Source organism: Microchirus variegatus (genome assembly GCF_963457635.1).
Source record: "Microchirus variegatus genome assembly, chromosome: 5".
NCBI lineage: Eukaryota > Metazoa > Chordata > Actinopteri > Pleuronectiformes > Soleidae > Microchirus > Microchirus variegatus.
The window spans coordinates 6,481,663-6,625,841 of NC_139806.1; the positions used below are offsets into that span (position 1 = coordinate 6,481,663).

Sequence of the window (144,179 nt, forward strand, 5' to 3'; positions counted from 1 at the left end):
AAAGAAAAAAAAAACATCTCAGCTGTGACTATTAACAAGTCTGCTGCTTGAGTTTGAACCGTCACGGCATTGATTTGAACATGAAAGTGTGAGCCGGTGTCTCTCTCTGTGTGTGTGTGTGGCGATAATGCAACGCTCAGGTCGACTGTGAGTTTTAGCGCACAGCGTGATCCCTGGTTTCTCCTCAGACTCTGGCATCAGTGTTATCAGATTTCGCCCGCTGTGCTTCTTTTTTTTCCTTAAATCACCCGGCTCTCCTGTTGTCTGTATGCTCCGAGAAGGTTTTCATTATCAGATTCTCCCACTCGCTCCCCTTCTCCTCTCTGTTTTCAAGGTTGCCAGTTCTTCTCTCCCGTGTGAGTTCACAGATACTCCCTCCTCTCGTCCAGTGAAAGGGTTTTGTATCCGTGAGCTCACACGGTGCTGTTTAATTCAGTGATTCACAGCCAGCTGCATGAGATGCATTAAAAATTAGGTTGACTCCATACATTTTTATAGTAGTGATGCAGTATTTGGGGTTTGGCTGATGGGTAAAAATAAACATACGTTATTATTTTGTCCTGGCATTATAAAACAGGTCCATATCTCTTGAAGAAAGACTGAAGACGAGAGAATAAAAGGTTATTTTTTCATCCTCACTGCCGCACCTGCAGCGCTTGAATTTGTAATAACAGTCAGCAAAATGTCATTGTCCGTGCTCATAAATCACGGGTAACTGGTCTATTTTATTCTGATTCCTTTTCATCAACTTACCCACCTGTACATCTAAAGCCTGCAGTGACCTGGATATGATCACATCTGTCGTCTCATAGCTATTCTGGCCCTGTGTGTGTGTGTGTGTGTGTGTGTATGCACTGACTTCAAATTCACATCTCTTCTTGTTTGCCACCTCTCACTCTGCTTCGCACGCGGCTTTGTCAGTGTGAGTGCACTCCCTCGTTTATTCCCGCTCTCCACATGGTTTCTAAAAAAAAAAACCCCGCGGCAGAGAAGTCGTCTACTCTGCGATCTTTTTCCCCGAAACAATGAGGCTCGCTGCGTCCCGTTGGCATGACTGTCAATCTGCATGTGACTTTACAAGAGTCTGTGTTGATTATAGTTCACATCCATGTGACCTGTGTCCATCACAGCAGAAGTAGACATATTCTAGCGTATTTCTACCAAGTGAACCTAGTTCCCTGGTGTCCTAATGAACATGTCTGTGACATGCTTTGGTCAAAATACCTTAAGGATGAAGCACCACAGCAGTTCAATCACTCTGCCAAAACAGCCCTGTTCAGAACGCTCGCTTTTGTCGCCTGTCTCTTTAAATATGCAAATGAGACACAGGAAACTACGTCACCGTCACTGAGGCTAACGGCAGCTAACAGCAGTTAGCATTTGGAAAAGCCATCGTTTGCCGACTCTAGCCGGCACATTGCCGTCATATTATAAAATGTAAATCCTCTGAGGCTGGAAGTTTGTGTAGAACTCTGTGCTGCACTGTGCAGCCGAGAATAGAACACTTCACCGACTTCCACTCTTCCGGATACTATTGCCCTCACCTGCACTCTCGCGTTTTTTAGGAACAAAGCGGCGCACCACGAGACAACAATTCCAGGAATGTGTCATTGTGACGTAGTTTTATCTCCTGCACTTAGACTGAGGAGGACCACAAAAACATGACCGAGTCATCTTTTTTCACACTTTGCCTACTCACAGGGCCTCCAGAGTCCCAAATATAAGTATTAAAATGATTTAAAAAGTTGATTTTGCATAATATGTCCCCTTTAACAGAAACATTCTTGGTTAATTACTCACATATTCATATCCTCAGACCTGGTGTTCAATAGAAACAGCCATAACTTGATATGATACAAACTCGGTGCATTTCAGGGTTCCCTCTCTAGATACTAATGCCACTTTTTCCACTACATGGTCCCTGCACGACTCAACTCGCCTCGGCACATCACGACACGGCTCAACTCTACACGGTTTGGTTGGTTTTCCATTACAATATAGTACCTCCTCAGCGTGGATTTGCCATAGACAAACAAGGATTGTTGTTACTGAAACATTGCAGAAACATTGTACACATCAACAATCAACCCATACATATTGAATTTTCCTTATACACGTGTCACAAAGGCTGTATTTCATGTGGCTTTTTGCTGAGCGTGGACATCATCGAGCTGCAGAGGCAGCGTGAAAAAGACAAACAGAAATGGAGGAGAGTGTTGTCCTCGACAGCTAAATCTCAGCCTCCACGTCTGACCTCACAGTGTCACATATATGACACATGTTTCTGATGCTGTAGAGAAAAAGGAGTTCACTGCTGCACACTGTGTGTCATTTGAGACTATCTCGTATAAATCGGATCAATCCAGGCTTCATTATTGTTCTCTCTCACTTTCTTATGTCGCCTGGCTACAAATCAAATATCAGATCTATAGAACTACATGGTGAAGCGACACAAGTCTGATTTGATATGATTTCTATGTCCTCACAGACCTAAAAAAAAAATCAAATCCCAGTCATATCAACTGTAAAAAAAAATCAGATGAGTCACTTCAGCCCTATAATCTGAGCATAGACTAAGTGCAACTCCTTTTTGCGTTGTAACCTTTGACAACCAATGCTCTGGTTACATACACAAATCTCCTTGACGTAAATATTGAATTTGCCGTAAAAAGCAGTGCTTGAAGTGGGCTGGTCCTGTCCTGTCCGTTTATTTGACTATGTTGAGTACAGGCACTTCTCACAAGATGCTGGCAGTTTGTCCAAGTCATCATTATGGCCCATCGTCATTTCTCAGTGTGCACTACAGTATGTGATGTTGCACCTGCAAGTTCTAGAGTCTAGTGTTTATTTTTATTGGTAAAAAAAAAAAAAGGGAGAATATCTATATGTGCAATATACTGTCTTCTTTTACAAAAGTGCAATATTAACACATAATATCCCATGCACAATCTCTGTCTATAATGTAAATATCTAGTCCATACTGTATATATTCTGGAAATTGTCTATTATGTATACTATTTAACTCTTTTATATAGTCTCATTTTTATATTGTACTTTTCTTGTTAATGCATGGTTATTATTTATTATCCTTATCTTTACTGTATTGCTGTTGTAACGCTGTATATTTCCCCAGTGCCGGATGACTAAAGGACTCTCTTATCTTAAAAAAAGTTGAGTTATATATAAAGTGATCACAATTAAGTAGGTATACACGGCGCATAAGGATAAGGGGGAGAACTGGCACTTGTTTTTTTCCCCCTCACTCACCATCACAGTAACTCCACATTGTGATGTTGTGATGTGTCTCCTCAAGATAGACTTCGTGGTGCAGAGTGGTGAAGCTAAACTTTATGAATGATTTTCATTGGAAATCAGCTGAGGGAGCACGTGTAATAACAGCTGCAGCGCCTCCCCCTCTCTCTCTCTCTCCCTCTCTCTCTCTCCTTCTCTCGTTGTCGGGTGAGAGAGGAAGGAGATCTCACTGTAGGAGCTGGAGAGGAGAGAGGTCGACCGTCTCCTCTCTCTCTCTCGCTCTCTCTCTGTGTGTGTGTGTGTGAGAGAGTGTGTGTTCCACAGTCACGTATCTGCACTTGCATCATCATCATCACCATCATGGACGCGTGGACTAACAGAGTGTTTGGGATTATCGTCGCTCAGCTTCTGCTTCTCTCCAATTCGTGCGGGACAAGAGGAGAAGGTGAGAATAATGTGCTCATTGCGCTGCTGCTGCTGCTGCTGTGCGCTCTGACACTTGCACCCACGGAGTGAAAGAGTGAGTGAGTCCGGAGTGAGTGTGTGGATGGATAAAGGTGTCTCTCTCTCTCTCTCTCTCTCTCTCTCTCTCTCTCGTGCAAGGTTTTGTTTGGATGTGGAGTGGTTTTGTCCACATTTGTTTTCACGTGAAAGGCTGCGCGCGTCACGGTTACGCACAAGCAGTCGGCAGTTTAAGTCGGATTAGTGTGCGTAAACCTACATCTATTCGCTCTTTTACATACACACACACAAACGCTCCAGGAGTCTCTGTTTGTTTTCCATTTCCATTTAGAAGCCCAAACATCCACTGTCACCGTGTGCGTAAAAAAAAAACCAGCCGTTTTATGGACGGCTCATTTTGCGCTCACGCCAGAGTGTGAATGTGCGTGTGTGCTTCACTGAAACACAGAGAGAGACAGCTGCTTTGGCTCTTTAATGACCACAGTGCACAATAACTCTCACGATTCATCGCAAAATATGACATAACTGAGTTTCTAATGCTATTTTTCTTTCCAAAAACTTAAAAAGATAGATAACTTTCTGTTTTTTTTATAGCACTTTATCATCTCTGTCTTTTATTGTACTTGAATAGCACTGTAAATTTAAATATAGATATGTGAAAGAATAGAAAGCATTTGTCAGTGTTGCATCTTCTTTAATCAATAATCTAATCCCACAACATAAGAGGTAGGTGATGGCACACTTAGCCATAGATTATGGACAAACACAAGGTTATCACATGCATTGTGTCCCTAATATTGTGCCGCCCCCACACTGTGATGGATGGAGAAGATGAAGGAGACGGTGCTGTTTTGGTTCATCCGTGTGTGTCTGTGTAGGCATGTCTGTCCTCCTGCTGCTCCTGGGGGGGGGGGGGGGGGGGGGGGGGTAAGAGGAGCGACTAATACAAACACACGAATGGAGAGAATACAGATGAAAGGTGGAGAGACACAGGCTTGACTCTCCGAGTGTAATGAGACGTAATGTCTGCGTGTAATTGAAGCAGATGGTTTGTGAAACTGTCTTTTACTCTGCTCTTCCGCAGCTCCTCGATATCACACTTTATCCTTTTACGTCTGAGTTTCATTTAATCTCTGTTTTTTTTAACCATTTTTAATTCTTCATCCTTCCACTTTCTCTCAGTGAGTCATTGTCTCATTCCCCTCTCTCTCTCTCTCTCTCTCTCTCTCTCTCTCTCTCTGTCCCTCTCCGTATGCCTCTGCTGCTCTTTTCTTCTGTGAGATTTGAAAATGTCAAATAAGCACCATGCACAGAAACCGTTAAAGGGTCCGTGCTGCCGGAGACGCAGCAGTTCACGGTGGGAGTGACAGAGATGGATTGTTTCTCCTGCATCTGGAAAGGTGAAGGGAGAAAGGAGGTGATGCAAGGAAGATAACTTTCTTTCCTTCCTTCCTTTGTTCTTCTTTCCCCGAAAAACAAAAATCTAGTGTGTAAAATATTTGAATGTGTAAAGTTTCTCCTCCTCCTCCTGCAGCTTCCTCTCCTCCCCGATTCATCTTCCTGCTCGCAGTCGTCTCCTCCTCCTCCTGCTGTTTCCTTTACCCTCCGTCCTCCTCCCGTGTCCTACCTGGATCTCTGCCCTCCTGCCGTGTCTGAATCAGAGAGAGCTGCCGTGTGGTGTTGCTTTGCCTTTTCCTTGAAGACTCTCCCTCATGACATTCTCTTTGTTTTTCTTCATGACCACACATCGCCTCATACATTTCTCTGTGTGCTCTTTACTCTCTGCTGTATATGTTATTTCCCTATTCTCTCTATGTTCTTGCTGCAGCGCTGACACTCTTTTAATTTGTGTCTTCAAAGAAGAAGGAAAACAAATATTTAAAGAGATAGAGATTGACTGTGATGGTGTGGACTCACATGGAGGCAGAGGAGGTGTCAACAGACATCGTCTAAAAGATTTGTTGTATTTCCTTGCTTTTATTTATTATTTTTTTTATGCTAAACAGAGTTGGCACTGGCCGTGTTTCCAGTACATGTAGTCCCAGCTCGGCTCTATACACGGTTTGGTTGGTTTTCCATTCCACAGTATATACACTACCGTTCAAAAGTTTGGGGTCACCTATACAATTTTTTTGTGTGTTTTCCATTAAAAGTCACACTTTTATTCATCAAAAGAGTTGCAAAATGTATAGAAAATATAGTCAAGACATTGACCAGATTAGAAATAATGATTTTTATTCAAAATAATCAGTTTGCCCTTTCGTCAAAGAAACAGCAAAACTGTTTTCAGCTGTGCTAACATCATTGCACAAGGGTTTTCTAATCATCCAATAGCCTTCTGACGCCATTAGCAAACACATTGTACCATTAGAACACTGGACACTAGACGTTTGCAGCTAGACTAGTTGTTTACCACGTTAACAATGTATAGAGTGTATTTCTGATTCATTTAATGTTAGATTAATTGAAAAAAAAGTGTTTTTCCTTCTAAACTAAGTGACCCCAAACTTTTGAACGATAGTGTAGTTCCTCCTCAGCGTAGGCGGGGGTCATCGCGGCGCGGCTGCATGAAACTGCCGTGACTTTGTTTGCACACAAACTAGACGAGAGACTCGCAGAGCAGTTGTTTTCAGCGTGAACTGAATCATCACAATCAGTCACTGAAGTGAAGTGAGTTCCTCTTCCTGTGACGGCACGGCAATCTGACGACGTCAGTAGTGGTTCAGCTCGCTTGAAACCTCGCATGAGCACATAGTAAAAACAGTACCAGGTGCTATTGCCATCGGAATAGCCGTGCCGAGGCAAGCTAATGGAAACACGCCATAAGTATTTAATTACTGGCAACGATTGTTGTTTACGGTTACGACAATAAAGAATCTTGAATATTGAAGAGTGCAACCTTCTAAGCAGCAGCTTGAGTGTCAGCCAGTCCAATTTTTTCTTCACGACTGCTGTGAAGGAAAAAAAAATCATTTCTTTTTTTCAGTTCTGGTTTGTTTTTTCCTTTGCCTCGGCTGCTTTGTCTCTGTCGATCTCTCACTTTTCTGTTTACACTGCCTTGCCCGACCCAGCAGCAAACTCATCATGCATGGACCATAAACCACAGCAGCATAATAAGTTAAGTTCTGCGGAGGTGGAGGGAGCTCAGCTGCAGGTTTTTTTTCTCGGGCTGAGCTTCGCGTCTCCATCCCGCTCCCTCCCTCCCTCCCTGCACTGTTCAATATGGAGGTTGTACAAAATGACAACAAAGTAGTAATGCATATTTAAACAGCCACAGATGGTGCTCCGACAACTTGTTAGCCGCGGGAGTGAAGCGCAGGGTTCATGTGTCGAGATTCAAGGAAGTCAGTGTGTGAAATGGCCACCTGCAGGGCTGAAAAACCAGTGTGTGCCTAATCGCCTTTTGATATTAACAGCGTGATAGAGTCACTGTGTGTTTTGAAGCAGCAACTTGCATGGAGAGAGATTAATGGAGGCAGATCAGCCTTGTTTTTTTTCTGCAGAGAGACTATGGCGTGACTGTGAGGTGTCATCCTCCTGACTATAGACTGTGGAAAATCCTCTGAGGCCGGACGTTTGCGTAAAACTCTGTGCTGCACTGTGCAGCCAAGAATAGAACACTTCATGGTCTTCCGCTCTTTCGGATACTATTGCCATTGCCTGCACTCTTGCGTTTCTCAGGAACAAAGCGAAGCTCTTATAATAGTGTTTTTATTTATGTACAAACCCCAGTTGGAACAGTCCAAACACATTCAGATTTGGGGATTAGGTAAATTGGACACTCTAAATTGACCGTAGGTGTGAGTGTGAGAGCGAGTGGTTGTTTTTTTCCTGTGATGGACTGGCCAACATTTGGCCCCATGTCAGCTGAGATTGGCACAGCACCCCCGCAACCCCTTATGTGGAGGATTAAGTGGGAGAAGATGGATGGACGTACAAATGAAAATGGTCTATATCACCGAGCCAATAACACACAGGGCAGGGGCAGAAAAGGCTCCACTGTCGTGTTTGTTTCTGCAATGCCGTCGATCAAAAAAACAGTTCCGCCTTTCAAACAGTTCTTCAAGCGGTGCCGTCTATGTGACGCGCATGTGTACACACTAGAGAAAGAGCCAGGCTTTCTGTGTAACCACTTAAAGTAAATATATAGTATATTATACCCTAGTTCTCCAAGTGAACCTAGTTCCCTGGTGTCCTAATGAACATGTCTGTGACATGCTTTGGTCAAAACACCTTAAGGATGAAGCACCACAGCAGTTCAATCACTCTGCCAAAACAGCCCTGTTCAGAACGCTCGCTTTTGAGTGCCTGTCTCTTTAAATATGCAAATGAGACACAGGAAACTACGTCAGCGTCACTGAGGCTAACGGCAGCTAACAGCAGTTAGCATTTGGAAAGCCATCATTTGCTGACTCTAGCCGGCACATTGCCGTCATATATGAAATGTAAATTCTCTGAGGCTGGAAGTTTGTGTAGAACTCTGTGCTGCACTGTGCAGACAAGAATAGAACACTTTTTGACTTCTGCTCTTCCGAATAACATTCTCTCGCAGCCCGTATTCATTCAAATTCACTATTAAATGCGTCTTATGCAAATTAATTTACAACTGTTGACATTTATTTGTAGACATTGCAGAATCGCGCTCACTTTTTATTGATAGTGAAAATCTAAGTGCCGACTCTGTGAAGCCATCAAATCCGAATGAATGTGTCTTTGCTCTCTCCTGTCCTGCTTTCTGCTCTCTTGCTTCTATTTCTTCCCTCACCTGCACTAAAGCAGTCGCCTTTTTTTTTAGGCATGCTTTACATTTACTGTTATACCGACAATGTACTGTCAGCAGCTCAAATTCACCAGTCCACCTTTTCCTACCCGATTCTGCTCACTTCTTACACACTGTGCCATTACCCTAAGGAGGGCTGTGTACTACTCTAATGTTGTGTCTCACATAGAATGAGGACGCCTCCTTCTACACACTGTGTGTGTGAGGGGGGGGGGGGAGTGGAAGGAGTTTGTGTTTAGCATTTCCACACAACATCAAAGCTCTGCTCACACCGGTGCCCTCAGTAACTCACCTGCGAAGCCCGTCAAGTTACCAGTTTGACAGTTGTGGGAGGAATATCTGTATGTGCAAGTACGTGTGATTGAGAGGAAGCAGCGCTTTGTTTGTTTTTCTACCGATATATCTTCTTGTTTTTCCTCCATCCAAACGCCATCAAAGTCGGCGTTGCACACACCGGTGTCCCGAGTAAGTTTGAAACCTGCGAGATGACCCACAAGCAGACAGATTACCATTTCTGTTGTAGACCTTTTTAATTTAACATATATTTAAAACCTAGTTATGTCAATGCTCTTGAAAAACACATCCAACTTTATTTGTAAAGCACTTTAAAGGTGCATTATGTAATAAATCTAAATCAACTGGTCATAAAATCCTCCTAATATGTCACAGAGACTCAGGAATAATGTTCATATAACAAACTGAACTCACCAACAACAACAGTACAGACAAAATATTTGCATTAAAAACATTTTTTTGCAGACTGCAAATCATGTTTATGTTTTGAAATCATGTTTTGTCATGTGGCGCCACCTACCGCCGTCTACCAATCATTGCAGTCTGTAGAGTCTCAGCTGCCGAGCAACCACGGGTTGCCAGTTACGTCAGAAAACGAAACCTAAAAGACCTCGGTATTTTGAATTTGAGTGTAGTAACTGTTTTCGGCCACATTCTTACATATGGCACCTTTAAAACAAAATAATATATAAAAGACACAATATATACACTCTGAGAAATAAAAGTTCTAAGAGGTTCTTCTTTTAAATAAAAGGTTATTTGGCTTGTCCTCATAGGAGAACCCTTTTTGGCTCCAGGTAGAACCTTTTTTATAAAGGTTCCACTTGTAACCCTTTTGGAGGGTTCCACCAAGAACCCTTTTAAACCCTTTAAAACCGTTAATTCAGGAAAGGGGTTTTAAGGGGTTCTCTGGATCAAAGTGGAAAGGGTTTTTCAGAAGCAAATGGTTCCAGGTAGAACCTCAGCCCTTGTAGAAGGACCCTTTTGGAACCCTTATTTCTAAGAGTGTAGAAAGGCCTAGAAGCTAAGAAGATAATAATATAAGAATATTATATTAATTTCAATCAAAAACAACTAAAATAAACGAAAAGACAAAAATGTGGATAAAAAAAGTAAAGGTAATTTATCATATTTTGCTTTTTTTTTGTATTTTTGGCACCAATTTCACCGCAGCAAATTCCCTGTATCGATTCAAGCATAAACAAGGCAATAAACCCGTTTCTGATCTCATTCTGATTTCTACTCTTCTGATAAAAGTAACAGGCAATAAATCATAATAAAAACCGATCAAATGAAATCAATAAAACAAATAAATAGAAATAACGTAAACAGTTTCAAAGGCCAACCCAGCTAACAATGTGTGGTTCCTAGAACGCTCTGGGAACGTTACCTTTTGGTTCCCCTCAAAGTTTTCCTAAAGTTCCCCAACGTTAGCTTTTGGTTGCACATTTTAGTTCTCAGATCGTCACTTGAGAACGTTCTATAAAGGTTCCCAGAATCTGCCCCTAACATTTAGACGGACAGGGAAGAGGCCTGTGTCTAATGTGTGAAGGCAGATCATTCCACTGTCTCTGGGTAAGTTTTCCTGAAGATCATCTTAGAACCAAACCAAGGAAACAGAGACTCGACTCTCACGTGGACCTGGAAACATCCTTAAACTGTTTTGACATGTTTTTTTTGACTTTTGAATATTCTTTTATCTCCTCCATAATGACCTACACAGGGATGATCGAAAATGATTTGGCTTCAATTGTTGGGGACTGTCATGTGATCCATGATCCATCTTTATATATATACGGTCTGTGCAGTTGACTGTGGCCACCGTCTCTCTCTCACAATACGTGCAACCGTTTTAACAATTTATGTTTGAATAAGTGCAGCTTCAAAGATAACACGGCCTTTTACCTCACATTCAGTTCGACCTTTGTTGTCAAAGAGAAGCGGCCAAACGTGGGCGTAAAAGCCAAGTCCAGTTTTTAAAAAACGGTCGACGGCAATGTCAAATCTGATTTTCGTTGCATATAAAGAGGGCTTCACAGTAAACAAAGCGAGAAATATTTTATAAAGAGCAATTTTCATCCAGTCAAAACGAAATGTTGCATCATGGAGCCAGTTTCTAACTTGATGTGTGGCTGCATTTGCAAGAGGATTTCACGACACGCTATGTAGCACTAAATTTTGCAGTAAATCTCCTCAAGTTTTTTTCCACACCAACGCCTGATTCAAGTTCCACTGTATCTCTTGATGGATTGTTCCTGTGAAATGAGGCTTTAACCTCGTGGAGTCTGCAGAGAGGTGCAGGGCTGACAGGGGAAAAAAAGAACTTCAACTTCAGAAAGTTTGCCTTTAAAACCACAGCACAGAGATGGATTGAGCAGAGGACGTCTGTCTGCCGACTGCCATAAAACGTCTAATTTTCTAAAGCATACAAAAGTTTATTTTTTTCCCTTGCAGACGTACAACGACGGCGCCTGAATAACCTGCACAACAGGTCTCCTCGACTTTGTTTGAGCCCGTGAAACAAATGTGTTATTCGTTCAAATGTTTGGACAGGTGTCGACCAAAGTGTTCCGCTAATTAGAATGAAAGACGTCAGTTAGAAGTTGCCTGCGGTTCTTGGTGTCACATTTGTACAACTGGAGACACAGAGGCACATTCAGGCTGAGGAAACAGTCTTAAAGTAGACATACCCTTTTTTTTTTTTACAAGTGAACCTAGTTCCCTGGTGTCCTAATGAACATGTCTGTGACATTCTTTGGTCAAAACACCTTAAGGATGAAGCACCACAGCAGTTCAATCACTCTGCCAAAACAGCCCTGTTCAGAACGCTCGCTTTTGAGTGCCTGTATCTTTAAATATGCAAATGAGACACAGGAAACTACGTCAGCGTCACTGAGGCTCCGGCAGCTAACAGGAGTTAGCATTTGGAAAAGCCATCGTTTGCCGACTCTAGCTGGCACATTGCCGTCATATATGAAATGTAAATCCTCTGAGGCTGTAAGTTTGTGTAGAACTCTGTGCTGCACTGTGCAGCCAAGAATAGAACACTTTGCAGACTATTGCCCTCGCCTGCACTCTCACTTTTTTTAGGGAAAAGTGGAGCTCCGCGAGACAAACAATTCCAGGAATGCCTGAAAGACAGCAGCAGCTTAATAAATTATATAAATAAAGTGAAAAGTAGCATAATGTTCTCATAGACCCTCAGAGTCGCCACCTGATGGCCATTTGAGAGAATACCATTTCCATGCACTTCCACATTGGCTTCACTTTATAGACACAAACAACAATCATTGTCTGTTTTTTGTCCACATATTGCATCAATGTGCTCATGTTTCTTCACAGGCATGAAGCTCAAACTCTGCTGAGTACGTCCTCACAGAGCTGACTGGTGTGTTTGTGTGTGATGAATCCATGCATGTTGAATGTCAGCTTTAATTAAGTGCAGTTTCCTGCGGTGTTTTAATAAGCGAACACGGTGTCAAAGGTTATCAAGCGCTTTAATACGAAGACGTAGCTGCCTGGAGTCACTTTTGACCTGCTGCTAAACACAGAACATATTCTCAGTGGAGGAGGAGAAGACTCTGAAGTACTTCATCAGCACGAGGGTGTGCGATTTCAAAGTATTCCCAGTCATCGTGTTTATTTGTTTAGATGGAGTGGTGGTCTCCGGGGCAGCTGCAGTAGTGGCCTAAATTTTAATAAATGTATATTGAAGCTTGTTGGTGAATATTTATACAGGATGTTGAATGCAGATAATTCTAGTCTGGCTGATTTTGAAATAAATATGTATGAACTATTGCAATAAATGTAAAAATACAAAAAAAATAAATTGTAATTTGGAGAATATTTGTGAATTCATGTGGAAGAAAAGTTTAGTTACCTTGTTTTTCAACATGCCAAAGGTTTATTTAGAGTTTCCAATTAAAGTAGGGATAACAATTTAAAGAGCAAAAATGTAAGATTTTATGGCTAAAATGAAATTATTTTGTAATACTTCATTCCCACTGGTCAGAAAACCCATTAAAAACCCAAAGTTTTTTTTATATATATGTGTTTAATTGGCATACATATACAAATATATATTTGTATATTGTATATATATATACACATAAACATATATATATATATATACACACACACATGCATATATATATATATACATACACATATATATACAAATATATACATACACATATATATATGTATATATATATATATATATATATACATACCAATATATACACATAAGTATATATACATATACATACATATATATATATTGTACATACATATACATATATACATGTATTGTACATATATATATTGTACATACATATACATATATATATACATACTAATATTTATTGTACATACATATATATACATATATATATACATATATTTATTGTACATACATATATACATACATATATACATATATATACATACATATATATACATACACATATATATACATACACATATAACTGTATATATACATATACACATATGTGTATATATACATATACATACCTATACATATACACATAAGTGTATATATACATATACTGCACATATAAGTATATATGTATACACATACATATACATAAAAGATACACACACACACACCTTAATTATCACCTTTTTTCTGGCTTTTTCCGGTTCCCCATTGGTTTAAAAATCCTATACGTAATCTAGCTAATTTCCGTGTGAAAGAAGCTTCAGAGTAAAGTGTCCTGCATTTAAATGCCATCACACAATGACACGAACCAATAAGTCGTCCTTTAAGCATGTATTCTTCAGAGAGGCCTCACATTGTTCATCATTCCCTAAAAAAAACCTCTCTCTCTCTCTCCACATCATTTGGTTCAGCGCTCTGTCAGCGCCGGGGGGCAAGGTCTGGCCGAAGCTGTTTATCGTCGGTGAATTGAAGGCGCTATAATACGTCACGAGAGGTTTGTCACTCGTGTTCCGTCGCTCACAATAACTCAGCGTCTTCGCGGCCCCGCGTCGCACGTTTCGCCGCTCAGCGCACGAGCGCAAACGCGGTGATTTATTGGAGATAATACGTACTGGAGACTCTTTAAATCATGCGTAATTAGTTACCAACCCTCCAATAAATACACGGACCTTGACATGATCTCCAGATTTATCACGCTCACTGCGATGGAGCTGCAGACACGCGCGACGAGACTCACTGTGTCCTTGTTTTCCTGCTCATATTTCACATAATGTCAGTCTGTTTTGCTGGCAAAGTTTGGTGCAAATCAGGGTCAAGTTAGAATCAATACATGGGGCCAGCTCCAATGAGACGCAGTAGGATAATTAATACATACAATTCAATCCCTTGCAGGTGCCGCTGTGGCAGGAATAAAAGGGTTTCCATCTCGTAAGTCATTAATCATATCGGGCGTCATCCACAGATGGAGGATATAGACTTTCTCCACCACCATCTTAGGATATTCTCTCTCTTTCCTGCCCTCTCTCTCTCTCTTTCTCATCAGTCTTCCTTTCAGAGTTTTTTTTTCCCCTCCCCTCTGAGCTGATACAGAGCAACTGGAGTGTGCGCCATAATCATGCCCTAATGACAGATAATCTCAAGAATACTAAATGACCTTAATCCTTGCCTAATGACAGATGATACCGCCAACACTCCTGCAAATCTTCATCATCCCGAGATGTTGAAGCTCACATAGAGTGGTCCTGTTGCACATATATGTTAGTTATGGAGGTCTACTTACATACATTAACTTGTTTTTATGGTCAAAAACCTCCTAGTTGCTGTAAACGAGCCGATAGAAATCTGTCTTTTCTGACGCTGTTCCTCAGCCGCGATATTTCAGACTGAACTCTCACACCCAGGAGACAGAACTGTGTTGTGATTGGCCAGCCAGCGTAGAGCCTTCCCAACTGTCTTGTGATTGGCCAATACCCGGAAGTGACATATTCAGCACACCCGCCATGGATGTATTATATAAACTGGATAGAGCACTGCCCCTTCGCTTCCGTTCATTCCTATGAAGCTGCTCAACCAGGCGCATATGCCAAAAAAGTTTATATTTCTGGGTTATGGGGCCCATAGAGCATGTGCAGTAGCGTCGCTACCATTTAAAGATCTACTAAAGCCCGTGTCCATGTCTCGAGGTGTCCTGTGGACACTTTTACAGGCGTCTCTTTTACTATTGCGGTCAATGGTAAAGTTGCATTTTGGGCTTTTGGGCTTTTATGGGGTTTTCTGTTGCAGTACCCACAGTGGCCACCATGTAAAAATTGTCTTCAAGGCAGAGGGGGCGGAGCTCCATCCAGTTCATATTATACATCCATGAGACCCGCTCTCAGAATCATGCGTAATTAGTTACCAACCCTCCAATAAATACACGGACCTTGACATGATCTCCAGATTTATCACGCTCACTGCGATGGAGCTGCAGACACGCGCGACGAGACATTCCTATGAAGCTGCTCAACCAGGCGCATATGCCAAAAAAGTTTATATTTCTGGGTTATGGGGCCCATAGAGCATGTGCAGTAGCGTCGCTACCATTTAAAGATCTACTAAAGCCCGTGTCCATGTCTCGAGGTGTCCTGTGGACACTTTTACAGGCGTCTCTTTTACTATTGCGGTCAATGGTAAAGTTGCATTTTGGGCTTTTGGGCTTTTATGGGGTTTTCTGTTGCAGTACCCACAGTGGCCACCATGTAAAAATTGTCTTCAAGGCAGAGGGGGCGGAGCTCCATCCAGTTCATATTATACATCCATGAGACCCGCTCTCAGAAGCGCAGCTCCCCCCTCTGGAACGATGGATGCACTGCTACTCATTATCAAAACATTGTTTTAACAGTGTTTAAAAATAGCTTCGTCACGACTCCCCGCCGCAGTCCCTTTGACGACCTTTGACCCAGAGTCAGAAGACACTGTCGCTGGTGAAACACCTCCACAGCGGACGTTATTCTTCTTCTGCGGTTCAATGTACGCAACTGGATGTACCCGGACTAGTGCCTGGAGCAGGACGATCTGCTGTTCAGGAGAACCGCTGTTTACGTAACCGGACCGGGTTTTTTCAGAGATCTCCTGCAGCGTTCTCAGCAGTGGCTGAACTGTTTGTTTAGAACCTTCAGGGCTTCTTAAACAAGGTAAGGACGCAAATACACACTAAAAAACAGCATTAATTGGAACTTCCGGTCTAGGTCCGCTTTAAAATGAATGTTAGCAACTCACTTTGTAAGAAAGGCCTCTTGTCCAACCTCAGAGTCACAATTTGAGGAGTCATACGTTCAAACACACGCTGTAAAGCAACGCGGATGACGTGAGTGGCGGGCGTACGCGGCGCAGGATTTATGCAATTTTAAATGAAAACTCGTAGTAGTACAAATGTAGACTTTATCTCAGTTTTGGTACTTCACGGTTCATGCCGAGTTTCTCCGGTGCCGGAGGCTGAAAGACAAATTCGGAGGCTATTCTTAGACCTTCTTCTGAAGGAGCTGGTAATGTAAACTGTGGGAACTGTGGGTGAATATTAGGGTTTGCTTGATTAAATCTCACAGCTCGTGAACAATCCTTCATCTCCGCCAGGATTAATCTGGACCACAAAATGCTGAGGCTGGGGTAAATTCAGCAGCCAATTTCAAGTTTGACAAAGCCCTGTCTAATGGAAAACGTATTAGTGATCAAAGAGGTGGTTGGTGGCACTGAGGAGAACATTAACCTGTGAATATAAACTATCGGTTAGTAAATATGTGGTGATATTCCCTGCAAACCTCCGCGCGTCCCTGAAGATTCATTACAGAGCCAATGCGTCGGTGGGAGCTGGGATGAAGGAAAAGGGAAAATAGCTGAGGGTAAATCCGCCCGTCATCTTTCTTCTTTAATGTCATTTATGGAAATGTGCGCAGGCAAAGTGGAGCCATGAACGGGTTTTGATGAAGTCAAGGTTACAGAACCACCGTAAAAAAAAAATAAAAAAAATCACCAATCATCAATCTGGATTTATTCACCCAGGAGCAGGTAATGCCTGTATCCTGCTCCTCCTGTCATAGTGTGGGTTTTTTGTGTGTGTGTGTGTGTGTGAAAGGTGTGCAAAGTTACAAAATGGAGTTATTTTCTCCCCTGCTCCTGAAATGACCCCTGTGCATTCCTGGCTGTTTTTCCTGTTAAATGTTTTTGGTACCGAGCAACAAACTGTCTCAAGGCCGTGGGGTAGTAATTTGGTTCAGACTGATGTGGGAGAGCTGATGCTGCACATCCATGACTACAGCAATGTACTGTAGATGTGAAAGCATCTGATCAGTCACAGAAGACTGGGCCAACGACATATTATACCCTATTTCTCCAAGTGAACCTAGTTCCCTGGTGTCCTAATGAGCTTTGGTCAAAATACCTTAAGGATGAAGCACCACAGCAGTTCAATCACTCTGCCAAAACAGCCCTGTTCAGAAAGCTCGCTTTTTAGTGCCTGTCTCTTTAAATATGCAAATGAGACACATAAACTACATCAGCATCACTGAGGCTCCGGTAGCTAACAGCAGTTAGCATTTGGAAAAGCCATCATTTGCTGGCTCTAGCCGGCACACTGCTGTCTTATATGAAATAGTAAATCCTCTGAGGCTGGAAGTTTGTGTAGAACTCTGTGCTGCACTGTGCAGACAAGAATAGAACACTTTGCAGACTTCCGCTCTTCCGGATACTATCGCCCTCGCCTGCACTCTCGTGTTTTTTAGCGACAACGCGAAGCTCCGTGATTCCAGGAATGTCTCATTGTGACGTAGCAATGAGTGCTGAAGTCAACATCGTGTGTTTTATCTCCTGTACTTAGACTGAGGAGGACCACAAAAACATGACCGAGTCATCTTTTTTCACACTTTGCCGACTCATAGAGCCTCCAGAGTCCCAAATATAAGTATTAAAATGATTAAAAAGTTGATTTTGCATACTATGTCTCCTTCAATAGAAAGAAAAAAAAACTTACAACAGGCACCTTTAATTTCCTCATTTGACACAAGAGCTACGTAAAGTTGCATTTATTTAAAGCAATCACTAGGAGAAGTCTGGCTCCCAACTTCCCCAAAAAAAGAAATCCATCCATCATGTGAGGTTGTCACCATGATTGGTGATTTGTTGCTTTGAATTGTAGGTCTGCTTCCATCTGTGGAGGTCATGATTGTCACTCTCGTGTTGAGGGATGATGTGGAGGAGGTGGTAAAACCCTCTCACGCTGAGCAGGTTCCATCACTCATTTTTCCTGCCACACCGATGCTGCCTCACACTCCTGCCGTTGGCAACACTTTGCCCCGGACCTAAAACCACCTTTCTCCAGGCGTCTCAAGTGTTGCTCTGCACTGGGGTTATTATTACTCTGCCTGGTCAGTCAAAGGACTATTTAAAGAGCAGAGACATCAGTGCCAAGTATAACAACACTTTCATTTGTTGCAGTGAATGGTTTAATATTCAGGACGTGACGTACTCAACTTAAAAAACTACGATTCATTTAAGATGTGTTGAATTACAGTTTAAGCAGCAGCTACCCAAGTGTTGTATTGTAAAAGTCAGGGGTTCTCAAAGTTTTGATACCTGAGGGCCAATTTAGGAACCCAACACTGGACTGAGGGCCGCCAAAGGAAAAAAAAACAGAAAGAAATCCCATTTATAATCATTTTAATGACCAGATTGCAGTTCTACAGTTTAGCGTAAACTAATATAAGCGTTAATATAAGGTAATTTAAAGGTGCCATATGTAAGAATGTGGCCAAAAACGGTTACTACATTCAAATTCAAAATACCGAGGTCTTTTAGGTTTTCGTTTTCTGACGTAACTGGCAACCTGTGGTTGCTCGGCAGCTGAGACTCTACTGACTGCAATGGTTGCTAGACGGGGGTAGGTGGTGCCACATGCCAAAAACATGATTTCAAAACATAAACATGATTTGCAGTCTGCAAAAAAATATTTTTTAATGCAAAATTATTTGTCTGTACTGTTGTTGTTGGTGAGTTCAGTTTGTTATATGAACATTATTCCTGAGTCTCTGTGACATATTAGGAGGATTTTATGGTCAGTTGCTTTAGATTTAGTACTTTGGCCATTGTTCTTACCTTCTAATTACAGGTTAATACCAATTAACACATTTCTGTTACAATATATTTACTGGGTAAATAGCTAGTAATTGGGGGCTGTAGCTACCTGCTTATTACCAGCTTATAACCCAATAATACACTAAAATTCACCATATAGAAACTAGATAAATACCCAGTATTTTTGTTTACACTTATTGGTCTGTGTCCAATAAACATTTAACACACTTAGTACCTCCTGGATTAAAACTATCAACTGTAATTCATTGCGGGCCGCCAGAAATGTTTCTGGGGGCCGCCATTGGCCCCCGGGCCGCACTTTGAGAACCAATGGTCTAAGTCAAAGAAGTGAGGACGCTCTTGACCACACAACTGCAGAAACCTGTCACGACCTGTGAACAAATGTCTTTAAAAGAGTGGCGGTTTTTTGCCACATGAGAAGTTGAAGATTTCCGCCAAAAAAACTGAATAACATGTCCTCAGAGAGACCCGTCCTCCTGAAGTCCACAATCACCCCCCCCCCACACACACACACATTAATGCAGAGAGTGTTTACTCTGCACCAGTCGTCTAGATTTTCTACCTCCTGTCGTTGTGGGAGATCAATCTCTCCGTGGCCGTGTCATCTGCAGTTTTCTAGCAGTTCCCTCGGTTTGTTTACAGTGAAACAAATGTGCGCCTGAGCAGATTCATCTCAGTGGGAGACGGTAGAGTTGTCTGTAATTCTCACACTGCGGGAATAACCAACACAGACCTCAGAAATAAACAGGCCGGGCAAAGGCACGGACGAGGAGTCCAAACGCTGCTGTGTGAGTTAATGGATCCACAGCTGTTTTAAAGCATTATTATTCATCTCTGTTGACAAGAAGTTTGAATAATCTGCAAATACTTTATTTGCATTCCCGGTTCGATTAATAGTGCCTTTAAATCGGGACTGCACTTCATTAATTATTAAGACAGATGACTTTGCAAATGCAAATACATATGCAGACACAAATGTATAAGATACAGGAAGTACCACAAGGAAAGGGCAAACTATTCAACCAATATGCAAACACAATGTACAAAAAAAAGTTGCATAGTCAAATGAATTCCATGAATTATTACCTAACAGAAATACTATTTTTGTCAAGTAAATATGTCACATGTGTTTCCTTCAAAAGTGCAGTAAATAAGTAATAGCCTCCTATATCACCCCAGTAACTTAAGAAGCATTCACTTCATTTCTATATTTTCATTTTTAGAATTCCCTTTTAAACAGTTTCAAACTTGATATATGTTTTATTTCCTCCAGATTCCAACATTCCCTTCTACATTTTGGAAACAGGCTAACACATTTTTGTATATGATTTATTATACTCAGAATGCATGGATAGGGTTACACAGGGGCAGACAATGTCTGGTAAATTTCCAGAACCTGGAACCTGGAAACTTTCCATGTGAACTTTAGTTTGGGAATTTTGGAAATATTCCAACCTGGAAACTTTCCATGTGAACTCTAATTTGGGAATTTTGGAAATTTTCCAAATTGCAAACAGAAACTGTGTAATATACAAATGTAAACATGTTGTTTTGTCATAAGCGGACATGCAAAATTTAATTCCAATAAATACACATTTATTCCCATGGGAAGATTCCAGTTTTGAAAGTTCTTGGAATTATGCAACCCTATTCAAACATTGACGCAAAAAAAGCGAGATTTTGATTCTGTAACAAAAACAACGAGTTATTGCATGTGTTTTTGAAGAATAATTAGTGGAAGTCGTGTGCTAATGTAGTCGTTATAGCCTCAGTCTCAGCACAGTTTAATGTCACATTTGCATAATGACCTCGTATTTGAAAAAGATTCACCTTGAAAGTCTGGACAGTGCACTTAGGAACTGTTCATTATTCCAAATCTCTGTCAATGGAATTGGTTCTTTTGTTTTTTTTGGTCATTTTAGCATGAGTGCACGTGCAAACCTCACTGTAAAACTCACTGTCCAGACTTTCACCGTGACCTCCACCAACACAAGAAAGAAACGCTGATGACTGCTCTCGCACTGCGACTGCCGTGCATTTTTCATGAAGCCGTGACCGCAGCTCTGCAGCCCCCGCGACGGCCCACGTAATTCTGCAGCCGCAAGCTAATGAGAAGGAGCAGGGCCGGTCGGTTTGCGTTAGCGAGGAGGAGAGAGCCGAGTCAGTGGCCATTAAAGGCAGAAGGCTGAGGGTGAATTTCAACACAACAAGACAGAGCTAAATCAGAGGTAAGCACTTTGAGGCGAAACAGAAGTGGAGGCCGAGGAGGGAGGGAGGGAGGGATGGAGAGGAGAGGAAGGAAAAGTCTGGGAAGGGAGAGAGAAATATGAAATCATCTGCAGTTGCTTTGTGTTGATAAAAACTGCAGTGAAACCTTCTGCTGCCTTTTCCCTCTCTTATCCCTCACTGACTGTGTCTGTGGACCACCGTCTGCTCTCTGGACGTCTTTGACATGATTTGACTTCACAAGACAGGAGGAGGAGGAGGAGGAAGATGACAGAGAGGGCAGGAGGTGCAAGATAAGACATGACGGAGCCAAAATGAGGAGACGAAAGTCGAGGGAAAGGGTGAAGACGATGTCAGAGAGGAGAGCGTGAAAGGTTCAGCGGAGGTGAAGAGACGAGGCAGGAGATGTAGAAATGAAGATAGCGGAGGGAGGGATCGGGGGAACGGTTTTGCTTGGGGGAATTTTCGCAGCTCGCCTCGCGTCTCCTCTCCCTCAGCAACGGTTCCAAACCGACTCTTACAATTTCACCCCCTGCTGGCTTTTGAGTGCGTGTTTTCGTGTTCCCGCTCTCGCTTTCTGCAGAGCCCTGCACGTCGTGGGCTTTTTTTTTCTTTTTTTTTTTTGCAAGACTGCACTGATATGAATATTAAACTCCAATCCGAAAAAAAAAAGGTGACTCTAGTGATACTTGAAATTTGAAGTAACAGCGTCTCTGAAATGGGATTTCCCCTCTGTGCCACAGGATGCACGATCTCTCTATTGAGCTCTGTAGTCATTCAAGGATTGTCTGTCTGTTTGATGTCATGGCAACAGTAAGTGTCACACAAATGACACAAAGTTCAACAAGCCAAGAGTTAGGTCAGACACTTTTATTTCAATAGAATAGAGCTGCAAACAAGGATTATTTTTGCAATCAATGGTTGCGTATTTTCTCAATTGTTTGGTCCATAAAATGTCAGGCGTTGATCTTCTCTGATTTTTCCGCAAACCAACGTTTTCAGTTTTAATGATTTCTTTGTCAAATTGACCAGCACATTTAAGAAGTTAAAAAATCTGAAAGCTTGTTTTAAATATTAAAAACATTAGTGAGACAAACCGAAACCAAGCCTTCTGGATCGCGTATTCCCCTCCTCGCCTGAGGGGGTGCTACGTCAGGAAATACTGACGCAGAACGACAAAGACAAAAACAAGAAAACTCGCTCACATATCGGTCTCGGGTTGTTTAATGTATATTTTTGTGAACATACGTCACATATACGCCGCAACAATTGGCTCTTCTCCCGGCTATTATTCAACACACTCGTACGTTTTGGTTGCGTTTAACCACAATGCCCTGCGTCGTAGTCCGCTTCCTGCATTTGGTTCACTTCAAGCGAACCGCGACCTACACAACCGTTCAAAAGTTTGGGTTCACCCATACAGTTTTTTGTGTGTTTTCCATTAAAAGTCACACTTTTATTCATCAGAAGAGTTGCAAAATGAATAGAAAATATAGTCAAGACATTGACGAGATTAGAAATAATGATTTTTAGCACCAGCAAAACTGTTTTCAGCTGTGCTAACATCATTGCACAAGGGTTTTCAAGGGTTTTCTTATCATCCAATAGTCTTCTAACACGATTAGCAAACACAATGTACCATTAGAACACTGGAAATAGGCCTCTATACACCTATGTACATATTCCAATAAAAACCAGACGTTTGCAGCTAGAATAGTCGTTTACCACATTAACAATAGAGTGTATTTATGATTCATTTAATGTTACATTGCACATCAGCATCATCATGACAACAGTGGACCTGATCACCTCTCTCCACACTGATGCAGATGAAAATAGCGACAACTTGAAGCTCACAACCAGATGTTGCTACAGCCTTAGTGTTTCATGCATAATGCGACACTGCCGAAAACAATTGTTTTTGTGCAATTTGTGAAAAGATGAAGAGGTTTTTCTTTCCACCACCATCGACCAAGGCCTAAGTTACAAGAGTTAGAGGAGGAGGAAGTGGAGACAATCCACTTCAATTTCTGAAACAGTATCATGTTCGGTGTGAACACACACACACACACTCAATGTCGGTTTATTCTCGTCAGATGACTTTTTTTCATCTCACCGCTCCCCTGGATGCTCAGCGAAAAAAAAGCCTCTTCGACAATACTCTCGACTAATGAATTGGAAATGCAATTTGCTTGAATGAAATCCTATTTTAATTTTAAATTCCTTCACATTATCATTCCGGCAACTGAATCAGAGCGCTACTTGGTCTCCCGTGTCCCATTTAATTTAATGTGCCACTCTTAAAATGAATTAATTCTGCTAAGCTTCGTGAATGACGCAAACAAATTGTTTTTTTTTTTTTTTTTTAATATATGTAGATGTGTTGATATTTTCAATTAAGTGGGAATTTATTAAAATCCTTTACACCATTAGTGCAGCTGGTGGATTAGACGTTGGCTGCGTGATAGAGATCTCTCTCTCGGCGGAGCCATCAGCGTGAGTGATGTAGCCCGCGGCGTTTCCCTTGAAAATCTGCATAATTTCGGAATCATAAGTCAAAGCTAATGTTTCGGGGGCTTCGGCGTGGGTTTAAACTCGACCCAGGCAGTTTAAAGATGAAGGGACTTTACTTTAAAAAAAAAAAAAAGCTGCAGCGATTACGTCGCAGGTTTTGATCGCTTCATTTCTCCCGCTCTGCTGCACACACACACACACACACACACTGCTCTGTTTGACAAGTGTCAGTGAGGGATGACTGGGTGTGTGTGCATTACGTCGCCCTTTGTTTGTACGTGTGCGTATGTGCATTAATCTGCTTTTTTTTTTTTCAAACCACCTTACCCTGAAAGGTCTTCTCACGCCCCAAGGAGAAAAGCTAATATTATACATAACTTTATCTCTAAAGAGACCCGAGTTTCCTTTCTGTTTCTATTTTAAGAAGTGACTTTTATTGCAGGGACACACACACACACACTGTGTTCCTTTAAATTTTTATTTGACCAAGTTTAACTTAGTCCATAAAAGTCAGAGGAAGTGGCATGTGTTTGTGTTTGAGGGGACAGCTCAGGGTTTTTGAAGCACGGCTGGATGAAGTATTTATACACCGTCAGTGTCATGTGCTCACTGTGCCGGGAAGAAGCCGGGGACGTTTGAGCGCATGAGCTCATGGCTGGGAATGAGGACAGCAGCATAGAAAATAATAAGAATTAGCCACTAAATAAAAGACTCACCTCAAAAAGATCTACACAAATCCCACAGACTTCCACTTAAACAGAGTTATTTTTTGCAACTGTTAGAGTTCACTCCGTTGAACCCACTGTTACTTCTAACCCAACAGAATGTTTGTCATTTTTGTTTTTTTAAAGACATTTTAAATATCCACTTACAGCCATATTTTGCATAATTATGACTCTGAAATGAGCAGATAGAGATAAATATGAAACCTACACTACTTTAGGGACGTTTGGCTTTTGGATTCAATTTCAGAATGCAACTGACCATAAAATCCTTCTTATATGTCACAGAGACTCAGGAATAATGTTCATATAACAAACTGAACTCACCAACAACACCACGCCAACTACCGCCGTCTACCAATCATTGCAGTCAGTAGAGTCTCAGCTGCCAAGCAACCACGGGTTGCCAGTTACGTCAGAAAACGAAACCTAAAAGACCGTCGGTATTTTAAATTTGAATGTAGTAACTGTTTTTGGTCACATTCTTGCATATGGCGCCTTTAAGTGAACCTTCTCTAAACCTTTGAATGCACATGTCCAATTGTTCAGTACTTCAGTACAGTTGTATTCAAACAGTCGTCTTCATCGTGATGTTCAAATGTTGACATCACGAGACCAAGACCAACACTTTAAAATTGACCAAGTTATTGAGACATTGAGGTTTTTTTGTTGTGGTTTTGCTTCCACTGTTGTTAGCTCTTGTTTGAGATAAATAAATGACCGTTGCATCCTTCTACTTAAATGCCCCGCTTTCATGGTACAATATCACTGTAGCATGAACTTTTCATCGTTAACTTTTTGTGAGTAGTGCATATGGAAATGCTGGGAATAACAAGCAGAACCTAAAATGCAGACGCAAAAACTTAATCGGAAGTAAAAAAATAATAATTTGCCCAACACTGGTGAGCTGCTCCAGGCCTTTTAAACAGGAGAATAATCTGCAGCAGGTGAGTTGGAGGGAAACCAGGAAAAGGGGTTTCTCTGGCCAGCCTGCAGGGGGCCCACAAACACGCCCACTCACATAGACACACCCACAAACACGGCCACTCATGCAAACTGGGGGAAACAGACAACAGGCAACCATAACAGGAGGAATTAGATTAATTGGACCATCTAAATTGACCCTAGGTGTGAGAGAGTGAGTGGATAGTTGTTTGTCTCTGTGTGGCCCTGTGATGGATGTGGTTGATACAGCAGTATAGAATAATATTGGATGAATGGATGTTTTTCAGTTCATGCAACAAAGCAAACACAGCAACACATTTCCATGCATGTATCTGTGGAGTCGTTCTGACCATCTGTATTTGTGTGGACGGCCACGTTTTCCCCATCTTTCTCTCACCAGCATCCAATTTGGCAGCTTCCCAATAATATGTTCTTCTTCTTTAAATTTAAATTGCTTTTCTTTAGAACCCATTCAACCCGGATCCCATGTGAACAAAACAGTGATAATAATGTAAATCATCCATGCATGTGTCGATTTATGCAGAATATATGAGTTTAAAAAAAAAACAGCATTAATGACTGGATGGTGTTTGGCAGATCAGATCCTGTGCTATTAAATACGTGTCAAAGCGATGCTAAAAAAGCAGAGCAGCAGAGGGGAAAAGCTCCTGCCATGTCCTTATCTTCAGGGTATTCGTTAGCACAGTGCACTGCTCTGCATTTCAATTAATCAATTAACAAGTTGGGCCACAGGCAGCTTTACAACAGATACTGGCTCCTGTTGAATAATTCAGCAGCTTTAATCTGCTTTTCTATCGGTTATGGCCAGAATATAAATCTAACATAGGACACCAGGTAGATATCAAGTCGATTTATGATGATGTTTTTTTAATAAATATAGATTTTATTCATTGACGCAGTATAAATAAGTGTTTCATTTAAATAACTTAGCCATTATTTTTACTAGAACAGGGGTTCTCAAAGTTTTGATACCTGAGGGCCAATTTAGGAACCCAACATTGGACTGAGGGAAGGAAAAAGAAAGAAAAAAACGTAACAAAGAAATCCCATTTGTAATAACTATGTTGTCCAAAATTTGACAATTTTTTTTTTTATTATTATTTTTGGTCCAAAATTTGACAAAAACGACATACTATACTGTGTCGTTCAAAATTTTACAATTTTTAGGGGAAAAAGTTTTTGGTCCAAACTTTGACAAAAACGTCGTACTATACTATGTCGTCCCAAATTTGACAATTTTTTTCAAAAGAAATTTCGGTCCAAAATTTGACAAAAAACTTCTTACTATTCTATGTCGTTCAAAATTTTAAAATATTTGGGGAAAAAAGTTTTTGGTCCAAAATTTGACAAAAACGTACTATACTATGTCGCCCCAAATTTGAAATTTTTTGTCCTACTATACTATACTGTGTCAATATGTCATTCAAAATTTGATGACATAGTAAATACAGTTCTACAGTTTACACTTATTGGTCTGTATCCAATAATGTCCAATAAACATTTAACAAGCTTGATAGCTCCTGGATTAAATCTATCAACTGTAATTCATTGCGGGCCGCCGCACTTTGAGAACCAATGTACTGTAGAACATCACATTAGAAGAAGCAGATCTCTTCTGCAGACCACATCAATGCATATGCACGAGAATAAAATAAAAGAATGAAATAAAACAGGGGGAAAATAGGCCACCTTAGATGCTCTGTGTATTTCATCCTCACACAGACTCATGCTGTGATTTTATACAATACTTTTCTTTTCAAAAGAACTTTCAACAGTTGAAACCGTGAACTTTTTCCCTTTATGACGCCTCATTGTGTGTCTGCGTCGCTTTGGAGGAGGCAGGGGTTGTGCAGATCAATGAAATCTTTTTGCTTGAGGACGATTGTCGTCTCCACAAACGTAGGAACTCCGATTCTGCTCAGGTCAACTCAGTCTGAAGCAGCTCTGAAGTGAAGTGCTCCAGCCTCAGTTCACTGCTGTTTGTTGGGCTGGTGATGGATGGAGCTAATCAGTATTCAGGGTCTTCCGGTCTGCGGACGCCTTGTTATTCAGCAGTGGACAATGCAGGTGAATGAGCTGTGGCCGTCCTGTACACTGCCAGTGTTAGTCCACTGTTCATGTCGTCGGTGATTGATCACAGCTCCACTGTGCCAAGGTCTTCACACACCGAGATTCTCGGTTTTAACGTTTTGAGAATTCTCTTCCTGTACAAATATACGGTATTATATGTCCACAACTGATTTAAAAAACTCTTAAAAAGTCTCATAATTGGTCGAAAGACTATAAATGGGTTTTAAGATGCGTTTTAAAAGTTATTCTGACACTTTAGTACTTTTCCTCCTAGTTCTTATGCCTTTATTTCTAATAGTTAGTTTTAATGTTCAATGATTTATACTGATTTATACATTCTGATCTGCTTTTCCCTCTGGGATAAATCAAGTATTCTGATTGTGATTCTGATTGAAGAATAGAATACAAACAGTAGAATTCACTTGAAACTTTCCATGGGATCCCCGTTGTGTTTTACGTCATATACTCCACAGCCATCGCCGTTTCCCAGGATCTGAATCGCTTCCTGTGTGCAGTGCAGGGACGTTGCTAAGCGACACAAAACGATCTAAACACGTCTGTACTGAGAAACGTAGAAAGTAAAAAGGTATACAGTACAGTTTTACCCTCTATCGGGGCTGGTTTTGAGCGTTAAGCGCGTTAAATACTGAGGTCAGTGTTGAGCTTCAGTCCAAACAGAATCCAGCAACTAACAATTTAGCTCCGTTTTTTTTTGTTTCCCCCTCTCAGCTGTTTGTGTTTGTGCTCCACCGCTCACGTCGTCGGAAACCCTGTGGTTTCCACTGACACTTTTGTGTGTCACCACATAGCAGAGGCTGCACTCTCGCCACACATTATAAACCTCGGGGATCACAGCACTCCAGCACACTGGAGAGCCCCCGGCCTCTCGTTTTCCCCTCTTCACTCTCGACTAATTCACCTGCTTTTGGTGCCGAATGCTCACTCGACGTCCACACGAGCGAGTGTCTGTCGGCGTCTGTAAAGTAAAGTTATACATGAGCAGTATGGGGCTCAATGTTGAAACATAGAGGCTATAGGAAGTGCAATACAGAGTGTTTTATATCCTTTTTTTTTTCCAGCACAACCGACGCAATTTTCATTTTCACCAACTACACTACTGTTCAAAAGTTTGGGGTCACTTAGAAATGTCCTTATTTTTTAAGGAATAGCTCTTTTTTTTCAATGAATATAACACTAAATGAATCAGAAATACACTCTATACATTGTTAATGTGGTAAACGACTATTCTAGCTGCAAACGTCTGGTTTTTAATGGAATATGTACATAGGTGTATAGAGGCCAATTTCTATAGTGTTCTAATGGTACATTGTGTTTGCTAATCGTGTTAGAAGGCTATTGGATGATTAGAAAACCCTTGAAAACCCTTGTGCAATGATGTAAGCACAGCTGAAAACACTTTTGCTGGTTCTTTGACAAAAGGTCAAAATTATTATTTTGAATAAAAATCAGTATTTCTAATCTTGCCAAAGTCTTGACTATATTTTCTGCTCATTTTGCAACTCTTTTGATGAATAAAAGTGTGACTTTTAATGGAAAACACACACAAAAAAGGTATATGTGAACCCAAACTTTTGAACGGTAGTAGTATATAAAGTACTCAAAATGTTTAAAATTGGATTGACTTAGTGAAATTTGGACATTTTTGTGGACAAAATAAAATAAAAAATTGCAAATTTTTGTGACTTCTGCACAACTATAAATCCACAACTAAAAATGTGATATAAAAAGCCTGAATATGTGACCTACAATCAAACACCCCCAGGATGTCCATATAAGGAGTTGTGTATAGCTTCCCATTGCAATTTAACATGGGTGCACCTGCGGCACAAGTTCTGACTCAGTTCATTCCAGATCATTTCATTATTGCAGTGATTGAGTTTCACTGGAGGTTTTTGATTTGTCATCCAGCAGCAGGAGTAAACACACACACACACACACACACGCACACACACACACACACCCACGGCAATATCACAAAAGCAGCATCTGCTTGATGTTACCGTTGTCCTTACATTAAAATACACAAGCCCACAAAGGACACAATGGGACAGGAAATGATAAGTGATCACACAAACTGCTTAAATAACAAGTCATTAAAACTGTTTCAATGGAGTTTAATTTCCCTTTTTCAAAAGTGGAATCATAAGACGAGTCTCTGATTGATCTCCAGAGGCAGATGAAGACCTCGCGTTGTTGATATGAAGCTCACTGATGTTGACGGATCAATCGAAGCTCGCGCCTCGTTGTCAGAGTTGATGGTCGAGCTCGGTAATTGGCTCTCGTCTGAGTGATGTGCAGCAACGTCCATTAACGGGAGAGGCTTCGAACGTAGGCGCCCGTTAGTTTGGCTTCCCAGCTTAAAGTTTGGAATCCCCGGTTATTTATTGAGCCGGTGTTCATGTGTGTGTGATATAAAGACATTGTTCAGACTAACACCAGAATCTCACAAAACAAACAAATCAATTCTCGTGCGGTTTCTGTCGTTTTTGAGACGTTAACCGACTCTGGCCTCGCTCAGCACGATGCCATTTTCTGGAGATCCAGAGACGGGAGCGGAGCGGGATACTTCATCTACATCGCAGCACACGGGAGTTGTCGATCCACTGCTGCCTCAGTAGTTTCAAATGTGTTATCAGGTGACAAGGCCACAGTGAAACAGCTGCTCCTGTGTCTGCCACAAGCTAAAAAAACCCCACTGTTTTCTTTCTCTGTGTCTTTTTGGTGCAGGGGTTTAAAAAGGTTTTCAGACACAAAATGCGACATATTCTCATCCTTCCTCATGTAATAACAAGCCCCTGCCAGTTTCACTCACCAGGAATCGATGCCTCATGTCTCCTCGCGGTGGCGCTGCTCAAATGAACGAGGGAAACTAGACGAATTCACCACATGTTGTGAATGAGAAATCCTGCACTTTTAACTTTTCGCGGACATTTGTTTCTACACTAAAATTCAAAATGCTACGAAGTGACAAAAATAAAAAATGATGCAAAAAATAAAAAATAAAAATTGAAATCTCGAGTTTCAAAGTCAAGATCTGAAGTTTCCAAAGAAATATGGAAAATATATATATATATATTTTTTTCAAAATATTTTGGAAACTCGAGATCTCGAAAAAAATATGAAAAAAAAAGATTTTATTTTTTTTTTACTTCATTTTTTGGAAACGTGAGAGCTCAAAAAAAAAAACATTTTAAATTTTCTCAAGTTTATTTTTCAAAATATTTTGATATTTTTTTTGGGGGGGGGAAACTCGAGATCTTGACTTTGAAACTCGAGATTTCAAATATTTTTTTTTTTCTCATGTCACTTTGGGGGCTCCGTAAAATACCGAGGTCTTTTAGGTCTCGTTTTCTCCGCCATTGTAGCTCAGACGTAACTGGCAACCCGTGGTTGCTCGGCAGCTGAGACTCTACTGACTGCAATGATTGGTAGATGGCGGTAGGTGGCGCCACATGCCAAAACATGATTTCAAAACATAAACATGATTTGCAGTCTGCAAAATATATTTTTTAATGCAAATATTTTGTCTGTACTGTTGTTGTTGGTGAGTTCAGTTTGTTTTATGAACATTATTCCTGAGTCTCTGTGACATATTAGGAGGATTTTATGGCCAGTTGCTTTAGATTTATTACATAATGCACCTTTAAGTGACTAAAATCTGATTGTGTGGGTCCATACAACCACTATTTGGGGAAAATTACTTGTCTCAAGCTAAATGATCTGCCAGTGCATCACAGGTATCCTATATTATGTCAGCAGGAGCGATGAGTGTTGATAATGTTTCCCTTTAACAAAAGCTGCATAAAAAAAGCAATAAACCAAGCTCTTGCAGTAACGCGTCTCATAATATTCACGTCCACGGCAGAAGCCAATTAAAAATGAGCTCAAATACTGGTCATTATTGCCGTATGTGTAATATATACAGTATATATATATAATGTTTAATGGCAGTCATTTGTCCTCCAACCATTAAAGGGTGTTAAACACGTAAAGGTTTCCTCCGATTCGTGCTCATCGGTGTTCGGGCCTTTTTTATTACGACTCATTCGTCTCCACAACCCGACACAATTACAGCTTTCATATTATCCATCAACACACACACGGTCACGCCGCGCACAAATCAAACTGGACTTTATCACTTGTCATTTTCGTTTTAATACGACGCCTTTGCAGCTGGACGTCCAGCTTACGTCAAAAAGCCTCACGGGAATGATGATGTAGCTGTCATACCTTTACATATATGCATGTATTAACGTGTGAATCAAAAGTGTTTCTTTGGTCCTGAAAGCCTCAGAAGATCATTTCTAGATATGAAGATGCATCTTACAACGGCAGTGAACTCTTGTCCTTAAACAGTTTCTCACTCACAGACTAAGAGACGGGGAATAATCCAAGTCCTGCTGCATCTAATCTCCTCGGTAAGAGCTCTGCTCTGTGAATTACTGCACCCTGGAGAAGAGTCTGGATGCTTCCATCAATCGCTTTTATGATTCGTGATTTTCTCGTAAGCGAGGAGATCGACCTGCTGTTGTGAACTCTGTGCAGCTCACCGAGGGACTGAAACGCCTGTTCTCTTCTCTGCTGCAGGTTAATGATAAAAGCCCACTTCTCTCTCTACCCACTCAATAGTGCCTATCAAGGTTAAAACAATGTTAAACTCCCACCACATCACTCCTGATATCCTGCCATCGCATCGCATCTGTTCAGCCGCGTCCGCTCTATACTGACAATGATGCCACTATCTCTGCCTTATTTTAGGATTTCAGTTAATCTGGGGGGGAAAAAAAGATTGAGAGAGAAAGGTCTGAAATATGAATTATTCACGTTTTGTTATGAATAAATGATGACATTTCTGAGTGTCGGCGATGTCTTTCGGGCCAACACCTTAGGTGCTGGGTTAGCCATTGTATCAAAAAAGTACATTTGGAAGGACAGGGGTGAACAAAGAGCCACCAGGGGCCACAGGCAGCTCGGCCCTGGGGACTGAATGTGGACTTTGATTAAGCAAGTTAAAGTTGCCTATTGTGCACCATGTTTGTCACCTCTTTGAAGCCTTGGTGTGCTATTGATTATTCATATCCTAATGAACTGCTGATTTTTTTAAAAGGTCAAACATGTCAGTGAAAATAAAAAATGTAATTCTATTGGAGGTCAATGTGATTTGATTGGATTTTTTGTACCTGATGCAAGGGCACTTTCGCGTTTTTGTGCATTAGGGCATTGGGCAGTAGGTACCTCTAGCTCAGTGGTAGAGCAGGTCGTCTTTCAACTGGAAGGTTGTGGGTTTGATTGCTTACTCCGCTAGTCTACATGGATGTGTCCTTGGGCAAGACACGTAAAAGGGGACATAATATGCAAAATCGACTTTTTAATCATTGTAATACTTATAATTGGAACTCTGAAGGCCCTATGAGTAGACCAGGTGTGAAAAATGATGACTCAAAAATGCGAGAGTGCAGGCGAGGGCAATAGTATCCGGAAGAGCGAAAGTCCACAAAGTGTTCTATTCTTGGCTGCACAGTGCAGCACAGAGTTCTACACAAACTTCCAGCCTCAGAGGATTTACATTGTACATATGACGGCAATTTGCCGGCTAGAGTCGGCAAATGATGGCTTTTCCAAATGCTAACTGCTGTTAGCTGCAGAAGCCTCAGTGACGCTGACGTAGTTTCCTGTGTCTCATTTGCATATTTAAAGAGACAGGCACTCAAAAAAAGCGAGCGTTCTGAACAGGGCTGTTTTGGCAGAGTGATTGAACTGCTGTGGTGCTTCATCCTTAAGGTATTTTGACCAAAGCATGTGACAGACATGTTCATTAGGACACCAGGGAACTAGGTTCACTTGGAGAAATAGGGTGAAATATGTCTACTTTAACTCCAAGTTGCTTCTGTGTGAATGGGTATGAAAGATGGGCGAATGGACTAGAAAAGCCCAATTTTAAAACAGACTATTTTACCTCACCTCTTATGTGTTACAGTGTTATCCCTACCACTTATCATCAATAGCCAGGTTTTAAATCTGGCTGTAATTTAAAAGTCAAACCTTCTGGTTGACTATGATTTCGCCCATTTGTTTCACTGTTGTGTTGTATTTGACTGTTTTTGTGGACTTTGGCGTTTAAGTTGAAACGACCGCTCGTTTGTATCTATTCTCTTGTATCTTTCACCTGTGTATTTTTGGCCATTTAACCAAATCCTGGGACTTTCAGTTCCAAACCCACATGTTTAGTTCCACTTACAATAACATTGTGATATATTAGGTGTGAAACTTTAACACTGCGTCTGTTTTTTTCTTGTGTGTGATTGGTTGACAGATGTGTGCGACAGAGCGCTGGTGTCCAATCTGCCGCCGTCGTCCTTCAGGAGCTCGTCCCAGTTGTCCGTCAGCCACGCGCCGGGTTTCGCCAAACTCAACAGGAGAGAAGGTGAGAAAGGATTTCTGAATTATAAAAACAGAGGGACGTGGCTGTAGGCCGCACGTGTTTTTGGTAAGTTTGCTAAAATGACGAGTGCTTCTTTTGCACGACTGGCCATTCTGGATCTGAAGTATAGCCTGTTACGTGGCAGCAGAGCTTAATGCTGCGTTCCAGAGCCCATCCAAACCAGTTGGACGTGGAACTACCTCCAACTAGAAAAAGTGCACTGGAATGCCTGTCAAAGTGGGACCGCCTACTCGCGAAGTCGGAGCTGATCGACTTACCCCGACTTCACCAAAAATGACGTCGGAGAATAATGGCGGCGCCCATGGAGTCACAAGAATAGGCTATGAACTTTACTTTTCGGCGCGTAGAGTTGTTTTAGACACAGCAATTTTATCACAACTTGTTTTTCATGTCATGGCTTGAAATTATTTTATATCGTTGATATCTGTTAGCATCGAGATATGTAGGGCTACTGTAAAAGTATACTCATGACGTTACATCAGGGTCTCTGCAGGTTTCAACAAGTCAAATTTAAGACTTTTTAAGACTTTTTTAAGACCATAATGAATACAAATTAAGACCCATTTCAATCCGTACTGGCAAAAAGTACAAAAGACATGAAGAAAAATTGGAGCCACAAATTGTTGAACTGAATTCGGCTCAGCTGTGGGCTTTCATTAAGTTTTCTCCGCACAGTGCACAGCACACTAGCTAACGGTGCTCGATAAATTGTGACCGGGCAGCACAGGTGGCCTACTTTAGTATCGTGTTGTAGTTATGTTATCGCATCCTCAAAAATATGTTTTAAATAAAGGTAACGTTAATAGATTTTTAAGAACTTTCAAAAAATTGTATTTAAGACCTTTTATGAGATTTTAGGAGCATTTAAGACATTTTAAGGCCTTAAATTCAAATTACTGAAGACTTTTTAAGACCCCGCCGATACCATGTACATATCGATATGTATCGCTTTTACATATACGGCTTGTTTGTGTATGTAAGACTGAACAGCTGACAGTCAAAATGCCTCTTCAAACATAAATCTAAAGCGCCGCGATCGTCCATGTTTTCTAACATTCGACTTCAATCGCTCGAACGCTATGAAGTACTAGGAGTTAGTACAATTCAGGTAGATATAAGTCCCACATCCCATTTGTTTGGATGGGCTCTGGAACGCAGCATTAGAACCCAGGTGTGGACACGGGCCAGGCGACAACAGTTTAGAGTCAAAGCAAACTTGGTTTATTGCACAAAAACGTTTGCAGTTTCTGGATGGAAGAAATCAGAAGTAGGAAATATAAACTTGTCAACATTCTGAAGGCTGACACACAGCGCAGTGACTGCACAGTGGCTACGATCTTGCAGAGTGAATATGTGACCGGACCTGAGCTTAAGAAGCCAGGCAGATGATTTCAGGATTGGATGCAGCTGCTGGAGTTTGCTCTCCAAGCACACCTGAAACAATCAGTCCACACAGAGGAGGAGGGGGAGGGGCACACTGGGGAAAACAGCTCATCATTAGAGAGAGCAGGGGCATGATGTAACTGAATATCCCAGTATTTCATAGTGTATTAGTTGTCTCTATATGTAGATTCAGTGCTGTATTTTGCACTAATAATGTATCAATGCACGTAACAAGTTTCTGTTATGCATTATACCCGTTATTATTCTAATCAGGAGAGCACTGTCTAAACACAGCTCTGCTGGTGCCACACACATTTAAAGGTCTTGAATCAAACGTTTGGTGTCGTGTGGTAACGCAAAAGTACTGTAATATACTGCAACTTTAATTTCAGTTGCAGTAATCTTGTAATTGGTTAAATAAGTAAAAGTAGTGCTGGGCATGTTTACAGCGTCAACGTTAGCGCATGACATGTTTCCATGACGACTGACTGGAAAAAGACGCATATTTACGTGACTCCCGTTTGTGTAAAATGAGTCCCTAAAGTAACGCACTTTTTGGACACTTTTTTGGACCTGAGTCCAGGCACCGTTTATCAGTTAGCTCCGTTAGCTGTGTTAGCTCCTTTAGCGCCTACAGTTAAACTGGAGCGGTCTGTTTTTTTTATCAACGAAAAGAGCAGCGCTACAAATAACCGCGTGATGTGTGCCTCTGTTTTTAAAGTTAAAGTATTTTTTTTAAATCGCTTCCCTTTCTCAAAATCGGGATGCGTTTCCGTGTAGACGGAGAATACCCTATTTTAGGAGAACGATGACATCATTATTCCCAGTTCTCTCTTGCGCTGCTGTGTTACCAACTGCTGTCAATAAAAAGTAACACAAAGCAGCCTAAAAAGACGCCAGAGCATGTCCTATCTTTAGAGATTTCACACAAGCCGGTGAAAAAAGTGTTGACTCCGCTGTTAATTGGGTGTGTGTAAAGTCGCTAAGTATGCGCACGGAAACCGCACAAACCGTCAACTTTCTAACCTTTCCTTCCTCTGGCTTGGTTCATTCTGTCTCTGTTATTATATACAATCTTTATGTCGTCTTCTTCTCTGTTTGGGGGTGTAACGTTACAGCGCCACTTACAGTCCTGGCATATGTACTACAGCATTTTGAGTCGGTTCAGGGGGTTCCGTGTGAACGTAGATATTTCCTAAAACGATGCCGTCTTTACGGGACAGTTTAAAAAGGGCCGACTTGTCCAGCTTGTACCCCTTGCTTTAGTAGATGCCATATACCTTCTTTCTTTAGCTTCTCTTCAGTGAAAACATATCAAGATGAGAAAATTGCAGCAATTTGAGGTGAGAGATTAACGAACCACCATCATAACTGCTGATGTTTCATCACGAAAAGCCGTTTCCGTCACATTTTTTTTTCTCAGGAGCGAAGGTTTTAGCTGGAACAAGCCCAAACGATCCCGGCTGTTTTCCGGGGGAAATCGATGAATGAATAAATCTCACCATCTTGTCTTCACCTCCTGCTGCTGTTGTTGCTAACATTCTGCCTCCTCCTGTTGTTCTCAGTGGACTGAGAGAGAGGAGTGTCCTTTTTCTATCTCTCTCTCTGCTAATCCTCTTAGTAAAAACAGCAGATTAGCACAGCCACACAATCTATATGTTCCGTAATCATGATGGACAGTTTTCAAAATCAGGTTATTCGGTGCAACAGACACCGGCAGAAGTGATGAGGAGGACGAAGATACTAAGACTGTTGAAAATCACACAATCTTTTGGAAAGAAGACAAATAGTCTCACCCTGAATGTGATTAAAGCCTGTTGCACAAGCAGATAAAAGTTGAAGGAATGAATGAAAGATTTCATTAGTTTGTGTTTGGGTACTGGCAGACCTACACACACACACACACTCTGTGTAAGTGTCAAGCGTCATCTTGTGTGTGACAGAGGTTGAGAAAGTGGCATAAACTCTACGTGAAAAAGTGGACGTAGTTTTTTTGTTTGCCGAGTGAAGCTAATCAGGAAGTGTGACGGAGATTTTTGATTAGTTTTGATCAGGTGGGATAGTCAGCATCGCCTAAACAAGGATCTGTTGAAAATATTGGCAAACCTCTTAAGGAACAATTTTCATGATTTTTTGAAATTCAGGAAATTATCCATTTGCCGTGATGCACTTTGACAGTGAGCTGACTTTCTTCTCAAAAACAAAAAGTATCTTGGAATGACTTGAAATGTATCATCGTAATAGTCGACGTCGCCCCGAACAAGGATCTGTTGAAAATATTTGCAAACCTCTTAAGGAATAATTTTCATGAATTTTTGAAATACAGGAAATGATCCATTTGCCCTGATGCACTTTGACAGTGAGCTGAGTTTCCTTTCAAAAACAAAAAGTATCTCGGAATGACTTGAAATTCACTCTCCAAATCTCGTTGTACACTGTATAATGACAATAAAGGGAATTATATTCTATTCTATTATTATTGTGTTTGACTCAACCGTAACATCGGAGAACGGAGCTCAAAGGATGTTCAAAGTGAAAACAATGAAGAAGATGCTAAACATCTCAATTTCCTTCATGTAATGACATGATTAAATTGGTGTAATTACTCACTTCTAAGCACTTACACATAGTGTAAATTAATTATACTGTGATGTTCCTGCTGGACATGATCATATAATATAATGGTGCTAAGTTTAAACACTCGCTGTAATGCGTCTCACACACACACACCTCAGCATTGGTGAATGTGTTGACATGTGGCGCAATGCTCATGCGGATTTGCACGTTTATTTTTAAAAGGGTGATAATATAATACTGATAGTTTGATGGAAAATGAAAGCTGATATTTGCATATTAATTCAACATTTCCAGCTGCAGCAGCAGCAGCAGCAGCAGCAGCAGCAGCAGCAGCAGAAGTGACCCATTAGCTCCTCTGTCTGTTTGACATGTTATAATCACGCTGCTGAAATGACCAAACGGGCTGTGTATTCAGTCCGTCTGTCCCCTGTCTCTACTCTCTCTCTAACAATACCTGTTCACTCCGTTCTCTCTCTCTCTACCCGCCTCTCACTATTACAGCTCGTCGTCCTCCTCCTGTCTGGCCTTTTTCCGTTTTCTGCCTCTGCCTCTTGGTTTTTACTCGTGCCTCTCTCTTTGTCCGCTCGCGTCTCTCCTTTGTACTTGTCAGGTGGAATATCGGTGCATTATTAACGACTCAGAAGTCCTTTCTTCATTCCTCCCGTCCATCCGCTCCTTATAGTGAAGCCGCCGTCCACAGCGGCCTCACGTCAGGCTTGGCCTCCCAACAGTAAAGAAGAGAGACAGCTGTACGGCCTGTTACATACGGTCTGTATACGAGCCGCGCTGCTGTAATGCGATGGAGACAAATTGGTTTGGGCTCAGGTATCAGAGTCCTTACAGGTGTAGTGGATCTAAGGGTGAAGGGCGAGATTTAAGTGAGTTCATGTTTTATTGTTTTTTCGTAGACCAGAACTGACAAGTTGATTGGAAATGTCTCCTTTTGTGAATTATACTTTATTTTATATAGGAATTGGGGTGGGAATCTTTTACTATCACGTTTATCCGATTTGTGGGGCTATAATTCAATTCAAAATCGATTTTCGATTAAAAAAACGATTTGATTCATAATGATTTCTGCTTCAATCTATAGGTGTTCTAAGGAGGATCTACGACTACTACTAGTTTTAAACACGTCCATGCTTAGATGGAATTGAGAGTGCCTCTTAATAAAAATAAAAAAAATCTATTCTGGGACATTTTATATGGATTCTGAATCGTAGTAAATGAGAATCTGAAATTTGAAATTCAGGCTGTTTGCCCTGATGCACTTTGACAGTGAGCTGACTTTCTTCTCAAAAACAAAAAGTATGTCGGAATAACTGGAAATTTACCATCATAATAGTCAGCATCGCCCTGAACAAGGATCCGTTGAAAATATTTGCAAATCTCTTAAGGAATAATTGTTATGAATTTTTGAAATTCAGGAAATGATCCATTTGCCCTGATTCACTTTGACAGTGAACTGACTTTTTTCACAAAAACAAAAGTATCTCGGAATGACTTGACATTTACCATCATAATAGTCAGCGTCGCCCTGAACAAGGATCCGTTGAAAATATTTGCAAACCTCTTAAGGAAATGAGAATCGTGATTCTTATGTGAATCGATTATTTTGGCACACCCTTAGAATTGGCATTTTTTAATGGTGAGTTTCTAATCCACAACTTCCCAATATTACACTGTAATACAATTAATGTCTGTATGTGATGTTGGCTGGCGACAACTTTGCAGAGAAGGAGCCATTTTTGTTATATTTTTGTAATACTTTGTAAATGTGCGTGGGATACAATGTGACAGTATTACACTGATGTTAGTCCATAGTAATTGTAATGACCATGCTATAACAAGGACATTACATTGGAAAACTCCTGTTATTACCGAATATCATCTCCTTTTCACCTTCTAGCTGGGATTAGAAACAAGATGGTATTAGCATCAATATCACCTCCCGTTACTGTACCGTAAGGTTAAAGTGTTTCCGTACAAAAAGGTGAAAAATAATAGGATTCACTCGTGATTCCCCCCGGGTGAATCCTGTCACACACTCTCTCTCTCCTTTGAGACACGTTTAATGGATTGGAACATCCACACTGATGTTTGAGCTCGATCAATTTCCAGATCACAGAGAAGTGAGGGTGGGAGCAGACGCACTATTTTGACAGAATGGAAAGCCACCTGAGTGGAGGAGAAAGGCTCTCACAGCAGTGTGACAACGGTGACTAGAATGTGACACATGCTGTGATCTAGATCTTTAAAGTTTTGAAGTCTGCAAAAGTTCTTTTTTTGGCAAGGAGAAGCCTTTTGTGTTGCTAGTTTAAAAAAAAAATGCTTGTCTCCTGATTGATTGTACCCTGCCTTCACACATAAAAAGCAATGAAACGTCGATTTATTCTATAGCTGAGGAATACAGGGTAATTACCTGTGGCATATGTTGCCACTGGCAACTGTCTCGCTGTTTCCCTGACAGGCAAAGCCTGGATGAGAGTCCGGCCTCCTAATTGGCTGTCAAAGCTGTGATGTCACACTCCTCATCATTAACTGTAATTATGTTTCCTCAGTGGGTGTACACTGTTACACTGTGGGAAAGGTAAATATAACCAAAGTGATGTGTTTGATTTAAAGTGACAGCCATGATGGCAGGAAGTGTTAGGAGCGACAGCATCACTTTACCACTGTTTGAAATACATTTAACTGGGTGGAGACAGTGAAGTGTTTTAAAGTAGACATATTATAGCCTATTTCTCCACGTGAACCTAGTTCCCTGGTGTCCTAATGAACATGTCTGTGACATGCTTTGGTCAAAATACCTTAAGGATGAAGCACCACAGCAGTTCAATCACTCTGCCAAAACAGCCCTGTTCAGAACACTCGCTTTTGAGTGCCTGTCTCTTTAAATATGCAAATGAGACACAGGAAACTACGTCAGCGTCACTGAGGCTCCGGCAGCTAACAGCAGTTAGCATTTGGAAAAGCCATCATTTGCCGACTCTAGCCGGCACATTGCCGTCATATATAAAGTGTAAAGCCTCTGAGGCTGGAAGTTTGTGTAGAACTCTGTGCTGCACTGTGCAGACAAGAATAAAACACTTTGCAGACTTCCGCTCTTCCAGATACTATTGCCCTCGCCTGCACTCTCGCTGTTTTTTAGGGACAAAGCAGAGCTCCGAGAAACAACAATTGCAGGAATGTCTCATTGTGACGTAGCAATGAGTGCAGAAGTCAACATGGCGTGTTTTATCTCCTGTACTTAGACTGAGGAGGACCACAAAAACATGACTGAGTCGTCTTTTTTCACACTTTGCCGACTCATAGGGCCTCCAGAGTCCCAAATATAAGCATTAAAAAGTTGATTTTGCATAATATGACCCCCATTTAAACAGCTTTTTTGTCTACAGTTGATTTTCACCGAGTCGTGGTTGAGATAATGACGGCGCCTCCATCATCACACCCATTTATGAACATCAAGACTAAAACACTACTCTCTGGAGTTCACAAGGAAAATATGGATCCAGCTGGATTTTCAGACGTTGCCATTTTCAGGGCCTGGAAATGTGGAGAGCAGGCAAAATCTGGAGCAGAATCCATGCAAGTTTTTTTTTTTGTTTTTTTTAACAAAAACAGCAGTGTGGCTATATCGAGTGTGTGTGTGCTCAGTGGGACATTGGTAAGCAGCAATCCTCCTCAGTAACATCCATCTGGTGTTTGGCCTGACAAAGCACTTTCCTGCAAACACACACACACACACACAGAGAGGTCAATGCTCCAACGACAAAATGAGTAAACACACAAACACACGTTTTCACAGCATTTGTAGTGAAGACCCTCTTATTCATAGTGCCTACTCTAATAAAAGTGTAAATAGTCGAACCTTATAAGGTTCTTCGACTTGTTCTTATAGGAGAACCCTTTTTGGCATTAGTGTTACTGAGAACTCTTGAAAAACACTTTCTCAGGGAAAGCAAATGGTTCCAGGTAGAACCTCAGCACACATGAAGTTATATTCTTTAATCATTTAAACCTGGCTCACATTCACTCCAGGTCAGACACACAAACAACGATCTGTTACGGCTCTGCTCTTTAGCGCTGATGTGTAACATGGGAAAGGAACCAGCAGAGGTACTATAAAACAAATCAATATGTGGCACCGCAATCTTGTATTGATGATATTTTATAGCGCAAAAGGTTGGGACTTGCAAGCAAAATAGTAAAACTAATCAATAGAGCGTGGCCCCGGCCTCATAGCGACGCTATGGAGGTGGGGGGAAAAAAAGAGGATCAGAATGGTGTTTGGCATTTATGAGCAGCTCATCAATGCATGGCACTGCAACCTCGTACTGATGATGATTATGAAATGTAATCAGCGGCTGCAATGTTCCAGCGCTGAGGTCAGAGATGATGGTTTCAATTAGCATGCAAGGATTTCGCAACAGAACATGACGAAAATTTTTAATGAAATCCCACGAGTTCTGCGCGGTGGTTTATGCACAAAATGCTCCGACCAGAAAAATAAAATATTGAAGTAGGAGATAAATTATAGATATATTTAAGCAAGTACATATTTTTTTAAGGAATTATGGATAGCAATGTGTAGATTCAGGTTTTTTTTTTTTTGTTTTTTTTTCATTAGAACATGATTTAGAGGCTAAAAGTGTGATTGACAGCTGATATTGGACACTCTGGCCTGCGGGCCGTATGTTTGACACCGCTGGTCTAATAGGAGTTTGCAGGTGAAGTGCTGTTTCCACTGGTTATTTCATGTTATTGTCGGGTTTCTCTCATTTTCATGGTCATTGTCTGATTTTTCCAAATTCTCTGTTCATTCTAACCTTCTCCTGTGTTTGATTGTTTTTCTCCTTCCATGTGAATGTTGTTTTAATTAAAGACGTTTTTGTTACTACAGCACCCACATTTAGGACTTTTTTTCTCCTTTTCATATTTTATTCATTGTTCTTTATCGTAGCCCCAAACGAAACATCTTTGTCTTCATTAATTGCGTAAGCGAAGATAAAGGTGCACGCCGCATCTCAATTGTGCAGACCTTTGCTGTGCAATGACGGGCGTAATTAGAAGCCACATAATGTTTATTTGTGTGCAGAGACGGACTGTCATCACAGAATGTCTCAAAGAAAAATAAGAAGACGTCGTATACAGCGAGTCTTAAGAGAAACAACAAACAAGCATGAGAAGCTGTGGAGGCTGTAGCGTTAAGCAGAGGTCTGCGTGCTTCTGAATGTGCCGTGTTTGATGTGCAAAGACAAAATGGACTCGTTCCAAACGTGTTACTACTGTGTTTAAAACGGCTGTTAAGGAAAACGTTTTTGCATATCACAGAGCAGAAACGAGACCGCCTCTGTTTCTTCAAATTCAATTTTCGACATTAAAAGACTCCTGTGGAGTCCGGGAGTCAAACCGCCTGTCGCCTGTTTCAGCAGGAAAAAAACCAACACAACTTTCAACTGGAATGGGTTTTAAACTGCCGTATTTGTCGCCGGGAAATTGGCTTTATTCAGGTTCTGTCGCAGCAAAATGTGATGTCGATAAAAATGTGAAAGGTCAAGCTATCACACACTCACACACGTGTGTGGAAAAAAGCATAATAAATCAATGCTTTCTTTAATTTTCCCCGTGCAGGAGCTGGAGGTTGGTCGCCCCTCACCTCAGACAGGTATCAGTGGTTGGAGGTGGACCTGGGCGAGCGGACCAGGATCACCGCCGTCGCCACGCAGGGTCGCTACGGCAGCTCCGATTGGCTGACGTCGTACCTGCTGATGTTCAGCGACTCGGGACACAACTGGAAACAGTACAGGCAGGAGGACAGCCTCGGGGTGAGTTCACACCGCAGTCAGAAGCAAGTTATGAGGGATAATATTACAAAAGTTTTTCTTTTTTTTTTATTATTTATATTTTACTTGGCACCATCTGGGTTTGTCATGTAAAGAATACATAGGTAAGTTTGTCCATACAAAAGAGAGCCAATTAGTCTTGAAGTGTCGCCATGTGCTGTTAAAACTGACACACTGCAGTACAGACACCCTATGTCTTTAATTGGATCACCTATATCTGACACGTTCATTCTGTCATTCACTTTGTCATCAGGACAGTTTTTACTGAAGAAAAGGTGTGATTTATGGCACAAAAGGAACTGTGATATTTTCTATCCATAGCCTTTTTTAATGCACGGGTACTTATTGTGTGTACTGCTACTGCTGCATCTTTATGTATTCATAATGTTGTTGATTTAATAAAGGACAGTGTGCAGATAAAACTAGGGCTTTGCCAGTAAAACAATAAAAATACTACAAAATACAAGATAAAACTATGGAAAAACTACACAATACAAGATAAAACTGTGGAAAAACTACAACATACAAGAGAAAACAATTAAAAAACTACAAAATACAAGAGAAAACTATGAAAAACTACAAAAAAATTCAAGAGAAAACTATGAAAAACTATGCAATACAAGAGAAAACTATGAAACAGCTACACAATACAAGAGAAAACTGAAAACAACTACAAAATACAAAAGAAAACTATGAAAAAACTACAAAAAAATGCAAGAGAAAACATTGAAAAACTATACAATACAAGAGAAAACTATGGAAAAACTACAAAATACAAGAGAAGACAATGACAAAACTACAAAATACAAGAGAACACTATGGAAAACTATACAAGAGACAACTATAAAAAACTACAAAATACAAGCGATAAAATGACAAAACTACAAAATTTAAGAGAAAACTATAAGTTCTACAAAATACAAGAGAAAACTATGAAAAAACTACAAAATACAAGAGAAAACTATGGAAAAACTACAATATATAAGAGAAAACAATTAAAAAACTACAAAATACAAGAGACAAAGGTGAATAACTTGTCATATCATGTCCTTATATGGTCAGAAATCCATTAACAGTGACAAAGATGTATTTTATAACATTATATTACCACAGATAAGACCAGAGTAAATTAAAAAACACTGTAAAGGAAACACCTCTTTGGTTCATCACAGCTAATTCTCCCGGACTATTACAGTCATTTTCACCTGGTCACGGTGTTCAGTGGCGACGGCCTGCGGGGATCAGCCGGGTCCTGCCGAGATAATCACAGTCATAAGGAGCCTTTGACGGTTCATTAATAATGCATGAAGCGCTGAAAGAGCTGTGCTGACTGTGTGGACCTGTTGCCAAAACACTTAAGCTGCCGACGATGCGCACACAGAGCGGGGACAGGCGAGGCAGCAGAGAGACACTTTTCTGGCCCAGACAATGCATGTGGTGCAGTGTGCGAGTGCCAGCCGATAATAAAATCAATGAGGGAAAAGAAGTCCTGTGTGTGTGTGTGTGTGCGTGAAAAGCATTCAAAAGCTGCTGTGTTGTTGTTGCTGTTGTTGTTTTTGCCTGCATCTTCAATCTCCTCTGTCTCCCTGCAATCTCCAGCACTGACATGGATTATTAACCGGGTGTGAGCACAAACACAAACACAAGAGAAGAGCTTTGCTATAACGTGTCGCCGCTAAGGAAATGGCCTTGTGTCGCATAAATCCCGATAATCTGAGATTGAGCTGAGGATCTTCCACAAGAAAATCACACAAACCGTCACTTTTATAAAGTTTCTGAACCTCTGTGTTGGTCGGCCAAACTTATGCCTCGATCTTTCACTTTGAAATTTAAAAAATCCTGAATACAGCCAACATAGGTTTTTTTTACCCACAGTGCAACTGTGATGTCACGGCTGCACTGGAAACATATTCAGGACTAAAATAACTCCAAAGTGGTCACTATGTGGCGTCTTTTTCCCCGTTGTCTCAGTGGACATCAAGTGTTTCGATATTCCGACTGATGGAAGAAAATGATATTGAGTTATGGCTGTGGCTGTGTGTGCAATGTGTTGCAGTCGTGCTGCCCAAAATAGAACAGAAGAAGATGAAATTCACCTCACAGGAGCTGAAACCCATTAATGTGTGTGCTTTCATGACAAACTCTCCATTTTTCCATCCTTTTCTTACTTACAACAAGAATAATGCCATATTATGAGGGGCCGTGTAGGCCATAATTCCTTTTTTTACCTCTCACATACACAATTTTACCTCACACATACACAATTTTACCTCTCACATACACAAGTTTACCTCTCACATACAACTGTTTTACCTCTCACATGTAATGTATAAAAAATTTAATGTGAGAGGTGAAAAATGTAATGTGAGAGGTAAAAAAAATTAATGTGAGAGGTAAAAACATGTAATGTTTTTTCATTCAGAATGGGCATTTCGCAAATTGCTGAAAAAGCCAGAAACTACACCATTAGCGTTAATGGAACCTAACAAAAGAGGCAGGAGAACCAGAGAAGCAGTGGGCACAAGTTTTCTTATACTATGCCTCACGCAATTTTTTTTTACCTCTGTGTGAGAGGTTTAAACAATTGTATGTGAAAGGTAAAATTGTGTATGTGAGAGGTAAAATTGTGAATGTGAGAGGTAAAATTGTGAATGTATGAGGTAAAATTGTGTATGTGAGAGGTAAAATTGTGTATGTGAGAGGTAAAATTGTGTATGTGAGAGGTAAAATTGTTTTTGTGAGAGGTAAAAAAAGGAATTATGGCCCCTCATACCATGTAGTCACCGTTCAGGCACACACACAGCTGGTGTCTGGTGTGAACAGGAAGTTGAATCTCTCCTCTGCAGTCGTTTGTTTAAAATACAGCCAAGAAATAGAAACAATGGTGAAAAATAAGATTTCTGCGACGAGTCGAGAAAAAAACTTTTGGTGCACAGCTGATAGAGGAGTCGCAGCTGGTGAGAACTCATCGAGAAGTACGTGCAGGTGCCTGTGTGAAATGTTAATCCTAGAGATTACAGCGCTGCCCTGGAGTAAAAACAAAAACAAAGCAAGTATTTCTGTCACGGTCGTATGTAGCGAGTCATAATCCAGAGCGGAATGTATTTCAAAGGAAATACAAGTAGAATTTCTTGAAATGCCTCCAGCTACTGTGTCTAACAGAGAAGTTGATTGTTCCCTTAAAGCATTTAAGGGATAAATTGGGGGGCAGGAACAAATGAAACATGCAAACAAATGAAATGAAACTGCACAACGCAGCATCTCCTCCTCCTCCAGCGCCGCTCTTATGATTCCAACAGGAACGAATGAGTTAATGATGTGTCTAAGCTTTCACTCAGCAGTGGGAGAGCCACTTAACCTGCGTGTCAACTTCAAGGGAGGGATGTAATTAGGATAGAAAGCCAGATGGGAGAGATGGAGCGACAACGATCCATCAGGCAATCAGCCCGGAGTCACATAGAGACACGGACACATCAGTTTCATATGCACGTAAACAGACTGTTTAGTGCTAATCCAGGACAATATCATGGGGAAAACGACGACAGTTAGAGGCACATTTACACAGTGTGACGACCACTTTGTTTTTGTTTTATTTCTGACAAAAATGACATTTTGGACTAAAAGTCGCGGTCCCCAGAAATCACATGATGTGTCCTCTAGTGCCACAATTTACCACTGACTCAGACAGTCGCAAGATAGATGATGCTTTTGATTCTCTGACTCATCATTCACGGCTGAATGTGACAAAAACATGTATTTATGAGGAGTATTTTCGATTTACATCAGTGAACTCTCCAGGGCCACGCGGTTGGTGTAGTGGTTTGCGCTCTTGCCTTTGCAGCAAGAAGACCTGGGTTCAAAACCCGGTTGGAACGTGGGCCTTTCCGCATGGAGCTTGCAGTTTTCTCTCTGTGTGCTGTAATGGCAAATTAAATTTCTTTGTCTCAGAGCTACAGCTGCCCATCACACTTTTCCTCGGATGTCTTGACTGAACTTGCACCTTCCTACAACGTCCGCAGGGAGTCAGCTCCCCGATACCTGCAGTAGACAAATAGGTGTGAAAACACGGCCTGGAAAGGCAGACTCCTTTGTCTATTGGAGGAATGCGTCTTTCTCCAGCTACGGACACTGGTGTGCAGATTGACCTTTCTCCAGTTTCCTCCCAGAGTCCAAATACATGCACATTTAGGGATTAGGCAAATTGGACACTCTTAACTGACTGTGAGTGTGATAGTAAATGGTTATTTTGTCTCTGTGTCCCCGAGATGGACTGGCAACCCTCACGTGGAGGATGGATGGAACGCTCTACCACAAAATAATAAAGCATCCTTGTGTGTGTGTGTGCGTGTGTGTTTTCAGTCTTTTCCAGGTAACAGTAACGCAGACAGTGTGGTTCAGTACAAACTGCAGCAGGCAGCGGTCGCTCGCTTCCTCCGCCTCATCCCTCTGGACTGGAACCGCAACGGGCGGATCGGACTGCGGCTGGAGACGTACGGCTGTCCTTACAGTGAGTCTGCTTATCGTCTCTGGGGAAAAAAAAAAAGTGGGGATAGGTGCATCACCATGGTAACCATATTTTAGTCTTTCACGAAGGTCATGTCAAGTCGACAAGTAAAGTTCATGAAGTGACTTTCTTGTTTTTCCCTGTGAAAACTGTTGTGAATTGCAAATTCATAGACTTTTAAACCCGCGATAAAAAAATAATCCTGCGGTGCAATTGATTACAATTGAACAATATATTGTTTTATTTACAGTATACTATTGTAAGTATTGTATAGAGCTGCAGGAGAGTCTGTTCAGCTTCATTTATCAGCTTCATCATTTAAGAATAATGTATTTTTCATAAATGTTATGTAGACTAAACTGTGCGCGTGTTTAATTGGTTTAATCTGATTAATAATACAATCTGATTTCGTCACACTGATTTCTGTTGCTTTGTTTTCTTGTTCACACTGTATCACCGCGTTAGTTTGGAGTCGGTTTTTCATCAAAACCATTAGCACATCATCACACACCCACTCCTATCCGCTTGTTCTGTTGCATGCATTATCTTTCCCATACATCCCATAAACACAGTTTTTTTTTTTTTTACCTCCGACAGCTCTCTCCGTCATGCTCATTATTTATTCTCACCTCGTACGCTCCCGCACGTCGCACCTCCCTGCGCTCCGACAGGAAATGTTTCAACTGTTTAATTGGCACAACTCTCCGTTTTTAGAACTTTGGAGGTGGAAAACGAACCAATTTCACATACTTTGCACGTTCATAAATGTCTATATTCAACGTCGCTACTGCTCCGTTTGTATGAATCCCTGATTTGTATGTGTCAGACTTTAATTTGAAGCTCCCATAGAGCGGTCCTATCGCACATATGTGAGTTATGGAGGTCTACTTACATACATGTTGTACATATGGTCAAAAACCTCCTAGTTGCTGTAATTGAGCTGAGAGAAATCTCTCCTCACTGAAGCTCTCCTCAGCCACGGTGTTTCAGACTGAAATCTCACCCCCAGAAGACAGAACTGTGTTGTGATTGGCCAGCCAGCGTAGAGCCTTCCCAACTGTCTTGCGATTGGCCAATACCCGGAAATGACATAATTATCACTTCAGCTCTCAGACGCGCTGCTCCCCCCTCTGGAACGGTGGATGCACTGCTACTCATTATCAAAACATTGTTTTAACAATGTTTAAAAATGGGTTTGTCACGACTCCCGGCCGCAGTCACTTTTACGACTTTGACCCGGAGTCAGACCCAGAGTCAGAAGACAATGTCGCAAGTGAAACACCTCCACAACGGACGTTCTTCTTCTTCTTTGGTTCAATGTACGCAACCGGACGTGCCTGGAGCAGGACGATCTGCTGTTCAAGAGACGGGATCCTTTAGTCACAATTCCAGGCTTTTTCAGACCGATAAATAAATAAAACCCAACATTCTGAGCAGTGGCTGAACTGTTTGTTTCCAAACTTTAGGGCTTCATAAACGAGGTAAATGGCGAAGATACACAGCAAAATACAGCGTTAATTGGAACTTCAGGTCTATGGGAGCTTTAATGTATTCTTTAGTAACAATATTACTTGTGTGGTCACACAAAAACGTCCTCACAATTTTACCACTTGTGCTGAACATAATTTTGTTAATAACACAAACTCAATCCAGAAGATTAACAGACCATAAAACCTATTTGAGTTGTATATACACACCTTTTTTGGAAGTGATTTCTTTTTCACGGTTTAATGACCTCATTTGTTCTGCCTCTTCTGGATTTGTTTTATTTGTGTTATTCTCTCCAAACTGGTGAATAAAGGGTTGATAATAGAGAAAACAAACAGACACAACAGAATATAGTGGTCGAATTATCCCTTCGCTGTCATGGAGTGTAAGTTAGAGGTCGCAAATGGACACAAGGATTTCAAAAAGTAACAACAACAACAAAAAAGAGTCTTTAAAAAGCAGGAACAAGCAGAACTAAGACCTGAAACAAAATGAACACATGCAGACACTGGGGAGGATGGAGATGAAATACACTCAGGAGGACGGAGATGAGCACATAGGGTGAGACAAATAGGACACAGGTCAAACATATTATGGTGGGACCGACATGGAAAACCTAAAAATAAAACAAAGAGAACAGAACAGACACAAAAAACTAAAAACCCAATACAAGGTCAAATCTAGGAAACACAGCCATAAACGCAATATTCCCACAAGAAATCTTCTCTCTCTCTCGTTTCTCTTTTCCCAGTCTCCGATGTGGTGAGTTTCAACGGCGACGGCAGCTCTCTGGCGTACGCGATGACGAGTCCCGGCTCGAGGACGGAGTCCGGAAGAGAAGTCGTCTCCCTGAAGTTTAAAACCCTGAGGAACTCCGGGACGCTGCTGCACGCGGACGGACAGCGAGGACTCGGCCTCAGCGTGGCGTTAGAGCGAGGGAAGCTGCTGCTGCTGCTGCTGCTGCTCGGGAAAGGTACGAACACTTCACTGACCACTTTATAAGGTACAGCAGTTCAAATGCTTTTTAAACAGATAATAATCAGCCAATCACGTGGCAGCAGCTCAAGACTGGCAGCAATGTCTGCAGTGTAATCTTATGGGACAGTTATCATAAGCGCTAGTTTTTCGCCCAATAAATGGCTCAGATTGTTATTGTTAAGCACTGCACCAACTGTGAATGTGTATTAATCTACTTTTTTCACTGTGAATGTGCCGGGTGGTTCAGGAAGCGGAGCTGTGCCTGGTGTGAAAGGGCGAAAACAAAGTCAGTGTGAGGCCTCGCGTAACATGTTAGCGACACCGTCTTCTTTAAAACTCAAGTCAAGAGAGAAACTAGAGATATTTGAAATTAAAAGCCATGAATCACTTCACGATTTCTGTTCCTCTCTCGACTTTGTGTGTGTTTTGCTATCATAAATATTCTCTTGCAGCTCTCCATTTGTCACGGTCACATAGCCACCATTATTCTTCTCTTTCTGTCCTCGGTTTTTTCCCTCCCCCTGTTCCCCCGTCTCTGTTTCTCTGCATTGGCTTTTTTTTTTACTTTATAGATTTGTGTAATCAAGGCTACATCTGCTGTGTTCATTGACCCTGAGCTCATGCATGGTCTGTTCTGCTGTGCTAACACTAATGCGCTCATGTCCAAACAGATGCAGTTCACTTTATGAGGCAAATCTAAGTAACGCACCGACACTAAAGCAAAGGAGCAGCTCTATCTTAGAACACAGAGTTGATATAAAGACAACAAACGCATCATTCTCCACCTCATTCGTCTTTATCGTGTGAGGAAGAGCAGTAGAAGTGCACTTCTTCTACTGTTGGAGCAACACATCCGCACAGAAGACATTTCTACTTAACCCTGGTTGCACATATTCTTAGCTAATGTACTCCTCAAACTAAAAGATGAAATTATATTACCGTAATTACTGTAGTTAAAGGTGCCATATGTAAGAATGTGGCCAAAAACAGTTACTACGTTCAAATTCAAAATACCGAGGTCTTTAAGGTTTCGTTTTCTGACGTAACTGGCAACACGTGTTTGCTCAGCAGCTGAGACTCTACTGACAGCAATGATTGGTAGACGGCGGTAGGTGGCGCCACATGCAAAAAAACATGATTTCAAAACACAAACATGATTTGCAGTCTGCAAAATATTTGTTTTAATGCAAATATTTTGGCTGAGTTCAGTTTGTTATATGAACATTATTCCTGAGTCTCTGTGACATATTAGGAGGATTTTGTGGCCAGTAGCTTTAGATTTATTACATAATGCACCTTTAAGGGAATTAACAGATGACATATTTGTGTGCGACCTTGAGTGTCTTGAAATGCATTATTATTAATATATTTTAGTTTCTATTGTATTTTCGTGAATTCTTGGAGGTGGTTTCCACGTAGAACCTCAAGCATTTGCAGGCAACTGACAACTGTATCCTTGGCAAAGGTAAACGCTCTCTGCAACATTTCCGAAATAACTCGAGGTAGAGTTGTATCGACACTGTAGGAAACTGAAAGGCCTTGCTCTCTCTCTGAATGTTTTCTCTCGTTTCCATTTTTTGTCCAGGCTCCATTTTTTCCTGTTTCATGAATAAAAACAGACTTTGATGCACGAGACCCCCCTGACCTTTCTCCTGTGCCGGCATCGCACTGATCTTCAAATTTGTCACATGTGCTGACCCGTTGCTTGTTAATATTTTTCCGCATTCATTCACACTCCCATCAGGAAGTAACCTATTGATTGATGTTGACCCACATCTCAATTCATAGAACAGTCCTTGCTCAAGGACTCATTAGGTTTTTCCATGCGGCTGTTCTGTATTCTTTAAACTCAACAAAGCACCACACAGTTTTCCCCTGAACTCTTATCCCAGGTTTTTAAAAAAACAACGTAAAAAAACTGTTGTTTAGCCGTGGCACTGCAAACTCTCCGTTTATTGTCAAGTTCCAAGGAACAAATTACAAACATCCACTGCTGTGTCAGTTCACACTTAGAATGTTTGCTCGTGTTTACAGTTTGTAAATTGGTTTGTTGAGCAGCGCCAATAGCGCACGCCTCAGGATGCAGTCGGACAGAACCTGCGACCGGTCAGAGCGATTAAATATGTGACATAATACAAGAAAAAAGAAGATTCATCTACAAATCCTGATGGAAAACACAACAAATACTGTTTATGCAGGGGGTTTTTTCGTCGTTTACTACAGGTTCAACCCAACCGTCTTTGTTCTTAACATATTATACATCTAGAAAATAAATAAACTACATCCCACTTGTATAATTAAGCCAAAATAACCCCCAAATATCAATGTTACCATCTTGTACTAAGTGGAGTTGTGTTTGAAATCGTGTCAATACCTGATTTTTGGAGCCTTGTTAAAGAAACATTATTATTGTATTTCAAACACCTGCTTAACCGATCACAAGTCAGTCTGCTGTCAATAATCATGGTGTTTTGCCCTGCTGTAGCAACAAATCCATCCATTTTCTACCGCTTTATCTTCCACATGAGAGACAAACATCACTCTCACACTCACCTATACGGTTTATTTAGAGCACACGTGTCAAACTCAAGGCCCCGGTGGCCAGATGTGGCCCGCCACGTCATTTTATGTGGCCCCGCGAGTGATTAATTGTTTTAAAAAAAATCTGTGTTAAAATAGGTCTATGCTGCCTTAAGGCGTTGGTTGACCATAAACTACATTTCCCACAATGCATGGCGATCGCGTTAACCCGCTAAAGTGACGGCACCGCCACTAGATCGCAGTGTATCATCATGCGACGAGTGAATTTGAACAAGTAATAAATACGGAAAGTTATTTATCAATATGTTACAAGGAAGTTACCTTTATTTCACGTTATATTTGGTTACATTTAGTTACATTTATTCTGTATGACAGTTACATGTGGCCCTTTGAGGGTAACCATTATGCTGATGTGGCCCTCAGTGAAAATGAGTTGGACACCCCTGATTTAGAGAGTGCAGCAACAGATATCAAATCAAAAATTAAACCTCCCAGTTGTGATGGTCCATGTCACAGAGGAAGCAAGGTTTTACATAAAGCTCAGATAAAACCGTTATGCCACACAAAAAGGATCAACTGGAATAAACCAAAGCGAAACAAAAGGGGATCCAAAAAAAAAACCAAAGGAGGAGACGATGTCAAGCCAGAAAATATGCCCATAAAGCCTTGTTAATGTTTGTGCGATCATGAATCAAGCTGAACCTAAAGCAAAGTAAAACATGGAGGACTACCAGTGATCTCTGACCCAGACCGAAAAAATAACAGACTGAAATCGGAAAAATTCCTTTTTGTCGCCAGAAACAAAGCAGGGAGGAGTGCTGTGTGCAGGAAGGGTGATTCTGGACAAAGGATGCTGGAACGGCTGCATTTCAAAGCTGAGACCCACTGAAGGACTGTTCCAATGTGCTTCAAACCCTACAAAGGACTCAGACCATTTCCCCAATAAAAGAACTAAAGAGTGATTGTTCTGACCCGGTTCTGACCTGACGTCTAGAGCTGGTGGAAACGTTGCTGCTCCTCTTTGATCTCAGCACTGCTGGAAGGGAGGAATATATATATATATTTTTTTTTTTAAAACCTGAGACAAAGGAAAGAGAGAGCGTGGAGCACCGTAAATACGATCAGCATTTTCATTTTCTCTTTGTTTGCTCTTTGATCTTTCGTATCGATTCGCAGTCTCTCTTTCCATCGAGGAATCACATCATCCATCCGATGAGAAACTCAATCACAAAGTCGTCGTCGCTGATCTTTTTCCACCTCCTTCAGCTTCATAATTGTCCCATTAATCAATGTCGGTGACGTGAGATGATGTATTTTGAAGCCTCACGCTGTCGCTGTTCCATTCATTCTTATACAGTAATCAAACACTTCATCACTTTGGAACTCTGGAGCTTCCACGTCCTAACTTTCTTTCTCCGGGAATGAACTTCTTCTCAGTTTTTATCTGCGAAAACATCGTCTCAGCTAAACAAGCGGAAATATCAAAGATTCATTTGTCCATCGTCTTCCATCATCAACTGTCTCTGTTTTGACTCTCCCCAAAGAATAAGCTCATACATTCTTAATGACTGATTGTATTCAGTTCCCTTTTTTTGTGTCAGCTCTTTCTCACCAGTTCTTTGGAGAATACTGAAATGTGTCCTCTAATTCAGACCTGCTGATGCTCATCTATCATTAACGATGTCTCACCGTGTTCCCTCTGTAGTTTCTCAGATTAGGCTTTATCACAAATTCAAATGTATGCAGATATGCAAGTCGTTTCTAATGAGATGACAGAGGATGACCTCCGCGTGGTCCTCGCTGTGGGACTCTGACAATAGCAGAATATGAATTACGGCGAAGAAGCTGTGGAAGCTACCGTTTCTCTGATGTTGGCTTCAGGTCAAACACTAAAGAAAGCTTCACTGAGATCAGAAAATCACGTTTTTTTCCTCCATTTCAGGTGGGACTTCATCGTCAGAGCCTCAGGTTCTCGTTTCCCTCGGCAGCTTGTTAGACGATCAACACTGGCACCGTGTCGTACTGGAGAGACGCTGCTCGCAACTCAACCTGACTGTGGACAAGCACACGGAGAGGGTTCAAATCCCTGCAGTGTTCGACCACTGGGACATTGAACAGGTGAGGTTCAAAAAGAATATTGAATTTTGTAAAGGTCCAGTTTGTAACACTTCGTCTGGTCTATTAGCAGAAATACACTGAACCTTCTATAGCTGTAATTATGTTTGCATAGATTTAAAAATGAGAATGTCATGTTTTGCCAAAAGACAATAAAGTCATTTATTGTGTTTTCCATTAAAACTCACACTTTTATTCATCAAAAGAGTTGCAAAATGAATAGAAAAATACAGTCAAGGCTGTGCTAACATCATTGCACAAGGGTTTTCAAGGGTTTTCTAATCATCCAATAGCCTTCTAGCGCGATTAGCGAACACAACGTACATGTTCCATTAAAAACCAGACGTTTGCAGCTAGAATAGTAGTTTACCACATTAACAATGTATAGAGTGTATTTGTGATTAATTTGATGTTATATTTATTGAAAAAAATAAGGACATTTCTAAGTGACCCGGATTTGTATATCTATAAAATGTAGCCATAGCCTACAGAGCTCCAGATGTTACATATAACGCGGTCCCGGTGAACCGCCATGTTGGCAGCAAAAATGAACGGGACGAGCGATGGATTCAACTCGTCACAGTTTAAAATCCACAGTGATCGACTGATATATCGCAAAAAACACATGACAGACTGAATATATCTGATCCTTATAAATGCCTCCAGCTTGTTTTTACGAGGTTGGAAACAGCCAGAGAGGACGTTATTCCAGACCTGCAGTATCCTGACGTCTTCACCTTTCCTGATTAACTTCCCCTTCATCTGACTCTGGCTTTGTGGCAAACATTCATCTCCGGATTCCACCAGTTAAAGATGTGTTATTGTCCCTGGAAGTGTTATGGGTCGTGTTAGCATAGCATAGCATGGCATGGCATTAGCAACGGGGCAGCGCAATGCAAGTAATTGCTGGGTTAACGTTGCCGCGCAGACTCGTACGAGTCGGTTATTTCCCAGAGAGCTAACCACAAAAATCTGTTTCTCACTCGCTCCGTCTTCTTTCCACTCGCTGTGAGCGCGTTTCAAAGCTCATGTTTAATCTCTCTGGATCTGTGAGGATCCAGTATAAATGCTTTCCCGTTAGCCCGTCTGACTGTTTTTGGCGTCCTGGGACACAGCTTCTATCCACCAAGACGAGAAACTCTCGTGACTGACATTAAAAAAGCAACTGAGAATTTGGATAATTTCCTTGCAAAGTTCTTTTTGGTGCAGTTGAAGTGAAGAACTGTCGTTCTAAAAGCAGATATTGTAGCTATAATTGCACACTGTCCCCTCACCAGCTGAGCGCAGGTGCAGTCCAGAGCGTCGGTTCTCAGAAGACAAAGCTCTTCTCAAAGAGGAGCTTCCATGGCTGCCTGGAAAACCTGCTCTACAACGACCTCAACTTGTTGGAGCGAGCAAAGCAAAATGACAGCCGAGTTACTCTGACGGTAAGTTTTTCATCAGTAACCATCACTAATGTTACATTACTGCCTCCTTTAACCTTTGCCTTGGCATTACTTTAAAGCTGCAGTACATAACTTTTGAGTTGCTCTTTATTTGTTGGTTAAAATAATGGAAATTTAAAATCTTAAAAGATTTGGTGCAAATTCGCCAAAAAACGCCTCCGTTTTCACGTTCAATCCAAAATGGCGGCCTTCCTGTAGGATTCACGGGACACTCGTCATCGACTTTTATTTACAGCACAACCTAATGAACGTGTGTGCCAAGTTTCGCTCATGTACGTTAAACCCGACAAGAGATGACCTACTAGCACTTTTTTTGCGTCACTCTTTAGCCCCTCCCACTTCCGATTTTCCACGCTTTTTCACCAAACCTTTTAAATACGTACATTTTGACGCGGCCTGAAGTGGTCGCAAAAAGGTGTGAGTTTGCACAGTCGTGCTCTAACACTAATTAGATTAAATGGTCCTTTATTTGTCCCGCAGTGGGGAAATTTACGTTTATTTATGTTTATTTACTGCAAGACAGTAAAGATAAGGATAATAAATATGCATTATGGACTATATATTTACATTATAATCATATATTGAGCATGGGATGTTATATGTTTATATTGCAATTATGTAAAAATTTCCATTTGTTTATTCACCTCCAAATCTTAAGAGAATTCCAGTTCTGTATACAGTGCATTACACATCTGCACAGATACATCTTTTTCTTCATCATATGGTTAGATTTAGGTTAGTGTGAGGGTAGGAGTTGACGTCGCGTGTTTCATTGCTATTGTTGGTAAGTTAAAGGTGCCATATGTAAGAATGTGGCCAAAAACGGTTACTACATTCAAATTCAAAATACCGAGGTCTTTTAGGTTTCGTTTTCTGACGTGACTGGCAACCCGTGGTTGCTCGGCAGCTGAGACTCTACTGACTGCAATGATTGGTGGACGGCGGTAGGGGGCGCCACATGCCAAAAACATGATTTCAAAACATAAACATGATTTGCAGTCTGCAAAATATTTGTTTTAATGCAAATATTTTGTCTGTGCTGTTGTTGTTGGTGAGTTCAGTTTGTTATATGAACATTATTCCTGAGTCTCTGTGACATATTAGGAGGATTTTATGGCCAGTTGCTTTAGATTTATTACATAATGTACCTTTAAGGTAAGAGACGGGGAATGCACCATGTCAGTGATTCTGTTGGTTTCAGTCTCAGTGGTGAAAATATTGGATTTACAGCTCTGATGTCGGTGCATCTGCTAAATGAGCCGCTGGCTGGTTAATGAAGCCCGGACAAAAGGGAGCACAGACAGTTAAGTCGCCTCCTTATCATGGCCATCGGGACGTTCAGATTCTCCTGCATTCACAATGAATGAGTGGGAACTGGTCGCTTTGTGTGGAGACTGTGAAGCATTTCTGCTGGAGAGTAATAACTGCTCTCTCATTACGCTGAAGGTTCAGACTGCAGAAAGAAAGGGGAAAAAAAACATGAATCCTCAATAAAGAGGTGTACGGCTTCTCGCGCGTGGCTGCACATGGTAATTGTAATGATTCCACGGCTCCTCAGGTATTTGTCGCCGTTTAAAAACACACAGTAAATGGTGATTTAAATGTGCGAACGCAGAAAATAAGACTGTTGACAGAGGAGGTGAGTGTTGTGAAGTTTTTAAAGGTAACTTTTACCTTCACTCATCTCTTTCCAACAGAGATGATTGTCCATCACTTAAACGGCACCACGAAGGGCTTTTAAATGTCATGTGTGTGTCCAGAGTGTTATCGAGATGGCAGGCGGGATGTTCCCAGTAGAGAGCTTGGACTGCAATATACTGTATTACTGCTGCAGCTTTAGCGATGAAGTGGCAGCCATTACCACCACTCAAAACACTGGACTGTTATAGAGATGCCAAGATATGGCAGCGCTTGACACGCACCTTTTTTTTTTCCTCCATTTTCATCCTTTATCTCTCTCTTACATCCAAGCTATAGGTGACTTTGGGGCTTTTTTTCTCCCCCAGTTTGGCTTCCTAATCTGCTGTTATCATTATGGTAATACCAATGTCCTTTTTAAGGAGACTTGCTGATGAGATCCCTGCGACACGAGGGCACTTTGAGACACCCTCTGCAACCGATTAATATTCATGTTCCAATGTTGTTTTATCTGTCCAGTAATCATTTTTTTTCCACCTCCTCTCTGAATTTCCCTCTCTCCGTCTCAGGGCAATGTGACCTTTTCTTGTGCCGAGCCAATTTCCGTGGCCGTGACGTTCCCCGGCCCCCAGAGCTTTCTGCAGCTGCCCGGGCCCGCCGCTGCGGCGCCCTCTCCGGGGGCCGTGTCCGTAGGGTTTCAGTTCAGGACGTGGAACAAGGCCGGGCTCCTGCTCACCTTTGAACTCTCGCAGCAAGGCGGAGTCGTCTGGCTGTACCTGAGTGAGGCCAGGCTCCGCCTGCAGATCCACAAGGCTGGCAGGACTCTGCTGGAGCTCAGCACAGGTTGGTTACTCTTATGACTGGTACTTACTTAGTGGTGCTTGAACTGTTTTATCTCGTCACAGTACAATCTAATCCCACACATGTACACAAAGTTAATGTGGTAAACGGCTATTCTAGCTGCAAACGTCTGGTTTTTAATGGAATATCAGGGTCTCTATCTGCAGGTTTCAACAAGTGAAATTTAAGACTTTTTAAGACTTTTTTAAGACCATAATGAATACAATTTAAGACCCAAGAAAATAGGCGCCACAAATTGAACTTGCACTTACCCATCTTATGCAAGCAATTCGGCTTAGCTGTGGGCTTTCGTTAAGTTTTCTCCGCTGCTATGCTAAGCTGCAACACACCGCGGCGTGCGCACAGCACACTAGCTACCTACTTTAGTTCCGTGTTGTAGTTATGTTAGTGCATCCTCAAAAATGGAAACATTTGAAAGTGAGACTAATAGATTTTTAAGACCTTTCAAAATTGCATTTAAGACCTTTTATGAGATTTTAGGAGAATTTAAGACATTTTAAGGCCTTAAATTCAAATTCAAAAGACCCCGCGGATACCCTGAATATGTACATAGGTGTATAGAGGCCCATTTCCAGTGTTCCAATGGTATATTGTGTTTGCAAATCGCATTAGAATCAACGAACCTGTGGGAATCCTCTATTATGGCCTTAGGCTACGTTTACACTAGCACGGGTATTTTTAAAAACAGAGACTTTGCCCTGCGTTTGTGCCTTTTGTTTACACACAAACAGCGTTTTCGCCTCTGATTCTTTATAAAAAACTCTGGCAAAAGTGTTTGTGTTTGCATGCAAACTGAGAAAAACAGAGTTTTAGGCAATCTACGCTCCAAAAATGCAACCTTTATACATTAAATGTCCCCGATCAGTAGGGGTCGCTGCGCAAGGTTGTTGTGCTTCTTGCTACAGTGATGCAATGGCGTCGAGAGAGAAAGAGAGAGAAAGACTGTTGTTGTTGAAACAGTGGCCGTTTCTCACTTTTCTGTGTCACGGAACGCAGTTTTAAGATAATTTGAGGATGAGCTCCGCCTCTGTGGACGCTCGGGTGCGCACTGTGAGCCGGCACAGAGCAGCGTTAGCTCGGCCTGTCCTGAGGACCAATCGCAGCTCTTGCCGTCTCCGTGACGGAGCTTTAGGGCTCGGAGGTGAGCCAGACGGCGTCAGCGTCGTCAGGTTTTGGGTCCGACCTGGGCGGACTGCTGTCAGGTGGGAGAACTTTGAGAATGAGGTTATTGATGAGGTCCCGGAGGAGTGGCGTGAGAATTTTAGGATGTCGCGATCATCGCTGCTGTCACTCATATAGTTACGTAGCGTACATCGAGGGTCAGAGGTCAGTCGTTGTTGTTGATGTTGTCGATGAGGATTCTGATCGGCTTGTATGGCTTTCTCCTTCTTCCTACACTGCCGCACGCAGGCTTGGAGTAGTTACGATGGCTCTCGACAGCTTATTTATGCGGGTTAAGGAGGGAAGAAAATATCCATTTATCAAAATATCCAGCTAGTGTAAACGTAGCCTTAGTAAACCCAGTACTTGATAATCAGTGGTTAGAGTTAGTATTTGGATGACAAACATCATTTAATTTTTATACTTTTGCTCTTGTAGTTTTTTTTTTTCTTTTTAAATCAGATTCCTTTGATTGTGTTTGCTAATCTGCAGCTGGAGAATCACAGTCACTCATTACCTCGTCTCTAATAAATTAGGGATGAGGCAGAGAGCAAATAGTTACACAAGTACTTCTTTCTTCCCACAAAGTCAATTAGAACACCGTCTTTTTTTTTTTTTCTTCTTCCTTTTCCCGTCTGCTGTGTCATCCTTGTTGCCAAAGCTTCCCGCCACAACCCCCCCACCCCCCCCCCCCCCCCCCATCATTCTTTCTCTGTGCAGCTGAAAGCAGGAGAAGACGACAGGTTTTGCTCTTGAACGAAAACATTGCTGCTCAGAAAAAATAGAGAGAGATAATGAGATATTGATCTATTCGACTCAAATCCTGCACAACATCCAGACTCACCAGGCTGCTTGCGACACGGCGCAGGTCAATGAGTCACAGACACCTGTTCTGGACTCCTGATTTCACCTCTTTGCCAAATCACTCTCTGGCGTTGCGCGATCGCATTATTTTAAATAATGTTCACTGAGACAAAGACAGGGATTCGGTTTCCAAATGGCAGCTCGGTCGCTGTGTGGCTGTGGAGTGATAGGATCATTTGATCGTGGCTACACGAGTGCCCATGCTTGCCCTCTTTTTCTTGGAGCATGAATCTTGCAACATCTGCTGCAGGACTTAATTGCTCCGCGCGAAGCCATAAACCCATGAAAAGGAAAATAATGTTTTCGGGGCAATTTGTGTTAATGGCCTTTTTTTTTACGTTCCAAGGTTCTGCTTTGAACGATGGGCAGTGGCATTCGGTGGAGCTGAACTCCAGAGGAGGACGTCTGACCATCGCGGTGGATAAAGAGGAAGGAGGCGGCGCTCATGCCGGCTCTTCTTTCCCTGTCGCCGCAGAGAGTCGCCTCTTCTTTGGTGGTGAGAGTGCAAACGTGTCAGCTGTATTTCTGTGAGCAAGTGTCAAACAGTCATATGGAAGGTGCTGGATGTAAGATTAAAGGGGACGTATTGTGCAAAATCAACTTTTTAATCATTTTAATACTTATATTTGGGACTCTGGAGGCCCTATGAGTAGGCAAAGTGTGAAAAAAGATGACTCAGTCTAAGTACAGGAGATAAAACACCCGATGTTGACTTCCGCACTCATTGCCACGTCACAATGAGACATTCCTGGAATTGTTGTCCACTTTGTCCCTAAAAAACACGTGAGTGCAGGCGAGGGCAATAACATCCTGAAGAGCGGAAGTCTGCAAAGTGTTCTATTTTTGGCTGCGCAGTGCAGCACAGAGTTCTACACAAACTTCCAGCCTCAGAGGATTTATGTGTTTTATATATGACGGCAATGTGCCGGCTAGAGTTGGCAAATGATGGCTTTTCCAAATGCTAACTGCTGTTAGCTGCCGTTAGCCTCAGTGACGCTGACGTAGTTTCCTGTGTCTCATTTGCATATTTAAAGAGACAGGCACTCAAAAGCGAGCGTTCTGAACAGGGCTGTTTTGGCAGAGTGATTGAACTGCTGTGGTGCTTCATCCTTAAGGTATTTTGACCAAAGCATGTCATAGACATGTTCATTAGGACACCAGGGAACTAGGTTCACTTGCAGAAATAAGGTATAATATGTCTCCTTTAACACTTGTAATAACTGCCACTCATAAACGTCATCTATTTTCCTTTAGATGGGAACGTATTTATGCAAAATTGGCACGTTCAAGTTCAAGGGGAGACCTGAAACTTGTAGGGATCTCTCTGTGCTTGTGTTTTGTGCTCAGGTTGTCCCGCTGAAGGCGACAGTCAGGAATGCCGAAACCCCTTCCACGTCTTCCAGGGCTGCATGCGTCTCTTCACGCTGGACGATCAGAACGTGGATCTGATCAAGGTTCAGCAAAAGAAGCTGGGCAACTACAGCAACCTCCACATTGACATGTGTGGAATCATCGACAGGTCAGAACAAACCGTCCTATTGGACGACACCGAGCTGTCAATCACACCGGTGTCCGCTCGTATGCGCCGTCTGTTTTCCTCTATATGGGAATATAACTCACAAAAATGGACGTCATGTTCTACTAAAACTAAACCGATTGCAAACATTAACTCAGTTTTAATGATGTTATAACTCATGTGAGAAGTAGAACGCTTTTGCTCCTCATCACCCCCTGGTGGCTAACTGCAGTATCCACCCTGCATTTGTAATACACAGAGTTTGCCCTGTGGTTAAGAAACTTTCTCCCAGGTGTTGGACATATCATGATAAACTGCAGCTGTAACCTGGGCATCTGTGTTTGTAGCCGTCGTGTAAATAAAAACAGAGGCTTGAAACTAAATTATTATATGACGCGAGGGCGAGTGAGTTTGAGACCTCACGATAAGCACTTCCAGCTCTAATTCATGGATTGCAAAGATGATAAATGAAAGTGCAAATCATCGACGACAGCGCGGCATCAGAGCAATAACTCGAGCCGCGGGAGACGAGAGAAGCGCTTCCAATCACTCGCCGTTCCTGGTGTCGCGCCAAACAGCAACGCAATTAATGAGACCATTACGACAATTATGCACCTGTCGCAACACACGCACACAAACACACACAGAATATCGTATAGGCCATAGATACAAATATCAAACTAATCACGCAGGTTTTTTTTGTGTGTGTGTTTTTTTTTCTACAATCTGCTCCAGTAATTTGAATTAAACATCTCATTTTGTTCAGGTTTCATTAGATTACTGTTCAGGTGTAACTGAACAAACTACACACACACACACACACACACACACACACAATCCTGTTTTCCTGTCAGACCAGGAAAGAAATCTACTGTGATTCAGCTGATTGAATTTTGGGCCCTTGAGATGTGCTGTACTGTAAAGTCAGGTGTGAAATGGACTGGGCATCAGTGTGTGGTTGCACTGTGTGTGCGTGTGTGTGTGTGTGTGCGGAGGGGGAGAATGTGTTTGAGTGTGTGTTTTATTATCGCTGCCTGTACCAAAGAGCATTATTATCCAAAGCAAACACTCCATTAACGGCACAAATGGAAGTCAAACCCACAAGGAGCCTCTTTACGACGACATCAGTTCAACACCTCGTTTTATATCGGGGTGTGGAACCTTTTTTTCCTTTCAAGGGCCATTTCAATTTTTATAGCGTCCTCCGTGGGCTGTACTGGATTATGGAACACATATTTCACACTAACATCTCTAATGATGTGGTTGGAAGTGATTTGCTCTGGCTCTGCAGAGACGTCTGATGTCAGATGGTTGGCGATGATGATGATGATGATGATGATGATGAGGTTTCTTACAGCTGATTTTTTGCCAAGCAGTTTGGTGAAACAAGTCCTGGTTGAGCCATGTTTGGCTTGTTAAGATGGCAATTTCTCCCTCACATGAAACTAGGGAATATGAGCATAATATTGTAGTTGAGTAATATTTCTTTTGTCTGTTGATTCATCACGAGTCGAGGATAGGAACTGAAGATTCTTCGGTTTCAGCCCCATTTCAGCATGATCGAGACAAACAGACATTTTGGATATCACATACGCAATACTGAAACACGAGTATGTAAAAGATATGTGGCAACATGTGTTAGGGTATAGGTCATTTTACACTACCGTTCAAAGATTTGGGGTCAATTATACATTTTTTGTGTGTTTTCTATTAAAAGTCACACTTTTATTCATCAAAAGAGTTGCAAAATGAATATATAAAAATATAGTCAAGACATGGACAAGATTAGAAATAACGATTTTCATTCAAAATTCGTCAAAGAACCAGCAACACAGCAGTTTTCAGCTGTGCTAACATCATTGCACAAGGGTTTTCAAGGGTTTTCTAATCATCCAATAGCCTTCTAACGCATTTTGCAAACGCAATGTACCATTAGAACACTGGAAATGGGCCTCTATACACCTATGTACATATTCCATTAAAGCTCACATAGAGTGGTCCTGTTGCACATATATGCGAGTTATGGAGGTCTACTTACATACATTAATGGTCAAAAACCTCCTAGTTGCTGTAAACGAGCCGATAGAAATCCTTTTTTCTGACGCTGTTCCCCAGCCGCTATATTTCAGACTCAACTCTCACACCCAGAAGACAGAGTCTTGTGATTGGCCAGTACCCGGAAGTGGCATAGCACCCGCTCTCAGAAGTGCAGCTCCCTCCTCTGGAACGGTGGATGCACTGCTACTCATTATCAAAACATTGTTTTAACAATGTTTAAAAATAGCTTCTTCACGACTCCCCACCACACAGTCCCTTTTATGACTTTGACCCGGAGTCAGAAGACACTGTCGCTCGTGAAACACCTCCACAACGGACGTTAATTCTTCTTCTGCGGTTCAATGTATGCAACCAGATGTGCCCGGACAAGTGCCCGGAGCAGGACGATGCTCCGGGCACAGTTCTGCTGTTCAGGAGAACTGCTGTTTACGTAACCGGACCGGGTTTTTTCAATGATCTCGCTGAGCCCGAGACTACAATAAAACACAGCGTTCTCAGCAGTGGCTGAACTGTTTGTTTCGAACCTTCAGGGCCTCTTAAACAAGGTAATGACGCAGATACACACTAAAAAAACAGCGTTAATTGGAACTTCCGGTCTAGGTCCGCTTTAAAAACCAGATGTTTGCAGCTAGAATAATGTTTAATGTTACGGTAGTTAATGTTATATTCATTGAACAAAAGTGCTTTCCCTTCAAAAATAAGGACATTTCTAAGTGACCCCAAACTTTTGAACGGCAGTGTACATATACAGTACTTTGATATAGAGTTGGTTCCTCTTTTTGCAGCAATAACAGCTTCCACACTTCTCGGAAGAAGTGTTTCTATGGGAATTTTGTGCCCCATTCATTCTGTAGAGCATTTATGAGCTCAGGCATCTGAGTGTTAAACTGTTCCCTGGTGCAGGAGGAGCACTGAAATAACTGTTTTCGGACGAAGTGTTATTAAGCGGCCACACAGTCGACGGAGGTAGTGGTGAGCGCTATCGCCGATGCAGCAAAAAAAGACCTTGGGTTTGTGACCTGGTCGGAACAGGGACCTTTCTGCGCTGTGGAGTTTGCATGTTCTCCCTGTGTGTGTGTGTGTGTGTGTGTGTGTGTGTGTGTGTGTGTGTGTGTGTGTGTGTGTGTGTGTGTGTGTGTGTGTGTGTGTGTGTGTGTGTGTGTGTGTGGGTTCTTTGGTTTCCTTCCACAGTCAACATACAGAGGATAATTGGACACTCTAAATCAGGGGTTCTCAAAGTTTTGATACTTGAGGGTCAATTTAGGAACCCAACATTGGACTGAGGGCCGCCAAAGGAAAAAATAAAACAGAGAGAAATCCCATTTGTAATCATTTTAAAGACCAGATTGCAGTTCTACAATTTAGTGTTAAGTAATATAAGCGTTAATATAATGTAATTTAAGCATTAATATAATAACGCTTTATACTTTACTGGGTAATTCCCCAGTATTTTGGCCATTGTTCTTACCTTCTAATTACAGGTTAATACCAAGTAACACATTTCTGTTACCATATATTTACTGGGTAAATAGCTAGTAATTGGGGACTGTAGCTACCTGCTTATTACCAGCTTATAACCCAATAATACACTAAAATTCACCATATAGAAACCATGTAAATACCCAGTATTTTTGTTTACACTTATTGGTCTGTATCCAGTAATGTCCAATAAACATTTAACAAGCTTAGTAGCTCCTGGATTAAAACTATCAACTGTAATTCATTGCGGGGCCGCCAGAATTGTTTCAGCGGGCCGCCATTGGCCCGCGGGCCACACTTTGAGAACCAATGCTCTAAATAGGTAAAACCGGTGCCTGTGTCCCTCTACCTGAACCTGGACCACACACTGTTGCCCAAATGTTGAACAAATGATGATTGGGTGTAGATTGGAGCCATTTCCAGGTCAAAGGTTAAGAAATAAGAAGGGAAATTAGATTAGTGGCCCTTTGTTGGACTGGCAACCTCCATCCCACCTGTCACCCTATGTCAGCTGGGATTGGCACCAGCAGCCTCGCGACCCTCATGTGGAGGATAAAGCAGTAGAAGAATGAATGATACATGAAGCATGACTCTTTCCTCTTGAGGGCATCAACACAATAAAAAAGATGGAAAGTCGTTTTAAGAAAAGGTGTCAATGGTATAAAAGTGTTTTCCCTTCTCTTCGGTACCCTCCTACAACGCCTTGCCAAAATGGAAATGATGACCTCCAAATAACAAACGAACAGTACTTTCCACTCGTTGTGTTATGTGTGACCCTGCTGCACACGTTTGGCCATGAACTGACGAACACGCTGGAGCAAACACAATTGAACAGGCTTTCTATCCATTAAATGGAAAGGCTTTATGTAACAGATTGATTTAGTAATATATTGAAAGCTCACTCTTTTTCCCACAAAACAAAATTACCATAAAACTCTGAAAGTATTTTTTCCACAATCATCGAGATTTACTATCATCTACTGCGAAAAAAAAAAAAAAAGTGTGAGTTTGAAGTCTATGTTTACACAAGCATGAGGGACATTGTTTTCTCACAAACATAGAAAGCGCATTTCTCCTGATAATAAACAAATGGCTGGGGCTTTTGGCATCAACCGCTTTTGTCCTATTTGAATTTGTATGTATTTGTTTGGCAGCAAAACGTGGAGAACGGCTCTGAAATATAGGCCCGCCAAAACAAGCCAATGTATTTGCGTAAGGCCCATTGTTCTTAGCAGAATGGTGTTACACATGTATTTTTCTTCAAAGGAAAGAACCTCCCACACATGGTTCTATTAGGATGTTATTGTCATTCTCTCTCTCTCTCAGGTGTTCTCCCAGCCGATGTGAACACGGCGGCCAATGCAGTCAGTCGTGGACCGTTTTCCACTGCAACTGCTCCGACGGCGGCTACAGCGGAGCAACCTGCCACAGCTGTGAGTGTCGTGTTTGCACTGTTTAATAATCTGTGACCTTTAAAAGCAGACAGTTTGATGATGATGATGATGATGTTTTGTCCAACGACCAAAAAAAGCAAGCGCAAAAATGTGTAGGATTTCTGTTTCTCGCCTCGGCGCGGCAACCGTTAAAGGGACAATGTGTAGTATTTATGGGTTTATATGAACCCCAAATCCACTTTTTTATACATATTATGTGCTCCTGCATTGTCTAGTCCAGGGGTCTGCAACCTTTAGAGTGAAAAGAGCCATTTTTGTCCCATTTTCACCCAAATAAGATTAATCTGGAGCCGCAAAACCTATTTGAGCCTAAAAATGAAGATAAAATCACTTGTATAGAGTATATACACATATATACTCTATTTAAAGAACCACAGTTTGTCGCAAGATGATACCCAACCTTTAAAGTATAGAAAAACGACATATAAAACAATTTTTTTATAGTATTTTATTAGCTTTTGGGGGAGGTTTTTCAACTGGATGTGACAGATAAAACATCAAAACATTTCTATTTACGCCTTTATCTTGACAAAAAAGTGTGGAAAAACATGAATACTTTTTTCTTCAACGCCAGAAGGAGCCGCTACAGAGAGGCTGAAGAGCCACATGAGGCTCTAGAGCCGCAGGTTGCAGACCCCTGGTCTAGTCGCTGTATAATAGTTTTTGTTTCATTTTCGTAGTGTTTCAAAAAGTCATGTAAAATAACATGACCGCGGACCGTGGTTGCATAGCCACTGTTAGCAGCGAGACGCCATGTTTCTACGGGAGCCTGTAAGGACAAACGCGAGAGAACAAATCAAGCGTCGCTTTACTCGTAGCGGAAGTCCCGCCTCCACTCTCTCCACTTCGTCTGCTACGGCCGCGGTAGCTCCGCCCTCTCCCTCACCTCACAAACCTCATCTGCTGACACGGAGAAAGACGACGAGGACGACATTTGACCGGCTGTGGATACCGGAAGGGAGGGGGTGAGCAGAGGAGCAGTTCTTTGTTGTAAATTTCAGCCTCTCCTCTAGATGGCACTATAAACTTCTTACTTCACCGTTAAGTTGTGTTTCCACTAGCACAGTAAGATGGTACCGGGTACGTTTTTGGTACCTCCTCTGGTGAGGTGCCAAGCGAGCTGAGGTGATAATAAACGCGTGACACCGTCAGGTGGTTAGCCGGTTACCGATTGGTCAGAGTGTCGTCACAGGAAAAGACGTGCGACACAAGAATCAAGCTGAACTGTAGATCAGTTAAAGGACTCATTATACCCTATGTTTTACAAGTGAACCTAGTTCCTAGTTGAACATGTCTGTGACATCTCTATAAATGCAAATGAGACACAGGAAACTGCATCACCGTCACTGAGGCTCCGGCAGCTAGTACAGAGTTATCGATGCTGCAGGGTGCTCGTGAATCCGTTTTAAAGGTGAAGTAAGTAGTTTATAGTGCCATCTAGAGGAGAGGCTGAAATTTACAACAAAGAACTGCTCCTCTGCTCACCCCCTCCCTTCCCTGAGCGCTACGGTATCCGCTGCCGGTCAAATGTCGTCCTCGTCGTCTTTCTCCGTGTCAGCTGATGAGGTTCGTGATGTGAGGGAGAAGCGAGCTACCGCGGCCGTAGCAGACGAAGCTGAGAGAGAGGAGGCGGGACTTCAGCTACAAGTAAAGAGACGCTTGTTTTGTTCTCTCGCGTTTGTCCTTACAGGCTCCGGTAGAAACATGGCGTCTCGCTGCTAACAGTGGCTATGCAACCGCGGCCCGCGACCATGTTATTTTACATGTCTTTTTGAAACACTACGAAAATTATACTATTATACAGCGACTAGACAATGCAGGAGCACATAATATGTATAAAAGAGTGAATTTTGGGTTATATAAACCCATAAATACTACATAGTGTCCCTTTAAACCAGCGATCTTCGTGAATTGTATATTGCGCGTGATATGGAGGTGTAGCTTCGGTGGGAAGTCTGAAGAATAGGGGCTTGGACGTTTGAATTCAAAATGCAGCCTGCTTGAACAGTTTTTCCAGGATCTACCACCTACAATATCGAGGTATCTTCTGTTATTGCCAGATGAGAGCCGGATGTGGGATTTGTGGCGCATGTGTAGAGCCTCCAGGTCCAACTCTGGTCTGATTGAAGGTGTACATGCAAATCACGGTGCGACCAGAGATGTCACTCTGGTCTGTATTTATATAGCACTAGTTTTCTAGTTAGTCAAGGCTGCTTTCGACTACAGTTTTGCCAATCGTTCAATTCACTCTCACATTCACACAGTTCATCCATGTGCAGTGCTTTTTCTACCACTCATATTTCACGTCCATCCCCACGAGATGCCGGCACAGCCATCAGGAGCAACGTGGGGCTAATTGTAAGACGAGTGGAGCCAGGAATCATAAGGAAATAGTAACTAGGTTTGAGTGGGGAAAATGTGGAATTGTTCCTTAGACCTCCATCACACACCCGTCAGTGCTTCCTCTGAATCAAATCCATATAAAATTTTCCCACACTCTGCCCACCTGTTTATCTCTCCTCTTCTCAGCAGCTAATGGCCGTTTTATTCACCACTTTGCCTCGGCACAGTGAGAGCACGGCTTCCACAGGAACATCAGCAATAAAATGTGAACGTGTGGAACGCTCATTTCAAGGTCTCGAGGCTCTGGCTCAAAGGAAATCAGCACAGGGGTTCAGTTAATTTCACCAATAAGATGAGCTTTCCTTCGTTTGGTTTTGTGGTTTCGACACAGCGGCAGGCCCGGTCAGCAGTCTGCCTCAGTATTACTCACGCACAAACATATAGAGTATAAATAGGTGTGTACTGTAGACAAGCAGGCATCACATCAATCTCAGCAAGTGGTCATTTATTTTCAATAACATTTCCTCGGACAGCGGTGGAATAAAAGAAATCGTTCCTTTTTTCCCCATCCTGACGTAACTGACAATCTGCAGAAAAACAGCGTGCGACTGTAATTACATCACTGTAATGCTGATAAGTGCTTCTGTGGCAACCGGAGAATTATAGACTTTTGTATGAACTGCGGTTCAAACTGTAAACAGAACCAGCGCCGGCTTCAACTTTAGAAAAGCCTCCTGTAAACGTATACGTGAACACATGAGCACGTTGTCCCTAAAAACCGCGAGAGTGCAAGCGAGGCCAATAGTATCCTGAAGAGCGGAAGTCTGCGAAATGTTCTATTCTTGGCAGCACAGAGTTCTACACAAACTTCCAGCCTCAGAGGATTTACATTTTATGTATGACGGCAATGAGTCGGCTAGGCGGCGGTAAATGATTGGCATTTCCAAATGCTAACTGCTGTTAGCTGCCCGGAGCCTCAGTGACGCTGATGTAGTTTCCTGTGTCTCATTTGCATATTTAAAGAGACAGGCACTGTACAAATAGTGTATAATTTGTCTCCTTTAATTCATTTATTCACCTTTAAAGAATTTTGTTTGTATGTTCATGGATAATAAGAAGAGTCTGCTAACAACGAGCTGCAGGCTAACCCAGAAACCTTTGACAAGGAGAGCAGTGCAACCATAGCCTGGACTTCAATGTGCACAGAAACTCCATGTGTGAGGATGGAAATGTGTTTCTGTGTCTGACAGCTGGACCGATCTCAGCTTTATGTGACGCTGCTGTCAAAAAAAAACAAAAAAAAAACGTCAACACGCAGATGATTTTCTTCACTCTGGTGGCGCTTCAGTGCTTACACGTGCAGGGTGTATGAAACAGCAGCTGCAATCCTCCACAGTGTGTGTGTGTGTGTGTGTGTGTGTGTGAGATCAGCGCAGGGCAGGGCTGCATGTGTTAAAGCCGATCTCGTTATTCCCCCTCACAGCTGTGTACGAACAGTCCTGCGAGGCCTACAAACACAACGGCAACACGTCGGGGCTTTTTTACATGGACGTGGACGGCAGCGGACCAATCAAACCGCAGCTGGTCTACTGCAACATGACAGGTGACGCACACACACACGTGTACTTTCACTCTCCCATCACTTTCTCCCTCTTTAAAAGTAGTGGTGCTAGTTTTTACCAGGCTGAAAAGACAAGAGATTAACAATGAACATGCTTGATTTGGATTAAGACATTTTCTGGGGGGGAAAGGTGCAAAGGTACAAGTCTGCAGAAATGATTGAGAATGATCCGAATAACATTCATTCTCATGCTCTTTTGCTTTCTCTTGAGTTTCAGTAACCGAGGTCTGCATGTGTTTGGATTGTGGTTAGGAAGGTGAAGAACACAGCAAAACGTTGGGGTCACATGTAGAATTTAGTTTGTGTTTTCCATTAAAAGTCACACTTTATTCATCAAAAGAGTTCTAAAACGAATAGAAAATACAGTCAAGACATTGACAAGATTAGAAATAATGATTTTTAGAACCAGCAGAACTGTTTTCAGCTGTGCTAACATCATTGCACAAGGGTTTTCTAATCATCCAATAGCCTTCTAACGCGATTAGCAAACACAATGTACCATTAGAACACTGGAAAAGGGCCTCTATACACCTATGTACATATTCCATTAAAAACCAGACGTTTGCAGCTAGAATAGTCGGATACCACATTGAATAGAGTGTATTTCTGATTAATTTAATGTTATATTCATCGAAAAAAAAAAAAGTTCCTTCAAAAATAAGGACATTACTAAGTGACCCCAAACTGTTGAACAGTAGTGTAAGTCCTAAACCTTAGAACGAAGCGTGGTTAAGTTTCTGTCTGTCTGTGTAGAGGAGAACACGTGGATGGTGATCCAACACAACAACACAAACAAGACCCGAGTGCGACCGTCTCCGGGTGTGAACCCGCACTCGGTTCACTTCGACTATTCCACTGAAGAAGAGCAGCTGACGGCTGCCATCAGCCAATCAGAGCACTGCGAACAGGAACTGTCCTACCACTGCAGGAAGTCCCGCCTCCTCAACACTCCAGGTAAAGTCATTGTTTTTTTGTGCGCGTGTGTACGTGCATCTGAATTATCGCATCATTTATTAACTCAACAATCTCATCTCAGATTTCAGTCCATCGGGAAAAAAAGTATATTGCTTCGCTAACCACATTTAAGTATAGTTGTGGGGTGAAGTTTCTAGCTTTTAATCACAGATAACAGTTAAAAAAACAAATAAAATATTACATTGTGGTCATTTTTGAGGGGGTTAACGAGCATGAAAACCCTTGAAACTTAGCACAGAGGTCAGGTCTGAGGGAAAAAACGCGATATCAGCATAATGGTCGGACCTGTGCATTGCACCAGAGCTCTGTAGCGCCACCCTGAGGCAAAACATGGATGGAGCAAGCCAAGATTAAGTTGCACCGAATGTCACGAAACTTGATGGGAACGTGTAATAGCCTAAGACGAACAAAAAAAAGTAAACAACTCAACAGGAAGTCGGCCATTTTTAACAAATTCTTTAACTCTGAGCCTGGATTTTAGCAAATGTAAAAGAAGACCCAACTGGAATATACATGCCAAATTCTACCTTTGCGGACATTTAGGACACCATTTAGGACATTGTCAGTGGTTTAAAATGCTGTAAGGCAGCACTTTCCCTCGTCATCATGTGTTCCTATGTGCATGTGCATGGGCAGCAGCATTTCAGCTGTTTGGGATAATAACTACAATCGTGAAAAAAGTCATATGAGTCATATAACCTCACCAAAGGTTTAAATTTCTGGTTTCACTCCCTGCAAAACACAGTGTGGCTCACTTTCCGGTTCTCACTCTCTGTCTTGTAATGTGTGTAACTATCCCTTTAAAAGACAGCTGCCTTTGCGTCCTCTGCGCTTCACTGAACGAAACAACACGATGGTAGAATTTGATTTATAATTTTGAAAAAAATGTGTCCGAGGATTTTCTTTTATTTGTTTCTCACGAAAGACTCATCGATGCGTCGTTGAGCGAATCGCTCGCCGCGTTCTCCACCGCCGTCACACCATCTCGTTTAACAACGGAGTGAATTACGCAGCGTTCACCGTGTGCGTAAATTTGTACAAAAACAAGACGCTCCGGAGGGAAACGACTGTGACTCCGTGACACACATACTTACAAACTCAATCAAGGCTTCTGTTTTTTACCTGAGAGCCTGACAAATAGGATGGTTTTGAATGAATCACACACAGAGCGAGTGCAATTACCTTCTTCGCCTTGGGTTTTTTCACCGACTTTAATGTACGTGTCCAGTTTTTTACCAGCTGCTCCTTACAGCTCAATAAACTACCCTCTGGAAAGGGCGACCAGAACAAGTATGGCGGACAACTCGAGTGTCTTTAAGGGGTTTTATTCTAAACACAACTTAATACACTACTTAATAGGTTGTAAACCGGCAAATCATACAGGTTCTGATGATCGTTTACAGATGGTGACAAACAAATAAAGGATTTGCTACATACAAGAAGCACTTTGGTCATCAAAGCTTTGATGACGACTGCTTTGATGACAATATTCCTTTGATTTCGCACTGTACGCGCTGGGCACCTGCTAGAAAGTTCTACAGTACGTATATGTATGTATTGATGATTATCCTACATATATATATATATATATGTACATATTCATGTCACGATTTGTTTACAGTAAAAGGTGCAAACAGTGTTGTCATTTCACAGCTTTAGAGAAGACTGCAGCAGCAGTCTTCTCAGTGTAAATTTCCCCACTGCGGGACGAATAAAGGACTTCTTATCTTAATAGTCGGAATAATACACAACTCCTTATATGGACATCCTGTGTGTGTGTGTGTTTATAGGACACATATTTTAAAATGCGTCGTCTTATGTGTTGTCGAGTCAAAGTTAGGATTCATTTTATGTTGCATTTTCAGCATTTTTATTTATTTATTATTTTTTTGAGTACTTTTTGCTCAGGTGTTTATATAGTTAAAGTTGAAGTAAGTAGTTTATAGTGCCATCTAGAGGAGAGGCTGAAATTTACAACAAAGAACTGCTCCTCTGCTCACCCCCTCCCTTCCCTGAGCGCTACGGTATCCTCAGCCGGTCAAATGTCGTCCTCGTCGTCTTTCTCCGTGTCAGCAGATGAGGTTCGTGAGGCGAGGGAGAGGGCGAGCTACCACGGCCGTAGCAGACGAAGCGGAGAGAGTGGAGGCGGGACTTCTGCTACAAGTAAAGAGACGCTTGATTTGTTCTCTCGCGTTTGTCCTTACAGGCTTCGGTAGAAACATGGCGTCTCGCTGCTAACAGTGGCTATGCAACCGCGGCCCGCGACCGTGTTATTTTAAATGACTTTTTGAAACACTACGAAAATGAAACAAAAACTATTATACAGCGACTAGACAATGCAGGAGCACATAATATGTATAAAAAAGTGGATTTTGGGTTATATAAACCCATAAATACTACACATTGTCCCTTTAAAGCCTCTGTAGATAGTTCCTGCACATTTTCCATTTCAAAATTCCATACTTTTCCAGACTCTTCTCTGAGGATTTTTCAGTCAATATTAAACACCTGAATTACCAATTGATGCTTATTATGTAAATAAATGGTTTTAAAATCCTTCACTCTTAATTTTTCATGAAGCCAGGACCCGTGACACTGTCGCGGCCGACAATCGGTGGCTGTTCTCGACGACACGTATAGAAAATAATAAATTAATGAGAATTGCAGTCAGTAACAGTAACAGTAACCATGGTAACTCGACACCATTCTACAGCCAGCTTGATTAGTTTCATATCATCTACAGGTAGGCTATGTTGCGTTAGTAACTTGTTTTGATTTGTATGTATTAATATATTTAATTTTAGAAAGTGAGACAATAGTCTGGAAACAACACAAACATTTTCCCATACATTTTTCCCTTTTTCCAGACTTATCCAGACCTGGAAATTACTCAAATTACTTTAAATTCCATACTTTTCCATGCTGCATATGAACCCTGTACGTTTTAACATAGTAATGGAAAAAAAAGCAGCCCAAATGCTCTGTGTTCTAAGGGTTAAAATAAATCGTAAAATATGTGAAAATATTATATCCTAGATTGCATTTTGTTATTTTTTTCAGAATAATTACAGGAATATCTTTTTACCTTTTGTTTTTTTTAATGAAATTTATATAAGATTTCAAACATGAGCAGTGATATGTGGAAGAATGAAAATTATAACCACTTTATATTCTAATGTGAGGTGATTTGTTTCTCGTATCGTGTAAATAAAAAAATTTTGTCGCACAGAACAATCGCAAACAGTAAATCACACATTTGCTGCGTTTGTTTGTTTTTTTTATTCAAATTGTGTCGTTTCAAACTTTGCTCATAAACGAGAAGAAAACACTGTTTATGGACACACCGGGGGTTTGTTTTTCTAGTCCATTAGCATAGAGGAAATAAAAAAAAGAAGTGTTTTATTTTTATAGATAAACACAGCTCACATTATTATTATATTATTATTACACCAACAACCACAATCTTTACCCAACGAAAGCTTTCATTTTTATTTTCGAAAAGCCGAGACAAAGCTCTGCAGCCTGTCTGAGGAGACGTAAAACAGAACAACACAAAAGTTTTCCTGTGTCTATATTTGTACGTGTTTTGTTCTTCGGTGTAAACGGATGACGAGTCTCACAGGCGACCGAGACAACAGAGTTATTTGCCACCAACGTAGAGTAGAGCGAGCGACTGGAGCTATTTACGGAGGCCGATCTCCCACAGAGCACAGCATCGTCTCTGAGACTTTATTCTTTTCTCACAGATTTTTAATTAAAGATAAAACAATACATGTGGATGAGCTGCTTTTTTTATGTTAAAACGTACAGTATATAAAGAGAGGCTATAAGAATAAAGTGCAATACAGGGAGTCTCATGTCCTTTTAGGCAATCTGATCACCAGCTTTATAAACCGCAGCTGAGCAAAAAGTACACAAAATGTTTACAATCAGATTGAATTTGTGAAATTTTGGAAACACGTCACGGTTTCAAAGTTCACTTTGCTCGTTTTCAGGAACAAAAATAAAAGTAAAACTCCACTGCACAATTATGTATATGTGACCTATAAACACACACACACACCCAGGATGTCCATATAAGGAGTTGTTTATTATTCCCACAGCAAATGACCATGGGTTCACCTCCCACTTTCCTTTATTTTTTTTATTTTTTTTTTTAAAGCATGATGTTTAATAAGCCTACAATTACAAAATGATTGCTGTCCGAAAATAACAACCGATATGCATATTATTAGGTATTATAACTCGGATTGGAATGATACCAATATCACAAACCGATATTAGTCATTTTAAACCATTTATGAACGTATGAAGAAGTGAACAACGCATTTGTGAGTCATTTCACAGATAACTGTGTAACAACAAATATAAAAGAAGGAGAAGTTAACACGACTCAGCTACAATGCATTTGCTTATTACAGTGCGTGCATAGTCAAACGTGCGATATTTTAATATTTTATGGAATTAATGGAACATTTTTATCTGTCCGATATCTGATCCAGTGATTCTGATGCCGATTCCAGCTCTAATTATTACACTAAATGAATTGATAATTGGTGACATTAGCCACATTACAAACTAGCTCGTGGTCAGGTGACCTCTGGTGGTCAGGTGACCTCTGGTGGTCAGGTGACCTCGCTAACACAACTATTTCTTTAAAATCTGACGTGTCACATAATCCAGAGTAAAAACCTTCCAGCTGCTGCAGAGGGGGGCGTGTCACAATGGTGTTGGGGGGGCGTTTCATGTGGGTGGTGGGGGCGTGTCATGAGGATGGTGGGGGCATGCCGTGTGCGTGGTGGGGGCGTGTCATGATGGTGGTGGGGGCGTGTCCAGAGAGCAGCGGGACGCGGGGAGGTGGCCTCGACAAGGGCGGGGTTAAGGAGATTGGCAGGGACATGGGCAGGACGCCCACCTGCAGCGGAGACGCCAGGCGGCTGCAGGACGTCCAAGACAAAAGCACTCGGAGAGCGCAGACCTCCGCCAAGGCAGCTCAGTGCCTACGAAATACACCCTGCCGGGCCGGCGCGCCTGGGTCAGACAGCGAGCGTTGTAACCAGGGATAGCGTCTATGGATCACGCCCAAAATGGAATCACTTGTTCCTGGTCCCATTGAGGACATTTCCTGAAAATTGCATCCAAATCTGTCGGGGATTTTTTCGAAGTTTTGTTGCTAAGGTGGAGGTAATTAGTCTTATTGCAAGAGGACGTGTGCTCCAACCATGTAGATTCATGATAAACATTATCTACTACTGTGTGTGTGTGTGTGTGTGTGTTTCAGAGGGTTCTCCGTTCAGCTGGTGGTTCGGCGGCAGCGATTCCGGTCGCCCTCAGACTTACTGGGGCGGAGCTCATCCAGGCAGCCGGCAGTGTGCGTGCGGCCTGCAGGGCGATTGCGTGGACCCACAACACTACTGTAACTGTGACGCCGACCATGCGGAGTGGTACTGAACCTATGCTCATCTATAATTATTATGTATTATTAGCTAGTAATTGGGGGCTGTAGCTACCTTACATTAGCAGCTAGAACAGTCGTTTACCACATTAACAATGTATAGAGTGTATTTATGATTCATTTAATGTTATATTCTTTTTTTTAAAAAACATGCTTTACCTTCAAAAATAAGGACATTTCTAAGTGAGCCCAAACTTTTGAACAGTAGTGTATTCAAAGTCACTTAAACACAAGCTCTTCCAGTTCCTGAATGGAAACAGTCAAAGTGATGTTTGTGTTCTTTGCTATCGATTTTTAAAAAGTGTGTGTTTTGTTCAGATTTTGAGTTCAGTTTATATTTTTATTTTAGTTAAAGGGCCGTTTCACCCATTTCAAATCAGTATGTGATTTGTTTAATTCATATTCTATTACAGCAGGGGTTCTCAAAGTTTTGATACCCGAGGGCCAATTTAGGAACCCAACATTGGACTGAGGGCCGCCAAAGGTAAAAAAAAAAAAAAAAAAAAAATCCCATTTGTAATAATTTTAATGACCAGATTGCAGTTCTACAGTTTAGTGTTAAGTAATTTAAGCATTAATGTAATAACACTATAATTTACTGGGTAATTCCCCAGTATTTTGGCCATTGTTCTTACCTTCTAATTACAGGTTAATACCAAGTAACACATTTCTGTTACCATATATTTACTGGGTAAATAGCTAGTAATTGGGGGCTGTAGCTACCTGCTTATTACCAGCTTATAACACAATAATACACTAAAATTCACCATATAGAAACCAGGTAAATACCCAGTATTTTTGTTAACACTTATTGGTCTGTATCCAGTAATGTCCAATAAACATTTAAAAAGCTTAGTAGCTCCTGGATTAAAACTATCAACTGTAATTCATTGCGGGGCCACCAGAAATGTTTCTGTGGGCCGCCATTGGCCCCCGGGCCACACTTTGAGAACCAATGTATTACAGAGTCAGATTTGTCAAATTTGACCAGTTTTTTGGGTTGTTTTTTCCATACGTTTTACTCGCTTTTGACATTGACGTCGACTTTTTCTTGTGGGAATAAGACGTGCTGTATTTCAGATCTACTGTCTGATGATCAAATAACTGGAAATGAGTTGAAAAACAACAACAACAACGTTTTTAACCGCTTCGACAAAACATGTCCCTACACAAGCAAATGAGCGTGAATTTGGGTTTACTTTGACTTCCTCTCTTCCGTTCATGCTCCTCCTGCTCTGTTCTTCTTCTTCTTTGTCTTCTTCTGCCTCATTTTATGACATACTTTTCCTTTCACACCTTCATCCAAACAGGACTGAAGACTCGGGCCTGCTCGTTCATAAGGAGAACCTCCCCGTCAGGTCTCTGGTCCTGGGCGACGTCCAGAGGCCGGGGTCGGAGGCTGCCTACAGAGTGGGGGCGCTCCGTTGTCACGGCGACAGTGAGTCCCGCCTTAAACACATTTGCATATTTAAAAACGCTCGTACGATTGATGTTATTGCTTTTCGTGCACATACAGCCGCTGGAATTAAAAGTTGTGTTGGAAAAGGTCATTTCAGTTTCCTCGTTATAAAACAATATATTATTCAGATACTGCTATTAATTATTGTTCTGTGTATAAAGTCTAGAACTGTGCGTTCCCCAGTTGTTGCGTTTAATTGCCGTCTCTCCATATTTGCTTTGCAGCAGATTCGTGTTTTATTGTGATGCATGCACCCGCTTTAATTGTGTTTTATCTATTCGAATGTGTGGTTTATTCCATGTCCACTGTGAGCTATAATAGTTGAATACATTAAGAGCTTTTTAACTTCATCATTTCTGTTAAGCTAATTACCCCAAATGTGTTTTTTATCTACTTTTTTTAGCACCTAAAGTTATAAAAAAATAATATTTCTTATTACACAAATGTCAAAGCATAGGCAGATCGACTTAACACCTAATTTGCTCAACCTTTTCACGCTGGCTGGTTTTATATATGTGTGTGTGTGTGTGTGTGTGTGTGTGTGTGTGTGTGTGTGTGTGTGTGTGTTCTTGTACTTGCGGCATACTGAGGACCAGTGAGGGTTTTTAACCAACAAAATGAGGTCATTTTTACACAGTGAGGACATTTTGGCCGGTCCTCACTTTGTTTTCATTGAAATCACTTCCTTAGGTTGCTATAACATGCTATACTCAATTTGTCAAAAAAAAAAAATATTGTCAAATTTTGGACCAAAATTGGTTGACATAGTATAGCATGACGTTTTTGACAAATTTTGGACGACATAGTATAAAATGACTTTTTTGTTAAATTTTGGACCAAAAAAGGTTGGTCAATTTAAAAAAAAAAAAAATGTTGGTCTACATAGTATAGTATGACGTTTTTGTCAAATTTTGGACCAAAGATTACTAAAAAAAAAAAAACATCTAAAAAGTTTTCCAGCACTTTTTGCTCTGAGGCTCCACCTGCAGACATTTTATGGTACTGCAACCAGTAGTTCTTTGTGGATGTCATTCATGAAGTGGATATTTGTAATTGTGTTGATTTATAAAGAGGAAAAATGCTGGTCCTCACTTTGTCAGCAACCCAGTCCTCAGTATGCAGCAAGTACAATAATGTGTGTGTGTGTGTGTGTGTGTGTGTGTGTGTGTGTGTGTGTGTGTGTGTGTGTGTTGCAGAGAGTCTGTGGAACGCGGCGTTTTTCGACAAGGAGACGTCGTACCTCCACTTCCCCACCTTCCACGGAGAGCTGAGCGCAGACGTCTCCTTCCTGTTCAAAACCACGGCCGCCTCCGGCGTGTTCCTGGAAAACCTCGGCATCAAAGACTTTATCCGCATCGAACTGAGCTGTGAGTACGAGTACTCAGTCCTAAATAAAGAAAATAAAGGAATTCAGGTCATTTAATGATATAAAAAGCTACTCGACGAAATAGGGACACGGTTCGCAGTGGAAGTTATAGTTATATAGTTGTTGTGCCAATGCTGGAACATTGGGGAGCGTGTACACTAATGTTCAAAAGTATGGGCTCACCTATACAATTTTTTTGTGTTTTCCATTAAAAGTCACACTTTTATTCATCAAAAGCAAAAGCAAAAGTGTTTTCAGCTGTGCTAACATCATTGCACAAGGGTTTTCTGATCATCCAATAGCCTTCTAACGCCATTAGCAAACACAACGTACCATTAGAACACGGGAAATGGGCCTCTAAAAATCATGATGAAGGGGTGTCTTATTTTGTAGGGATAGATAAGGATTTGAATGGGATTTGGTCAAGCTCCATTAAGGTCAATAGAAGCTGATTTACATATACCCAGAAAGGTTATCACGTATTTATTGGTCAATAGCTACAAACAAAATATGCAGCCGACAGTAGCTTTAACAAACTTTTATTTTGTAGATCCTCATTCCTCTGGTGTTGTTGACGTGTTTATTCTGCGTCGTTTTTTCCCCTCAGACTGGATTTATATTCATTGTATGGATATTCTGACCCACACGGGAGCAAGATCGAATCCATAAATTAGATTATTTTTTTTTACGATAGTTTGATGAACTCTCTGGGGTTTTTCCTCCCCACAGCGTGACCCCCTCCTCCCTCCTCCCTCCTCCCTCCTCCCTCCTCCCCACGCTGATTCCTGTCTCTTGCATAATGTGCACATTTATAGGCACCACGATGCATCATTTAGATTAGGACAGTTATAACCAACAGAGTGTTATGTGCTTTATGGGAGCCATGGAAATTTGGTGTGCTGTGAGACGTAGTGCGTTTATAGTCCACCATAGATTGTGCCAATTTGAAAAAATAGCTGCCTTACACCGACAAGGTGTCCTTGTGCTGACATGGTTATGGAAGTAATGCAGCAAAAGAGGTATGAAGTGCACAGTTATGGCCTACAGACAAAGAGAAATTGGTATTAAAAGGGATATTTTAGGGTGTTTTTTTTTTTTATAAGTGTGGTTGTGTGAGATACTTAAAGGCGCCATATGTAAGAATGTGGCCAAAAACGGTTACTACTTTCAAATTCAAAATATGGAGGTCTTTTAGGTTTCGTTTTCTGTGTGTGTGTGTGTGTGTGTGTGTGTGTGTGTGTGTGTGTGTGTGTGTGTGTGTGTGTGTGTGTGTGTGTGTGTGTGTGTGTGTGTTCTTGTACTTGCGGCATACTGAGGACCAGTGAGGGTTTTTAACCAACAAAATGAGGTCATTTTTACAGAGTGAGGACATTTTGGCCGGTCCTCACTTTGTTTTCATTGAAATCACTTCCTTCGGTTGCTATAACATGCTCTACTCAATTTGTCAAAAAAAAAAAATGTTGTCAAATTTTGGACCAAAATTTTTGTTTAAATTTTTTTTTCAAATTTTGAAAGACATAGTATAGTATGACGTTTTTGTCAAATTTTGGACCAAAAATTTTCGGTCAAATTTGTTTTAACATTTTGGTCGACATAGTATAGCATGACGTTTTTGTCAAATTTTGGGTAAACATTTTTTTTCACATTTTGGACGACATAGTATAAAATGACGTTTTTGTCAAATTTTCTGGCAACCCGTGGTTGCTCGGCAGCTGAGACTCTACTGACTGCAATGATTGTTAGACGGCGGTAGGTGGCGCCAACATTCGAAAACATAAACAAGATTTTGCAGTCTGCAAAATATGTTTTTTAATGCAAATATTTTGTCTGTACTGTTGTTGTTGGTGAGTTCAGTTTTTTATATGAACATTATTCCTGAGTCTCTGTGACATATTAGGAGGATTTTATGGCCAGTTGCTTTAGATTTATTACATAATGCACCTTTAAAACAGAAAAAGGAAACACACACCAATAGTTTAATGACATGCTAATAACTGGAAAGTGAAGCCAAGGGAATGCAAAAACACTATCTAGCATTTCAGCTCCACCTCATCATTACCGGTGATAGATGAGGATCGAGGGTTCAATTGTGAGGTAACAGACATCTCAGGAGGAATTTCAGGGGGGGTGGCTGTCCTCTCCTAACCCCCCCATAATCTGAACCATGGATTAAGAATGTTATCTTCCTGTTAGTTTGACATTTTCTGAGAGGAAAGTTAGGCGGGTTTTACTGTATCACAGGGCCACATAGAGACAAACGGTCATTTTTGCACTGATGCGAGTGTTTCTACCTCAATTTTGTTGTGCTTTGCAATGACAAATAAAGATATTCTATTCTATTCTATTCTAAGACCCACGCACACATGGGGAGAACATGCAAACTCCATGCAGAAAGGCCCCTGGATCTTCTCATGCCCTCTCACACTGTAGTCCATAATGAAACGGGGACACAGCAGCTGCCGGTTTACTGCTGCCTCTGTGATCAACTTCAATAAACCAATATTTATTCCGGGGGAATTGAGTACCGAGTACCTCTTTTACAGCAATGCTCAAGATTTGCTTTCAAACTGGCTATCAAGATACGCGCGGTCAATCACGTCAGTAATAACAACAAAGCGACAAAGAGTCAAATGGAGCAAATACGGGGCAGACTAATTGTGGCGATGATCAACAACAGAAGTGACAAACGTGTGTGTCTGAACGAAGGATTTTTTTCCAAACGCCAAACGTTGACAAAACAACACATTTTAACTTAATGACGGGAGGCGGCAGAGAATCAACAACTTCTGTCGCTGTCAGGGAAGGCTGTCTAACAGCCAGATTAACTGGCAAAAGCGTTTTGTTAAGTGAGCGTTAACGGAGCGTGCGTCGGGGAGAGAGCGGCGAGCGAGCGGAGCACAGTCTGCGAAAGACACCGACGACGTGCGAGCGGCGAGCGAGCGGAGCACAGTCTGCGAAAGACACCGACGACGTGCGAGCGCCTCGTACGTCACCGCCGAATTATTCTCGTAATTCACGTTCACGTTTTTTATTTTTTTACAACCTCGCTTCACCTTTCTTTTGTTGTGGAAGTGGTTTGAGAAAGACACAGAGAAAATCTAATACACGCGGCAGAATGAGAGAGTTTCTCCTCTGGGAAATCATCATCGTCATCACTGTGTGGTTTTTCACGCTAGGAATTCTGCTGGAATGTTCTATAAGTGCCGGGGCCTGACAATACTGTCCAAATGAAGTTACTCCAGGACACTTGGATATTGTTTCATTTTGTCCTGCCGACAGTAACTCTTCCGCTCCCTCCACCAACCCAAACACGAAGAATGATGGTTCACTTTGTCCTCGCTCTCCTAAATCTTCTGCTGTCGACGGGAGAGAGAGCAGAGCAATTAACTCGCATTTCACAGCGAGGCGCTGTCCGTGGTGCTGAAGCTGGGCTGCGGCTCTGGCCGTGGTGCTGAATTTGATACGCGCTCAGAAGGAAAACAGATAAATATAATAATTCTTGTTGTTTTTAAATCATTAACCAATAGAACTTAGAAGCTTTTTTTGCCATTACTATATTCAAACGTATAAGAATGTGCAATATAGAGTGTCTTATATCCTTTTTTTTCCAGCACAACCTCCGCAATCTGATCTAAAAAAAAAACATTTTGGCCCACTATATAAACACTCCCAAAAGTACTTGATTTTTTAAAACATCCGATTTATTTTATTTATTCATTTTTTATTTACACAAGAAACAAACCATAAAAACCATAAATAACAACTTACATTTCCAGGGGGTTTTCCATGGCATGCTAAAGGGTAATATTATATATAATAAATAATTATAAACAGACGATTGTTCTGGATCATTCACTCGCTCATCATTTCGGAGGCAGAATGCATTAATTTCTCAGAAATAATGACTGCCTGAAAGCCTGAATGAGTGACCTATAAACACACACCCCCAGGATGTCCATATAAGGAGTTGTGTATTATTCCCAAGGCAAATTACCACGGGTGCCCCTGGAGTACTGAGGGTTAACAATTTAAAATGAAGAAAAACAGTTTTATTAAAAGAAAAACAACAACACTGTTTGCGTACATGAACCCACTGATTGTGTGTGTTAACTTTGAACATTATGAAACATATTTAAAATAACACATTTTTGAGTTTTTGTCTCAATGTCCATAAACAAGTAATAACCACAGCTTCCAGAAACACTGGTATTTTTCCCCGATATCACCTTTTTAACCTTGTTGCCTTTCTCGTCTCCTCCTCCCCCTCCATCTTCCTCTCGCTCAGCCTCCACTCAGGTGCTTTTCTCCTTCGACGTGGGCAACGGGCCACTGGAGGTGCGCGTGGACGCCGACGCCCCGCTGAACGACAACAGGTGGCACCGAGTCCGGGCCGAGCGCAACGTCAAGGAGGCGTCGCTTCGGCTGGACGAGCTCCCCGCCGCCGCGCGGAAGGCTCCTGCCGACGGACACTTCCACCTGCAGCTCAACAGCCAGCTCTTCATCGGTGAGGAGCGTCGTCTTTTTTTAAAATTTGATTTAATCACTTTGTTTGTTTGTGGTTTCAAAAACAAGCATGTGTTATTTCACACAGGAGAGGTTTTCAGTGTCTGTATGAATTCCCGCCTCATTAGTCTCAGTGCTCTCTCTCTTTCTACGAAATATTTTAGGGATGGAAGAAAATCAGTCTCTCTCTCTCTAGCTCTTGCCTTTGTGTCTTTTATTCTTCTTTTGCTCTGGAGGAAACCAGCACAGCTCAGCGTTTCTGTCTCCTATAGTGGGTTTTTATCACAGACATTTAAGCTTTATAATTGTTATTGTTTGTGTCTTTCCGTCTTCAGTCTTTTATTCTCACCTGACGATATTTTTTACGAAACACTGTCAGGTTCCGTGCTGTGAGACACAGAGGCTTTTATACAAAAAAAGGGGGTCATGAACACCCAGAAGAAAACATTTGCATTCAGTCATCTCTAACATTCTCTTCATTACGTACAGACGTTCAAGTTGACATCCATTTTTGTGCGTCACGCTTACTTTTAAAAGTGATTTTTACTCTTTACAAAGTTCCCAAACTGAAGCCGTGTCGTCTCAAGGCCTAATAAATGAATTGACTGCATTGCGAGAAGCTTTTTGAAGGAGCAAAATCAACTTTTTAATCATTTTAATACTTATATTTGGGACTCTGGAGGCCCCATGAATCGGCAAAGTGTGCAAAAAGATGACTCAAACGTGTGTGTGGTCCTCCTCAGTATCAGTACAGGAGATAAAACATCTGATGTTGACTTCCGCACTCGTTGCTACGTCACAATGAGACATTCCTGGGATTGTTGTCTCTCGGAGCTCCGCTTTGTCCCTAAAAAATGCGAAAGTGCAGACGAGGGCGATAGTATCTGGAAGAGTCGAAGTCTACAAAATGTTCTATTCTTGTCTGCACAGTGCAGCACAGAGTTCTACACAAACTTCCAGCCTCAGAGGATTTACATTTCATATATGTCGGCAATGTGCCCGGCTAGAGCATATTTAAAGAGACAGGCACTCAAAACGGAGTGTTCTGAACAGGGCTGTTTTGGCAAACGTGTCAGCTGTATTTCTGTGAGCAAGTGTCAAACAGTCATATGGAAGGTGCTGGATGTAAGATTAAAGGGGACGTATTGTGCAAAATCAACTTTTTAATCATTTTAATACTTATATTTGGGACTCTGGAGGCCCTATGAGTAGGCAAAGTGTGAAAAAAGATGACTCAGTCTAAGTACAGGAGATAAAACACCCGATGTTGACTTCCGCACTCATTGCCACGTCACAATGAGACATTCCTGGAATTGTTGTCCACTTTGTCCCTAAAAAACGCGTGAGTGCAGGCGAGGGCAATAACATCCTGAAGAGCGGAAGTCTGCAAAGTGTTCTATTTTTGGCTGCGCAGTGCAGCACAGAGTTCTACACAAACTTCCAGCCTCAGAGGATTTATGTGTTTTATATATGACGGCAATGTGCCGGCTAGAGTTGGCAAATGATGGCTTTTCCAAATGCTAACTGCTGTTAGCTGCCGTTAGCCTCAGTGACGCTGACGTAGTTTCCTGTGTCTCATTTGCATATCTAAAGAGACAGGCACTCAAAAGCGAGCGTTCTGAACAGGGCTGTTTTGGCAGAGTGATTGAACTGCTGTGGTGCTTCATCCTTAAGGTGTTTTGACCAAAGCATGTCACAGACACCAGGAAACTAGGTTCACTTGTATAATATAATATAATAATAATATATATACTTTAAATCAGCACATTACAACATATTTGGCTCCTATAGGCTGTGTGATAAAAAAAAGTGTTGAGTGCAAAATTAACTCCCACAGAGGCACTAAAATGTTTCCTTACAGGATATAAGTGAGAAAAAGGCTGTGTCCTACTTTATGATATACAGTCTATAGTTTAGGCACAATAACATCGTTAGACTCACTGAAAACAGGGCTGCTGGCAGAGAAGGTAAAAAAGAAAGAAAAAAAGGAGGAAATAAGAAGCATCGCCTCTGGACAAAAAAGGCAGGAGAGTAAATTGTTTATGAAGTTCAGGAAACTGCAGTCAAACAGTGAGAGGAAACTCTTATATCCTGATTTTTAAAGACATCATGTACTTAAGCAGGAGCAGTTTTTTTGTGCAGTTGTTAAAATGCATAAATATAACAAATCCCCAGTAAAGACAGGAACATAGATCAATCTGCTAAGACCTCAGTTTGGTCTCCGGCCAAACCAGAAACCATCAACGACAGGATGTGACCTAAAACCTAACCCCACACATGGCTCACATTTAATCCTAAAGGTGCTTAAAATTTATTTTCTTTTTTTTTCTTATGTTAATCTGCTATTGGCTGAATCTCGTCTGCTCAGCACCTTTCATGTCACCTAAAGTGTGCACGGCCTTTCTACGCGGGATTCTTCAGCCTCTTCATCCTGATACTGAGTCACACGTCCTGAAAATGAGAAAGAAATCTAATGATTCAAAGTCCTGACCTGCTTTTTTTTTTGGTGGGGGGGGGGGACAAATTCCGCCCCCCACTTTTCTAAGTGCTGCGTCGACAGTTTCTGACCAACTGAGCAATAATCACACTGGATAAATAAACATGCAGCGGGGAGCAGTAATTATACTGTATATGGTGAGTGTGTGTGTGTGAGGATCTTTTAAATAATCCATATGTGAATATGAACCTGGAAGATATTCATTAGCAGTCGCGCCGCACGCCCGAGATCGTCAAACCAACGACTTCATCACTTCAGCTTCTGCAAGTCCAATTCTCCATTTAACCTCGGGAGGAGTGTGTATGTGTTCTTGTACTTGTGGCATACTGAGGACCAGTGAGGGTTTTTAACCAACAAAGTGAGGTCTTTTTTTACAAAGTGAGGATATTTTGGCCGGTCCCCACTTTGTTTTCATTGAAATCACTTCGTTAGATTGTAAACAATCTATACTCTTTTTTTTTCAAAGTTTTTTAAGATTGGTCCTCAATTTGGTACAAAAACCCGGTTCCACCTGCAGACATTTTATGGTACTGCACCCAGTAGTTTTTTTGTAGATGTCATTCATGAAGTACTTGAAGGTAATTGTGTTGATTTATAAAGTGGAAATGCTGGTCCTCATTATGCGGCAAGTACAAGAGTGTGTTTTTGTACTTGTGGCAAACTGAGGACCAGTGAGGTCATTTTTACGAAGTGGGGACATTTTGGCCGGTCCTCACTTTTAACGTGACGTTTTAATTGAAATCACTTCCTTAGGTTGTAAACATGGTATATTATGTTTTTTCCTCGATTTGGTCCAAAAACCCGTTTCAAAGCCCTGGTGTTTCACACACGTTTTGCTCTGGGGCTCCACCTGCAGACATCTTATGGTACCGCACCCAGTAGTACTTTATAGATGTCATTAATGAAGTAGATATTTGTAATTGTGCTGATTTATAAAGTGGAAATGCTGGTCCTCACTTTGTCAGCACTTTTACCCGGTCCTCAGTATGCAAGTACAAGAATGTGTGTGTGTGTGTGTGTGTGTGTGTGTGTGTGTGTGGAAAGAGGGGAAAAAAATAGTGAAAATCCATCTTTATAATCAGCTTTTATCGTTCTGTAAATATTATGTATGTCACTTCACATCAGTAAACAAACCGTGGAGGGAAAACAAACCACTGAGCTCTGATGAGGTTTAACAAAAGGCAGCGGGGGGGGGGAAAAGAGGAGGAGGATGAGGAGGAGGAGGAGGAGGAGGAGGAGGAGGAGGAGGAGGAGATCAACATGAATATCGATTAGCCGATAATCTGCTCTGAGAAGCCTCAGAGGCAGCACGACGACGCCGCAGCTGCTGCTGCCGTCAGCCTGAACGCATTCGAGTTTACATCTTTATTACGGAAGCTTAAAAATAACAGATGAAAATGTAACTACGGATGCTACGGAGAATTTACGCCCAACAGGCATGAATGCATTTCCCATTAAATATCTACTTCTCGAGCACAGGCTGTACGTCTGCAATTGAAGTGCGAGTACACAACACGCCGCGGTGTACAACATTAGCATTTACATCAGAGGCCGCGCTGCACAGGTTTTATTATAACGTACAGCTCGTTTATGGAGACGTTTCCCCCCTCGCTTCCCTACGAGCTTACGCACGATATTTACTCTCTGTTCTGCTTTATAATCCCTGCATGCATTTTTAATTACTGAGATATATTATTATTATTATTGTTGTTGTTTTTTATGCATGTGCAGGATCATTACGAGACAGAAGTCTTTTTTTAGTCGTGTTCATTATAAAGAAGCGGCTTTGTCTTGTGTGAATTAATTCCACTCGTATATTACCCACAAACACACACGCGAGTGTATTTGTGAGGCCTTAATTATTCCTTGTAGAGGTTTATAAGGCAATAAATTGCTCCGTCTTGATTAATAACCCATGGCACTGCCTTGAATGGATTTATTAGCCCGCTGCTCTCTCCCCTCGTGATATTTGCAGGTGTGAAATATTCACACGCAGCAGTTTTTCGGCCGACAGGTTTTTATTTATTTATTTATTTATTTATTTATTTATTACATGATGATTTTTTTTCTGCGTGCATTCACTGCGAGGATAACTTCACGTCGTCCATCTGGTTCGGATCGACGAGCTGTGGATTGTTGCCGCATCATCTGTATTCACAAATGCGTTAGTGCAGGGGTGTCGAACTCGTGTAACGGCTAGAGCGTCTGGTCCGAAGGGAAAAAAGAAATCGTGTGTCCATATACCCCACGATAAAAAGACATATTTATGAGCCAGGATAAATCTAAAAAAAATCAAAAAACTGATATTTACCTAATTTGAGTTACCATAGTAACACGTGGACAAACAGGCCATGTTTTTCCATAATAACATGATGTTAAGTGGCAGGCCATGAGTTTGACCTCTGTGTTTGTGCTGGAATTCCAAAACTCCTGCAGCCCCCCTGGTGGCCTGAGAGGGTAGTGCAGGTAGTCCCATACGGAGAGTCAAAAAAATTTATAATAATGTGTGAATTGTCATTTATTAAATTAAATATATTCAAATTCAGCTTCAATAATTTGGCCTGGCTTTTGATACGAACTTGTATATCTATAAAATCACAGTTGTGAGAGTTGTGAAAAATGTTTGGGTTTGCCATTAAAAGTCACACTTTTATTCATCAAAAGAGTTGCAAAATGAATAGAAAATATAGTCAAGACATTGACAAGATTAGAAATAATGATTATTCATTCAAAATAAAAATGTTGCCCTTTCGTCAAATAACCAGCAAAACTGTTTTCAGCTGTGCCAACATCATTGCACAAGGGCTTCTAAGGGTTTTCTAATCATCCAATAGCCTTCTCGCCAATTAGCAAACACAATGTACCATAAGAACACTGGAAATGGGCCTCTATACACCTATGTACATATTCCATTAAAAACCAGACGTTTGCAGCTAGAATAGTCATTTACCACATTAACAATGTATAGAGTGTATTTCTGATTCATTTAATGTTATATTCATTGAAAAAAATAGCTTTTCCTTAAAAAATAACGTCATTTCTAAGTGTGTATATATAAAGTTGTGTACATGTTCAGGTTTTTCTTTCTAACCCAAACTTTTTTGACCACGTGACTCAGAGAGAGATATAGCGACTTTACTTCCCCCAAGGCTTTTTTTAAAAATTGCAGCAGTGCCACGGATTTCACTCCAACAAGTTAATATTTAAGTAAAGCCTCATTCAATATAAAATACTGCACTCTCCCCCATGTGACTGGGTTTTTAATGACATGGTCTCCTGTTCCAACTCAATCACACTTTGACAGGACAGATAAAATTAGATTGACGAGAACATTTTGAAGTGTTTTTGAGGGGGAAAAAAACAACATCTCTGACACCTGACATGATCTCCTGTAGGTTAGTTCAGTTAGGTCAGCACACAAAATAATGTAGACATTCATTTTCATAGTTTTAATTCATTATGTGTTGCATAGAATTGTGGCTTAGTAAAAATCATATCGTATGTATCTACATTAAGACGGTATTGTCACTGACATGAAAAGATGTGCATGTGATGATTTTAAAACACAACCCTTTAGTCGTAGTAGGCTTCCAACGCAGGAGGAAATCGTCTCTGTTGAAGTGGTCTCCCGTCTCCGGGCAACTGGTTATTGGCTTCATCTCTTATGCCGGTGCTCTGCTGCATGGTTTGGGATTATCTTTTCCGCCCAGCTGGAGCCTCTGATGTAGATTCTGCTCCCGTGTACTGACAACAGTTTCAACGGTTGCCATCTATGTCCCAGCTTTTTGGTAGACGACCGTCCTTTTATTTTTCCAAATGACCCGACCAATGGATGTCTGTGCTGTTGGAAGAAGACCGTGTGTGAAATAACCTCAGCGTTTGGCGCCCTGTCTTGCCTTGAAATTCCAAAGATGGCACTTATTCAGCTTTTTCCTCCTGCTTTGCACGTGATGTTAGTTTGTGGGTTTTGCCAGACACAGGTGACAAACCTGGCCAAAGTTAAAGGGGACATATTATGCAAAATCAACTTTTTAATCATTTTAATACTTATATTTAGGACTCTATGTGGCCCTATGTGTAGGCAAAGTGTGAAAAAAGATGACTCAGTCATGTTTTTGTGGTCCGCCGCAGTCTAAGTACAGGAGATAAAACACACGATGTTGACTTCCGCACTCATTGCTACGTCACAATGAGACATTCCTGGAATTCAAACTCGCGGAGCTCCGCTTTGTCCCTAAAAATTACGAGAGTGTAGGCGAGGGCAATAGCATCCTGTTCTATTCTTGGCTGCATAGTGCAGCACAGAGTTCTACACAAACTTCCAGCCTCAGAGGATTTACATTTTATATATGACGGCAATGTCCCGGCTAGTGTCTGCAAATGATGGCTTTTCCAAATGCTAACTGCTGTTAGCTGCCGTTAGCCTCAGTGACGCTGACGTAGTTTCCTGTGTCTCATTTGCATATTTAAAGAGACAGGCACTCAAAACAGAGCGTTCTGAACAGGGCTGTTTTGTGCAGGGTGATTGAACTGCTGTGGTGCTTCATCCTTAAGGTATTTTGACCAAAGCATGTCACACACATGTTCATTAGGACACCCTCGGGATTCCTCCCACAGTCTAAAAACATGCAGATTTGGACATTAAGCAAATTGGTCACTCTAAATGAAGTGCGAGTGTGGTGACTTGGATTGTGGAGGATAAAGCAGTAGATGATGGATGGATAATTCAAATACTATCAACTTAAAATTAGTATATTGAAAAAAAAAAGAAAAGTTTGTGGGTATCTCCAGCTCCTTCCGTCTTTCATACCTGTTTTGCTACTTGTATCAGGAGCCGAGAGAACAGAGTCTTAACTGGGCTCAGAGATTTATTGGCGCGAAAAAGCTGCAGCTGGAAGTCGTCGGCTCCGAGCACGGAGATGAAAGTGCCAGCGTGAACTCGATCTGAGGACAGAAAAGATAATATAAGAAACAATATAGTCTTCTTTCTTTTTCTGTGTCTCAGAGGCAATATCACTGCCCGTGAAAATTGCAACAGAAACCACAGCGTGACAAATAGATAACGGTCATTCCCCGTCAGCTACATATAGCACATTATACTCACTCATATATGGTTCTATGGAGGCGACTTCTTCAGGTAACTTGTATAAAATAATGCTCCGTTGTAATGTATTTACACACACAGTAGAATCTGTCTTGTGTGCGATGTCTTTATTAGATTTCCCTCACTGTCCTTGGATGTTGCAGCAAATGATCCAAGGAAAAGTGTTGGAAAGGAAGGTAAAACTGCTGCTGCTGCTCCACACAGACAGATATAGCGGAAGCTTTAACACATTGACCTAACGGCAGCTGATAAAAAAAAAAAAGTTGTGTCTTCAAATCAATTCTCCACCTTCAGCAGCGTGTTGCCTCATTGGCGTTGTACTTCGTTGTGTAATTTCACGAGATGAGTGTTGACAGTTTGGAGCTTCGGTGACGTGTGCATCTGCCGCACATGACAAGAAGAGGACGAGAGAGGAAAGAAAAAAACACGGGCTTGTCAAAGGAAAGAGAGGCGGAGGAGAGCGGAGGACGGACAGGGATGTTTGTTCTCTGCTCGCACGAGTGTGAACAGTGATCGCCGCGTGCTTTGATGCCCGTTGTTCGCGATACTTGAAGAGTTACAGAACCACACAGGAAGTGTTATATTTGACTTTCTCCCAGTGTTTCGTCACATCTGAACCCATTTTTTACAACTCTCCTAAAGCATAAACGTTGTGTTTTTCATAACCTCGCGATGTCCTTGACACTAAGAACCTGTCAAATATAACCATCAAAAAGACTGTCACTACACGACCGTTCAAAAGTTTGGGGTCACTTAGAAATGTCCTTATTTTTGAAGGAAAAGCTCTTTTTTTTTTCAACATTAAATGAATCAGAAATACACTCTATACATTAGTGTGGTAAACGACTATTCTAGCTGCAAATGTCTGTTTTTTAATGGAATATGAACATAGGTGTATAGAGGCCCATTTCCAGTGCTCTAATGGTACATTGTGTTTGCTAATCGCGTTAGAAGGCTATTGGATGATGAGAAAACCCTTGTGCAATGATGTTAGCACAGCTGAAAACAGTTTTGCTGGTTCTAAAAATCATTATTTCTTATCTTGTCAATGTCTTGACTATATTTTCTATTCGTTTTAGAACTCTTTTGATGAATAAAAGTGTGACTTTTAATGGAAAACTTGGAAAAATTGTAAAGGTGACCAACAAACTTTGGAACAGTAGCGTATACACACTCACACTTCCATCTCTGGCCTTCGATACCAAACAGTCTCACCAATAGGATGCTCTGTTGTTGTCAATAGTGCAAAGAATAAAGGTATCAGTGTGAGCATGTGTTATTTCAAAGATAGTTTCACTCACTCATTTTATCATCAATTAATCAGTTTGTTTTTTTTATCATTAAAGACGAGTTGTCAGATGTTTTCAGCTTCTTCAATGATTTTTCCAGTTTCTAGGCAAAACACTTTTGCATAGAAGTATGAATTAAAAAGGAATAAACACCATGCTCTTTTCCCCCGTGGTCTACAGGAGGCACTGCGTCCAGGCAGAAGGGCTTCAGAGGCTGCATTCGCTCTCTGCAGCTGAACGGCGTCACCCTGGACCTGGAGGAGAGGGCCAAGATCACGCCCGGGGTGCGACCCGGCTGCCCCGGTCACTGCAGCAGCTACGGCTCGCTCTGCCAGAACCGGGGCCGCTGTGTGGAGAGAGCCAACGGCTTCCACTGCGACTGTGGCCAGTCGGCCTACACGGGAGTCTTCTGTCAAACAGGTTCCGTCCACATGTTCTCCAATTATACGAATTCACATCGAGATTAGTTTGGTTTTCAGTCGTTGTTTTTACGCGGCAGAAGTGAAGCAGAGGAGAGTTTGATTGCTTTCAGGAGCTTAGACTTTATCGCTTCGCACCTTCAGGACCGACTTTGGAATCACCTGTCAGAGAAGTTTGAAGATTTGATAAAAGGTCTTTTTTTTGGTGCTGCCCCTCTGGCCTCATCCTCTTCACCTTATGACCTGTCAAATCTGTCAATCCGCTTTACAACATGTAGCCACAGGCGTCCCTCCACCCCACAGGGGTGTAACTGTTCTTCAAACCCACATTCGAACATCTGTTTTTGACTCACGGTTTGGTTTAAAGATGCATTATGTAATAAATCTAAAGCAACTGGCCATAAAATCCTCCTAATATGTCACAGAGACTCAGGAAAATGTTCATATAACAAACTGAACTCACCAACAACAACAGCACAATCAAAATATTTGCATTAAAAAAAATATTTTGCAGTCTGCAAATCATGTTTATCTTTTGTAATCACGTTTTGCCATGTGCTGCCACCTACCGCCGACTACCAACCATTGCAGTCAGATTTTTACATATGGCGCCTTTAACCTTTTGGAAAATGTTGAACATTACTCATATAAAACTTCTCTTTAGACCAAAATAAACACTTCTATTAATCTCTTAACTACCCAGCAATACAAAAAAACAAAAACATTCATCTTAAAACCTGTCTAAATAAATAAAATAAAAACGACAAAACGTCTTCCACCAGTCTTGTACAGACACTGATGTTTATTAGGAGAAGGAAAACAGTCAAAATCAGGTCATTGTTGGTAAAAATCTGCACATCATGTATTATTTTTTTACAGGAGTCTGCGTAGGTTGGCATCTCACAAAAAAATGACAAAGGATGAAAAAAAAAAAAACAAGCCGAGATAAGGAGACGTTATTCAGAGCCTCCTCGCGTGTGGGTGCGTTCTATTCTGTTGTTTTACTGCAATTATTAAGACCTTTAAAACTTAACCTTTAAAGTGTTTTACTGCACTGAACCCTCATCACACAGTATTCAGCTAAAGGGTTCATGTTTGCATATATTTACTTTGTTCAAACCTTTACTTGTTTGACGTTACCTTTATATTTGGGTTCAACGACTGAAGTTTTATTAGCAATATTAGTCGTGAAGATCAAACTTTATCGACGTCAACGCGTCACAAGTGGTTTCTTGTGATATTGAAACAATGAGGAAAGTTCATGGACATAATATAGTCTATGAATTCGGACTTTATCTACTGTTCTCTTCCTGTTGATGTTGATCACCTGTTCTGCAAGAGAGAGAAAAGTAAAATAAAAAGATTTTCGCGCAGGGGAAACAGTCGATGTTTTGTCTTTCTTAGAAATCCCTCAGTAAAGTGAAGCTTAATTGATAAACGACAGGAAAATACTTGATTTAAAAAGTCCAAAAAGTGTTAAAATATGTACTTTTGTCTGACATTCATTATTGTTTTATTATTACAGATGTCATATAAATGAAAAGAAAGTACGGTTCAGTCATCATCATTCTCAGAAAAACCAGGATGAGACCTTCAGATGAGTCACTTTATTTTCCTCAGGCTTTTACACGTGTGTGTTTTCAACAAGACGTGCAGGGATTTTAAAGGCGCCATATGTAAGAATGTGGCCAAAAACAGTTACTACATTCAAATTCAAAATACCGAGGTCTTTTAGGTTTCGTTTTCTGACAACTGGCAACCCCGTGGTTGCTCGGCAGCTGAGACTCCACTGACTGCAATGATTGGTAGACGGCGGTAGGTGGCGCCAAAAACATGATTTCAAAAAATAAACATGATTTGCAGTCTGCAAAAAAAAATTGTATGCAAATATTTTGTCTGTACTGTTGTTGTTGGTGAGTTCAGTTTGTTATATGAACATTATTCCTGAGTCTCTGTGACATATTAGGAGGATTTTATGGCCAGTTGCTTTTTTTTTTTTTTATTACATAATGCACCTTTAAGTCGTGATTCATTCAGACACACAGTGTATTTCTTGGAAATGACTCCTTGACCTGTTCAAAATATGCAGAAAGTTCCTGGATTAGTCGACATAGAATCGGCAACTTCCAGTCGACAACGGGACTGGAATGGATTTAAAAAAAAAAAAAAATGAAATTAACCATTTTCTAATAAGCCACGGAGGATGCTGATGCAGCTAAAATCACACTCCACTGAGGAAGCACAGGGAGGTCAGGCCTTTACAGGATAAAGATTCTCACTCTAAATTGTCAAGAATCCTTCCATTCTGCACTCTTGCAGTCGTAAAAAAATTTAAACAGAATGTGTTGCCGTGGAGATCCTGGTTTCTAAAGAACATCTCATCTTTTCCTTTTCCTGCTGTAACGAGCTTCTCTCTCTCTCTCTCTCTAACTGTAGAAGTGTCGGCAGCTTTCAAGTCAGCCACGTCTGTCAGCTTCACCTTCAAGGAGCCGTACGAGTTAATGAGGAACAGCAGCGCTCTGCCGTCCTCCATCTACTCCGACATGACACTGAGAGGAGAGAACGTCTCCCTGAGCTTCAGGACCAACCAGAGTCCGGCTCTGCTGCTCTACATCAGCTCCTACTACAGGGAGTACATGGCCCTGCTCATTAACAAGCACGGTGAGGAGGACGCCAGGCTTTTATTTTGAAGGAGTTCTCCGTCTTTTAAAGGTGACATAGAGTGGTCCTGTTGCACATATATGTTAGTTATGGAGGTCTACTTACATATATTAACTTGTTTTTATGGTCAAAAACCTCCTAGTTGCTGTAAACGAGCCGATAGAAATCCTCTTTTCTGACGGTGTTTTTCTGCTGCGAGATTTCAGAGTGAACTTTCACCCCCAGAAGACAGAGTCTTGTGATTGGCCAGTACTATCCAGCACATCCGTTCTCAGAAGCGCAGCTCCCCCCTCTGGAACGGTGGATGCACTGCTACTCATTATCAAAACATTGTTTTAACAGTGTTTAAAAATAGCTTCTTCACGACTCCCCGCCGCAGTCCCTTTTATGACTTTAACGGACATTATTCTTCTTCTGCGGTACAATGTACGCAACCGGATGTGCCCGGACTAGTGCCCGGAGCAGGACGATCTATTGTTCAGGAGAACCGCTGTTTACGTAACTATTACGGGATTTTCAGAGATCTCGTTGAGCCCCGAGATTACAATAAAACACAACGTTCTCAGCAGTCGCTGAACTGTTTGTTTCGAACTGTCAGGGCTTCATAAACAATGTAATGATGCAGATACACACTAAAAAACAGCGTTAATAGGAACTTCCGGTCTAGTTCCGCTTTAACTAAAAGACACAAGTTCAAATGAACGACATCTACAGGAAGTTGTGTGTGTGTGGCTCGTTCTTAAAAAAAAAGTTTGTTGTCATCTGCAATCTCTCTTTTTCGTTGGTTTATAAGTGTTTTATGTGGGAGGAGCTAGTCTGCGTTTGCACAGTCTGCCTCCATTTCAGGACGTAAACAGGACGTTTGTCACGGCTCCATAAAGCGAGACCTTTGCTAAAGTCTATTGAAAAGACTTGCGAAAAAGGCGACAAAAACTAAATTGCCGATACAAGCACACTGTTCCGTTTCAGCCAATGAACCCTCATAAATGTTACACTTTCAGAAAAACCTTCAAATACATCTTTTCCGATTAACTTCCAAATCCTTCGTCTGTTGCGAAGCAAAACTATCAGACCCGACAGAGGGAGCGTTTGTGTGTATTGGACACAGTGGCCAAGAAGTTTTGTTTTAGCCGTTTAGAGTCCACTTCTGAACTTTTCTCACTTCTCCTGTGAGTCATGTCTCGCTGATAGTCTTTTTTTTTTTGATATACATTAAGTTACGCACTGCTGCTTTAACTGAAAATATCATTTTCATCCTCCTTCTCGTTTCCCTCCAAATTCTGCCTCGTGTTTCCTTTTACCTTTAGCACATTTCATATGCCTGATTATCATCATCATCTTCCTTTTTAATTATATTCCTCATTTGCTTAAAAAGTGTTTATTTATGTGTTATTATTTTAGTGTGTGTGTTTTGTCAGCTTCTAAACAGCCACAAAGTACAGCTCTGTTTTATTTCCACTTATTTCCATTTATTTGCACCAGCTCAGCATTTTTTTTACCTTTTTGCAGACAAGGAGCAACATGTGGCCTATAATTATCCTGGATGAGAAAAAAAAAAAAAAAAAAAAAAAAAAAAGAGGATTACTTTCCAATTTTCCACTTTTAGTGCGTGAGAAGAAAAAGAAAATCCCAAGATTTTTACTTTTTCCTCTTCCTCCCTTAACGGTTTCCAAACACCTTCTCACATCTCCTGCCCTCCTCGTTTATGTCATCTTCCCGTGATATTGACCTGGTCTTTTCCCCGCCTTCCTCTCATTCCTCCTCATGCGTTCTCCTCTGCAGATCCATCAGGGTCTGTCAGATCTTTTCCTCTCGCTGGATCTGACCCGTCAGCCTCTGCTGGCATTTAATTCGTCCGGCTGGGTCAAATGGTTCAAAGAGAGAGTGAGGAGGTGGAGAAAAGTCTGCCGACTAAAAGAGTGGAAAACTGATGTTTTTATAAAGTTTTGAAACATAACGAGGTCGGTGGGCTTCTTCAGAACAATCTACTTTCATTAACGAAGCACTTTTTGTTCCAAGTACTGCAAGAAAAACGGTTTAATACAAAACATTTTCAGAAGGCACTTTGCTGTTTGCTATTAATGTGGATGGACGGCATTAAGTGCATGTGCTGTGTGAGTGTGGAGTTATCCGGTTGAAAAAAAAAAAAAAGGTACATTTTCTTCAATAATCAGTGTCTAATTGAATCAGAGAGAGCTTTTCATTCACCGGTTGTTTTTTTGTGACGGCAAAAACATCTGAAATAAGCGAAGGAATACGATTACAGAGACCGCGAATGACATTTTGTAAATGTCATTTCTTTCTATACTTCAATACTTTAATGTACTTTATCCATTTTTTAAAAGTCCAGGAAATGCCGTTTTTTTGTCTTAAGTGTTGTCGAGTCAAAGTTATGATTCATTTTATATCACATTTATTGGGATACAAGTCACAAAACAGAGTGTTTTTCTTTTCTTTTTGTTCATCAAATTTTGTTTGTTTCCAAATTTCACAAAAAAAGGACATAGGACACTATATTGCACATTCTTATAGCCTCTGTATATACTGTACTTTTTAATGGGTGGAAAAAGAAGCAACCGAAATGCTGTGATCTAAGGGTTAACATCTAATAAAGTCCAGAGAGTTAAAGTCATAAATCCTAATCCTCTTCAAACCTGGCGCTCTTACCTTGGACTCACCACAACTCATCCAACTTGTAAGATTAGAAAAAGCCCAGATGTTTGTCATGGGGGGAGCGTAAATAACCTTGTGTGTCTTTGTGTTTTTGTGTGTGAAGATAAGCTGGAGGTGAGATACAAATTGGACGGCAGCAGAGAGCCAGAAGTGTTGAGGAGCAAAGTGAGGAGTCTGGCCAACGGACAACTACACACCGTGACCATCAGGAGACTGAGCGACTCTGTGTCTGTGCAGGTAACACAAATCACTCTGTGGAGACGGATCGGGACCCACAGTGTGGGTCAAAATGTTAGCGTTACCTAACATTTTTCTCCCTAGCCTCGTACTTAAAGGAGACATTATCCTAAATCAACTTTTTAATACTTATATTTTGGGACTCTGGAGGCCCTATGAGTCAGCAAAGTGTGAAAAATTATGACTCAGTCATGTTTTTGTGGTCCGCCTCAGTCCACGTACAGGAGATGTCGACTTCCGTGCAGCACAGAGTTCTACACAAACTTCCAGCCTCAGAGGATTTACATTTTATATATGACGGCAATGTGCCGGCTAGAGTCGGCAAGTGATGGCTTTTCCAAATGCTAACTGCTGTTAGCTGCCGGAGCCTCAGTGACGCTGACGTAGTTTCCTGTGCCTCATTTGCATATTTAAAGAGACAGGCACATCATCTTTAAATTTGCCTAGACAGTTTCCAAATGTTTTGCCAACCCTCGGTGAATCATTTTAAAAAAGAGACACTAGGCAAAATGAACTTCTTCAGCACAGAGTTCTACACAAACTTCCAGCCTCAGAGGATTTACATGTTCAGTGGATGCATATTATATACACGACGGTAATGTGCCGGCAAATTATGGCTTTTCCAAATGCTAACTGCCGTTAGCTGCCGGAGCCTCAGTGACGCTGACGTAGTTTCCTGTGTCTCATTTGCATATTTAAAGAGACAGGCACTCAAAAGCGAGCGTTCTGAACAGGGCTGTTTTGGCAGAGTGATTGAACTGCTGTGGTGCTTCATCCTTAAGGTGTTTTGACCAAAGCATGTCACAGACATGTTCATTAGGACACCAGGGAACTAGGTTCAAAATATGGTATAATGTGTCTCCTTTTAAAATGTACAAAAGAATATCTGTTGTATCTCCTGGAAATGTCCGGCCAACATCTATTCAGAATAATATAAGGGGTTACACTAAACCGCAGAAAAAAGTAGTGAAATCTTTTGCAAATTCTGACCAGGATTAAAAATCAATTGAAAAGAAACCAAAACTTTTGTTCAGCTTTTGTGTAAAAAATCACCATAAAAAAAGTGACAGTTTCGGGAGCGTGACTTTTAAAATGACTTGTTTTCTCACTCTTTGAGATAATGAGCCGCCTGCTGTCACCACAGATCGTGAACATTAAAATGTTAGAACAGTGGAACTGATGATCGAGCGGGAAAAGAGCGTCGCGCCTCTCCGTAGCTCTTGCGCGCTTCCCTCTCAGCTATAATTAAGCTCGGCTGATGACAGCAGAGCTACGGCAGGGCGGGCGGGGACAAACCGCACATTAAAAACCAACCGCTGCACGTGAAATATGTTGTGTCTTAATCATAATCTGGATCGACTGAAACTTATCTTGTTAACAGCCTCAGATGACGAATGAGGTTCAAACTTCACGGAAAACCAGGAGCCAGCAGCTTGAGCGTCTGCATAATTATCTACACGGTGAAATTAAATACAAGGTGACCTCGTCTCAAATGGTCGCTGCCTCCTCCTCCTCCTCCTCCTCCTGAGTCACTGCGTTTCCGAGCTGCGGTGACATATGAGCTGCATCTCTTCTTGTCACTTTCCATCACCTTGAATCATTATATCATTAGCAACAAAACTCCGGGGACGTGAGCGGAAAAAACCCTCGACGAGAGCTTCGTCGAGCGGGTTCCTGATGACCAGCGGTGGAGGCGAGCCTCCGAAAACTGGACAGAATCACATCCTCCGTCTCCCCAGAGCAGGTGTCCCACTGAAAAATGACTCACTCTGGGCGACCGATGCACCACCGCGTGTCCTCTGCTGCTGCTTCTGCGCCTTTATCAGAGAAGCCAGGGTCTCTCTTCAGGTCATAATATCCACACAAATCACCGAAATAAATCAACTTTGCCTGCAGTTCGGCGCCATATTTCTGCAACATCCACAGTTTTGTCATGGGTTTGACTTCATCAGTATCAAATATTGAATTGATTTCAAGTACGTAGTACAGTACTGTACTTGAGTGCAGTCTATATAGTATAAATGACCTAAAAGGGATACTTGAGTAAAAGTACAAGAATCTTACCAGGAAGTCACTTTTTTATATTATTACTTAAGTAAAAGTCTTAAAGTTTATGACTTTTACTGTACTTAAATATCATTATAAATTATAAATATCAATATTTTTTTTTTGTTTTTGTTTTTTTTGTTGTTGTACGGCGACCTTGAGTGTCTTGAAAGGCGCCTTAAATATAATGCATTATTATTATTATCAGAAGTAATTTAAAGTGAGGAGTTAGGAATGAGCTGGAAGGTTGTGGGTTCAATTCCTGGCTCTGAGAAAGACACTTAACCCCATGTTGCAGCAGCGTGTGAATGGCAAAACTATGATAAGAAGCTCTCCACTCTTAGAAATAAAAGTGCTCAGTAGAACCATATAAGGTTCTTCGGCTTGTCCTTATAGCAGAACCATTTTTGGTTCCAGGTAGAACCTTTATAAAAAGGTTCTACCTGGAACCCTTTTAAAACCCTTTATTCAGGAAAGGGGTTTTAAAGGGTTCTCTGGATTAAACTGGTTCTTACTGGAACCATTAGTGTTAGCAAGAACCCTTGAAAAACCCTTTATTCAGGGAAAGGGTTTATCAGAAGCAAATGGTTCCACGCAGAACCTCAGCCCTTGTAGAAGAACCCTTATTTCTAAGAGTGTATATAAATAAGACCATGGCCAACTCTTCTTATTATTTTATTTGGTCGTAACAGAGAGTTAGAGGAAATGTAGTGGAGTAAAAGTTGCTAGAAAAACACATCAAGTAAAGTACAGATACGTTTGTATGTAACAAAGTACAAAATACTTTGGTACTGTACTTATGTACAAGTGTTACAACGCTGCTCAAGTGTAATGGTTTCATTTCATTATTTCTAACATCTTTTGTAGAAAAATCTGCTATTGTTTGGGGTCACCTTTACAATTTTTGTTGTGTTTTCCATTAAAAGTCACTTTTATTCATCAAAAGAGTTGCAAAATGTATAGAAAATATAGTCAAGAGATTGACAAGATTAGAAATAATGATTTTTATTCAAAATAAAGAACCAGCAAAAGTGTTTTCAGCTGTGCTAACATCATTGCACAAGGGTTTTCTAATCATCCAATAGCCTTCTAACGTCATTAGCAAACACAATGTATGTATTAGAACACTGGAAATGGGCCTCTATACACCTATGTACATATTCCATAAAAAAACAGACGTTTGCAGCTAGAATAGTTGTATTTCTGATTCAGTTAATGTTATATTCATATTCAAAAAAGTGCTTTTCCTTCAAAAATAAGGACATTTCTAAGTGACCCCAAACTTTTGAACGGTAGGTGTAGTACAAACATCAACACACGACAAACACATTCATTCACACACACAAGGCCATGAAAGATGAACGAGAACAGAGAAGGAAAAACAAAGCTGAGTGACTTTTAGCATTCGCTGCACTGTCACTAACATAAATGTCCCCTTTTTGTCTCAGATTGACCAAAACGCCAGAGAAGACTTCAACCTGACGTCTGACGAGGAATTCAACGCCATCAAGTCCCTGGTGTTGGGCAGAGTGCACGGTAAGTGACGGAGTGAGTGGTTTTGTTTTTACTTAGAGAGCACTCACATTTAAATCACCGCGCCAAGACCAACTCTGGGACGACTCCGCGCTTTATGATGAAAGTCTAGTGAAATAAAAAAGGCAGGCGAAGGCTCTTAGTGTTTAAAGATGAAAATCAAATCACTCTTATAGTGAATATTAAGTGTGGCTGAGTGGAGATGTAAACATGGAACTGTATCAGCGGTGCAGGCGGACTCCACTCAACTACTTTGATAATCAGTTTGAAGCTTTTAAAACAGGATTTCTGATTGTTTTAACTTCTTAAATGTGAATATTTTCTTCGTTTCTTTGCTCCACGTAACAAAGAAATCATTAAAACTGAGTAGTTTTGGTTTGTGGACAAAATAAGACATTCAAGAACATCGTCATTTCAACATTATTTTGACAAAACTATTCAATGGATTATCAAAATAATCCTTAGTTGCAGCTCTAGTTAAATGCAGAAGACAAATTCACTATCGCTAACCGGTTTGTGTGAAAAAATGATAATTTCTGTTGCTGTTGGATCTTCAAATCTGATTCATTACAGATCAGATTTACCCGGTTCACATTCCTACCTACAGGCGTCTTGGATCTGAACACATGATGTTTTGTGAGACCCTTTGATTATTGAAGAGGAAGATGTGATCATATGTAAGATATGATGATATAAAATGAGCCTTAATTGATTCCCCATTAAAATCAAGTCTCGGAGATTGCATTTCTGTTCTATTCAGCCCTGAAAATGTCACTAGAATGACAAAAAACGCTTTCACAACAGGGTCTACCATCATATTGCTTTAATGTTTTAGACCCTACAGTATGATACCAGGTCCAGTCTCCACAATGGACTTGTTGCAGTATTCCAGTTTGTCCAAAAACCGTCCACCTGTAAAACTCCACCTGCTCCGTCTCGTCACTTTTACAGGTCTGAACAGAAGTTGCGCCGTTTTTTTTAACCGTCTGCTTGATTCATTTAGAGGCGAGCGGTTATGAAGAGACTCTGGGTGGAGACGCGTAAACCGCACCGTCGTGTCATGACTTATTCATGTTCCCTCAGAGTGGATCCATCAGAGACCGACTGATATATAAGCTGTTAAAGCGTCAGGGGCTGAGAGAGAAAGAGAGAGTCACAGCTTTTTAACACTGGCTGTCATCACAAGTGTCCGTCAGTGCTCATTTACACTCGGACGTTCATATTTCATTGGTGTACCACGTTATTCATGGTTTTATTGTAATATACAAGACTAACAGTCACATCCTTCCCATCCAAAGCCAATGACCACAGAATTTGACGGATATACACGACCAGGCTTAGAAATGTCCTTATTTTTTGAAGAAAAAGCTAATTTTTTGCAAATGAATGAATCAGAAATACACTCTATACATTGTTAATGTGGTAAACGACTATTCTAGCTGCAAACGTCTGGTTTTGAATGGAATATGTACATAGGTGTATAGAGGCCCATTTCCAGTGTTCTAATGGTACATTGTGTTTGCTAATCGCGTTAGAAGGCTATTGGACGATTAGAAAACTCTTGAAAAGACATTTTTGTCAATGTCTCGACTATATTTTCTATTCGTTTTGCAACTCTTTTGATGAATAAAAGTCTGACTTTTAATGAAAAACACAAAAAAAAATTGCATAGGTGACCCCAAACTTTTGAACGCTAGTGTAACCAATGTGATTACGACTTCATTGTCATGCGATTTGTGTTTACGCTAATCTGCACAGCTGCTTAAAGGTGAAGTAAGTAGTTTATAGTGCCATCTAGAGGAGAGGCTTAAACTTACAACAAAGAACTGCTCCTCTGCTCACCCCCTCCCTACCCTGAGCGCTACGGTATCCTCAGCCGGTCAAATGTCGTCCTCGTCGTCTTTCTCCGTGTCAGCAGATGAGGTTTGTGAGGTGAGGGAGAGGGCGGAGCTACCACGGCCGTAGCAGACGAAGCGGAGAGAGAGGAGGCGGGACTTCCACTACAAGTAAAGAGACACTTGATTTGTTCTCTCGCGTTTGTCCTTACAGGCTCCCATAGAAACATGGCGACTCGCTGCTAACAGTGGCTATGCAACCGCGGCCTGCGTCCATGTTATTTTACATGACTTTTTGAAACACTACGAAAATGAAACAAAAACTATTATACAGCGACTAGACAATGCAGGAGCACATAATATGTATAAAAAAGTGGATTTTGGGTTATATAAACCCATAAATACTACACAGTGTCCCTTTAAATTAAATAAAGAACGTATAATATTGACGTTAAAAACTACAGTGCGGTGTCAAAGAATCTGTTGATGATGAATGATGTAGACATTCTGCCAGCGTGAGGACATAAAACTGTCATTATTTTTGGGGCTGGGAACCCACGCATGAAAAGATGCCTGAACTCAAAAATAGACGCACATCTGACAACGCACTCGCCACACAAATCCAGCGTGAACCAGGCCTCGTTTTCAGGAGGCAGGAAATCTGTCTTTCATATACAGAATAATTCACTTTAGCTGGGCTCAGTCGTGTCACGTCAGCACGTGTGGCGTCCTCCTCCTCCTCCTCCTCCTCCTCCTCCTCCTCCCTTTGTCAACAGGAGCAGCAAAGAGTCAGATCAGGATCAGAAAAGAAAAAAAAAAAGCAGCAAGAAAGTGGATTTTTCTGTCGCTTTCTGCCAAAGTGATCATCCGTCAGCCTGACTAATGGACCCGGAAGGAATACAGAGAGACAGTGAGGAGGAGGAGGAGGGAGAGAGGTGATGGAGTGATGAGGGGTTTCAGCTTAGAGGAGCTCACAGAACGTTTTCCTGCTGCTGTCACCGTCACGCAAACGCGTGCAGTTAAAACTACAGAGTCGTCATGTGAGCGGACGAGGCTAAATTAGAGGTATTAAATAAAGTACAACTAAATCATAATAATGCTATAATAAAACTTTTCACAATGACTCAGTAAGGTATTACCTTTTTGGTGTTCAAGAGTGTCATCTTCTGGGTTAACATAGTAGCAAATAAGGTGCATTATGTAATAAATCTAAAGCAACTGGCCATAAAATCCTCAGAGAGACTCAGGAATAATGTTCATATAACAAACTGACCTCACCAACAACAACAGTACAGACAAAATATTTGCATTAAAAAAAACATTTTGCAGACTGAAAATCACGTTTATGGCAGTAGGTGGCGCCACCTACCGCCGTCTACCAATCATTGCGGTCAGTAGAGTCTCACTTGCCGAGCAACCGCGGGTTGCCAGTTACGATTGAGCTACAATGACAGAGAAAACAAAACCTAAAAGACCTCGGTATTTTTGGAATTTTAGTGTAGTAACCGTTTTTGGCCACATTCTTACATATGGCGCCTTTAAGGGTAAGTGAGTAGACAGAGTTGGAAACATAAAAAAAATGGGATTCAACATCCCTCCAAAACTTCTTGGATCTTAGATATAGCACAATTAAAACTACAAGCACTTGGAGAGCGCAGACCTTCCGCCAACGCAACTCGGCCCCCCACAAAATAGCGATAGCGTCTAAGAATCACGCCCGAAATGTAATCACTTGTTCCTGGTCCCATTGCGGACAATACCTGAAAATGTCCTCCAAATCCGTCTGCGACTGCTCCGGTTATGTTGCTAACGGACAAACAAACTTAGGCGAACACGTATATACCTCCTGGCGGAGTCAAAAATACCTCACAACGTCAACGTTAGACCTCAATGTATTTCATACAAAAGTGAAAACCTCAGCAACCTTTGAAGTCACCCATGCGTTCATTTCCCTCTTTTGTCCTTCAGACTCCGACTTGGATCCAGACCTGGCCCGGCTGGCGTCTCTGGGTTTCGCCGGCTGTCTCTCAGTCGTCCGTTTCAACTCCATCAGCCCGCTGAAAGCCGCTCTGCTACACCCGGACACCAGCCCAGTTGCGATCACTGGACCTTTAGTCCGGTCCAGCTGCGGTACTGCAGCCTCGGCCAACGCCGACGCGGCCGAGAACAACCGCCACCTGTCAGGTAAGACGCGGGAGGAGTGTTTTTAAACTCAAAAAAAAAAAAAAAAGAGTAAAGATTGATGTTTTGCACACGTTTAAAATCTAGCCTTGAAGTGACAAATGACGAAGAAAATTTGGCTTTTTTTCTTCTCTGCCAAAAATCCCTCAACAAGACTTCAACCAGCAGCAGTAAAGCTCTTCCCCACTCCCTGTAGAGCTGAGAACGAAGCCACTGCAGCTTATTTCTTATTCATGTGCCAAAGAGTTTCTACAAAATAAAAATGTGACCTAATAAATCACATTTTGTTGCACTGAAATGACACCGGTGTTTATTCTTAGTCCATTTCACACAAGTACACAATGCTGGTTTGGAAACTAAAATATCAGTATTATATAGTATAATATCAATATTTGAGCCAGTCCAGGCTCAAATCTGAGGATTATTATCATTAATATATTGACATTTTAATTTGAAAAATACAGCATTTCACAAACATTGAGTTTAAAGTTTAATGAGTTAAAGGTGCATTATGTAATAAATCCAAAACAACTGGTCGTAAACTCCTAATATGTCACAGAGACTCAGGAATAATGTTCATATAACAAACTGAACTCACCAACAACAACAGTACAGACAAAATATTTGCAGACTGCAAATCATGTTTTGGCATGTGGCGCCACCTGCCGCCGTCTACCAATCATTGCAGTCAGTAGAGTCTCAGCTGCCAAGCAACCACGGGTTGCCAGTTACGTCAGAAAACGAAAACCTAAAAGACCTCGGTATTTTGAATTTGAATGTAGTAACCGTTTTTGGCCACATTCTTACATACGGCGCCTTTAACACTTATTGGTCTTTCTGCTGCGGAGTTTTAATCCAAAGCTGCATGAAAATGATTCTTTATTAGAGTCACTTTAATAATTCTTTATCTGCTCTGAATAAATTTTCTCGTCTTGTCCCTGGATTTACTCTGCCTCTTTTTCTGTTTTGCTTTCTTCCTACCTTCTTTCTAAATCACACATTTTTTTCCCTTATTCACTCTTTTTCCCACCGTTTTCTCTCTCTCTTTCTGTAGACCAGTCTGGTTCAGTGGGTTCAGGTCAACCTTTAGTAAATGCCATCAGGACCGACTCGGCTCTGATTGGAGGTACTGAACCATTTCACCCATGTTTCATTGTGCTTGTAAAAGGAAACTGTGTGAGTGCTAATTTTGTTTGTGTGTGTGTGTGTGTCACACAAGGACAAAACACACAGAGGAACGTTTTCATCAGTTTAATCGCAAAGTCTATTAATTGCATCGATTAAAATTAATGCTGCTTTCGTAGGAAAATGCTGGATCTCTTCACCTTCTTCCTTCTATTATATTAGATCCAGACAGACTGTGGGCTGTGTATGAGTGACACTTGTGTTGTTAATTTACTTTTCGCACAGACCAGACGCCGTCTTTGTTCAGTTGAATAAAGTCGTGGACAGACGAGACGCGGAGCTCTGAGGAAGAGTAAATTGTGTGTGTGTGCGTGTGCTGCGCGAGAGTCCATTTAGAACTCATTTAAAACTTTGTTACTCAGCTGCGGCAGATTGATTCAAAGTGAAGACCTTAAGTTTCAATCTATAATGTAGATAGAAAAAAAAAAAAAAAGGTGAAACCCTGAGAAAAGCCTTTTAAAAATCCATCCATTAAACTGGCCTTGCCTTGTCTGAGTGCGTACAATTAATTAAACCTTTGCAGGAATGACTTGCCGATTCTGCTGTTATCTTAAAAAATGTTTGATTAGAGGCATTTTGAGAGTATAAATGCATTTATTATAGGTGACATGTGCAAAATCAACTTTTTTAATCATGTTAATACTTATATTTGGGATTCTGGAGGCCCTATGAGTCGGTAAAGTGTGAAAAAAGATGACTCGGTCATGTTTTTGTGGTCCTCCTCAGTCTAAGTACAGGAGATAAAACATGCAATGTTGACTTCCGCACTCATTGCTACGTCACAATGAGACATTCCTGGAATTGTTGTCTCGTGAAGCTCCGCTTTGTCCCTAAAAAACGTGAGAGTGCAGACGAGGGCGATAGTATCCGGAAGAGGGGAAGTCTGCAAAGTGTTCTATTCTTGGCTGCACAGTGCAGCACAGAGTTCTACACAAAGAGAGTCACCTTTTCTTTGGTGGTGAGAGTCAAACGTGTCAGCTGTATTTCTGTGAGCAAATAATGAAGTGTCAAACAGTCATATGGAAGGTGCTGGATGTAAGATTAAAGGGGAATTATGCAAAATCAGCTTTTTAATAATTTCAATATTTATATTTGGGACTCTGGAGGCCCTATGAGTCGGCAAAGTGTGAAAAAAGACGACTCAGTCTAAGTACAGGAGATAACACGCGATGTTTACTTACGCACTAATTTGTACGTCACAATGAGACATTCCTGGAATTGTTGTCTCGTGGAGCTCCGCATTGTCCCTAAAAAACGCGAGAGTGCAGATGAGGGCAATAGTATCCGGAAGAGCGGAAGTCGGTGAAGTGTTCTATTCTTGTCTGCACAGTGCAGCACAGAGTTCTACACAAACTTCCAGCCTCAGAGGATTTATATTTTATATATGACGGCAATGTGCCCGGCTAGAGTCGGCGGCAAATGCTAACTGTTGTTAGCTGCCGTTAGCCTCAGTGACGCTGACGTAGTTTCCTGTGTCTCATTTGCATATTTAAAGGGACAGGCACTCAAAAGCGAGCGTTCTGAACAGGGCTGTTTTGGCAGAGTGATTGAACTGCTGTGGTGCTTCATCCTTAAGGTGTTTTGACCAAAGCATGTCACAGACATGTTCATGAGGACACCAGGGAACTAGGTTCACTTGGAGAAATAGGCTATAATATGTCTACTTCCACTAGGTCTCGTATTATGCTTAATTGACCACAGAGGAAGACACTTCTTTGTGCATATTGAAATTGAAAACCTAGCCGTCAACGTATTCACGTTTCAAAATGTCCCCGACTTTGCAGGTGTAATCGCCGTGGTGATCTTTGTGGTCGTGGCCGGCCTAATGATCGCCGCCAGATTCATCTACCGACGGAAAGACACGTACCGGAATCGGGAAGCGAAGGGAGTGAAACGGGAGGACAGCCCAGATTTTCCTTTCAGCAACCAGACTGACTCGTGTCAGAACACGTCCAGTGAACACCAAAAGGAGTATTTTATCTAAAGCGTAAAGCGAGTTTGTCGGGACCTGGTGGGGGTTTAGGGAGCAGACGGGCTTTTTGTCCTGCCAACGCCTCAGGACGTCACACTGCACTCGGACGCTGGATTCAGAGAAGTGGCTCTGCAGCATGTGGAGGCAAAAAAAAAAACGAACAGTTCAGATCTCCTCACTTTTCTCTACATTGTGAACACTGATGCAAACGGGCAGCAGTGTTGGACTTCAAGGTGTCAAGTGTTTTTGTTTTGTGTGTACATATTGGACATTGTAAATTCTGGATTAATGTATTTGTAATAATCTGATTAATTTTGGTCATATTGAAAGATATTGTGCAGGTGTCAGTATTTTCATGGTGTACAGGCAGGAAGAAAATGCATCGCTACACTGTTGTGGTTGGAATATATCGAATTTGACTTTGTCCACCTTTCACATGATCACTTACCCATTCAACTGATCCACTGGAGCTGATATATACACACACACACACACACTACTGTTCAAAAGTTTGGGGTCACCTATACAATTTGTGTTTTCCATTAAATGCCACTTTTATGCATCAAAAGAGTTGCAAAGTGAATAGAAAATATAGTCAAGACATTGACAAGATTAGAAATAATGATTTTTAGATCCAGCAAAACTGTTTACAGCTGTGCTAACATCATTGCACAAGGGTTTTCTAATCATCCAATAGCCTTCTAACACGATTAGCAAACACAATGTACCATTAGAACACTGGAAATGGGCCTCTATACACCTATGTACATATTCCATTGAAAACCAGATGTTTGCAGCTAGAATAGTTGTTTACCACATTAACAATGTATAGAGTGTATTTCTGATTCATTTAATGTTATATTCATTGAAAAAAAAAAGTGCTTTTCCTTCAAAAATAAGAACATTTCTAAGTGAGCCCAAACTTTTGAACGGTAGTGTGCGGTGTCAGTAGAATTGCAGTGAACGTTAAAGAATAACCATGGTTTTCAGTATTTCCCCCACAATGCTCATGGCAGCAACTCGTTTGTGAGCAACTGGTGTATTTGTTTCCAGCGGCTTCACGGTGATGGGTTTTAGTTTGGAGCAGAAAACACAACAGTGAAAATATGCCAACTGCAATTACACGCGCGTATCAGACGGCTTTTAGTTTCACTTAGGGTTGATAGATTTAGCTCTCACTCACAAAGCTGCCTCATCCGTTTTGAGGACAGAGGGAGATTCAATTGACCATAAACAATTAACCAGGCGAGAAGGTTTCAATGTAGATTTTCTTCGTAAGCCAACAAGAAGAATCCCCACGTAGATAATCTGTATCGTTACAGTTGTACAAATCTTTTCCCAGTTACACACACAGCAACAAATGAAGAGTGAGGTTTGTGTGTTTGTCTTTTACCATCGCCTTATTTTTTCCAGACCTCATCCAGGAAACTTGAAACTGCAGTGAGGCGACAGTTTAGGAGCGCTGTTGGCCAAGCACACATTATCAATATTGAGAGAAACCTGCTCTTGAAAGGGCCCACGGTTGGCGTAGTGGTTAGCACTCTTGCCTTTGCAGCAAGAAGACCCAAGTTCCTGGTTTTGGAGCCCCGTTTGGAATAACTTCGGAACAAGGGCCTTTGTGCAAGGAGTTTGCATGTTGTCCCCGTGTGTGCGTGGGTTTTCTCCGGGTTCTCCCACAGTCCAAAAACATGCGATATGGGGAATTAGGTGAATTGGTCACTCTAAATTGACCTTATGTGAGTGAATGGTTGGTTGTCTCTATATGTGGCCCTGCGATGGAGTGGCGAACTGTCCAGGTTGTACCCCGCCTCTCGCCCAAGGATGGGTGGATGTTCCTGAGAAGCTAAAATCATGAACTCCTGAATTCCCTTCCACCATATGGAGCTAATCGAGTTAATCAGTATTGCGTCAACTCATGACTGTGTTATTTTCATTTATATTTAAACGTCACACACCGCAGCTTTAAAAGCTGCTCAGATTTCTTCACTCGAGTATATCAATAGTCGTCTTTCTGATGCAAGTGTCACGGAAATTTTCCACATGAAGAACTCAAGCTGTCAAGTTCCCGTCACAGAAACTCCGCCTCGCTGTTGGAGTGCTGTTACCTTGGAGTGGAGTTACTTTCCCATTGTTCAAAACGACAGCGCAACAAGGTTCCTATAGTCTGTAGCGCGGATCTGTGCATTTACATTTGACCATGAATGTTTCCTGAGGTGACAGTTTTTGAGATATGGGAGCCTCAATCAGTCCTCCTTTATTGTCAAAACCACAAGTGGTTCACTTAAAACACATTATACCCACTCTTTCTTTTGACTACCACTTCAAAGTTTCCTCTGGTCCCTGCTGGAAGCTCCCGCTCTGAACGTCTAAAGCTTTTAACTGTGACAGCAGCACCGGCTCTGGAACAGCGAGTCAGTCTGTCACCTCGTTCGCGCCACGCAGAGATGGTTAATGTGTTTTTTTTTTTTCAAATGCTAATCCGCCTCCGTCTGACAGGTGGATTGCGACTCCATAGAAAAAAAAACAGCGGCAATGTGATCGAAATGAGACGGCGGGATAATCCGCGAGGTAGAGTGTGGAGCGAGCGCGATGAAAAGACACCGATATTAGCAGTGAAAACGAAACAAAATCCCTCCATGTGTTAATTCAGCTCATGTGTAAAGAAAGAGGATCAACAGCAGCTGTTCATCAAATACACCAATGTTTCTCTTCCGAGACGCCAAAGCGCTGATGGGATTTTAATGAGAAAAGTTGTTTAAGCTTAAATTGAGTCTTTGGTAGAAGAAGGAAAAAAAAAAAAGGAGGTTTCATACAATTTTCATACAAAGTGTTCTTTATGTAAAGATGAAGTGGCAAGCTGCTCATGTTCATGCAGTTCCAAAGAAAGCAACGTCGGGGAGTGATCGTTATCATCGTGTTTGAAATCCAACAGGTGATGTTTCTTTACAAATCGCAGGATTAACATATCACAGTTTTCATCCATATCAGGAGTCTGCTGGTGGTTTTGATTTGTACTATTTCTCGTCAAGAGTGTTCAGTGTAGCTATAATAGTGTGATGGTACAAACAGTTTTTTGGTGAATAACAGTCACAGTGAGTGGATTTAAAAAAATGACAAAATCCAGAATGTTTTAACTATTTTCTGGTCGTTTCATTACACAAGTTTGATGAAAATAAAAAATGTTTTTTTTTCCAGAGTGTGATTTTTTCATTTTATTTTGTAGATTTCACCTCAAATGGCATTAGTTTTTTTTTTCCTTTCCCCGGCAAATGATTTCAATAGTCATTTATCTTGAATGGAGGCAGATGCAGCATGAATTCACCCTCAAGTATAATTAGCTCTCGTAGAGAACGGGGAAACGCGACGTTTGTGCTCAGTTCTTGTTAACACGCGTTTTTTTTCGCTGCAGAACAGAGAGCGAAGCACGTAAAGATGAGAAGCGCGGGACGTCAAGGTGATTATCTGTGAAGGGTCTTTTAGCCTCTCTGCCTCTGTAAAGCCGCCCCAAAGCCGGAGGTTAAAAGCTTATCCAACTCCCTCAGATCAGTGATCAGAGTCATTTCAGATCTTATTGGCTGTGATCAGAGGCAGAGACGGTATTCACAGCATTTCACAAGCTAGAAGCGAGAGATTAGAACGATCATTGCAGCCTAGATCACACCATTAAAGGGATACTTCACTGATTTGCATGTGGCTTTGTATTGCTAGAATAGGAGTAGTATTTTTTAGAAAAAAGCGTTTCCCTCCCGCAGTTTTTCAATGAGCTCTATTAGTTTCAGTGGTGAAACTACAACTGCTATTTCCGCATTTCTTAGACCCACCCACAGGGGGACGATACCTGATCCCCAGAATGTAAACCCAGTGTCCCCCCATCTTTGACATCAGTAACGCTGACCGGCTCTTGCTCTGCAGAGTAAAAACTATGGCAGAAGGGAGTTCTCAAAGTGATATTTCAGAAAATGATTTGTACGATTTGCTCCTGGAATCTGATATTCGCGGGTACCTGTACGAGCCTCAGTACAGCGAGGAGCGGTCGAGGGCGTTGGAAGAACAGGATGCAGCCGATGCCGAGGCTGCGGCGGCAGCAGCCTGAGAGTGAGGATCCCGGGCTGACTCGAGCTGGGGTGGACTGGGGGTGCAAGTGCTCACACTGTGCGCCTATGGACACGGAGACAGAGTCCTTGTGCTTCGGGGAATTTCAGCGATGTCAGTTTTTAATCGAGGAAATCGCGGAGTCGGCCGAGGAAACGGCAGTGTGTGCGACACAGCACCCCAGCTTTGTGCCGCATATGGACAGAGGGGTCCTGGAGACATATTTCAGGATCCCTAAAGTGAATTGGAAACGCCAGCCAACGCCCGCCGGGAGAAACGGACGTCTGAGTGTCAGGTAAGTATTTATTTTTTGTTACTAACACTATATGCACACAGTATATCTTACAAGTTGTATTCGCCGAAGAGTTGGTCACGGGAATGTGGATGTCCACAGGTATTACGCTAGAAATACCGGCAGTAAACCGTGGGCGTGGCCTAGGGCTGTAGCAGGCGTGGGCTTGTGGGGCAGCGAGCACAGTGCATTCTGGGAGTTGTCGTCGTTCGCGTACATGATCGAAAAATACATTTTTCTGCCTTTCTCGGCCAAGAAGACACTTTCTCTTCTTCATCTTCCCAGCGGTGAAATATCCCTTTAAGTTAATTACTAAGGAATCTCGTTGATGGGTGTTTCTGCCTCTTGTTTGCCAGGTTCAGGTCATAGTCATCTTCTGTATTTAGCTGTAGGCAGCTGGACTTGCTTGCGTTTAGTTAAAGATGTTTTCAGCTATTATCCAAGAGGCTTCTTCAGCTCTGACAAACATGTGGTTATAGCAAAACCTCTGAGGCTAAACCCTGGGGTTGATCAACAACCTCTGCAAACCGTTCATTTGAATTGGAGCAGGGGAAACAGCCAAACTACTGGAAATGTTGGTCGAGGGAGTGGCAAAAACTTATATTCTCAGAATAACCTCTTCATCAAGTCTCACAAACCAGGAGGTTTTGTCAGGACATGCTCACCGACAGCTTACTAATACAATTCTGATTCAGTCACAATTAGCCAGTCCTGTACACATCACATGATCATTCAGGTCCACAGAGCTTGTGCACTGACGTAAACATGGAGCAGATTTTCTACTCTTGAACACACACTTTGCCAGTGTCTCGTTATCTACAGTCAGGAAAACCAGCAGCCATCGTCATTTGAGGAAAATTGCTGCAGTAACAACACAGTGCCTCGTATTACCGGTCTGATGTTAAGGTGGCAAATCACCCACTTCAATTTAATTTGGGGGTCACGTCTTCAAGAAGATGAAGAAAAGATGATTTACACTTGTGTGACTACAGCCTGTAAGCAGCGGTTTCACAAACTATCAACCGTATCTCTCCCATCAGCCTGGATTCATCTGATATTGAAGAGTTTAAAGTGACATTCAACAATGCACAGCGTTTTCCTCACAGCCGCTGCTGATTGTGACCCATCGACTCCACTGCTGCCTCCTGAACCCCGAGACGAGTTAGCAGAAAATACGATCTCAAAGGCGCTTTCAAGACGAGCAAAGATATTTCCATCTCCTTTTGTCAAATTCTAAACCGTCGCAAAGGAAAAGATGTGAACAAGAGTAGGAGGACTTTTAGGCTACGAGAGCATTTACTGTACATTTGGCTCCAAAGATGCAGTTTTTGCCGTTTAATAAGCAGAGAGTTCAACTGCAGTGTATTAAAACTTTTCATAAGTTTCTGCATGTATACATCTTTCAGTTCACTGGACTACTGTCCTTGTCCCAGTGTAGAAGCACAAGGAGGGAATTGACTTATTGGACGACGTCCTCAGCCTGCAAGGTGAGATCTTTTCAGGGGTCCTGGAGAGGAGTTTGTCAGACAGTCAAACCTCGGATTCTGGAGGAACAGTGTGGTTTTCGCCCTGGTCGTGGAACGGTGGATCAGCTCTACACTATCGGCAGGGTCCTGGAGGGTGCATGGGAGTTAACCCAACCCCCGTCTACATGTGCTTTGTGTATTAGGAGAAGGTTTGTCCGATCATGTCCCTCGGGGACACCTGTGGCGAGTGCTCCGGGAGTATGGGGTTTCCGGAACTCATGGTAAGGGCAATTCGGTCCCTGTAAGGCCGGTGTCAGAGCTTGGTCCGCATTGCGGGCAGTAAGTCAGAGCCGTTTCTGGTGGGAGTTGGACTCCGCCAAGGTTGCCCTTTGTCCCAAATTCTGTTCATAATCTTTTCTGTTCTAGACTCAGCCAGGGCGTTGATTGAGTCTGGTTTGGTGAGCTCAGGATTGGGTCTGCGTTTCCTTCATCGGCCTGTGATCTTCAGCTCTCACTGGAGCGGTTCGCAGCTGGGTGTGAAGCGGCTGGGATAAGAATCAGCACCTCCAAATCCACCTTGGGTAAGTGGTAGAAGACTGACGGTGTCCCCAGTAACGCTAGGTAGTGATATACCACCACGCTCACATGGGGCGAATGGTAAAAATGCTGAATGCAAATGCCACCATGTAGTAACAAGATGGCAGCTCTGCGTCAATGAGGGTTGGCTCCACGTGGAGATACGTTATCCATGTTTTCCAGATTACTACCAATGGAGGAACCAAGGTATTTATGAGGTTTAGCTTGAAGAGGCTGGAAAATAAACCCCAGAAATGTAGGACAACGTGTTGTATTTAAGCAGCATTTCTCTACCTTTACTCTGAAAACTTTAAATTTCACCCGAAATTGCACCTTTCTTTGCTTCCAAAGAAATCGTACATGCATCAACACACTCGTTTTGGTTGAGACTTCATTGGCAGGTGACCTGACTGGTACTAAAAGGGACTCCGTGTCAAAAACAGTGCTGTGGGAAACCGTGAAAGCTTCGGCTTCAGCTTGAAACCCTTGATGTTTTGTCACGATGCTGCTGCCGCTGGAGGGAGAAAGCTCACTTCTCTCACAGCAAGCTGCTGGTAATTAAGCAACCCACCTACGGTTTATAATCCGAGTCACTGTGGAGACGCGTCTCATTGTGGATTTTGAATTTCAAGCCGATGAGTAATTACGTGACAGTTTATCCTGTTAATTTATCAGCCCACCCACATCATGCAGGAGAGAGCAGAGTTGATCCTCCATCACCACCTCTTCCTTTCTCTTATCTAACAAATGATCAAACAAACCTTTCTCACCATTTTATTCCCGTGTAGGGGTTTGTTAATTCCGAACATCTGCTAAATATGAAAGACGCCTCAACTGAATGGCACATTAAAATCCTCCTAAATGTGAGAATGTGAAGCACACAGTCAGATTTGATGTGCCTCCAATCTTAGTGAGTGTAGTGTTGCATTTAAGGTGAGAAATATGAATCTTCATAGTGGAGATATCAGTCATTTATAGACCCATTGAGATCTGGCATTAACGTCCATGTTGACTCATCAGATCATGGGCAAATTGAACCAAGTTCAGGTCTGAACGAATCCAATCTATCCTGAATACGTCGTCGGATGAGTTCACAAAAGCACATGGAGGCGACTTCTTTAAGACAAGCGTATCATTTGGCCTCCAAGAACTTGGTACAGACCAACTGAAACTGGCAAATCACAAAGGCTTCCGTGTAACCCTGGCAACCATCATTTGTCTACAGAGTGTTCCTCATCGCTTTGTTGAACCCAACTATGAAGTCCTCCAGGCATCAGCAGAGTAAGACACCAGACCTCTTGACCCAACACCTCTCTCCAAACTAAAGATATACCTTACCTGAGATTCACTGGCAGAATGACAGAGGCCCAACAGTTAACATCTCGTTGCTAGTGTTTGGCATCAAGTTCTCCTCGGATCTGAGCCGTTTCCAATAAAAGCTGTTCAACTTAACTCACCACCGATCCCAGAAACTCCATCCTTCATCTCTCCTGATCAAAAACTACTATCTGATCATGGGAGAAACTGGGCATTTCCAGTTCTTTCAGAGACTCTGGCTTCTTCCCACAGACTACAAACATGCAAATTGGGGTTAGGTTAATTGATGACCCTGGACTGACAGTCTCTGGATGTTGGTCCTGTGATAAACAGCCTCTCGTCCAGCTCCAGTTCCCCCTGCAGCCTGGAGGGCTTTAAAGGAGGTAAAAACATTTGATTTTCACAATTTATGCTTCAAATAATCACAAAAGTCTATGAATTTTAAATTTTCCATTGGCGGTTGTTACATTTGTGGATCATTATGGGTAATTTAATGACATCTAATTGCAGCTGTGATTTAAGGTGTCGGAGAGCTGCAGACACTTTTCAGAATTGAAATTGGACTGGATCATTGCCAAAGTTTGGAAGCAGCTGCTCTAAAAAAAGGATCAATGTAGATAACGAATGGATTTATTTTATTCTCGTTTTGAGCTTCCAATTTCTTTGGCTTCGTTAATGATGCGGTCCCTGGTGATTGCGTTACTTCTCTCATGTGCATTTATGACTCGATATGGACTTAAATAATGAGCCATCAATCACAGCACAGCAAGTTTCACATCTACAGTGTCAGCCTCCTTCCCTGGTGACCGTCTTAACCCAGTTTAGCTGCAGCCAGTTTCATGTCAGACTTGTTTTTCCTCCTCTCATCACTCAGTAACATATATCATTTAAAATTTATGAAAAGTGGTTTGACATAAAAATCCAATTGAATACTGAAGCAATTTTGCTTGGAGTCTTGAATCCATCACTCGAAAACATCTTCATGTGTACATAGTCATAAAACAATGAAAAAAAAAAAAAACACTGCAACCCACTCTTTCCCGTCTGCCCTGAGTAAAGCTCCGCCCACAAACCGCTCAAGTGGCGTTTCTCCAAGTCAACAAGCCTTCCTTGGAGGATCCTTCCAAGTTGGGTCCTACAGGGATAGTCCTTCCTAACATTCTGGAGGCACAAACGGAATAAGTTAGCAAGTGGATATTGATCGGCATTGGCACAGTTCACCACTCAGATTCCCAACCCATCCATCTATTATCTACCGCTTTATCCTCCACCAGAGGGTCGCGGGGGGTGCTGTGCCTATCTCAGCTGGCATTGGGCGATAGGCGGGGTACACCCTGGACAGTTCGCCAGTCCATCTCAGGGCCACATATAGAGACAAACAACCATTCACTCTCACACCTACGGTCAATTTAGAGTGACCAATTCACCTAATCCCCATATGGCATGTTTTTTGACTGTGGGAGGAAGCCGGAGAAAACCCACGCGCACACAGGGAGAACATGCAATCTCCTTGCAGAAAGGCCCTTGTTCCGAAGTTCAGATTCCCAACCATGTCTTATAAATAAAAAAAAATAATAAAAAAAACTTGAATGGTAAATGGTCTGTATTCATATAGCACCTTTCTAGTCTTGATGACCACTCAAAGCTGCTTTCCACAACAGTTTTGCCATTGACCCGCTCACTTTCACACATCTTTCCATCACTCATCTTTCATACCCATTCACATGCTGCCGGCACAGCCGCCAGGAGCAACACGGGGGTTAAGTGTCTCGCCCGAGGACACGTCGCATGTAGACTATAGCGGAGCCGGGCTGTACTGCTGAGCTAACGTCGCCCATGAATGTCAGTGTCATTAAAGTTATGTTGTTAACCTGTACCGTCTCTTGTATTGTTTTTCTGCTCACTCCTCCGTCTTCCTTTCCACTCCCCATCCTCCTGTGCAGTAAAAACAAAAGTCAGGAGACGGTGCTGGCAAGGACAGGTTCAGCAATACGGAAAAAAAAATAAAAAAAAATATGGACAGGTAGACAAATTCACGGTCACCTTTGCCAGCTCAGAACTTGTTCAGTCCAAATTTATTTTAGATCCTTGCCTCCTTGTTGTTTCAGGTCATCATTCTTCCAGGGGTGCTGCTTGTCTAATTACAAATGAGTTACATTATTTTCCCCTCTTTCACTCCCAGATTGAAGTCCCTTCCTTTATTAGTTAAACCCTGTTCCTCGTCTCATCAGCTCAGAACATTAAATCTCCTCACCGTTCTCTCCTCGAGCGTTTTTCATTTGTGTTTTGACTCCGCTCTTTAGCTCTGATTTTTTCCCACTACTTTTTGCCTCTTCAGTAGAAAACCCTGCGCTTTTGATCAAATATGGACACTAGACTTGGCTGCAGCTGTCCCATATCATAAAATGTGACCATTTTAAAGGCTAGCCGTTGCTCACATATTACAGTACACAATCTTTAAATTTGCCTAGACTGTTTCCAAATGTTTCGCCAACCTCAGTGAATCATTTTAAAAAGGAGCCACTAGGCAAAATCAACTTCTTCAGCACAGAGTTCTACACAAACTTCCAGTCTCAGAGGATTTACATGTTCAGTGGATACATTTTATATACACAACGGTAATGTGCCGATGAGATGCGCCAATGAGACATTCCTGGAATTGTCGTCTCGTGGAGCTCCGCTTTGTCCCTAAAAAACGCGAGTGCAGACGAGAGCAATGATATCTGGAAGAGCAGAAGTCTGTGAAGTGTTCTATTCTTGGCTGCACAGTGCAGCACAGAGTTCTACACAAACTTCCAGCCTCAGAGGATTTACATTTTATGTATGACGGCAATGTGCCGGCTAGAGTCTGCAAATGATGGCTTTTCCAAATGCTAACTGCTGTTAGCTGCCGTTAGCCTCAGTGACGCCGACGTAGTTTCCTGTGTCTCATTTGCATATTTAAAGAGACAGGCACTCAAAAGCGAGCGTTCTGAACAGGGCTGTTTTGGCAGAGGGATTGAACTGCTGTGGTGCTTCACCCTTAAGGTATTTTGACCAAAGCATGTCACAGACATGTTCATTAGGACACCAACGAACTAGGTTCACTGGTAGAAATCCGATTGGTCTCCCGTCACCTGGTGTCTCAACTAAGAACACAAGAAAGTTGACAGGGGCAATGAATTAAAATATTTCTTACACCGTACACAGGTGATTGTCCACTTTTTGGAGTTTTATCAGATTGTGCAACAATACCCAAGTCTTTGTCTAAGAGCACCTTGACTTTTCAACCCCATCTTCATAGAAAATAACCCAGGTACAATCTCTTATGGAGGGAAAAAAAAAAAAAACGTATCTAGAACCAAAATAACAGCAGCAGGAATAGAGGGTAATTTTAAACATGGCTGTCTGCAAACACTGCACTCTTTTAAAGAAGGATCATCCTTGCACCTGTCACCTTCTCCCTCTCCAAAAAAAACAAAAAACATTTCCAGCTTCTCTTTTGTGGTTGCCTCCACTCAGGAGTCGGCGAGCATTTTGCTGTGATAGGAATAAGTCATCACGGCTGAGCCACCTTACAGCCTCACTATCGGACAATAAATTGATTTTCTAAAAAAAACATTTTGCCCATTTTGTTTCCCCATCCCCTCAGCACGCTCTTATGAGGGATATGATAAGCTGGTGAGGACGAGAATGCAGGACTTTATACAGCAGAATTCACACAACCTTGTCCATAAAGATTTTGTGTCTCCTTAAAAGCCATCCAGCTTCAAAAATCTGATTTCAGGGGGAATGTGTGCCCTTCCTTAGAGTCAGATCTGATGATTTATGATCGAGACACTGTCAGAATCTAAATGTTGGCATCTGGATTAATGATAAACTTGTGTATCAATACACTTTTTAAAAGAGCAAAAGGACAAAAAGAACATGGACCAACATTCTACTGGAAATGTTTCATCTGCTAATTCAATCCGAGCTCTGATATCGGCGCGTCGCCTCATCTACCACATTACACCTTTCAACGTACAGCCATGTCCCGATATTTACACCGGATTCCCGTTTTCACCTCACAAGGCTCCTTCGCAGTCTCTGCTTTTTAATTTGCAGTTCTTCACGCTTCCTCCCTTTTTGTCTCATTTACGTACCTTCTCTTTGCTTTCAAACGCACAGTTTTGCTTAATACGTTTCTGCAAACAGAATATTGATCACTGCGTTGCACCGGTTAAATTGAGATAAAGTACAGGAGCGCTTTTCTAGTTAGCGGTGGTGTAGCATCAACTCAAATAAATGTGTATACACAGCGGCCAAGAGATTTATTCTGTTTCTCTTTACTTGCATCTCTTGTCCTCCTATAATGTTTGTGAACAATCAAGTACGATTGTATAATGGTAGCTATGGCGTTGTGGATGTTTGCCGGGAAAAAAAAAATATCACATTTTGCTGCAAACCGACACTTGTAGCAGCTACTTTTCATCGCCTTGATAAATACATATTCTACCCAAGTGAGGCTGGTTGGCGAGGTAAGAATCATTATTGCCCCACGCGAGATGGAGGAGCTTGAAGTCGACACAACATATCACAATTTATTCATCCAGTTTGGCGGCAATACTTAAGTCTCCTATTCAATGGCAGGTGAAAATATATTAGCACTTACTAGGGAACATGAATAATGCATTTGCAAATGGATCCATTTAAAGCCAGATAGGTTTTTTTTTGTCGTTTTTGCGCTGTGTGTGTGTGTGTGTGTGTGTGTGTGTGTGTGTGTGTGTGTGTGTGTGTGTGTGTGTGTGTGTGTGCTCGCACAATGAACAGCGCAGCCACAGATTAATTTCCCCACCGGGCAAGATTTGGCCTCGTTGAAGTCGCCGAGACGGAGAAAGGGGGAGGAAACACAAATCAGTGAAGGTGACAGAATTAATCAGCGTTTTGCCAGTTGTTGATTTTTAAAGACGGACTCAAATCACCGTCGGTGACAACAGGACAAGCTGTAAACGTGATGGATGCAGCTTAACGTCAACATCCAGTAGACGGAGTCCTTTCGTGGAGTTCACCTCCAGACCTGTAGGGTCATCGAACAGGTTTCCAATCCCAAGACCGTGAACTTGGCCATTTGCAACCAAATTTGCAAATGACCTTATTAAAAGGTTGCCGTATTGGTGGCAACTCTATTAAACTTTCTCACAAGTGAGCTTTAATAACATGAATGTTTTGTTTTCATCAGAGATGATTAAAGTCGTGACTCCCATTTTTTCCCCCTCCATCAAGCAACTTGATAAAGTTGCCTGAAACAAGTAAGAAATATTGTTCCACAACTACCCACAGATTTTATCAGAATGACAAAAGAACTAAAGAAACAGACCAAAACCCAAGCAGGGATGAGGGGACACATAAGATAGAGATAAAATATAAAGCACATTATCAAACCCAGAATTTCAGTAACCAACTGAAGGTGTTGACTCTCTGCAGACAAACACAGGCTCTCCACCCTGCTTATATAAACCTGCCTCTCTGATCAGCCTCAGCTGTGCAGAACAGCACATGTGCAGCCAATAGCTCCTGATTAACAGCAGAAACCTCAGATAGATCTCGGTCCATACCATTCAGTTGACTAATCCCTTAAAATGTGTTCTCCCAACCAAACTATTTTCAAAACAGACTCAGAATTGACCTTTTTTTGTGTGTGACTTTTAATTAAATGTCTGTTACTTATTTTATTTTTAGCTTGTTTCACTCTTGGTTTATATATATTGGTTTATATACAGTAGATGAAGTATTTCCTCTGGTAATGGTACATTTCAGGTGTAACTTTAAATGATTAGGGTACTACAGATCCAGTTAATAAGGGTAGGTTAATTTCAACTTTCATATGGAACTGTTAATATAAGGAAAAACTGCCTGTCTGTGTGTATCTTGTATACCATATAAATCTATCTATCTATCTATCTATCTATCTATCTATCTATCTATCTATCTATCTATCTATCTATCTATCTATCTATCTATCTGGAATGTAACTCGCTAGCTAGATAGCAGGTAGGTAAGTAGGTATGTAGCTAGCTAGATAGCAGGTCGGCAGGTAGGAATGTAGCTGGCTAGATAGCAGGTCAGTAGGTATATGTAGCTCGCTAGCTAGATAGATAGCAGGCTGGTACGTAGGAATGTAGCTAGCTAGATAGCAGGTCGGCAGGTAGGAATGTAGCTGGCTAGATAGCAGGACAGTAGGTAGGTTTATGTAGCTCGCTAGCTAGATAGATAGCAGGCTGGTAGGTAGGAATGTAGCTAGCTAGACAGCAGGTTGGTAGATAGGAATGTAGTTCACTAGCTAGATAGATAGCAGTTCAGTAGGTAGGAATGTAGCTAGCTAGATAGCAGGTCGGTAGGTAGAAATGTAGCTAGCTAGATAGCAGGTCGGTAGGTAGGAATGTAGCTGCTAGATAGCAGGTCAGTAGGTAGAAATGTAGCTAGCTAGATAGCAGGTCGGTAGGTAAGTATGTAGCTAGCTAGATAGCAAGTTGGTAGATAGGAATGTAGCTAGCTAGATAGCAGGTTGGTAGGTAAGTATGTAGCTAGCTAGATAGCAGGTCGGTAGGCAGGATTGTAGCTAGCTAGATAGCAGGTCGGTAGGTAGGAATGTAGCTGGCTAGATAGCAAGTCGGTAGGTAGGAATGTAGCTAGCTATTTAGCAGGTTGGTAGATAAGAATGTAGCTCACAAGCTAGCTATATGTAGCTAGCTAGTTACATTCCTACCTACTTGCTGTTACTAAACTAATTCCAGTTATTCTAAAAGCAATAGATAGCAGTAACATATTCAACACACACTGCATAAATAAACCCACATTTCTTTTTTTCACACATACAAAGTATTTTTATGTGTTTGCCATGTTCCCTCATTCTCTTGTCACATTAGTATTTGAAACATATGTTTTAATTTGTCGCCACCCACACGTTCTTTTGATACACAATCGCATTCTTCGTCCTAATTATCTTTACAACATATGGCCAACTGCATCTCATTTAAAAACAAAACAAAAACAAAAAAACCTCTGTGTATCCATCATCTCGTCTAATTTAGAGTCTCTGCCCAAACTCACTGTGCTTTTATTGTGCAATTTAGAGCCGTAACCATATCATCCATATTCATATCCAACTTGGACTCATATTATGCAGTCATCCAGACGGACGGGGAGTGAGTGTGGCTGGGCATTAAAGGTCGACCGCTGCTCAGTGTTTTTGTTGATGACACAAGGTCAAAGCACAGTGATGGATAATTAGTTTATAGAGTGCTGAAGCGCGTGAGACAGAGACCAATGTGGATGTTTTTCTCTCTCTCTCTCTTGCGCGGTTGAATGAAAAATGACCTCCGTGTTCTCCAGTGAAACGATGAACCAACATTCGTCGCGGTCAGTAAAACCTTCCTCTTCTGGTGACACCACAGCTGGATTTGACATTTGAAAAAAAAACACTGAAAATCAGGATACTAACGAGCAGACTGGAACAACACATTAGTATAAATAGATATGTAGCAGCTTTTTGCAGCATTCTATTCTTCAAGTATTGATGCAGTTCACAGTTGAATGAATCTGCTTTTGCTTCTTTTTTTTAAACTTTAAAGGTGCCATATGTAAGAATGTGGCCAAAAACAGTTACTACATTCAAATTCAAAAATACCAAGGTCTTTTAGGTTTCGTTTTCTGACGTAACTGGCAACCCGTGGTTGCTCGGCAGCTGAAACTCTACTGACTGCAATGATTGGTAGACGGCGGTAGGTGGCGCCACATGCCAAAACATGATTTCAAAACATAAACATGATTTGCAGTCTGCAAAATATATTTTTTAATGCAAATATTTTGTCTGTACTGTTGTTGTTGGTGAGTTCAGTTTGTTATATGAACATTATTCCTGAGTCTCTGTGACATATTAGGAGGATTTTATGGCCAGTTGATTTAGATTTATTACATAATGCACCTTTAAGTAAATGTATGTGTTTTACCTGCTCTACTTTTGCACAGCGGTGGAGGTTCACCTTAACACGCTTGTTTATGAAGGTGTGAATTCACCAAAAGAAACGTCTAGAGTTATTTCTTGAGACTCCAGAAACTAGGTCACAGGTTTCTTTGCTCGTCAGGAGCTATTGGCCGCACCTGTTGGCGTTGCTCTCCCACAGCTGAGCGTAATCAGCTTGGCTGAGAGGTTATATATGCAGGCCGGAGATGCTCTGCTCAGTTGGCTTTGTGTCTCCAGAGAGGCAACAGCTTTGGCTGAATTTGAGGGTTTTTTTGTGGGGGTTTTTGTGGGAATTGAAATCTGTGTTGAAGTCTTTTCTTTGTTTTGGGTCTTTCATTTAGTTTCCAGTGACTCCCTGTTCCATTTTTGGTCGATTGTTCCGTCATTTAGTGGGTGGCCGTGAGGAGTTTTATTCATGTGGCCTTGTGTGCTAACCAGAGTCAGAAAGTCATATTAAAGGTGCCATATGTAAGAATGTGGCCAAAAACGGTTACTACATTCAAATTCAAAATACCGAGGTCTTTTAGGTTTTGTTTTTACTGACGTAACTGGCAACCCATGGTTGCTCGGCAGCTGTGACTCTACCGACTGCAGTGATTGGTAGACGGCGGTAGGTGGCGCCACATGCCAAAACATGATTTCAAAACATAAACATGATTTGCAGTCTGCAAAATATATTTTTTAATGCAAATATTTTGTCTGTACTGTTGTTGTTGGTGAGTTCAGTTTGTTATATTAACATTATGAGATCCCATGACCTTATGTCCTAGAAGGTTCTCGTTTGTTTTTTCCTTTTTATGACTCATAATTAAAAGTGTTAAAATGGAGTTGTTGGAGAGCTATAAAAATAAAAAATGACCATAACCATATATGATTTTACAGTCAAACTACATAGTGAAGTTTCACTCCTAACAAGCGACTGTTTGTGCCACAGTTGGAAGGTAAACAATCACCAGGTTTAGCTTTGTGCTTCTTTTTTTTTCTGCTAAATACTGAATTCATGAACCGCCCCGAAATCTGCGCGTACGACCGTCCTGCTGTGGTTCGACGGTTTCGGCGCCAGCGTCGCAATAAGAGTTGGCACGGCTCAATGTTCCTCAGGGTTTTCAAAGACGAGCAAATGTTTCAAACACGAGAAATTACTGCTAGAACCTTTCTGTTAGATTAAGAATGGCAGTGATTGGAAAACTTTCAGGTGATTTTATTTTTTTTCATAACCTCCAATGACACAGTAAACAGGCATATACTGTACACCCACACGTTTTGTGTTGTGTCGGTATTTGTCAGTTGGTCTTCCTCCTCCGATCCATTTAAAAACTGGTGAAATTTCACCAGAGCAGATGGCACAAATCTGGACCCATTTCATTCCATAATCACGTTCAGGATGATTACACCAGCTGCTTGACATTGAACATCTTCCCCCTGCCCACGTGAAAAGTGTCAGGTATTTAACACCTTGTTGGAATTGGAACACAATGGTGATTACTGTTGAAGTATTTACGGAATCTGATTCGTTTTTTTTGGTTTGAGCCTAAATCTGTTTACTTTCTCCACAGTTAATGATGATTCTTCTCTTCATCATCTCAGTATTAGATCATGGTTGCCTGCAATCGATTGTAATCATCACTGTGCCATTACACGTTCTTGGATATTTGGTACATAACCATTTTTTTACGATCGTCGCAAGCCGACTCATGGTGTGTGACGATGAGAGTGCCAGTGCCAGTTGAAATTGGAAAATAGAACAGAGCGTTCAACGGAAACGTGCCAATAACGCGTCTAATTTTTGCCTTTACTGTACAAATAAAGAGAAAAAAAATCAGAAACGTAAGAATAAAAACATTTTTAGGAACTAAAGCTCCGGACAGCAACACAATCCACTCTGTTCCTAATAAGATCTCCTGTGTTTTAACCTTGTTTTTCTTCATAGGCAACATGGTTTTTGTTAGCGTTTTTGTCAACGCCATAATAACCAGACTTAAAGTTGCATTATGTATTAAATCTAATGCATCTGTCCATAAAATCCTCCTAATATGTCACAGAGACTCAGGAATAATGTTCATATAACAAACTGAACTCACCAACAACAACAGTACAGACAAAATATTCACATTAAAATAAATATTTTGCAGACTGCAAATCATGTTTATGTTTTGAAATCATGTTTTGGCATGTGGCGCCACCTACCGCCATCTACCAATCATTGCAGTCAGTAGAGTCTCAGCTGCCGAGCAACCACGTGTTGCCAGTTACGTCAGAAAACGAAACCTAAAAGACCTCCGAATTTTGAATTTGAATGTAGTAACAGTTTTTGGCCACATTCTTACATAATATGGCACCTTTGAGTAGATAAATATGCCCAAATTTGGCTCTGTTCATGCAATGATTGTTTTTGTTTTCTTTGTTTGTCATAGGATTGCTGAGCCAAGACTGACAGAGTTGACAAATGCCCAGATGTTACACAACTAAATTAACATATTGTTGTTTTTCTATGAAATGTACACCGCTCACACATCGTTGGCCTCGGATTATTCAAGATTGAGACGCTCTACACCAAATATCTAATCTATCCATAAAAATGTCATGGATATCTGTCGTAGTGTTTGAGCTACCAACCGCAGTGAGACCCTGAAGCTTGGATGTAGTCCACCTTGTCATGTTTCAGTTGTTGTAACCATGTTGGTCTACAGTATGTGCTGCTGGCAGTCCTCACTCTTGAGCATTCCCCTTCTATAATGGCTCCAAAGCATCACATTATTCAGGTCTTTAAAGGCAGTCGCCATCACTCTGCTCTGTAGCGGTGAGCGTTTCCCTCCGAGCATTCACTTCTCTAAAGCAGCAGCACTGAGCTCACACTGTACAGCAACTTTCACCGGCCACTTACATCCGTCTGCTCACTTGATTGTCAACACAGCCATCTCCAACATTCCCCCCTCATCTGATCCAGACAGTGAGATGAAATGCAATTGCTCTGTGGCGCTGGGCGTCTGTGTTTTTCAGGTGAGAAGGTTTCATTATGTTGATTTCCCAGGAGCCTCGCATGTCCTCCGTTATGGCCCCAAACGTCGGGTCGTTTCTGGTCCAGTTTCTCAAACCTTCTCATTTCTCTGCGGTTCAACAGGGAAACCTATAGATCAAGTGATTCTGCAGCTACCTGTTCTAATACCTAATATGTAATAGTCTTTGCTGGCTGACGACGACGCAGAAGTTAAGAAATATACTTGATGGCCACCAGGGGTTCCACTCCAGGGCAAAATAAGCCTACATCTATACAGCTTGACTGCATCAAGCCTCTTGAATGTGATTCAGTGAGACTTTTCTTGTTCGGTAATATCCTGGGTCACGTCATGCTTTTGTAAAACACTTCATCTAGTCCAGGCATTTCCTAAGTCTGGCCGTGAGATTGTGTAAATCTATCTATAAAGCAAGTCGTGTCTGTGACAGGCATATCTCACTGACCGTTAGTCTGATCGCCCTAAGACTTTGGATGTGGGTTGAGCATGGCCCGATGGCATGCATCCTTGATTTTCACGTTTTTTTGGAGTCATTTTAATTTTCGCCAATTTGTCACAATACACCAGGCGGTAGGCAGCGGCTCATCAGCAGCAGCTGCGCTGTCTGGGGCGGGGGGAGTGGGAGTGAAGACGCTGTCCTCACCAAATACACGAGCACATATTTATTTAGCATTACCATGCTACTATTTTGCGGCTAAATTGGCGAACCTGTTTTCCAAGAAGGTAAGCTAGCGAGGCTACGATTAGCATTAGCGTAGCTAGCCGTTTTGTGATCCCAGCCACGCTGGAATCTCTTTACAAGGCGTATTTGATTTGTGGTGTGCACATACTTCCTACAGGCACTGCATGCGTTTTAATTAAACGGTGCATTTGTATGTAAAAGTTAAAGTTGAAAAAAAAGGTCTGAAGTCTGGCCCTCGTTAAAAGTTTGGACACCTCTGATCTAGTCTCAAAGTCACACACTGTTGGTGTACTAGACGACACAACTACTACTAGGATGTTGCGCCAAAACAATCGGACACGCTAATGGCAGAGGCGGATTTTAGCCAATTCCAATTTCCTTTTTTCAAACCACTTTACAGCACACAGATTTTTCTATCTTTTCTTGAATATAAAATTCTAACCCAGAAATACAACCATATTAGGGTTATCTGGTGAGCTTTTGATCAGATGATGGTACTTTGTAAAGCAGCAGCTCAGATTTCATTTTGCATCAACAGCTATGGACTACACCACTGAGACTTTTCAAAATGAAAGAACAGTCCAAACATCCACACAAACACAGATTCCCTGAAAAGACAATTGACAATGAAAATGATTAATGTCCTGATGCTACTCCATAGCTTTGTGTGTTAACAACACACTGTGGAAATGAAGAATAAAGCATTTTCTGTGACTGACAAGTTTTTATACAAAAGACAAAAAAAAAAAAAGAAACCGCAGATTGAGACAGGAAGACAAAACGAGACAAAAGGCCTGACGCTCGGCAGCGAGAGGAGGTGACAGGGCATCGTGGTGAAGAGGAGGGCTGATGAGGCTTCAGAGACGGAAAAATTTTTATTCATTTGTTCTGTCTGCTGCTGCTGCTGCTGCTGCTGCTGCTACCATCATAGCTCCATCTCAGACTGAAGGCCTGCTATCAGCAGACTGCAGACGGATATAGAAGGAGGCAAAAGAATGTTAAAAACAATACAAATTGTTGCATTCAAAGCCTGTGCAGATGATGTGAGCATGAATACATAACTAAATCCAGATCAGAGACTCTTAATTTGACGTGTCGGAATGAATCATTTGGACTGTCATATTGGAAACTTTGAAGTTGGAACTAAAACTAAACAGTTTAAAGCTCCTATAGACTGGAAGTTCCAATTAACGCTGTTTTTTGGTGCGTATCTGCGCCATTAACTCATTTATGAAGCCCTAAAGTTTAGAAACAAACAGTTTAGACTTTGCCAAGAACGCTGGGGTTTATTGTATTCTTGGGCTCTGAAAAAGCCTGGAATCGTGACGTAAGAATCCCGTCTCCTGGACAGCGGCTCCTCCTGCTCTAGGCACTAGTCCGAGTACAACCGGTTGCGTACATTGAACCACAGAAGAAGAAGAATAACGTCCGTTGTGGAGGTGTCTCACTTGCGACAGTGTCTTCTGACTCAAAGGCGTAAAAGGGACTGCGGCGGGGAGTCGTGAAGAAGCCATTTTTAAACACCGTTAAAACAATGTGTTGATAATGAGTTGCAGTGCATCCACCGTTCCAGAAGGGGGAGCTGCGTTTCTGAGAGCTGACGTGCTAATTACATCACTTCCGGGTACCTGGCCAATCACAAGACAGTTGGGAAAACTCTCGTTGGCTGGCCAATGAGATTTGGGCGTGAGATTTAGGTCTGAAACGGCACGACTGATGAGAGCTTCAATGAGGAGAGATTTTTATTGGCTCGTTTCTAGCAATTAGGAGGTTTTTGACCATAAAAACATGTTAATGTATGAAAGTAGACCTCCGTAACTCACATATGTGTGCGATAGGACCACTCTATGTGAGCTTTAAGGATCGTTTTGAGATTAGAAGGCACAAAGAACAGGATATTAAAAAATCAGAACACTGGATAATTATTAGGGTCAAAATCTTTGCTTTTCAAACACAGGGATCGACCTAGTATTCTAGGGTTGCGGCTGAATATTCCAGTTCAATATCCAAACATCAGACTGCACCACCAAGTCGTTCCACTGGAACTCACCGTCCCCTGGGAAGACTCAGGAGGAAACTCTGTGAGTGTAAGAAGGTAAAACACAGCTGGTGAACTGAAGGCCTCCCGTAAGACAGACACTGAGGTCAGACGCAACATCTGAGTTCTCACACTCATTAGCATCAAAGTGTCTGAGGGGGAACAAGAAGAAGGTGGTGTGTGTCCTTTAAGGTGAAATAGAATAAAAATACTTATATGATGCCAAACATTGAAAATATGAAGCATCTTTTTCCTTCATTGTTTTGTCCATAAATGAAAGACTGAGCTCGATTTGTTTTCTTTGTCTTTTTTCCACACTGTGGACGGCTCATTATAGAACAAAAAAACTTTATCCCTCAAGGGTTTTCTGTTAGACTTTGTAATTATAAACCTCGAACAAAACACGGGCAGGTATTTAAATTAATTGCCTTTCTCGGCAAAATGAAATACTGATTAGAAAAAGATTAAGACGATGTTGTTTTTACTTTAAGGATGCTTTTCTGCACAGACATTTGACTAAAGACAACACTATACTTTCTCCCTGTCTTTCGATTCAATTTGAGTTTTAATTAACTTGAATAGCTGAGGGAGCAATACTTTAATTTTCCTACAAATGAGGTTTTTTTTTATTTAAATAGATTTACCTGAGGTTTCTCCCTTTTTTTTCTATTGGAGTTTTTCCTTACTCAATGTGAGGTCGAAAAACTTATCGATCCACTCGTACGTTGCGCACGTGAGCTACTGCTTTTTGTTTTTACGATATGAAATTAAAACCTTTAATTTCGCTAAATACCCGCTCCCTGAAGGGCTCTTCAGAGAGCATGAAAACAGAATTCAAACATGAATTTAAAAAAATGGAAAACTACATCTGCTGCTTAAGGAAATCACATAGTTCCATGAAGGTTGTTTGTCTCCCAAACGTCTGCTGGAAATTACTATAAGATTGTTTCATCCTCTCTGAGCTTTTGAAATTCAGTCGGTAGATGATAAACATGCTTTCAGGGTAAAAGGGAACCACATCAAAGATGTTTAATAGCTTACCTGGGAACACAACAAGGACGAACACAATCTGAATGGGACAAATGAATCTGAGGTGTCCTGCAGCTTCTCCTCTCTGTGCTGACCTGTGCTGACATGGTCCAGTGGATGTGATTGTTTTGTGGTCACAGGCAAGAAGGAAAATAAATCTGAGAGCAGAAAAACTCTGGGAGGAGCTCTGTGGCCGACTGTCGCGGGGACACTAATTGGTTTTGTTCCCTGCAGGTGGAAAATGGGAGCCACTGGTTTTCGCTGGATCCACGGCTGCAGGTGATTGATCGTTTGAGGAGCAAAGTGAAGGAGCTCAGACTCTGTTGTAGAAGGATGGAGAGGTTTGACCCGCTGACCAGGAAAGGTGCAGGTTTACATCAGTCTGGACCCAATGAGGTTTAGGGTTAAAGGTTTTTTATTCTCTGAGGAAACCTTAAAGTAGATATATTATACCCTATTTCTACAAGTTAACCTGGTTCCATTCATATATACGCCATCATATATAAAATGTATCCACTGGACCCATAAATCCTGAGGCTGGAAGTTTGTGTAGAACTCTGTGCTGCACTGGGCAGCTTTTTCGGATACTATTGCCCTCGTCTGCACTCTCGCATTTTTTAGGGACACAGCAGAGGTCAGAGAGACAACAATTCCAGGAATGTCTCATTGTGACGTAGCAAGGAGTGCGGAAGTCAACATTGCATGTTATATCTCCTGTACTTAGACTGAGGAGGACCACAAAAACATGAATGACTCATCTTTTTTTCACACTTTGCCGACTAATAGAAGCCTCCAGAGTCCAAAATATAGGTATTAAAATGATTAAAGTTGGCTGGTTTGGCATAATATGTCTCCTTTAACTCCTGAGCCAAAGTGGATTTTACATCTCTGCGATAATATCTTTGGTCTGCTCCGTTTTGAACTAATTTGATATAATTTGTCCCCTTAGACCACATTTTCGGAGCCTTTTTTAATCAACGTCACATTTTTAGAACCTAATCCACAACATGAAAGGTTCAGAAAATCTGTAATTTGTGCATGTACGTGGTGTTCGAATTGACCCTTCAGTCTTGTTTCATAGAGGGAGCTTCATTCAGTTGAGCTTCATTTTGCTGATTGATTTTAAAAAGGCAATTTGTTGTTTGTTGTTTTTCTCCTGGTGACCCCAATTGGCAAGTTAATGAATAATTAACCCCCTCAAATGTTTCTCAATTAATTAGTCATTATTTAGAATAATTGTTATGAACAATTGCTCAGACTTTGTTTGCGTTTTGTTTTTCTTAATATTGTCCACAGTCGAGTTATTTCCTTTTTTATTTTTTCATAGCTTCAGGCTTCACACAGGCTTGTTTGCTCATTTTTCTCATCTAGATTGCAAAAACAAGTTGTTTGTCTCAGGTTCTCATAAATCATCCACACGGGTCCAAAAATGCTCTCTTTAAAAAAAAAAAGGAAACTGCTCAAGCAAAAATATTCAGTGGCATTTAAGAGTAAACAGTGAAATGCCAAATCACACGAAAAGCACCTGGATTATTGCTTTTTAGAGAGCGTTTTAAAGATTTCACTCACTGTGCAACACGAGAACGTAGCTCATCGTCAGTCATGTTCTGGACGATGACACTTGGGGAATGGAGTCGTTGGCATTGACTGAAGAGGGACCAGAGTGAAGAGTTGGCTTGAGGGGAAAAGACAAATGTTCAGAAGACAAATACAGTGCGAGGCTGAGGAGTTTGGGGGAAAAAATAGCCACTGCACAACTTCTTAAACGAGCTGTTGGAACGACCTTAGGCTGGACTGAAGACTGAAGACGGCTACTGTCCTGCCACGTTTGGACCTGCACGTGGTCAGTTAAGCTGCCGCTGTGATGCAGCGAAATGCTGTCGGCTCATCCTGTTCACCTTCAAGCTTCAGCAGTTCACTGAATATACAGGGTCAGACACTCAGAGACTGATTCTATGTGACACTCAGTCCACCAAGCTAAACCTTCAACTGTTATTGTGTCGGGACCCAAACGGTAGTCAGAGTCAGGACAACTTGGACGATACATGTGGAGGAGAATTTTTTATTTTTTTTGTCAATTAAAGGTGCCATATGTAAGAATGTGGCCAAAAACTGTTACTACATTCAAATTCAAAAATACCGAGGTCTTTTAGGTTCATTTTTATGACGTAACTGGCAACCCGTGCTTACTCGGCAGCTGAGACTCTACTGACTGCAATGATTGGTGGGCGGCGGTAGGTGGCGCCACATGCCAAAACATGATTTGCGGTCTGCAAAATATATTTTTTTGAATGCAAATATTTTGTCTGTACTGTTGTTGTTGGTGAGTTCAGTTTGTTATATGAACATTATTCCTGAGTCTCTGTGACACATTAGGAGGATTTTACGGCCAGTTGCTTTAGATTTATTACACAATGCACCTTTAAATTGCCATATTTCCATCCATCTCTCTGAATAATCCACTGCTCTTCTTTCAGCATCTCATTCTTCTACATTTCAAAGATAATGGTCCTTTCTTCTTACGGATGAGAGGACAATCTATGAGGCTGACCGAGGAAAATCCGATCGTCTCCACGTCAGGTGTACGTTAAATGCACAGTATCCGATTTCTGCTGCTGCTAGAACTCTAAATCACAACAGAAGACCATGTTTGGCATAGCGGATTACGGGGTTTTTGTCGTCCCCTTTGATTGAGTTCCTTCAGCTGCCCAAGCTTGTCAAAAGTGGGTGTTCACAGATCTCGCTCTAGCTGATGCCATGGTGTTTGTTCTTATACGCTGTCTCCTTATACTACCGGTCCAAGTCTTAGTTTATTAGTTTAGTTGACAGGGACCATGTACAGAACTGGCCACTTCTATACCAGAGTTAAAGGGACACTGCGTAGTATTTATGGGTTTATATAACCCAAAATCCACTTTTTTTATACTACTATAATACTTATATTATGTGCTCCTGCATTGTCTAGTCTCTGTATAATAGTTTTTGTTTCATTTTCGTAGTGTTTCAAAAAGTCATGTAAAATAACATGGTCACGGGCCGCGGTTGCATAGCCACTGTTAGCAGCGAGACGCCATGTTTCTACCGGAGCCTGTAAGGACAAACGCGAGAGAACAAATCAAGCGTCGCTTTTAGGGGTGTGACGATACACTCAGCTCACGAGAACGAGACGAGACGAGATTTTGAGAAAATTACAATGACAATATATATGACTGGACCAACAGATTTATTTAAACAAGTTGCACATGCATTTTGAAATGTATAACTCTTTACATGCATGATGTAAGCAGGGTTTCTCCCAGAAAACCGGCTAAGCCCGGTGGTATCTCTCGGGCCCACTGGTGGCCGACGGCGTTTTTTTGTAAAAAAAATAAAAAATAAAAGTTCACTGGAAATGTTTAATTATGACTATTATGTGTTATTGTAAGACATTTATTAACAATACTTAAACACCAACTATAGAGTCTTGCAAAAAGACACTCTTGAAATTAAATAAATAATATACATTTTTTTCACATAAGTTAAATATTAATTAAGTAATCGGCCAGTGAATCTTAAAACAAGCCATGCAATGGTTACATTTAAAAGTAAAATAAAGCAACATAAACATAAAAGTGGTAGTGCCCCCCATCTGCCTCATCTGGTGCAGACAAACGGCCCTTTTATTTCTGCGCACCGCCTTTGCGCTGTTCACTTCTTCCTCTCCTGCGCCGTTCCTCGCTCTGCGCTCCTGCGTCTCCAAGCGGTCTCTTCCAAAGCAGACTGGATCATTTCTCTACGTGTTTTATCCCCACATAAGAATAATGATCTTTATGACGAGGATGGAGTACAGTCGCGATGAAGTGCAGGTGATCTGAGTGAAACATGGTGACAGACTCTGAAGAGCAGAGCGCACTGAAAGACTGTGAAAGAAGACGCTTTAACGCTGTAATTAAGGGAATAACAGATGCATCAGATGAGCTGATGTCTTTAGTTAACTGTTCAAAGAGAGAGAATGTTCTCTGCTGTGAAGTGAATGTTGCGGGGAGTTCATCTGTGCCGCGCGCAGCCAAGTTTCACTTTTGCGCAGAGACTTTCCAGCGTTTAACAGGTGCCGTTCCACCGTGTTGTAGCTGTGTTTCGACCACCGAATTATCGGTGCATCCCTAGATATAACATCTTTATTGACAAGAATGGTGTAACCGTAATAATGACGGACTTGATAGTGTGACTTGGTTTTCAATCGGCACACGGACAAGCGTTTGCTGCGCGGATTATTTGGGGGCGCATCCGCTCTTGTTCCCCGGTATAGAAAAAGGCGTGTTGTTTAAAAAAAATCTATTTTAAATAAATAAACAAGCAACGCTGGCGACCCGCCAGGGTTATAATACACTGGGGGAAACCCTGATGTAAGGATGAGCTTTTAATAAACTTCTTCTTCCACAAATTGAAACAAAAATTCTTCTTTTCCTTCAACTTCTTTAGGTCACAAATCTCGCGGGACAGTTTTTTACTGCGACGAGAAATATCGTCAAGTTTAATCTCGCGAGATCTCGTGGCACGAGATCTCGTCACACCCCTAGTCGCTTTACTTGTAGAGGAAATCCCGCCTCTACTCTCTCCGCTTCGTCTGCTACGGCCGCGGTAGCTCGCCGGCTTCTGACAGCTCTACCGTGGCCACTAGCGCTCAGGGAAGTGAGGGGGTGAGCAGAGGAGCAGTTTGTTGTTGTAAATTTCAGCCTCTCCTCTAGATGTCACTATAAACTACTAACTTCACCTTTAACTGATGGCTAACTAGCTAATTTGCATCTGTGGTCCCTACGTGCAGGAGTAATCTGACTTTAGATCAAATGATCTAAGTCTATTAGTCCAACAAAGACATCGGACTGTTAACATGCATGTAAACACACTGGCTGAGAGCAAGGATTAATATTCACTGACGGCACAGGACAGAAACTCTGCCTTCTCAGGGAAATTGAGTCGAGCCACCTGATCATCATTCTGCAGGAGAAAAGTGCAGATTCGATCGGAGAAGTGGAAGAAGGGGGGTAAAAAAGAAGGTGATGAGAGGATGGAGGGTTAAAGCAATGGGGTGTCAGATGAAGAAAGTTTGGAGGGAGGTGTTTGAGGATGAAAGTGAGGCGAAGAGAAGAGTGGAAACTAATGAGCTGAAGCTTCGCAGCAGGAAACCAAGAGGCTGTTTGTTCTCTTCGCACTGTTAATGACTCCGACTACAAAATGACATGGGAAAAGTTTCCCAGTAAAAGGCTGCAACTTTGACTCGAGGTTGCCGTCGACTGTTCTCACAGTTAATAAGCAGGATGTGAAAACATCAACGACTTCTGTACCTGAGTAACACCTCAGTGTGGTGGCTTTTTTTTGACTATGGTTGACGTCAAAGCTGGGTAGTTGATGTGTGTTGGAGTAGATGAATAATCTACAGAAGCGGCCATTTTGTGCCGGGCAGGTAGAATGAAGTGGGTTTTTTGCAGAGTAACTTTGCCATAAACGGCCTCCTGCTGTGACTGGGAGTGTTGTTGTTGTTGTTGTTGTCATGCAATAAAAGTGCCGTAAACCCCAAAATGGTGGTCTTGATTGTCGTCTACAGCCATTATCTGTAAAAACTAGCTCATAATAAGACGACAAAACCCCGTAATCCGTGATGTCAAACACGGTCTGTTGTTGTTGTTGTTGTTGTTGTTGTTGTTGTTGTTGTTGTTGTTGTTGTTGTTGTTGTTGTTGTTGTTGTTGTTGTTGTTGTTGTTGTGATTGAGCGTTCTCGCAGCACAAACTGCACATTTAACGTACACCTGACGCGGAGACTATCGGATTTCCCTCGTTCAGAAATGGACAGCCTCGTGGATTTGTCCTCTCATCCGCGATGAAGAAAAGGACCATTATGTTTGAAATGTAGAGGGATGAGATGCTGAGAGGGAGAGAGCGGTGGATTCATTCAGAGAGATGGATGGAAACGTTGCGGGGGTTTAATACACACTGAGCCACCACACGATGATCCATTCACACAGTAAATGAAATGTCAGGAGAGCCATGAGGTTCAGATAAAGGCTCATAACACACACATGCAGTACAGGACGAGTACAGTGTAGACTCACACTCGTATAAGCAGGTCTGTCGTGCTGCGTGATGATGCAGCTTCTCCACACGCGTCCTGTTTGAATGATGCAGTATCGCAATAAGATCTTAAAGTCCTAAAGTTGTATGAGGTCCTCTGTGCTCAGTGTGCGCCACCTGCTGGACCGTCATGAGGGAAGGCTCGTTTTGTCCACTTGGCTAAAGGCTCACCCAATTATGAAATTGGGTGAATGATCTACTTTTTTTACATCCTCTTAAAGTAGACATATTATACCCTATTTCTCCAAGTTAACCTATAGGAGCCAATTATGTAGTAATGTGCTGATTTAAAGTAGATATATTATTATTATTATATTATATTATACAAGTGAACCTAGTTCCCTGGTGTCCTAATGAACATGTCTGTGACATGCTTTGGTCAAAATACCTTAAGGATGAAGCACCACAGCAGTTCAATCACTCTGCCAAAACAGACCTGTTCAGAACGCTCGCTTTTGAGTGCCTGTCTCTTTAAATATGCAAATGAGACACAGGAAACTACGTCAGCGTCACTGAGGCTAACGGCAGCTAACAGCAGTTAGCATTTGGAAAAGCCATCATTTGCCGACTCTAGCCCGGTACATTGTTGTCATATATAAAATGTAACTCCGCTGAGGCTGGAAGTTTGTGTAGAACACTTTGCCGACTTCCGCTCTTTCGGTCACTATTGCCCTCGCCTGCACTCTCGCGTTTTTATGGACAAAGTGGAGCTTCCAGGAATGTCTCATTGTGACGTAGCAAAGAGTGCGGAAGTCAACGTCGCATGTTTTATCTCCTGTACTTAGACTGAGGAGGACCGCAAAAACATGACCGAGTCATCTTTTTTCACACTTTGCCGACTCATAGGGCCTCCAGAGTCCCAAATATAAGGATTAAAAAGTTGATTTTGCATAATATGTCTCCTTAAAACCCATTTGCAACATTACATATTGCACCTTTGTAGTGCAATTGTTGTAAATGATATAATACCTTTTTTATAACTCAATATTTTCCCACCAAACTTCATGTATGTTTACCCCCAATCTTTGTCTTCCTAGAAATGAGTACTATTTTGATTCAGCCTCTACCAACTGCACAATCTAAGCTCACACCATTAAGGAAATAAAAACGATTCTTACATCCACATTTGATATCCCCGTCTTGCCGAGGAATAAGTTTCGTTCGAAGAATTAATAAGACATCAAATCCTGCAGCTGAGCTTGTGTGTTTTCGCGAGACATTAAAAGGTAATAAATTAGTTTTTTTTAAGCGTTCTCTGCACTAATGACTGCCTGCTGGCTTGTTGCTTGGAGATTTATGTAATCTGTGTTTTGTTTTTTTTTTATCTTTCCACTTGAGTGACTTGTTTTGCATAAAGTCATAAATCTGACACCTCGAGATAAATGTAGAGATGGTGACTAAGTCAGACATGGAGGAGAGATGAACTGGTGCTTTGTGACGGACCTCTTCTCACCGCATGGATGCTTTCATGACGCGCAGCAAAGTCATTCAGCAGCATGGACAAATCACAGTGAAACTCTGCAGGAATCAGCCACCAAACACACACACTTGCACAGCTGTACTTATTGGGACATTACATCGACTTCCCTTCACTTTGTGAAATGAGGTTCTGCCTCATTTAGACCATGTTTTTGGTCTCCATGAGGACATACTGGTCCTGGCGAGGTCAGTGTTTATGCACATCCACATACTGGGAAATCTATAGCTCTACTGGGGTCATGGAGTTGGAATAAAACTGCAAACAACTGTCCCAGAGATGTGAGGTCATCAGACTTCACACACACAGGGATATACAGTACATACATTAACTCTATTTTTTTCCATCCTCCGTCTTTCTAATGTCCATCCAGTCGATTGACCTTTCATGTCTCGCACTCAGGGATGAAATTCACTTTTTATGGTTTATTGGACTCGATGAGTTTTTTTTTTGTTGTTGTTTTTCCACCAACAAATGGAAATGAAGCCGCACAGCAGGGGCGATAAAGACCTGCAGCTCTGCTGTGACGTTCTACCACACTGGCTTTTCTTCCGCCGCCAAATTCACTTTTGCACATTATCTGCTTTTTTTTTCGTCTTCTTCTTTTAAAGGACTCGTATTAAATCAATCACATTTTATTTGTATAGCCCACAGTTTACAAACAGGGCTTCACAGGGATGATAACATCCTCTGTCCGTAGACCCTCAACCAGGGTAAGGGAAAAAACTACCAGGGGAACGTGCAGTACATGTTACCCAAAACAGTAAACAGTAAAAAGTCTTTAAATGCCAGGATCCATCCTGTAGAGGAGACTGTTGTGGTCGAGCTTCATCCCATTTGCTGGTGGCAGCAGAACAATAGGGATATTATGGGATATTATACCCTATAATATCTTCTTGTTTTAAATAAACCTTATAAGATGGTTTGTTGGCTTGTTGCTGGTGGTTTAGGGCGTCTCTACACTCTTATTGCGATCAGGTTTGGTCGTAACATCGACAAAGTAAAGAAGCGCCAATGAACCAATGATTGTGTTAGGATTACAACAAAGAAATGTCAGCTTTCTTTCATTCTTCCAACTTGAAAGAAAGTTTCAAGTTGACCGCGACCCCTCCACCAGAGGGTCGCGGGGGGGTGCTGTGCCTATCTCAGCTGACATAGGGCGATGGTTGGGTCACACCCTGCGACAGTTCGCCAGTCCATCGCAGGGCCACACATAGAAACAAACAACCAACCATTCACTCACACAATCACACGGCAGCTAACAGCAGTATGCATTTGGAAAAGCCACCATTTGCCGACTCTAGCCGGCACATTGCCGTCGTATTAAAATTGTAAAATCCTCTGAGGCTGGAAGTTTGTGTAGAACTCTGTGCTGCACTGTACAGCCAAGAATAGAACACTTCGTCGACTTATGCTCTTCCGGATACTATTGCCCTCGCCTGCACTCTCGTTTTTTTTAGGGTCAGAGCAGAAACAATCACACCTACGGTCAATTTAGAGTGACCAATTCACCTAATCTCCAAATCTGCAGGTTTTTGGACTGTTTGGACTTGTTCCAACTGGGGCTCGAACCCAGGTCTTCCTGCTGCGAAGGCAAGAGCGCAAACCACTACGCCAACCATGTGGCCAACCTACCTGATATTATACAAAAATCACATTGAAAATAAAGTGTAAAATATAAGAAGTTGGGTTCAATTCATCCATCAAGAGTGTGGACCTTCTCGCTGATTATACTCACTGACTCACCAAAGCCTTCCAGAGAAGAGATGAGATGATTGAACAGCAAGCGACAGGAGGCGACTTTGTTTGAATGGAAGTCCAGAGGAACGTGTGCGTGATTTTGTCACATTCTGTCGAGCAAAATGCCAATTTAGTGAATTAAGTTTCCTGTTTAAGTGCGACACATGAGTCACACCAATGAGAGCGGGGGTGCAGCTTAAACATCGTGCCAAAGCATGTAGTGTCGTCGTTGACGGCAGGTACATGTCCATTTTCAGTGTTTGTTTTATTGTTATTATTATTATTTACTGCTGTGATTTGCAGCGCCGTACACAAACTGTCATTCTGTCAAACGGTCGACGGTGGAGACGGCGAAGGCGAGCGGCAGACATGTTGCAGTTTGGACGCGTACTCAGTTAAAACTCTGTTTATGCTCGACACAGCGTTGGGCCGTCACTGTCACACGGAGGATCTTTGTTTCCGTCTGACTGACAAAGACAAATGTGAGTTTGACACATGAACGGCTCCTGCTCGTGTCCCGTGATTGCGCTCCGTGGGTCTTGAGTGACGGCTGTCTGCCGCCGCCGCCGCCACGTCCTCCGCACACCTACACCGTCACTGTGTGCGTGGATCACTCCAGGAATTTAAATCATATCATTTGGAAGCCACGAGGGGCTAATTACTCTCATATATTCCATCTCACAGAAAAAAAAACCCACTCTCGTATTATTTTGTATTTGAAAAGCTTTTTTTGTTCGGCTTAACAGTTCCGGAGGGGGGGGATGATACTTGCCTTGTTTTTGTGAAGGATTTTGGCGGCGTGAATTATGTGCTGAATGAATATCACCTGCCATTCAAAAGATAATTCAAGAGAGAAGCCGAGCTGCAGTGTTGGAGTCATAAAAGACGGCGTTATTTGTTTAAATGTCAAAAATATGGATTTCCATGTGTATAATGTCGAGGATCATACTTTCTGCTCCACCTCTAGGGGTCGCCACAGCCGATGACCTTTGTCTTTATTTATTGGGCCTTCTCCTGTGGTGACATTTCTTGATGAACTAACTACTAATATTAAGGGGGAATAAAGTTAAGGACCCACTGTACAGAACACGGACCAGGTTTAGAGTTTTATTTCAAGTAATTAAGAGTAATTTGAAATTAAATGAATTTCCAGGTTGTGAATCATGAGTAAAATCGGACAAAAAAATATTGTGTGTACAAACACACAAAAATACACAATCGATTTTACTGATTTTTTTGTTTTGTCACACACAGCAACAGAAATAC

At 41.6% G+C, this 144,179-nt stretch overlaps 1 protein-coding gene across 1 annotated transcript; it reads left to right on the forward strand.

Annotated features, from left to right (window-relative positions):
• Nucleotides 1–3,612: 3,612 nt before the first annotated feature.
• Nucleotides 3,613–111,110, forward strand: LOC310926728 (contactin-associated protein-like 4; the record flags this gene model as incomplete). Its single annotated transcript, XM_083888915.1, has 24 exons — nucleotides 3,613–3,697; nucleotides 33,708–33,818; nucleotides 43,431–43,624; nucleotides 48,002–48,149; nucleotides 50,386–50,607; nucleotides 55,096–55,271; nucleotides 56,546–56,695; nucleotides 58,921–59,194; nucleotides 61,584–61,733; nucleotides 62,585–62,756; nucleotides 67,617–67,723; nucleotides 71,571–71,690; nucleotides 72,462–72,662; nucleotides 77,965–78,127; nucleotides 79,449–79,576; nucleotides 80,794–80,964; nucleotides 85,249–85,467; nucleotides 94,537–94,776; nucleotides 97,212–97,436; nucleotides 100,213–100,346; nucleotides 103,841–103,928; nucleotides 107,729–107,944; nucleotides 108,996–109,067; nucleotides 110,911–111,110. 24 exons carry the CDS (start codon nucleotides 3,613–3,615, stop codon nucleotides 111,108–111,110), a joined length of 3,966 nt encoding a protein of 1,321 aa, XP_083745041.1.
• Nucleotides 111,111–144,179: the final 33,069 nt, after the last annotated feature.